Raw genomic sequence first — 124,868 nt, 5'->3', positions numbered from 1 at the left:
TGGATGGTTGGCGGATGATATAACTTATAATAGTAACTCTATCCTTTGTCGCATGGGTAAAATATGTATCATCTGAAACGTGTATGTATATCTAGGATATGGTGTGTAAGGTGTAGAGCTTGCCCATAGGGCTTGGATCAGATGTATATTTTGTTTTTGGTCTTGCGCATAGCCCATCCCTATGCTGTTTCCGGGTGGCCTGTATTTTGCCCCCGCTTCCTATGGCTTTTTCCCTCTCCCTGGGGGTTTTTTATGCCGGATGAAGCGGCGCGGCCAGGATACAGTGTGGTGTTTCTCTTTCCTTTTTATACTATTTTCCTAATTCTCAAAAAAAAAGAGACTTTTTATTAAAAAAAAACACCTTAAATCAGTTTCCGGTGATTTTTGTCAACTTTCAGGCGTTGACTATGCCATTTGAGCTCAAAAGCAACGCCTGAAAGTTGACAAATGGCATAGTCAACGCCTGAAAGTTGACAAAAGTCACCGGAAACTAATTTAAGGTGTTTTTTTAATAAAAAGTCTCTTTAAAGGATGTCAACATTATCTACCTTTGATACTTTACCACAAGTGACACATGGGCAATAAAAACCAACTCTCCCCATCCTAACTTGATGTTCAACCGCAATACTACAAAATTCTAATACGCCATCAATAAATTCTGACGATTCAATGCTTCCATACATCCAAGAACGATCTTTTGTCATCCTAATTAGTATGATTAATTAATTCAAAATAAAATTAATACACAACTTTAAACATAGATACTTATCCCATGAAACAAAATTAATCAACCAAAATTAACCTTATTTAACCCTATATAACCTTTATATTATTTAAAGTATTCAAATTATGTATATTTTAATTACAAAACATATATAACCAAAAAAAACCATTTTTCTTTAACCAAATACACATAAATCAAAATAATTAAGAAACTAATAATATACAACTACGTACATAAGTAAATTATCCAAATTCAAATATACAATACATACCTTGGTAAATAGATATGATAATGTTGTTTTTAAATTTGATTATGCAACCTACAATGAAAAACAAAATCAAAATTAGTATAAAATAAACTAATTCCCCAAAACATAATGAAATTTGAAGAACTTAAATTTAAGCTTGAAAAAATAATACCTTGACGAAGAACAAGAATAAGCCCCTTAATTCGTGGGTTTTTGAAGGAAGCAACAATGGTGGGTTTTTGAAGGAAGGAATGAAAATGGTGGGGTTTATTTTGAAATGTTCGTGGGTTTTTCGTGTGGGTTTAAAGAACTTGAACAAGAAGAACGAACTTGAAGAATAAGACAGTAGCAGTGTGTGCGTGGGTTGAACAAGAAGACAATATGCGAAATTGAAGAAGACAATGGAACTTTGAAGAAGACAATGGAACTTGAAGAAGAACACGGTACGTAGCAGTGTGAAGAAGAAGATGTTTTATGAAACAGTAGCAGTCGTTTTCGAGTGTTTTATGAAAATTCTTCGTGTGGGTTTAAGGGTATAACGTTAAAAGGCGGGATTTTTTAATGCTTATTTGCTGCGGGCTAAGAAAAACCGCAGCATATACAGTGAATCTTCAATTAATTGTTGCGGGCAATGGGAAAACCGCAGCATATACCAACTTATTTGCTGCGGGCATTAGTGAAACCGCAGCATTTGATATATTTTTTTGTTCTTTTTTTTTGCTATTTAATGCTACGTTTAAATAAAACCGCAGTAAATGATACGCAGCAGATTCGTTTTTTCCACTAGTGAAATAATTTTGGCATTAAATGGGTGTGGCATAAGCTCCCAAGTATTATTCTCACTAAAACATCATATTCTTCCTGTTAGGCATGGCCACGGGGCGGGTTACTCGGAACCGAACCGGTCCCGAACCGCTTGGAACCGGATCCGGAACCGAAACCGTTTGCGACAGGTTCCGAACCGCCCCGAACCGCGAAACCGTGAAACCGCCGGAAAAAAACGTCGTGAACCGGGTAAAAAACCCGCGGTTTGGAACCGGAACCGGTCCGGGAGAACCGGTCCAACGGTTCCATGGAACCGATTCTGGAACCGGAACCGCAACCGGTCCAGTTGAACCGGCTCAACGGTTACGTGGAACCGGGACCGGTCCGGTTGAACCGGCCCACCGGTTCCATGGAACCGGTTCGCCAAAATGTTACCGTTTATGACCGTTAACTAGCCGTTGGAGTTTCCTCTATATATACTCATCACTTTCAATCATTTTCATTCACAACTCATCTCTTCTCCTACTCTCTCTACTTACTCTCTCTACTTAATTCTTTAATTACGCAATTATTCTCTTAATTACATAATTAGTCTTTTAATTATTTCTTCATTTAGTTAGTTACATAATTAATTATTTATTTATTTCTTAATTCTATATTTCTATTATTACTTCAATATTATCAATCATGTCTTCATTTTTTAAAAAAGCCTCAAAAAAAGTTACTAAAGTGGCAAAATCATTGGGAGGTTCCAGTTCGTCCAAAAGAAAGGCCACTTCTACTCCGTCGGTATCAACAACACCTTCCATTAGTAATTATAATTATGAACATAATTATCCGGAAGTGTACGACCCAGAATTACATAATTATGCAGAAGAAGTGGAAAGAGAAATACAAATTGATGAAGAAGAACATCAAGAAGAGGAACCAACGACCCCTATTGGGATACATATATCTCGACAGTCATCAACAAGATCACATGAAGAACAACAACAACAAAGACAAGCTCGTGGTAAACGAGTCAATTTCCAAACTATCGGTTAGTTTTATAATTTTATTCTTCAAATTAATTAAATTTTAAATTATTTATTTATTTAATTATAGTTTTATAATTTTAAATTATTTATTTAGATGAAGATGAACCAGTAAGACAACCTTTTCCGGCAATGCCACCTCCTAGTGGTAGAGTTGTTTCACATGTGTGGTCGTATTTCACAAAAGAACCAACCGAGAATCCAGATATTTTCTTATGCACTTGTCAAATTTGTGAAAGTCAAGGAGTAAAGCCCTTAGTTGCATACAATTTCGCCAGAGGTAAATACTTTTTAAGTTTTTTATACATACATTATATATTCATATTTTATAAAAATTTATTTATTGTGTTTTGTGAATACGTGTTAGGTGGTGGTACGGGATCTTTTAACAAATATTTGGCAAAGAAGCATGGAATCACAAAAGAAACTCATGCAGCAAGCGGCAGCGGGACCACAAGTGGAAGTGGAAGCCGACAGACACAGTGGGACATTCCCAGCACAGGTATGCCTTTTAGATATAATCGTAATGATATGATTGATGAATTTTCTAGGTATGTAATTTGTGATGAATTGCCTTTTAACCACGGTGAAAGTAGGGCATACGAGCGGTACGCTAGAAAAACTATGCAACCACAATATAGAGCAATCCCTAGGAGCACTCTTAAAAAACGCACAATTAAATTATATGAATCAATGCGCTATGAATTAGTTGAAATGTTTAAATCTTTTAATGGTAGGGTTAGTATAACAACTGACATTTGGTCTGCTCCCCCACATTTAGAATCTTATATGTGTGTAACAGCACATTGGATAGATCAAAATCGGATTATTCAAAAAAGAATAATTGCTTTTGAGACAATGCCAGAAAGACATACCGGTGAAAACATAAAATATAGATTAGTAGAGATATGTAGAGAATGGAACTTATTAGATAAGATATTTTGTTGTTCAACTGATAATGCAACCGCGAACATTAAATGTCTAGAACTTTTGTATAACGAACCTGCATTTAGTTTTATCCTTGGGGGTAGCTTATTACACATACGTTGTTGTGCGCATATAGTTAACTTATCTTGCCAAGTTGGCATAAAACAATTAAGCGATTTATTAGAACCAATTAGGAATATAGTGAATTGGCTTAGGATTGGAAAGATAAAGAGACGATACAAACAATTATGTGACCAATATCAACTTAAAAAAGTGTATTGGTCATTGGATACTCCTACACGTTGGGGCTCAACCAACGATTTATTAAGAAAGGCGATTGCTTATCGTCCAGTTATAACACAACTATATAGTGAGTGTACAGATAGTTACATAGCTGATGACACTTGGGAATTAGCTATAGGTGTACATAACATATTAGAAGCGTATGACCACGCGACTAAGATTTTTTCATATGTTTATGAACCGAACGTTCACTTAGTAATAAGTGAGTGTGTTACTATTTTTTATCATCTCCTTAAATATACGCATGATGATACTAACCCATATTTGAAGCCGATTCTTGCAGATATGATGGAAAAATGGAAGGCATATTTTACCGAATTTCCTTATATTTATGGAATCGCAACCATTTTGGACCCATGTTTTAAAACTGAGGTCCTTACTAAAGTAATAGGATTTTACTACCAATCGTTAGATTCGCCCGCCTACTGATATACATAATTATGTAGGAACATGTAAAAAATATTTAGCAGAACTCTATGATTATTACGCTAGTGTGTATAACCCAAAACGCGATACGTCTAGGCGTGCTAACGTTTCAGCACGTCCCTCATACTATAACTCGGTAATAGCTAATATAATGAGTCAAGATGATAGTTTTGTAGGATCATCTTCTTCCTCGACCTCATATTTAGAACTAGATAGTTATCTTAAACACCACTTTGAAATAGACCAAGGTAGTTATAATATTTTAGAGTGGTGGAAAGAAAAATCTGTAAAATTTCCCATTTTATCTAGAATTGCAAAGGATATCCTTGCAATTCCCGCGTCAACAATTGCGTCGGAGTCTGCTTTTAGTGCAGGTAGAAGAGTTTTGGACGAAAAGAGATCTCGTCTTGCTCCACAGAGTATTCAAATATGTATTTGCAAGAAAGATTGGGATCAAGCAGAGATTCGAACACAAGGACTAAGGAATGATGATGATCAAGACGACGATGATGATCCATGGATGATGATGGATACATCTGCATCATCGTCAGGAGGAGAGTCAGCGGAAGCATCTAACCAACCACATGATGATGACGAAGACGAATAGGATCAATCCGACAACGATAAATCAACATTCAACAACTATAAATAAAAGGTATGACAAAGAACTACGTGGGCTTTGATTCCTTCGGGATTCCTAGGCAGCTTAGTATTCCTTTGGGTACTACTAGGTTCAAGCCCATTTTCTCCCTTTTTTTTATTAATCATCTTTATCGGACATTATCATTGATTCGTTTGTTATTAATTTATTTTTTTCATTCTTTTTAGTAAATATTTCAATAACGATGACAACTTGACATGCAATGAATTTCGCTAATAATCAAGTAATCATCAAAGGTACGTCCGCAATATTATAGTATTTTTTTATTATATAAATATTTAAAGAAAAAATAAAAATGGAACCGATGGTCCGACCCGCCCGTCCCGTGAGTTGGAACCGCTGGAATTGCCTCATGAACTGCCAAGGAACCGTTTGGAACCGCCCGGAACCGGAACCGTTCGCGACAGGTTCCAAATGGAACCGGAATCGGGTGGAACCGGAACCGGATGGAACCGGAACGGAACCGGACCAACCCGGACCGTGGCCATGCCTACTTCCTATATAGCACGTTTCTAGTTTGGGTAACTTAAAGCACTAATAGTATTCTAAGTACTAGAGAGGGGTTGGATGAAATTATAGGAAAATCATGAGATGTGTATTTAGAGTTAGGTTTGAAGATGCCTTGTTAACTACGATTGGTCATACCTGTGTGCAAGATAGAAAGTTTAGGGAAGATGTTGTGGCGAAGTGGTTGAGGACGATAAGGTCGTCCATGTGTCGACCCAGAGGTTAAAGGAAAAATAGGCGTTTTGGGTGTATGAGGCAACCCAACACGGTTTGGGTTGTGAGAATGTTGTGGGCTAGAAGAGTTAGAATGGAAAGTAGGACCCAATTCTGGATTAGTGTTTCGATAAGAATAAGATTGGGCCGAGGAAGTAAGGGTAGCACTTTTTGAAGGAGTTTGTATAATTTGTAGCTTATATGGATGAATTAGGAAATAATTAGTTTCAATTTGACATTACTACTAATGTGTTAAAGTTAGTCTGAATCGTTAATTTGCAAGTTGTTTCTGAATCGTTAAATTAATTGGTAGAAATATGGGAGTTAGTGGGATTATATTAACCCATTATCTAGAGTCAGTTTTCTTTAATTAAGGTAGTTTTTTTATAAGGTAGTTTTTTTATTAGTCTACCGTACTTTTTTTAATTTTTCCCAACACCTTATTCATCAATGACGACTTTCTTCTTAGACAAGTGAATTCTCCATTTTCTCTCTTCAATGGCGCCATCATAATCTCTCGACGGTTTCACTCATTGTGTCAAAATCCTTGGTCCATCTTTCCATAAAATCATCAAAAATGTTATTTGGAGAAAGCACACAAAGCTATTTTCACTAGTAAAGCCGCCATTGGATCTATTTGTAAGAGTTGTAGTTTGGGAGATGAGCTGATTGAGTTTAGCGTAATGAAGGTGATAATAGCCATTGATTGTTTCTGGGTTTTATGAATTTTGTAAAAGAAATTTTGAATTTCGGATTGTAAATGAGCAAACTTCTTCATTTGAAGAGCTTTGGCAATTTGGAGAGCTTTCATTAATGGAGTTTATCATCAATTTTCCCAAAATTGAAATTTAGAGTTACCAAAAAGAAGGAATTGAATGAGAAAAAAAAAATTAAAACTCAAATTGATAAAGATGGGTAAAATGTTAAGGGATGGAATTGAATAAGAAAAAAATAAAACTCAAAATTTTGATGTGCGAGGAGGAAAAGAGAATGGGTTAAATGGTAGGGAAGAAAAAATTAAATTAGGAAAAAAAAAAATTAAAACTCACAAAAAAAATTAAATAAACCAAAAAAAGGAAAGTAAAAGGTAAAAAATGTGGTCAACGGTTATAATTGTACGGAACCGGTTACTTAGCTTGAATACTAATCAAAAGGATACTTTGGAGGATGTAATTCGCAAAAAAAAAAAAAATCAAGGTTGTAATTCACAAAAACATGAAACATTAAGGCTGTTATTTGCAATTAATTTTTATTAAAAGTATTGTTTTTTCAAAACTTAATTGATGAAGTGAAATAAGTTTTTACTTAGACTTTAAAACTTAAAAAGAAAACAAATATAAATGATAATCATTAATCCAAAACACATTAATGCATATTTGTAAGATCACGCAATCTTACGATTTGATTCTACCGATTTTCATCACACCCCTCAACGATCCTACCGATTGTTCCTTTTTTCTTGTTCTTCTTTTATTCATCTTTTGTTCTTCCTTAGCATTCCATTAATCATCCTTTAATAATTGTAAGTTTTTTCTAGCATTTAGTTTCTTGTCATTTAATTTCTTGCTATTAATTTACTTTAGTTGTATTGTTTAATCTTTCATTGCAAAACTTTAATTGTTCTCTTAGTAATCATCCTTTAACAAAATTAGTTTTGTTCTTCATAATTTGTCTCTTGGTTCATTAATTGTGCCTTTCATATTTTTATTATTGCTTTCCTTGCAAATTTCATAATTAGCATCCTTTATTATGTTTAGTATCATTCTAGGTCTTTAATCTATTTCTTTTATCATAAGTAGTGAGTAGATCTTCTTTCTAGGGTTAAGGTTTGAACCTATAATTCAAGTATGATTTGATCATTGAAAGTGTCTATAAATTTAGGATTAAAGTGATTAAATTGTGTTAACAATCCTAAATTAAATATGTTTTGTTGGACTAATCAATAGAACTGGTGTGTGAGATTGGGATTAACTTTGTTTTAGGCTAAATTTTGGTTAAATTCTTATTAATTCGTTCAATAAAACTAGCGTGTGAGGATTGAATTAATAACGTCTAAATCTAATAGTTAGTCAACAGAGCGAGAGTTTGAGACTAACAAGATCATAATTAATCACATAATTAATTTGACATTTTATAGACACTGATTATACAAGAATTTAAGGGATTTCCGACACTCTAGATTGCTTCATCATAAAGTTTTGAACTAGTGTTCATTGCATTCTTAGTTTATTAGATAGCAACTAATCAAATTATCTTTCTCTTTAAGCAATATATTGGTAGAGATTAGCAAGTTTCTTGTCCTATCTTTCTTGTGTTCGACCCGCATCTACACGTACATCGTACACTTGCTAAATAAAATTTCACATTAAAAACTTGTAATTTTATATTCATTTGTACTATTTTGTAGTGCTAAATCTCTAACACGAGTTTGAAGAAAGTGAGCGGTTAATGATAAAATAATAAATAATCTATTCTTAAGAAAGATCATTTCTTGGTGAGACAATTTTAAACTAAGAAATTTATATGCTATTAAATTATTTAATTTATATATGAAATCTATCATACAATATGATCATAGATGATATAAGAAGTTATGTAATTCAGCCCGATAACAAGGGTCATCTTTTTTATTTTCGACTTATGGTAACTTTTCTATATAGTGGTTACACTTATTTATTAAACACGGTCTATAAACAATGTACCACGCACCTGTTTTTAAGATTAAGTCAATAAATCAAAAGGTAACTTTTGAAATACTTTTTTACAAAAAAAAAAAAGAAAAAAAAATGTACCACACAAGCATCAATGAAAAGGAGGTTATCGGAAAAAAGCTTAAGGAGAAATAAACATGATTTTGCTAGAAAATTGTATAACAAAATGCAATATATTTTGTAATTTTTATTTACCATTAATTTAGTCTTTAACAGTGGTAATTCTAGCTCTGTCATAATGGATGGGTAAGAGTTTGAATGCATATCCAGGTGAACATGTGTGGGTATGAAGAGTTTATCCGTGATAAATGGTGGGTAAGTAATGGATATAAAAAGTTTAAGTTCGTATAGGTATAGACATACCGCATCCACCCACCCATTTTACCAGCCATGGGTCAACTAATGCCTCAGCTAGACTTTAAACTATGTTACAAGAACTTTTTTTAGACTTTAAATTAAAAGTTAACTATCTTTAATTTAAAAGCCCCTAAGCCGTCCCAATTATACCTGTGCAATGGGCCGGATAAAGGTTGGGATGGGCTCTACTTTAAATGGGTCGGGTCGGGCCTTACGAAATATAAAACGGGCTTTAAATGGGCCAGTCTTGATGGCCCACCCCGACCCAGCCCGCTTATTTTAATTCTTCTAATTTTCTTGCATCACCATTTGGATTGAGGTCTGTTATGTTATGCTTGGAGTAGCATGATTCTATATGGAGCCTCAACCCTCTTGAAATTTATAGTCAACCCAGAGAAGAGATTACTATGTTGTATAATAGATTTTGTTCGTCAGATTATTTTCATTTGCTTTGCTTGGAGATGTCTTTATGTAGATTTGCTAACAGTCTTGTTAGGTTAAATTTCTTAAAACATAGAATATATATGGCTGTAGCAAGTTTTGATCACTTTTTGTGATGTTTTCGACGCACTCTAATTTTGAATTTTACAGTGTTCTCTTGAATAGTATTATAAAATGTGTAATTCATGCTGATATTAATTGGCAGTGGCCATCATGAATTTTGAGCAACATTTTATCACGTTGAACAAAACTCTAAAAAAGCAAAGCCCGTTTAGGGCCCATCAAAAGCCGGTTTTAAGCCCGCTCCTTTTATAGTAAAAATTGACTCTTTAAAAGTCCAGCCCATTTAAAGCCCGACTCATTGAAAGCCCATATATTAGAGGGTTGGCCCCGGAGGTCCAATGGGCCTCCGGCCCATTGCACACCTCTAGTTCCAATGTAGGAGATTGTGTTGGGGGAATTTTCCTTAAATAGTGGATGATGGAAAATATAAATTATTGAAGTATTTAATTATCATTTATTTGCTTTGATGGAAATTGTTTAAAAGAGGAGGGAGGGGATAGGATAAAAGGTTGTTAGAGAAAAAAATAATTTCCTTTTGATTTTTTATAAAAATATTTGAAAGTTGTAATAAATAAATTTTTTCGGACAATTCTTACATTTATATATGAATGGCAAAGGTCGGAGTTCCCCATTGATCAACAATTCTATTTAAAAATATGGAATATACGAGCCTATAAGATATGTACATAAATGCCCTTTGGGCTTAATATATATCCAATAATAAACCGAATTACATAAATGAAAAATATATCTTTCAAAACAAATTCTCAAATTAAATACCCTTATATACTATTTTCATTTTTTATTAGCCAATAGCGAGGACGTACCATTATTACGACTAGCCAAAGCCCAACCACTTTACGTTTATTTTTAAAGATTTTTTTGAAACTCATAAGTTTTTTAAAATTATTTACCTTGATTTTGATATTATCATTCACTCTTCCCACAAAAATTATTCAAGATCTATGATTGTGTATTAATCGGTTACCACCCATTTGGCCATTTGCCCATTTCTAAGTTGAGTATATTCCTTTAACACACTTAGGTGAACAATATTTTGAAAAAAAAACCTAATTTACACCACTTTTAATTGGCTTTGATGCTGAAAATGGGGGTGAGCAGCCTAATTAGGCCCACAAGAGCACAACCAATAAAAAGAAAGCAACAAGATGAGCTTTCTCTTTTCCATGAATGTAAATATTATACACTAAATGGGTTGATGGGTTCATGAATCCATATCCGTAAGCAGTGGCTTGTGGGGTCATTAAACTTAAGCAGTTTGCTGTGTTGCCCCCAATTTGTTGTGTTATACTTTCCACCTCTTAAAATCATGTTTGGAATTGGCCCTTTCCCATCATTTTTTGACTTTTGCTTCCTCTTTGTCTACAACACGTCTTGTATGAGACCATTTTACTATGCAGGATCGTTTCTGAGGATACTTTTAAAATGCAACCGCTTAGGACCCAGCTCACAAAGGGGTTCAAATTGAGTTAATTCTTATAATTAAAAATTAGTATTTGCATAAGCAGCTTTTAGCATGGATCGAACTTGCAGCATTAAGTTTCTCAGTTAAGCGCATGAATATTGAACTACATAGTTAGAGAAAAATAACTAAACTTTACTATATAAGGGCCCTTTTTCTTATTTTTCGCCTAGGGTTCAAAAATGTATATAAATTCTACCCAATAAAAATGGTCTCACCATAAAACGACTTTCTCATCAATTTGTGTTTTGTCATTTCTCTCTGATTCCATTTTATTTATGCTTTATTGCTTTCTATTCCATTAAGATTACCTATTATGTTTGGTAATCCACTACTATTATGCAAAAGCTAATTGATAGATTTTGCCACAAAATTCAGACAAACCTGTCAAAAATTTTAGGTTTCTTTAGCATCTATACTATTTTCATTTCTTGCTTTTCATTCTGGTATGACTAGTGCGTCTCTATAGAAAAGAGGTAGTTAATCTTTCTATACGTCATCAAAATCAAATTCCTAACAAGAATGAAATGAAAAGTTTTCAACTATTAAATTAAATTATAACTATCGTTTTAACCTTTTATTATATATGAATAATTATATCTTATAACTGACAAATACAAAAAAATATTACTTAATTATCTTTTTAAACTTTGTTCCACTAAAACTCATCTCAAATTAGTTGCAAGTCGTTGTAACGTATTTATTAAACTTCTACTCCTCAAACCTTAGAATTTAACCATATGTAATGCATCCAAGCTTATTTTTGTTTAGGATTTAGAGTATTGAGTAAGACTGTAAGAGTTATATGTGAATAGTTGTGATATTTTGATACTCATCAAGCTTAATGATTTGAATAAATTATATTGCGTTACTCAAAGGGATTGATAATTGATATGATAAAAGCTAAAGGCAAAAGCAAAATAGCGCATTTCCATTGTGAATAATTATATTGTGGTATCCCATCATATTAGTAAGTACTAGTACTACTAATATCCAGCCCCACGTGTTCCTTACCCACCTGTAATAAACCATTTGTTCATTGGTTCTAAATTCTTATTATCCACCAAATCATTTCTTTTCATTAATCCCACGCCTTGCCCACTTTTTTCATAGCACAAATTATTAAAAATAAATTACTTTTTGTTCGAACTGGTGAAAATAAATCTAAGTATTCCCTCTTATTTAACTCATGTGTTTGATTTCACTTTTTACTATCTTTTAGATTGTCAAATAAGATCATTTGTGAAAGAAAAAAAGTACAATGTTTTAAATTTTGTTAGAGGTAAAGTAAGATTAATAATTATAAGTGTATGAAAATATTAAGTTTAGTAGGGATAAACTGGTATAGTTAACATACCCAAAATAAAAATAAGATATTTAGAATAACTTTACTCAGTAAGGATTTGTGACATTTAAGGTGAATAAAAGGAAGTTTTATTTATTTTTAAATAACTTCATTTTTTTGGAAATAGTTGTTGAAAATAAGTGCAATTGTTGTTTATTCCACTTATAAAGAAGCTTTGAAAATGATTATAAATAATAGGTGAATTATGATTAATAGATATACCTAATAGATCAGAGTTAGAGCCATCGTCCTGCATCCCGCACAAATTAAGTGTTTTTACGCGTTGTGTATTTTTCACCCTTTTCTTTGTAGGTAACTATCCTTTCGGAGATAAATTGAGTGCACTCATTTATCCATGCCCTGTCCTTAGAGTTGGCACGAATATGAATATACCTAATAGCTAATAGGTAAATTTATCAGGGCCCAAAAATTGAGGGCCTCAATATTATAAATTGCGTAGTACATGTTAAGTGGTCAAATGATACAAAGTAGTAAGAAAAATATGATAATTTTAAAAATTGCACTGAACCTTTAAACAATTTATCAATTTCTGCTTCGCTTCTGGTTGTAGTTGCTCTATACTATATATACACTACTTGCTAGAAAGAAACTTATACCACTCATTCTCATACATATATAGAAGTATTATTTTCTTATAAACAGAGTGATAATGGAGAAGAGTAAATCAATGGCGGATCACTATTCATATGTAAAAGCTGATTATGCATTTGAAGATCATCATCGTCCAAGAGCCTATTCATTTAATGGTCCAACCAACAATGGAGATGATTTTGGAGGGTCTGGGAATCCAGAAATGAAGAGGAAGAAAAGGGTTGCCTCTTATAATATGTATGCTATGGAGGGTAAGCTCAAATCTACGTTTCGAAACAGTTTTAAATGGATCAAGAGTAAATTTTCTGATGATTTTTTTGATGTGTAAAATTTAAATAAAAACAAATTAATTATCTGCATGTTATTAATTATGTGTTTGTTTGTACAGTTTGATGATATAGAGAAGAATATGTTTGGGTTGCTTTTTAAATGTTGATTGATCATCAGTAGTATGCTAAGGTTGATCTATTGACAGTGTAATTTCAGATACTTCTATAATTAGATATGTTTTGAGGATCTATATTGTCTTAATAGAGATTATTCTACAATTAGATGCTTCTATAATTTGATTATACTTTATAAGCTCTAAAATTATTGTCTTGCTCTTAATCTTAAGATCAACAATAATTTGTCTTTTGTTGATCTACTTTCATGTTTTTCAGATATCTAAAACTTTGGAATCTCTAAAAGGTTGTTTTTAACTACTCTCGTTTCATTATATTAATTATAATTATACTTAAAAAATTATGTATATTTGTCTATATTGCGAATTTTAAGACACTACTATTAATATGTTAGAGTATATAAGATATATTCTGGGGTTTCAACCATCAGCTTAAACTTTTGAAACTTTTGGTTGAGTTGATTCCTTGACACAATACACTACTTCGTTAGGGAAAAAAGGAATTATAAGTTTTAGTTTTTGGTTATCTTACTAAATGAAGGAAAGCTAAGTGCTCCGAATATACTCAAGCAAAGTACTTGGTTCCTTTTACTCCACATTTCACCATGGAAGACCTTATGTCCAAGAGATATCCTTTATTTGCATTTTGTTGGAAAATCAACTCCCTTGTAGAAGTTTTAACTTAGGCATTACAAGAGAACTTCCAAGATCCTTCAAGGCTAGTGGACTAATGAGTTATCTAAAGAGCCTCAAACACACATGACTAACATACAACTATTAGATGTGACTCAATAGACAATTGAACCTACATGAGCATTTACATAGGAACAAAAACAAAATGAACTTTTAAAAAGGATTTAAATTATTATATAAATAAAATGCATCTTTATTTAAGAAAATTCATTCCTAGAAAACTCCATAGTAAATGTGTTTGGTATGGAGTATTTTATATGCGTCACTCATGAAAGGTTCTTTGATGCACACAAGTAAAGACAATTTGCACCGAGAAGGATTTGTGTTTGTTAGTGGAGCAATCTACAACCCTCATGGGCAGTGTTACCTAGTAGCGGATTCAGAATTTAACCAAAAAGGGTCTTTTAAATTAATTATAATAAACAAAAAAAATAACATAGATGAGTGGTTACATTATTCATTTGAAATATTCAACTTTTTATTATTTTTTTAAGAAATTCATTATGATTTTTTCTCTCTATTATTATTTATTCTTATTTTTTTCATCCCGAAATTTTACAAAAGTTTTTACCATTACAAATCTTCTATTTGGAGGCATCTTTTTTTGACCAAAAAAAGTCATTAGTCGAACACATTTCACTAAAGGAGCATCATATATTTATAATTTTATCCTAAAAATAATATGATTCTCTCTTTTTTATGTGTATCCCTCCCTCTTAATAAATGTTAATATACTTTTTCCATCTGTTTTTCACTTCTATAATAGCAATTCACTTCAACATGATTTGTTTTTTGTGGGATATTATATATTTATTTAACGACGTTGAATTTAAATGTCAATATTCAAATTTCTAATAGTGTATATGGAGGACCTAGTGACATTTATAGACCATTTAGCAGCATAATAAAAAATCACACTAAATTTTTTTACGACATAGGATTTAGTGACATTTCTCATAAATGTCACTATAGACTATAGTAACAATTATATATGCCACTAAAGACCAAATAAAGTGTCGCTAAATTATTTTATTGTGAAACTTAAAAAAAAAACCAATATTATTACACTAAAAATTTAAATCAGTAATATTTTTTTAATGCCACTAAATCTAACGCTGAAAAAGTTAAATTTATTATAGTGATTTATGATTTGATTAGCACTTATTCATTGCTCTCAATAATCAATAATTGCATAACATTAGCATCTTTCAATACTTAAGCTACCACTTTTAATTTCTTTCCATATTCGGAATAGAAAGAAGCAATAAAATCGAGAAGAGTATTGTTAAGATGGGGTATGGGCACTCTCAAATCCCAACATAAGTTTTAGAATAGCTAAAATCTCCAACCTCCATAATCCATATCCTAAGTTAATCATTGTATCTAAACACGAACAAAATCAATTGAACACAAAAATTAGTAATTGTTGCATAAGCTCTTATAGAGGGACCCTTGAGTTCTCAGTTTGGTACAACTTTACCTTAATAGATTGCATTTTATATAATGCTTATGTAGTGCCCCTAGCCCCTATATGCTAACCTAATTGCTTGTCTCTTCGAGTTTAAACAAACTAAATAGTCATCCAATTAGTTGTAAGACAAACTATTTTATTTTGGGGATAAGACAAAATACTTTTGTTTAATCAATACTCCATTATACAGCTCGTTTATATGTTCGCTTTGACATTAATATCATAATAATCAATTTATTGACTAGACACTTATTATAAATTATGAGTGACGAATGCCTAATAGCTGATAGTTGAATATAGTGGCTGATTTGACCAGCTAATTTTATTAACTAGTTTAATCAGTTGATTTTGAACCCGTTACTATAAATGGCTTGTTCAAAAACAGCTTATTTGTATTAATAAGCTATTTCAACCAGCTAATTCACCAAACACTAGTATTAGCCGGTTTGACCACCCAACTCTCTATTTATATGAAAATAAGCTAAAATGCTAAATAAGCTAATTTTCCAAACACCCTATGTCCACTCTATTTTTAGAGTTATTAATTATAAATGGTAGTAAAATAGTAAGTGCCTTGCTTGACGAATATACACTAGCTTTTAGAGAATTTAAATGTCTTTACTGCAAATTTCTAATAGTATATATAGTCAATTTAGTGAAATTTGTTAGACTCTTTAAAAGCATAATAAATAATTATAGAAGTACTAAAGCTTTTTGCGACATAGGTTTTAGTGACAGCTCTCATAAATGTCACCATAGACTATGGTTACAATTACATATGTCACCAAAGGGAAAATAAAATATCACTAAATCACTTTAAAGTAGACTTAAAATAAAAACCAATAATTATTGCACTAAAAATATAAATCAGTGTCATTTTCTTAATGTCACTAAATCAAATGTCTTAAAAAGTTAAATTTGTAATAGTGACAATCAAGTACAATTATTGAGATATACTTAATACTCCCTCCGTTCCTTTTTATTTGTCCACTTTTTAAGTGTTTTTCCACTTTATAAAGAGAAATGTAAATTTGATTTTTCAAGTATATATTCAAGACAAAATATATTCATGTGGGATCTTGTTAGATTCGTCTTGATGCAAAAGAATTTTAATATATAATTTTTACAATTTTTTATTATGTATACTATGAGATATCAAGGCTCAAAATTTGCATTGAAATACGTGAAAAAGTAAACTAGACAAACAAACAAAAAACGGAGGGAGTATTTTTAAGTTGATGCACACTAAAATAGTGTGGATTAAGTCTATATAAGACTTTTGCTACAAATTGAAAAAAATAAGCTTATTATCAAAAACAAATTCTCAAAATAAACTTCGAAAAATTTTAATTCTCAAAATACTCCATGTTCAAACCTAAGGTCGAGGCTTGTTCGCTGTTACTAACAATAAACAAAGAAGCTGGTTAAAAAAAGTCAAAAAACTTTGTTTGTTGTTACTAACAGTGAACAAAAGGGAAACAATGTTAAAGTGTTAGAAGGGACAAAAAAAATGAAATCATGTTTTATGGTTGCTAGAAACATTTAATTTTTTTTTCTTCCAACGCTATGACATTGTTTCTCTTGTTCGCTGTTAGTAACAGTGAATAAAGTTTTTCCACTTTTTTTTAACCAGCTTCTTTGTTCGCTGTTAGTAATAATGTACAACGGAATAAGTCTTAGATTTGGACATAAAAACGCTTATTTTGGAAATTAAAATTTTTCGAAGCTTATTTTGAAATATTTTTTTTTAAAGAGCTTATTTTATTCAATTTTTCTATGCATTATTCATCTATTTTCCATGAAAACTAAAAGACCCCAAAAGGTCAATGTACTAGCTAGATACTAGATAGAATTTAATATTATGAATAATTAATAATGTTTTTCATTTTTATTACATTATTTTGAAATCTTTACTATTTATAATACATGTTTAACCTTAAATTATTATTAATGAAATAACGTATTTAAAGTAGATAGTAGTAGTATAAGATTTGTCTCAAAACTGAGTTTTAGAACATCAATAATTTACAATTTTTGTTAGAAAAATCAAAATATCTACTAATATAAAAGTGAGAAGTTAAAACACATGAAGTCCAAAAAAAGCAAGTAATATATATATATATATATATATATATATATATATATATATATATATATATATATATATATATATATATATATATATATATATATATATATATATATATATATATATATATATATATATAATAGTTAGTTGATGACTATGAGTATGACTATGACTTGCTAGTACTTAGATTTTCATAATACATCCAATAATTGGATATTTACACGACCTTAATCCGGCTGGAACTAGGTTTTAAAAATAAATTGATAATTATGTAAAAATCATTGTGTACACAATATTCAATTTTAAACTGAAACACCAAACTCAAAACCAACCCGAATACCATACTAAAATGAAAAGTACCAATAATTCTCGAGTCATTTGCTATTGTTTAAAATAATTTATTTTAACAATATGATATTTTTAATTAGCAAATAAATCACCAAGATTATATATTAATTAGATCAAAGCTTAAGATGGCAAAGTCATATTAATTTTAAAAATCAAAAATATAAAATTCACTTTTCAATCCTAATCAAGACCTATATTAAAGACACTCCAAATAGATCAAAATAATAACTTAAGACATGACCTAAAATAAAAGGTACGTCATTACGATATTACGGCCCAAACGTTAAGCTCTCGTTTCACAAGGGAAAAACTAATCAGCTACCTTTGTGGTTTCTTTTTCCTAAATATTGTTAATATTTAAAGTATTTTTCGGTTTGCATGAATTATTTCTCAATTTACCGTCCAGCTGGCATGGCCCTTTTTTTAAATCTGCAAAATCAAACCGCCACATGAAGCAGCGGTTTTGTCTGGGTAAACCGCCATCTGATGTGGCGGTTTGCTATGTGCCCTTGCAACTTCTTACTTTGTTCTTTCAATTCCCATAAATAGTTAGCACAACCTATATTAAACTAGTTCAATACCATCTATTCCATGATAATCAACTATGAACCAGCTTGATTTGTAAACATTAAGTATGAAAATAATGCGGACATATATTACAATCATCGAAAGTGATACAAGAAGTTCAAGCCATATAAAGTGATACAAAGTGTATTAAACTACAATCCCCGGCCCCTTTTGTTGTGCGCACCAGTGGATGAGGATGGTGTAGACTAGTCAACCTTTGCAATGACATTAAGAGCAGGAGTTCGTCTTGACTAGCACGCTGATATGTAATGATCGTATGCGGAGGCGATGGATGTGGAGGCGATGGATGTGGAGGAGTGGTCATGGAAGGCGACATAGCACCGGATGTTGATGGAGATCTGAAAGACCGACCTCGAGTAGATGAACGCTCGAGACCTCTTGTGGACCGACTACTTGATCCTCCAGAAGAGCTACCTCGGTGGCCCAAACCCCGAGGAGAAGGAGTGTGGAACGTCTGATCAACCTCATCAATGATGCGTGGAGTCGGAATGAGGTAATCATACCCCGCCTGACTCAATACATAGGTCAATGACGTGTAAATGGAGCCAAGGGTCTGAGAACATAGCCGATACCCTACATCAACGGGCAATGTAGCGGCCCCGTGCATCGTGTCATTGCATTGTATAAGGACCGATCTGATGCGCTCAACCTATATGTAAACTTTAAAATGTTAAAAGAATCACATACAAGTATTACTATATATTGTGATTGTTAAAAGAAGACGTACCAGTAATGTAGATGTAGGATGGTAATGTGATCCTGGCTGTGCAAATGTGGTGTTCGTGAGACGTAGTATGGAGATACGCCTGTACCAATACATGTACGAACCAGAGCTCTGACCGGGGTAGTTCTCTCCCTGAACCAATCGAGATGCTCGGTCATTCCATGCATCTACTTGCGATCTATGTTGTGTGATGTAGTTCTTGTCCCCAGTCCTCCTATCAATCGCATGTAGTGGAGGTTAGGTGACATAAGCATCCGGAATAACCTGCTCCAAATAAAATTGACGCATTAGACGATCCAGGAGATGTAATTTGACGATGTCAAAGCAAATTAGTGGACAACGCGATCTCCAAATCCCATGGCCCAATCTACATATGTCTAGCAAAGCCTCCATCTTAGTCGTTGTGTAAGGCTGTCATGTCATCTATAATAGAAATCAATATACTCAGTAATATGAACAATTTATTCATAACTAATACAAATAATAAACCTTAATAACCTGGTCGTCCCTTTGTCGATTAAGTGTGTCTCAGTAGTAGACTAGAGTATGTGGGGAGTGGGACCTCGAAAGATATACGCGAAGCCAGCTGCGTACAAATGAACATTGTGTTATATTTCCATGTATCATAAAATAGTGAAATTTGAATTTGAATATGGAATTGATTATTGCTACTTTACTGCTAAAGGATCCCTCCCACGTCGATGTTGTGAACCTAAGAACGGTTCAAAATGCTCTACGTCATCGTCCTGAGCATGTTTCCCACGGGGTCAAATCATCCGAATGATAGGCCTCCCTACATGAATATGCTCCCACGACCATATATGTAACAATAACAAGCATCCTCCAATGTCCTTGGCACCCTTACATGATGCACAACGGTAGCACTTCCCCAACTATACTCATCTACCCGCTCTAAGTCTCTCCTAGGAGAGGAAGATAGATCAGCTGGACCGAGTCACCGCTCTTGTCTGGAAACAAAATGCATCCAAACATGTACAAAATGTACGCGCGCCATGCCTCTCGATTGTAATATCATCCGCATCATGTTCTAGCATGCTGAAATGTTCTCTGAGCCAAGTCAACTTCAACGAGGATCCAGTGATGATCTTCGTCTCCGTGGGGTCTTGAGGGTTTTCTGGCAAAACCCCTAGCAGCTCAAGAACTAAGGCTAGCCAATGTCCCTCTCCATGACCAATCACTACTTCTCCTTCAATCGGCAGTCCTAGTTTAACTGCAACATCTTGTAACGTAATTGTTGCCTCGCCAACCGTAAGGTGGAATGTATGAGTCTTTGGTCTCCACCTCTCCACTAATGTAGTGATAAGAGCTCAATCGAGCTCCAAACACCCACCTAAAAACCTGTGAATATAACTAAAACCAGCTAATTCCACTACCTCTAAAACTCTATCATCCACCTGCCAATGTAACGTACTCGCTTGGTAGTGCTGACAAGTTACCAACTGGGAAGTGGAGCCCTCCCACGCACCTAATCTTTGATGGATCAACAGGGCCCGACATCGTCATTAATCTTGTTACATATATACATTATTATCAGACGCAACATGATGACAAACTAGCATACTAGTAAAAAAACATACCTAGTTGAGCTTTGACTATCCTTACGAGGACATGTTTTCTTATTATGACCACTAAATCCACAAATATCACATGTGTTCCGAGGACGCATCACCGGTGCATCCATTTCGTTCCTTATACGAGTTGATCGCGGACGATCCTTTCCACGCTTAGTTGATGGATCTGGAACAACTGTCAAACCATTCCAAGGAGCATAGGTGAACATGTCTGGAACAGGCATGAAGGTGTTCTTATATGTGGATACATATTCTGTAGTTCGAAACGAAGGGTCCACAAAAGCATCATCTGAAATGTTACGAGCTCGACGTACTGCAAGAACATGTGAGCATGGAAACTTGAACATGGTTGGTTTCTGACAAGAGAATGTTGTAGTTGTGAGGTCAACCATGTAACATTTTCCACCTTTTCCTGCTATCCTGTTGCCACGACTAGTGGTGACCTCAAATATCCCATGTACTATGTCATATATCCTAATATCATGAAAGCGAGCTTTTTCAATGTTCTTATCAATCATACCAGTTGGTTTCTTGGCATAGACATGTCCATATTCTAATCTCTTTCTCCCCAAATCCCTTCTTTTTGCAAAGTATTCGTTAACCCGGTAGAATGTCATCCTAACCAATAAAGTGATTGGGAGACACCTAGCCCCCTTTATTACGCCATTGAACGCTTCAGACATGTTTGTAGTTTTCACTCTATATCGATGGCCACCATCATGAATCAAAGTCCATTGACGCTCAGGAATAGAACCATCGACTAAGTACTTATATGTGTCCTCATCATACTCTTTAAGGCGATTCATATAGAATTATATTTTTGAATCTTTTTCTGTTCAGAAGCTTTTCCAAATAAGTTTTTTACTACTATGTTCTTGAACTTCGTATGCACATTTGAAACAAGATGTCGTTTACAAAACCGATGGAATGCATATGGCTCTTCCCACCCTTTTACAACTCTGTTCATTGCATGCAAAATTCCTTTGTGACAATTAGATATGACACATAAGCCATCCCTTTTATTGACATACTGCCTTATACAAACCAAAAACCAACTCCATATGTCTTTGCTTTCTCCCTCAACAATTGCAAAAGGCAAGTGGGAACAACTGAGAGTTTGCATCTATTGCCTTAGCAATAATAAGTGTACCTTTGTACTTTCCGTACAAATGTGGCCCATCTATGGAGATAAGGGGTCGACAATATGGAAAACCCTTAATTGATGGTTCGAAAGCTCAAAAAATTCTCTGAAAAATAACTCCGGTAGGATCCATTGTTGGTTGGACTTCCCAATGCACCACTGTTCCTCCATTAGATTGCATTAACACCTGTAGGTACCTTGGAAGCTCCTCAAATGACTTATCCCAATCCCCAAAGACTTTGGTTATAGCCTTATTTTTGGCCAACCAAGCTCTCTTGTATGTTATAACGAATCCATATTAAGTGTTAACAAAATTAACAATTGACTTCCCCTTGAAAGCTGGATCAACTCTTATCATAACCACGATGAGATCAGCAACAAAATCAGAAGTAAGGAGGGGATGGTCATCACTGTAATGTCCTGAGCAATCTTGTTTATGACCCTTATATCGCACAATCTTAAATGATCCGGTGGCGGTCATTATAGCTCGCATCCTCCATTCACAACCTTTCTCCTCCGCATTCGTACATTGTATAATATACTTTAAAGGCTCCGACTTAATTACACGGAAGTTTCTATTGTTAGATATTGCCCGTGCTTGAACATTCTTCTTAAGATGGTCTAATGAGTTAAACTCTTGCCCTATCTTAAAGTCACCCTTTTCAGTCATGGAGTTATCATTATTCCAGGTCATCCATACATCAATCAATCTTTGATCAACCTCATCATTCTAAGCCAGTCTTGAAATGGAGCACCATCTCTAATCGCTACATCTAAAGCTTATCTTTTTTCATCATCCTCCTCTGAATCAGAATCAATACGCTCATCCTCTTGATCTAAAGAGTCAACCTTGTTTGCATTACAACTCCCCAAGTGAGTAGTGGTGAAGGTGTTCATTGCACCACAACCAATGGCACGCGAGTGAGTTGGAGAAGTAAACTCATCTAAATGCTCATTAACGTAATTTGGGTTTGTTAACATTTCCGTGAATGTATCATAGAGTACACTAGGACCTGAATCTGGATGTTTCATGCTACACATGGCTTCCCTCGAATTACTCAGTTTTGGAACCAATTCAACATACACCTCCATTGTCGTTCTAAGGGCTTGGGATGCCGCATAAGCAAGAGCACTTATGCTTTCACCATTCCTAATCGGAACCAACACATTTTTCCCATTCACCGGATATTCCATCTCCATTTTTAATATAAAAGAGTTGCGATCACAACCAATTACATCATAGACTTTGCTATGAAACACCTCAAAAGAAGTATTTTGACGATGAATAAACATCACTGCATTTAATCCTCCATTATACACAACATAGGATCCCGTATAACTTACTTCCCCACCCCAATACACTATAACGGGATAATGATCCATATTCTGCACACACAAGCATGTTTTTCATGTGATATCACATACACTTTATTGTTGATTGTGAGTAAGAGAAGTATAAATGTGTATACAAGAATGTGTAATATTAAAGTATTACAACACTTATTAGAAGGGTCAATTCAAATATAAAACTAACAACACCATGAATATATACTACATCCATTAAACTAACCCTACAAAGTAGTAAACTTTCATTGTAGCATTTCATCGAACACTTTATATGCATACAAAAGAAATCATAAAATTCAACTACAAATGTGTAAAATGTAAGCTTAAATCATGAAATCAACACAATGTTACAAACAATCAATCTAGTATAAGTTCAAATGACAACAATTATGAACAAAAAAATCAATTTGCAAATTGAAAAAATTTAGAGTTATATTCATATCTTAAATGAGGATGATAATGAACAAGTAATGAAGGAGAAAATGGCAATGTAGTTGATTGATTTAATTGAGTGAGAGAAATTGTGAATATGAAGTAATTGAGGAGTGTAGAAAAGGTTTTTTTTTATTAAAAAAAAAAAAAAAAAAGTCGAATGAGGGATAAAGTCAAGTAAGAAAGCAGCAACAGCAGTTTTTTACACAAACAAAACCGCCATTTAGATGGCGGTTTATCCTAATTTTTTTTTATTTTCCATGTACTGCAAAACGCTATGTCATCTAACGGTTTTGTTTGCATTCCTAAGCAAACCGCTGTTTGAGGAAGCGGTTTTATAAAAAAAAAGGAAAAAAGAAATTTCCCCACCTATCCCACGTGGACAGTATTCAGGGAAATATTTTTCCTTTTGATGCATAGTGGAAGATACTTTTATGGTTAGCATTATTTTCGGAAAAGTTTTACTTTTATGAGTTGGAAAAACTGATCAGCTATTTTTGTGAAAGTCCGTCTTTTAAAGAGACAACCTTAAAAGAAGAGGCTCACGTTTTTATTTTCACTTTGATTCGTATTAATTAGGCTATTTAGCCCATATATCTAATGCGTCTTTCGAAGATACCGTCTCTCACAATAAACTAAATGGCTAACAAGTAACAACAATTATATTATAATTATAAGATTATAAAAGCTTGCTTAAAATGGTAATTTCAAATTTCCTCCGTTCTATTATACTTGCTACATTTCACTTTTTACGCAATCTAATGCGTAACTTTGATCATTTATGTCTTAAACTACACTTAATTAAAATTATAAAAATTTGATATTATGAAAGTAAGCGATTAGACGATTCAAACAATATCTTACTCGACTATATTTCTTGGAACACATTTGGTACAATATATAAAATAAACTTAAAAGATAAATAATACCAAAAAGAATAATGTAGCGACTATTTCAGAACGAGGAAGTAATTGATAAAGTTTACGGTTCTTGCATACTTTCTCCGTTCCATAATACTATTAATGATGACATTTTCCCACACCACATGTCACACTCAGTAGCAAATATTATGAAACGGAAGAAGTATAAGATAAACTCTGGTACTAAAATCATTCTAAATCATCTCAATCATAAAACATATTCGTACACCAATAGGCAATAATAATTGAGACACGAGACACTGATCTGTAAGAAAAAAAAAATTGTCCTATGTCCCGATGTTTCTTTGCTTGTAAGTTTAGAAAAATGACCACAAAAATTATCATTTTCACTTGATTGAACAAGGAAATAATAAAGGCCAATCATAAAAGTACGCCTTCTTTGATAATTGGCCTTTTCGCCAATTTATTAATTATTAGTGATTAGTCGACTTAGCTTATCTTTTTTTTTTAAAAAAAAAAAAGTCACACTTAGCTTAAAATAAGTGTGTTTGTTAAAGGAAAAATTATCTAGAATAATTAATATTTTCATAATTTTTCTATGATAATTTCACTTATTGATTAATCATCAATAATTCCAACTTTTTAATAGAGTATTTATCTATAGTAGGTAATTTACCAAAAAATTAAACTGAAAATTAAAGTAAAATTAGAGAAATTTTTAAAAATTTACATAAAAAATTTTGTATAATAAAAAAACAATCAAAAATATTTTTTGACATTTTCTTCGACATATTTTTAATTTATCTTTTTTTAAAAAAAATTAAAACTTGATATAGTAGGTTATTCGGTTACTCGAGTTTACTCTAGGCAAATAGTCTCTTGTAATAATGGTTAATCGATAGTTGGGATTATTGTATGAAATTCATGAAAAAGTTGAATTATTCTAGGTAATTTTTCGTTTGTTAAATGATTTTTTAGTTGATTTTAACTTATTTATTTGATTTATTAAATGGCAAAAATTGTTAAAGAGTTAACTTTAAAAGAAAATGGGGACCATAAGTCGGAACCATACACAGTATAAAAATATTAAAAGAAAGTTAGTAGAAAAAAATATGGGAACCACAAGAGAATACAAATATTTCTATAAAGTTAATGTGAAACATATGGGAACCATAAGTAATATTCTCTCTGTTTTTGTTTTTCACATGTCTCATTTGCTTTAAGGTTATTATTCATTAATTACCCTTAATTTATATTTTATTTTTAATCCATTCATTATTAAATGAAATCTTGTTTGATTCGTCTCAATATAAGGTTTATTAAAATTTAGTTTTTGTTATTTTTAATTATATACAATTATTATTATTGAGGATTGAATTGGTTCATTGACAAACATGCAAAAAGCAAATGAGACATTTGAAATTAAACATAGAGTGTAAAATGTAAAAATAAAGTTAGTGGAAAGCATTTAAAGACCATAAACATTAAAATACAAAAATAGAGATGAATAAGGTTATTTTTGTCCAAAATTTATAATATAAATAGACAAATTTTTTATAAAAGCAACAAATAATCCATCCCAAAATGACAAATATAAACTTCTTTGAAAAGCGAAGGAAGTAGTTTTTGGACTTTATACCCAATTTTTAACTATTGAAACAATTAATTAATTTTTATCGAATATAATAATTGGCTTAGCAGTTAGCTAGTTAACAAAAGATAAACGATACTAGTTACCACCTCCATTTCATTTTATTAATTACATAAAATTTTTGCACATTTTTCAAATCATAATTCAAATCTTAATATCTATATATATATATATGTTTCGAAAATAATAATAAGACTATACAAAATTTTATACATCAAGACGAATCTAACAAAATGTCACTTAAATCGGAAAGTTGACCAAAGTCACCGGAAACTGATTTAAGGTGTTTTTTTTAAAAAAAAGACTCTTAAAAGGTGTTTTTTTACAAAAAAAAAATTATAAAAGGTGTTTCTTTACAAAAAAGGGTTTTAAAAGGTGTTTCTTTGCAAATTTCCCTTATTATTATTATTATTAATTTTCTTAAAATTTTTTTTTATTTTTTTTTATATAATAATAATAATAAATTTTTTTAAAAAAAATAATATTAATAATAAAAATAAAAATAAAAATAAAAATAAAAATAAAAACAAAAATTTTAAAAAAAGTTAAAAAAAATTTAAAAAATTTAATAATAATAAAAAAAATAAAAAGTATAAAAAAATATATAATAACAATAATAATAATTAAAAATAATAATAATAATAATAATAATAATTAAATTAAAAAAATATTTTTTTTAAAAAAAATAAGAATAATAATATTTATTATTATTATTATTATTATTAATTTTTTTAACTTTTTTTAAAATTTTTGTTTTTATTTTTATTATTAATATTATTTTTTAAAAAAAAATTTATTTTTATTATTATATAAAAAAAAATTTTTTTAAAAATTAATAATATTAATAATTAGGAAAATTTGCAAAGAAACACCTTTTAAAACCCTTTTTTGTAAAGAAACACCTTTTATAATTTTTTTTGTAAAAAAACACCTTTTAAGAGACTTTTTTAAAAAAAAAAACACCTTAAATCAGTTTCCGGTGACTTTGGTCAACTTTCCGGCATTGACTGGCATAGTCAACGCCGAAAAGTTGACAAAAGTCACCGGAAACTAATTTAAGGTGTTTTTTTAAAAAAAAAGTCTCTTAAAAGGTGTTTTTTTACAAAAAAAATTATAAAAGGTGTTTCTTTACAAAAAAGTAGTTTTAAAAGGTGTTTCTTTGCAAATTTCCCTAACTTTTATGTATACATGTAAACTATGTTTACATTTCTCTCCTTATATTAAATATTTTATACATAACAAAGTGATTACAGAATATTCAAACAAGTCAACAACCAACAATCAATTGTCAAATAACCCATAAAAAAATTAGGCTACTTTTACAAGGATTGTTGGCTACATAACTTGTAGCATGTTGCTCTACCTTTCCTCTTATATACGGTTAAATAATAATTAATATTACCAAGCATGTTCATTAACAATTAACTTATACGACTAACTTAACAAATACCAATGGATGAAACAAGTCAAATGAAGCGATCAATTAACAAATATCCCTAATGGCAATTGGTCCAGCTTCAACAGAAGGTAATGTACTTGGATGTTCATGAAAGGATTAAGCCAATCAAGTACTAACGCATGAAGGTGTTGTAATTGTATGTTTGTAGAACTGTAGACATGAAAATGACCAACTAATAATCTGTACAAACTTTATTAACAAAACAGCTATCAACCCCATCAAATAAATACACAAACTTAAGATCAGATGCATGGTTCAACTTGAAAGGTACTTGTGGGCCTTTGTTGTCTATCAAAACCACCTCATTTAGTGAGATTTGAAGCAATGCCAAGCCAGCTTCATGTGAACCAAGAAAATGAAAACTTCTTTATAGATGAAGATGATAATAAATGCATAATAAACCCACATGTTCAACCAAAACCAACCAAGGGTGGATCCAGAATTATATGCAGATCATAGGTTGCTATCTCACAAATCCTCCGATGCTTACACTGTCATCTTTTATAATCTGTCGTGAAATCAAGGGAAGATCAAAGGGTCCCACAGAGTCATTCTGAAATATCAACCATGACAGGACAATTCATAAGAGCAATAACTAAGGATAAATGTGAAGAAACAAAATGTATTAGAGAAATCAGAACAATAGTAATCTGTATTAGTATACCCATCTAAGGCTGGATAATCCACGACTGTTGTCATTGTTGTATATTCCTGATGAACAAGGAAGGAGATCCATTTTCGGTTCCTGGACATTGATGCTTTCCGACGCACTTTCTTGAGCATCACCCTGGAAAAAAATAAGAAAAAGCTTCCTTGACCAAAAGAAAGAAAAACGTATACTACTCCGTCCCACTTATTTTACTACATTTCCTATTGTAATGTAGTACTTTGTTTATGAGAATGTAGCAAAACAGATGAAACCGAGACAAAGGAGTATATACATATATTTATATTATACAGGAACTATCTCAGCTCTAACAAATAACAGTTTATATTGGTGATGAGTTGTTCTAGTATAATTTTTCGGACCAACAACAAGCTGCATAATCAAAATCCCAACTAGTTACTAACTACTCCATAGTTCCGGGTGATCACTGAATCACTGTATTGATCATGGGTTGTATGGTTTACTTTTTCTATCACTTTAATAGACAGCATTAATAGTCCCATATCTTCATAAAGTTGTATACTTACACTACTTTGTTTCATGACTTGCATTTTGCTAAGTTATTAGTAATGTTGGTACTTGGTAGTAATTGAATATTGACTTAATAGTTTTCCTATTATTGCAAAGTGGTAAAGTAACTAAAACCAGTGACTGATACACAACCAAACACTCCCAATTTTAGCCACTGATTACGAATGGGACAGGTCTGGTTTTGCATTATATGAAACCACATCAAATAGATCCATGATCAATTTCGAAAACATTGACTATGTATCTGATTAAACTAATCCTAATTAATTATAGTACATCGTAATAAAACTATGAAATGAAGATTCCACAAAAGCAAAGAAATGAGCAAACCTCAGACTTGGGACATTTAAGTGATTCAGAAACAGCACTCTGAAAGTTATCAGATAAACCAGAAAAAGCTCCTTTCCCAGGAGTCAGCGAGTCTTTACTGGAGGAGAACTTTGAAAAAGCAAATGAATGGCATGTGCTTTCAGCATCCAGAATAGATGAGGGCATTTCAGGAGATATAGTAGTCAAAGATTGAGGCTGTTTTAATTTTTTAATCATAGCATCTATGGAGTCAGTCATATTAGGATCAGATATCAATCTGCTACCACCTGATATCTGTTCTTCAGTTTTAAACATTGCCTGAAGAGATGCTTCAGACAGAAGACCTCCAACGCTTATGTTACTTAAATCAGACCACAACAGTGATGTCATAGAACTGCCAGCATCCACCCTTAATTCCTGTAGATAAGAAATAAAAGCAACTTGTAAGAGCTAAATCCCACAAGCGATTGAGAGTTCAACATTAACAAACAAAACAGTCACCATATTAGTTTACAATTAAGAGAAGGACTGACTATCAACCTACTACTTGAATGAAACCCATATCATATGGCCATTGTTAACAGAAGACAATTTTTGACAAACCTTGTAGGCAAAACATAGGAAATTTGGGTGGAAGTTGGAACAATCACATTTTATCCCATCTCCCTACAATTTTATACTGGATCCCATAAATATTTGCACGGAACATCATAGACATTGGATCATAATGTCAAGGCTCTAGGGATATTAATCCACAGATAGGAAGACGTCATACAAAAGAAAGAATGTAAGGACAAACCTCTGAGTTATAAGGTGCAGCTGAAGTGTTCTCTTCAGCTGCAGTATCAGATTCCACTGTGCTAGACATGTTTAGCTTTAAGTCTTTACTTTTCACCTCATTTGGTTCCTTGTGAACTTCATAAAGCAGTGGTCCTGATGGAATTCTCTGCTCAACCGCCATATCTGTTGACTCATTCTCGTTGCAAGGTCCAAGCTCTTTACTTGTCCCTTGTACATCATTCATGGTATTGCCTGAACCTTCCATGGCATGGTTTGTTGGGTTGAGAGGAGAGTTGTTGGGTTGAAGGGAAACCCAACCATACCTTCAATTGAACAAAAGTCAGAATGCTGAACCAGCTTGTTGACTGATATTTACAAGAGAAAACACAATTATACCTCAAGCGGAAAATTTCTGGACTTTCTAGCGCTGCATGAACATCCCCTGCGGTAACACCAATGTCACTCAAATTCCACGTTAAACAACTATTCAAGTTATGTGCTGCAATATTGAAGGGGAAAAGCATAAGCTCGTCTATTGCAGCATCCCTTGAACTGCCCCATTTATTGTGAATGTGTTTAAGCACAGAGGATATCTTTTTCCTTGGACTCAAAGTCAACTCCAAGAAAGGATTATGGCCAACCTAAAAACACAAAAACCAGAAATTAGGTGCCATATTAATGAAAAACTTCCAACTATCAACAGATGATATTTCACATATAGAATTTACCTTTTCCAATCCCATCCGAGTTTTTTCATCTATTGGGAAAAGCTGCAGAATCATTTTTAAAGAACGCAGCTTCTTTTCCTTTTCTGGACTGATGCTTGAGCGTTCATCCAAATTGCAGTCACCATTTTGAGGAAGAATTCCATGTACTATAGAGTTTAGATCTTTTCCAACTGCAGCATAGACATTATAGCTTTGTCCGTAAATGTTTGCTTAATTTTTATGTAAGAGCTTTTGGGGGAAATGGGGAAAATATTGTGTTAAAGGGAGCACTTCTTAATGAAATTTAAAAGATTTAAAAGAACTACAGACATGATTACATTAGTCATAATGAAATTTGGTGCTTGAGTCTTCATAAATTTGATATGCAAAAAGTTATAGCTCAAGACTTATGAGGCTTCTCTTCTATATTTGCACAATCAATCTCGAGTACAAATAAAAGATTACATGCATAGTGGAAGCTTGCTGATCTAATTTTGGGTTCTTGGATAGAACTATAAAGCCATTTGATATTGATACATATTGGTTGGGTACTTGGGTACTATAAATGCAAGCCTTCTAATTTCTTAAGAGTTGTAACTGATTCTAAAATCATGTTCTACATCACAAACTAAGCAAATTTATTATAAGGAGAAAAAAATATACCTGCTCCTGCTCTTTTTTGGTGCTGCCCTCCTGAGTTCTTACGAGATTTCTTGCCACCAATGCCTATGGAACTCTTGTTGATGCTTCCCTGTATGGAAGGTTGTTCTCCATTCTCTTTGGCCCGTTTTGAGGACTTCATGTCAACTTCAACTTCCTGAAAACAAAATTTCACATCTTTTATAATTCTAAATACACATAGTGATAGATACTCTTCAAGTACAAATTACGAAACTAAGTTCAATGACTAACTATGACCAATGTAAAGAAGGCTTTACTATTTTCCTTCTTCCATTAAACTATTTAATTTCATTTAGTAAAATCTCCACTTAGCAAAAATGTCAAATTCAACACAAATTTTAATCTAGGAGTATTCTAAGTACTAAGAGCACCTCAAAACATCTCGTAAGCAACTTATTCACTTGCTTACATATACCAATCCCAAACGATCAGAAAAATTGAGATGATCAAAACCTTAAATTCAATTCAGTTCTAAACTGCCAGATTCATATTGGTCCGAAGATTTTAACTAAAATTCAGTATCTTTCGCTACTAAAAACAATATACAAAGAAACTCGCATTTCTAGACTCCACCAATTACAAAACTATAAAAGAAAAACGAAAATTAGGGTTTCCTCAATAGAAGAAACCCGACTTAAACAATCATAACAAAAGCAAAGATATAGATTGATTCACTCACTCTTATCTTGAATACATCAATCAGATAATTCATACAAATATAAATAAAGAAGCCGTAAATTTGAATCTTTAAGGATACCACAATCTGAAATCCAAAATAGAAAAATAAAAGCGATCGAGTACAGAGAAAGAATTAAGTGAAAGGGGCAATGAATTCTTACAATAAATAAACCTTGAAATTGAAGAAAGAATGAACTTCTGAATATCCAGAGACATCAATCGAGAGCTTTCAACGCTAGTTTAAGGAAAATTCGAGGATAAAAAATGGATTGAATTTGAGTTTTTGACTTGTTTTCAGTATTGGCGGGAGGAGGAAGAAAATCGAAAATTTTGGGAATGTTGAAAATATAATGGCGGTTTGTTTCGAAAAAGTGCGCTTGGGCCTTCGTTTCTTAGAAAAATGTAGAAAATTTGAAATAATTAAGATAAATTATCAATAAAATGAACCAAATAATATAAGTTTAAATTTATTTTTAAAAGTAAGCGTGAAATTTTCAAATTTGTGGTTTGGAGTTGTTCGCAGTTAGTGGTCAAAAAAACATAACAGTAACTGCGAACAGCTTTGACTTTTTTTGACCTGTTCGCAGTTAATAACTTCGAACAGCTAGCTCCACAAATACGCACAGCAGCTTCTACAGTGAACAGATCAAACTGCGAACAAGTCAAAAAAAAATCAAAGTTGTTCGCAGTTAGTAACTGCGAACAACTATTGTGTTTTTTTTTTACCTGTTCGCAGTTACTAACTGCGAACAGTCTCAAACCACAGGCTTGAAAATTTCACGCTTACTTTTGGAAATAAGTTGAAACTTATCTTATTTGATTTATTTTGTTTATAATTTGTCTTAATCATTTCAAATTTTCAAAAAAAGGATGCATTGAGGGCCAATTATGGAGTCGGCTAGTGAAAATTTGAACGAACTAATTTTTTTCTCAACCGTATGAGACTGTCTCACCATGAGACGAACCCATATAATTAGTTCATTACTTTAATTAATTACTTTAAGATCGTAAGTAATCGTCTTAAGGTTATAAGTAATCAATTTAAAACTATAAAAAATAATTATTTTAAAATTATAAGTAATTAGTTTAACGTTATAAGTGAGTACCTTAAGACAAAAAATGTATATTAGGCCAGCCCTATAGAAATGGTCTCACTATGAGATGGTCTCTAGGAATTAGTGTTTTTTCACAAAATTTGTTTTGGATTTTGAATATATATGTGATTGGTTTTAAGCTATATGCGCAATTGGTTTTATATATGTAATTTTACACTATGTTTCATTTTATCATCTATGTGTATATTCCATGCTTCTTTTATTAAAGTGTAAGTGATTATTATCACTATATAATTTTTCTACTAATAGACTGTTCTTCTCATTTAATGGAAAAATCATGGAGGAGGTCTACAATAAGAAATATGTGGACAATTTTAAGCTCTATATGATTGATTTTATGCTATATATGATTTTAAATTGTATGTGTTTAGTTTTACAGCTAGTCTCTTAAGAGACGTATCTCAAGCTCAGCCCATTAAAGATTAATGCCTACTTATCATATTTTTTAATGTCTACTTACATTACCCTTAATGCTTACTTACCGTATCCTTAATGCATATTTTCAATATCTTAAATGTCTACTTACATCAATTTTAATGCCTACTTACAATATTTTAAAATATATAATGGGCCGACCCAATTAGAGATCGTGTCTCACAAGAATTTGTGTTAGTTTTAAGCTACATGTGACAAATTTTTAGCTACATGTGAGCGCTTTTAAGCAGTATGTGGTTATAGACTTATAGTGGGATGTCTCATATGCGACATCCTAATACTAAGACGACCGCATATGAGACGTGCTGAAGTTTTTTTGGATTAAAAACTAGAAAAATTGACATTAATAATCTAACATTTGCTCGTTCGCACTGAATAGTACCACCTTTACATTATTTTCTAATAAAGTTAATATTTGCCCTTAGTTCGCTTCGAATAATCCAAAATTTGTCTTAGTTTACTAACAGCATACCTTATTATTATTTATTTTTAGTAATATGGTATGTTATGGGCAAATGTATAGCAATAGTTAGATTATTAGAAAATAATCCAAATGTCAGATCATTATTCACAGCGAATGGGTAAAAAGTTAGATTATTAATTAAAATTTTTTATTAAAAATTTTTAAAAGAAGTGGGCGAAAAATTATTTCTCAAAATAACTGTCCATGTGTTTGAATTGTGGTAAGGAACTTTCAGTTGTTACTAACGATAGACCATTTAAAATTAGATCAATAATTATTCATTGTTACTAACAACATGCAATTTTAAAAGATTAAAAAAGCCCAAAAAAAATTACCAACCATCCGTAAATACTAATAGCGGACAATTCTTGATTTATTTTTTTCAATTCAATATAATGTACAACTTTAAGAAGGACGGTAATGGTCACTAGAAGTGGTTTGTCGATAACTTCTCTATCCTATATGATAGGTGGCGCTCCAATTGCTATTGCAAACTTTTAAGAAGCTGCAGACTTCGACATCGATTGTTTCACTAAAGTCGTGTTGATATCGTTTCTTGAAGAAAGATAAATTTCTTCCACAGGTTGCATCCAATACAGTGTATTAGCCCAAGAATTAAAGTACATGTGAATGAAAAGAAATGCATAAAGAAAGGTCGAGAAAGCACCACCAGATGACAAGTTACTGGCATAGCACTCCCAGTAACCATCATTATCCTTCTTGAAGTTGAATATTCTTTTGAATTTTTTATTTAAAAAAAACCCATGAATTGACCATTGTTGGTAACAAAGAAAGATTCATATTTTTTCTTTTTTTTTAAATCTTTTGAAAGGTATGATGTTATTTGATATTAATGGGGTGTTAAAAAAAATATTTAATAAAGAGGCCTAGTATATTGAGAATTCTCATATGAATTCTAACCTCTCGCTATATTGATCAAAAAAAGAATTTAATTTAAGTTTGTCTCAATTAATCCTAGTCTCAAACTCTACCTATATTGACAAACTTAACAAAGAAGATTTAATTCAAGACTAATTGACACATTTTTTATAACTACTCCATATTTTTAAAATGCTTTCACAATTGTTTCGGTTATGAAACAAAGAAATGCAAAAGACACTTAAAATACCTGAAGTGGAAGTGTTATCAAAGTCAACGGTCAACGAATTGGAAGTGAGATGTAACTCTTCTGCGAAAGTGACCTGAAGTCCCGCAACACAACACGTTAGCCTTGTCCGGGGGTAATCTCTCGGAAAACCCCTCCGATGCTCAAGTTTGATAGGAGATAAGAGATCGATGAATGAATGATAATAGATTGAATGCCAGACTGTATATATCAGGATGTTGGTTACTTGTATTTTGGTATGTTGATAAAGAAGATGATGAGTTGAGATTTGGGCAGAGTTTCGGTATGATATATTTGAACCTGGGGGTAAATGATGCTGGCTACCTCTATATATAATGGTAGAGCAGAAGTTATTTTTGGGGGAGAGTGGTCATCATGGGTGTGATGGATAATAGTGGTGGAAAGGTTAGTAGAAGGTAGTTATTTTAGGGTTTAAGGAAGTTATTTACTTGTTGGTTAAGCAGATTGAACGGGATGTCATAAAAGCCCCTTGACTAAGAGTCAAGGTCAACGACAAGTCAAAGGGTAGTTAGGTAGTTTCATAATCTAAATGTTACCATAACATTTAGCCTCATGCATGAAGGATGATGTAAGAGGAACCATCAATAGAGTCGCGACATCTTCCTTTATGCGGAAAGGATAACGATCATCAAATATGAACTGTTCTAATGTCGAAGGTGAATTTTCAAAGTTGACAACGTCACGGGAACTTCTCGCCTCAATATCACGGAAAACGACCGCGGAAACATGTGAGTCTTACTGGCACGATTTGAATCACCTTGTCTGCAGCATCTAGATCATTGTCTCAGATAAGAGCCGAATCACTATTGCGAAAAAGAGCCGTATCACTGTACTTAGCCCCAGTTTGAATAGGACCTTCCTAAAGGGAGTCCGAATCACTTTTCTCCTAGGAGCACAGTGAATAGTCAAGCCCAGTCTATTGATGCTTGAATGGTCAATAGGATTCTTTGATGTCTCGGTTTTGTTATGGATCGACAGAGAGAGTGCAACCTTTATGTATAATATATTATGCCATAGGAAAATTCCGCGTCATATATGTCGGCAAAGGTAAAGTTTTGAAAATCTTAGTCCCAAGGTTCTCATCTCGAGCTAAGAAGAGGGTCCGAATCATTTTCCTTCTTGTGATTGGGATAAGGTGAAAATACTCGGCGAACATTAGCCCCAAGATCCCTATCTTGGGGTAAAGAGGGGGTCCGAATCACTTTTCTTCTTGTGATTCGGACATGATGAAAATACTTGGAAAAGTCAACCCCAAGATTTTATTCTTGGGCTAAAAGGGGGTCCGAAACACTTTTCTTATTGTGATTCGGACAAGGAAGATAACTTGAGTATTTTAGCCCCAAAATCCTCATCTTGGGCTAAAAGGGGGTCCGAATCACTTTTCTTCTTGTGATTTGGACAAGGAAGATAACTTTAGTATTATAGCCCCAAGATTCTCATCTTGGGCTAAAAAGAGGGTCCAAATCACTTTCCTTCTTATGATCTGGACAAAGAAAATAACTTTAATATTTAAGCCCCAAGATCCTCATCTTAGGCTAAAAGGGGGGTCCGAATCACTTTCCTTCTTATGATTCGGACAAAGAAAATAACTTGAATATTTTAGCCCCAAGATCCTCATCTTGGGCTAAAAAGGGGTCCAAATCACTATCCTTCGTGTGATTCGGACAAAGAAAATAACTTAGAATATTTTAGCCCCAAGATTCTCATCTTAAGCTAAAAGGGGGGTTCGAATCACTTTCCTTTTGACTCGGACATGGACTGAATTATCCCAGTACATACATCTGACATGAATAGTACTTTGGTAGGTGGGCATTTATTTGACCATATAAATACAAAAATCAAAGTCAAAGTCTCATCACTTTCTTGATTTTAATCCTCAAATTTTTGAATTTTAGAAAGAGAAAGCTAGAGAGACGCTCTAACAACCACAAAATTCTTCAAATTTTCTGACAATTCTTCAAGATCTTCAACAAGGTATTCTCAATTTTCTATGGATTTTTGTTCAATATCTTTGAATTTTTCTTGAAGATCTTCAATAGGTTCTTCAAATATTCAAACTGTTCTTGATAATCTTCAAATCGTTCATAATATTAATTTTTATTTTCTCACATAAAATTTGTATTATTTTCTTATTCTTCCTGGAATATGGATGATAACACGGGTAATGCGGGCATTCCCACTACATTAATTAGTGTAGGAGATAACATATCCAAAATAAGTGAGAAACCACAAATAAATTTGGGTGGAGAAATTCCCATAGATAATAAGGTGGAAGTGGAAGATGACTTGGATTGGACCACGTCTGTATAAATAACTCGGCATTTTTTTACCAATAAGGAGCGGGAGCGAATCGTCCGTGCACCCTATTTACCCGCCTGAACTGGACGGATTGTTGTATGTAGATACAAGTATTAACCCTACCCTAATTGCCTTTAGGTATAGCTTCCGTGCTCGTCTCTGTAGCACTGAAGAGCACGGCGCAGGTTGGATTAGTTTTTGTCATAGGCGAGTGTATAACATAATGGGAGAACTCCCGGACAACCAAATGGGTTATCGGACAAAGTTTGTTTTTTTTGTTCAATTCCCAATCGTGGAATTTTAAAACTTCTTTTGACATTAAAGCCAAGGTTAACAAATTTAACAATAAGGTCTCGCAATGTAAATTAGATGAGGAAGTGATAATAGAATACGCCCTTATGACTATAGAATAAGGACGGCAACCCGTTCATGTATAGAATAATTGGATACCCAAGAGAACGACCTTGAGAATAGAAGACCTTCTTTTGGCTTTTGACATAAGCCTAAAAATAAACAAGCTTAAGTTTCTTCATCTTTCTTTTTACTGATATGACACTGTAACACATCGTTATTTTATGACGTTATTATTTTATTATTATAATAATTTTGGAGATTTTATAATTATATTAAATTATTTTCGAGTTTTAATAGACTTTTGTCATACACAAATCTAAATGTTAACATATAATTATATTAAAAATAGAGTTGCGATTACTTAAATTAAGAGATTCGAATTAAAATTATTATTTTTTTATTAATTAAAATTGTGATCACGTAAAGGTAGGTTGTCTTAGTTGAGGCTTGTTAGAAAATTTACCCTAATAAAAGATGAGCTAGGGTTTTTATTCCCTCCTTAACTCACAAAAACACTCACAGTTTTCCCTCCTCTTTTATTCTCTCTACTCTTCACTACCTGCGCCTCCTCACCACCACAACTAGCGGCAGCCACGTTTCACCCCCACGACAAGAAAGCGGCAGCACCAGCAGCACCGCAGCCTTCTCCCACCGGAAACTGGGCTGCGTCGCCCCACGAGCAGCCAGCAGCCGCATGTGTTTACTCCTCCCAGCAGCAGCACGCTGCGTGTCTTTTCCCCACCAGCAACCGGGCTGCTTTGTGCCGCCAGCAGGAGCAGCCGCACTCGGTGCTTCCTCCACCATCTCACACGGTTCCTGGGTCACCACCACCACATTAACCACTTGTTTTTCACCCCTTTTGTAGTTTCACCTTTGTAAGCTATTTTCTTCCTCTCTAATTAATTTTTTTCTAGTTTCTAATTGAAATTCTATAAAGTTTATGAGTTTTTGTGTTGCTTGTGTATTATTTTTCTATCGAATCTTATTATGGATGTAGTTAAAGGTGTTGTCTTTGAACATGAATGAATTAGGATTTGATTTAGAGTTAAAATTAGTAACGGTGTGTGTTCTTATGCTACAATTTGGTAGTGGAATGGTTAATTGGATAATCTTACAAGTTGTTTTAAGACTTAGTTTGGTTGATTATTGTTATGATAGTGATAGTTGGTAATGGTTATGATTGTATTTGACTATGGGAGTATTTTGGTTGTTAATTAGGAGTAATAGTTGTTAATGGTTGTGGTTTGATTGTTGTTAATTACAACTACTCTTGTTAGGTTGTTATTAAAGTTATAAATAAGGTCATGAGTATTGTATCAACTTATTATTGATGTTGTTAAATTTACGTGTTGTGATATCTTGACGGTAGTTTTTCTAGCCTTGAAGCTAATGATATCGCTATTCAATAACTTTAAGATTTGTCATTGTCGTCATATTAGTATTATACATATACTAGAAAATAAGATTCTCATCCCTTATAGAGGACTTCATTAAGAGTCAAGACCACAATATATGCATTGAATATGCTCATAACGAGGAAGGGGTGTCGACTGCCGACTTTTCATTATTGTAGTTGTCATAACATTTATTATGAAAAGTCTAAAATGTAGTTACCTTCACACTAGGAAAAAGCTGAAGTACTAATCATTCAAATATAAGGGTGGACATTTGCGTAAAATCATAGACTCAAGTGTTCGTAAGTCAAGTTCAACAAATGTCTCCAATTAAGGATGAATATTGACCAAATAGGAATTGAAGTTACAACATAGAAATATAAAGAAAGAAAGCAGAGTGATTGCAAAATAACAAATTAAGAAATAATTTAACCATCAAAGGTGACGAATGAAAATGTGGGTAAGAGGGCTAAAAGATGAACTAAATTGATTAGGGCATAGAAACTTAGGTAGTCGGGCATATGAAATATGAGAATATGACCAACTGTTAGCATGACAATTCCCTCTCTACTCACATCACTTGCACTTGTAGGCGTTTTCTGTTCTTTTGTTTGTGAATTATGATAGAAGCTCTCTCTATAATATTGATTGAAATTCAAGGACCAGATGGAAACAACATTTGTAAATTAAGATATAACTTGACACCAATAAGCTCTCTCTAATTTCAACAGACAACTCCAAGGCTACTGCCACTATGCGCTTCAGTTTTCCCACATACGAAAATAAGCATCCCTCTACATTTTCCCCTTTACATAAAATGAAAGTCACCATGCTTGCCTCACCCCTATCTCCCTCTCTATCTATCTCCACCTCGAGCGCTGCCACTCCAATCCCATTCTAATTTCTAACTATGCTCTTAGAAAAGTAACCAAACAGGCGTGAAGCAAACATAAGGGGCCAAAGGAGTAGTTTTATTGTAGCTTATTAGCATTTTTCAGCCATCGTAAGGAATTGACACCCATAGGCGAGCAATAAACTATGCGAAGTTGCGAACAATCATTTTGCACTTTTAAACAAGTTGATGATCATCATGCAAGTCTAAGTATCTAACACATCGAAAAATAACACTTATGTCATGCTGAATTTAATCATTAATCAAAGCATACAGATACGGAGGAACAATAAAGTAACACGACATTTTCTACTGAACATTTTATCGAATACGTTGTATGCATTATCAAATTATGGCGATTAACCCAAATATTGCAGCGTAAAAAGAATGCACCATTAAACTTTTGCAGCAATGAATTATCCACTCCATGATGGCATGATCGACATAGTACCATTCAAAAAAAGTGAAAAGTTGAGATATAGATCATTCAATTCACATAAAATGCATATCCAACAAATAGAAAATGACGGGAGAACTTACCGATACCTGAGTTGCTAAACAAAAAATTGGAGAGTGTTGAGAAAAAAGCATCTTCGAGTAATGGAGTTGATGGGGATGGATTTAAAAAGAGAGTGCTGCTGGTCAATAGTCATAATCATGTTCTCTCATCTTGTTTCCCATCAACCAGTCAAATGAAAACGGTCCATTCTTTTTTTAAAAGTTGTTCAAATCGGTAATCTTCAAGAGTAATAATTGTTGGACATATAAGTTCTAAAGTGTTTTAAACATACAAAAGCAACTATGTAATGCAAAGGAAAAAAACGTCTCTTTCGACCCTTGCTTGACTTGATCGAATGAAATAGAACCCGGTCGAGCGGATACGGATGGATAAGATAGTAGCTGAATTAATTTTGCTTGACCATCACTCGACTCAGTCTAACGGATGCAGATGCGTTTGTATGTGTATGTTGGTGTTTTTTGTCTGTTTTGTCGATTAATATGGTTAAGTAAGAATTATATCCATTCATTAAAACTCATAAATATATCAATTATATGGTTAAGTAAGATTTAATACATAATGATTTTTGTGATTTTCATAGTACTCCAACATTAGAAAATAAAAGGTATGTAATTATTTTTATCCTTGATTTCTTTGAAGGTATGTAATTACAAAAGATGAAGCCCTTGATATATTTTGGTGCAACTGTGACTGAAACCATATTTTTTGCACCATGGCCATAACTGTTTTGGAATTGCGTTATGAGCTTTTATACTTGATGACGAGCTTTTGTTACATTGCTGCTAGGAGGGTTCTGGGTTTTCTCATTTCTGCATATCAACCAACTTGTTAGTACTGAATACTTTATGCTCTGTTAGCTTTATTGTTCATAGACTCAAAGTATTAACTTTAGAATTTGTTCGCAAAGTGCATACAAGATTTCACATCTAAAGCATCACGGTAGTGTATCTTCGGTTTTGCCACCTTCTTCGTGTTATGTATATTACTAGTTTCATTTTTCTATCTAGATGTTAAATACTGGTTATGAATTTTAGAAGAAAAGACCTGTTTGGTGGCAGTTTCCGCCTATGTTTTATGTAAAATCAACTAGAAACCCATTAAATACCTTCATCATTGGTTTGTACTTTGTAGTAAATGGGTTTTGTAAATAGGTTTACAAAATCATTTAACTGTGTGTCACAGACAAATTCAGAAAATAAGCAAAGTGTTGCCTAATTGAGAGCATATGCTGTGAGAACTGAGAAGTTCAGTAAATAAAAATTTTGCATGTCTTTGTTACTTCTCTCAAATGTCTTTCAGTAACAGGAGCGTCTTGACTCTACATGCTTCCCTTTCTTTGACTTGATGTCACCTATCGTATTGACACAATCTACGTATCATATTGACATAATCCTTTTCCTTTTTTAAACTTTACTTAATCGGTTTTACTCATAAAGTTGACATTGGATTTGTGTTTTTTTCTCAATCTTAAAAGTTAATTTTTGCTTGATCTGTTTGATGATGACATGAGTTTTTCTGTTTGAGCAGTGATTCGAAGCACACAATGCTATTTTCCCTGTCTTAAAAGTAGAATAATGTTGAAAAAAGCGATGTACTCTAGGTGTAGCACCAGTCCATCTGCTATGCTTCAGCTGATTCGTAATGCTCATACCAAATTGTTCGTTGGAGGTGGTCTTCCCTCTTATGCTTCTTCTGTGTAGTCTATCCACCTCTCTGGTTCTTGAATGTTTATTTGCATGCCAGTGTTCAATCGATATGCAAATTTGAAAATAGGGTTTTTGTTTAGTCTGCCTTTGGTGGAGGTTATTTACTAGTTTAAAATAGTTGATTTCGCAAATGTTAGTACATAACAAAATCCGTGCTTCTTCAACCATAGTTAACTTATCCTTCATGGCTTTTTTCAAGGACTCGTCAGATTTATGTCATGTTCTTTCTCTTTGGGTATAGGGCTTTCCTTTGATTCCAACGAAACTGTATTACGGGATGCTTTCTCAAAGCACGGTGACATTATTGAAGGTGATATTATAAAATGTTCCATTCAACTGTTGTGAAATCTGAACTTGCTAGCTTTGCTGATTGATGCATCTGTGTTTCTAGTTAGGGTTATATGCGATCATGTCACAGGCAAATCAAAAGGATACGGATTTGTGAAGTTTGCCTCTGAAGATAGTGCTGCATCAGCTCTTAAAGAAATGAATGATCAGGTTGGATTCTTGTCACTATCGCATACGATCTTGAAGCTAAATTTTCCGTGTTTATTATCTACATATGATCTTGAAGCTAAATGCTTAGCGGCTCAGCAGGTATTGGACGGGAGGAGTATCCGTGTTTATCATGCTCACAAAAACTGATAAGGGTGTTTCTTATGCACTTTGTAGGTTAAAACCTCTTGTTCTCAATCTACAATGTGATAATAATTGGATATGCCTATCAAGGGCAAAATGAAAGATAAAAAGAATAGACGATAGAGAATCCTTAAATATGGCCTTTTAGCAAGAATCTACTTGCAAGCACGAATGCATAATCAAAAAGAAATACAAGCAAATAACAATTTACAAGAACCAAGATACAAAGGAGATGTTGAATTGTTGTTGCTTCGCTGTTGTGGTTATGCTAGTGCTCATAGTTGTCGACCTGTTGATATTGTCGAAGGGAAAATCAACCTCATAGTTCAATCCCCCATTTGCGGATAAATGCTTCTGCTTCTTCAGTATTGACAGTATCAGGCTATGGCTTAGATTGATCAAATGAAAATGAAAATGAAAATTTTTTTAATAGTTATTTAAAATTTTATACCCCTAAAAATACTTACTTGGAACACCATAGAATTTTTATATTATTTAATTCGGATTCAAATAATTTTGAACCTATTTTATTTTATTTATAGATAAAATGCCTATACAAAAGAATAAAATACCATACAGACTTTTATAAGTTTAAATGGCCTAATAAACATGTTATATGACTTTTGAAACTTTGGTATAATTTTATAAAATAAATTATTAATTATTTATTAATTTATCAAATTAATAGAAATTGTTTATTTATTGAAAGTTGTAATATTGATAATTTAACTTACTAATCAAAAAGTTATAATTATATCAATAACTTACTGCCTCGTAGTATAAAATAAGTTTAACTTAGATGATTTTTAATTTTACGGATTTAAGACATCATTTAAATAACGATAAATACCTAAATTGTTGAAAATAATTGCAAAATCGTTATAAATTGGTATAACCAATTATAATCTGATTGGGCAACCTGAAATTTATTATAAATAAGTTATTATAGTGACTTAATTTGGGCTTTGTTGGAGATTTAATATCTATTTTGTAAATAAATTATTCAAAACTCTTTTAAGTTGTATGTACTTTACCAAAGAAGTATTGAAACGAAACATTTAGTTGTTTCCTTGGAAAACCGTATTATGTTTTAACTACTCTTTAAAATGATGCATTTTCTTACATGTAAGTGATGCCCCAATATAATACAAAGGTTATGCTTGATGATATGATTATGCTAATTATAAAGTATGTTTTACCCATGTGGAAAAGATTATGATTTGATTTTGCTATGTTGCAAATAAAGTATATTTTACTATGTTGCAAATAAATTATGTTTATCATATGGAAAAAGTTGATATTTTTGACTTTTTCAAATAATATTGAAATTACAAAATATATATTATACACAAAAATGTTTTAGCCTAAATGACGGGTACATATGCCATAACAAATGTTGAGTGCATGATTAAACGACTCAACAATACGGAGCACGTAATGTTCACAATACTATTGTGTTACAGTTGCCGGACATGTCGCGGACGGTAGACCAACGAGTCACAGGATGACTCACAAAGTACCCATGCAGAACTAATGATATGAGTTTGAAATTGATTTGGATCCATTGAGATCTTATGCTTTATGATGAAAAATAAAAACTTGAAATTACTATAAAGCCATTGAATTAAGTTTGAATGATATGTGATTCATCAAATGAAAAAACATCTTTCAAATGAATTTACTCAAATCAAAAGGTTTTAATAATGTGTTTGACGGTCACTAGTGTGTTTATACTAAGCCTTTTTGCTGATACTATGCTTTGTATGTTTTCTAATGGTTTTGTTTTTAGAGTCAACCCCCATGGCACCTCGACGAAAAATTGATATGTGAGCGGAAGATGACCCGAGTTGGGAGCATGACTCCCTTTTGTTTAGATCTCTTTGTTGTATTTGAGAGACTATTAGTTCAGTTGTTTAGGTTTGGGATATTTTAAAAATGTAATTTGAACTTTGGACTTATTTCGATTTGGTTGTAATTTTCCTTTATTGTGGATAGTTAAGACTTCTGTTATAATGCTTGGTTTTGTTCATGTATTTTACTTGGATATTGGTTAATCTTTAAGTAACTCCTTAATTCTGTTGGCAAAAGTAGACTTTCGCTTGATTAATACTAATTCCAATTAGTGTTTGCCTTCATAATTCGAGGCGGTTACACAAACGCTACACATGAAGTAAACGTTGCAAAAATTTACAATGAACTGGATGTTTAACAAAAAAATGCATTATTAAATGGAAATTTAAATAAAATAGTGTATATGCACTAACCAATGGATTTTTGGGATCCTGATAAACCAAATAATGTTAGTTTGTTGAGTAAATCACTCTAAGACAGGCACCTCGAATTGGTATCAACGATTTGCATATTAAGTGGCTACCATTGGTTTTACTTAGTTTATTTAATAACACTTTTTTTAAGTTGTGTAGTTCTTAGTCGTGTTCAGTTTACTAACAAAAGTACTCTTTAATATTTTTCTATGTTCTAATATTTTCTAAAAGTAACACCTTTTTAGTTTAAAAGTAACACTTTTTTGTTAGGCAGATTGTTTCTCACGGTTTTCATATAAAGATGATTCCACTAGTGGAAAAAAAACGTATCTGCTGCGTGTCATTTGCTGCGGTTTTTCATATACGCAGAAATAAATAGGAAAAAGAATTTAGAAAAAAAAAAACCTATCAAATGCTGCGGTTCTTTGTGAGCCCGCAGCAAATAAGATACTCAAATGCTGCGGTTTCTATTATGCCTGCAGCAAATAGGCTGTTTGATGCTACGGTTCTTCTAAGCCCGTAGCAACTACTACTTAAAAAACCGCCTATTAACGTTCCATTCTTCATAAACGTATAGTATACTGTTTCATAAACACACGAAAACCCACGCACGAATAGTTTCCCTCCATTATTCAAGCTTCTTCTTCTTCTTCTTCAAGCTTCAATTTTTCTTCAAACCCACAAAATTTCGAAATCTTCGTGCATTTCTTCTTGCTTGCTTGCTACTGTTCGATCATCTTCGTGCTTTTCTTCTTCTTCCTCCACTGTTCCTATTGTCTTCAAATGACCCACGAAAAAATTTGCTTTAAACCCACGAAAAAAATTTGCTTCTTCTTCCTATTGTCTTCATTCTGCTTCTTCTTCATTTGCTTTAAAAACCCACGACAAAGTTCAAGGTATTTCGGTTTTATTTGGTTTTATTTTTTATTTTCTTTTTTCTTTTGAAAAATGGTTACAATTACTAATTTTGTTTTTCTTGTTTCATTGTAGGTCACATTGTAGCTATTCTTCATCTAGATACACAAGGTAATTTCTTTTGATACCAATTTTCATTGTTTTAAAAATTTTTAGGGTTAAATGATATTGTTTATTATTTATAGTTTAATTTAAATGTGATTTTATTTAGAATGTATTAGTTGTTAATATTACATTTGTCCAAGTTTATATTATTAGTATGTTAATTATTTTGTTTTATATGCATGAATATTAATATGAATGTTAATTAATTAGTTGTCCAAATTTATGAATGTGATTTTATTTTTATTGTTTTTATATGATGTTAGTATTAGTTGTTAGTATGAATGTTAATAATGGTTATTAGAATAAATATAATTTGAACAATTCAAAAAAAGTTTTATTATTATTAGGGTTAGTTAAGGTTAAAACAATGTTGTTATTAGAATATATATATATATATATATATATATATATATATATATATATATATATATATCTTCTGAACAATTTATAGATTATGAAGGTTAATTATTGTAAATTAGGGTTAAATGAACGATTATTACTTAAATTTGTGGTTAAGTATATATTTTAAAAGTTGTGTATTCATTTTGTTTTGAATTAATTAATCACACTAATTAGGATGACAAAAGATCGTTCTTGGATGTATGGAAGCATTGAATCGTCGGAATTTATTGATGGCGTATTAGAATTTTGTAGTATTGCGGTTGAACATCAAGTTAGGACGGGGGAAGTTGGTTTTTATTGCCCATGTGTTACTTGTGGCAATGTATCAAAGGTAGATAGTGTTGATATCCTTAGGGAACACATACTTCGACGTGGTTTTAGGCCTCAATATCATGTTTGGGTTTGGCATGGTGAGGAGGGAGTTTACAAAGAGAAAAGTGTTGTTGAGGACGTCAATAATGTGACTGATGTTAATGAGGATGTAGTAGATCAAGTTGATGGGTATGAGACAGATGAAGAGAATGTCGATGAGGATGTGGATCGTGTTGATGAGATGATGGAGGGAGTCGGGGATGAGTTAGGAAAACGTCCTCATGTTTTTGACTTGTTGACAGAGGCTTCTCAAAAGCCTTTGTACCCTGGATGTACAAAGTTCACCAAACTAACAGCAGTGTTGACAATTTTCAACATTAAGTCAAAGTTCAATTGGAGTGACGCTATTTTCACAATGTTATTAGAAGCGTCAGGTGAGATGCTTCTTGAGGGAAATGAACTTCCAAAGTCGACATATTATGCCAAAAAGCTCATGTGTCCTTTCGGCTTAGAGTACCAGAAGATTCAAGCGCTTAGAAGAGTGTCCTAGGTGTGGGTTATCGCGTTACAAGCATAAAGGGGCTCGGGATGCTAAAGGGCCCCCGGCTAAGGTATTGTGATATCTTCCAATAATACCTAGATTCAAGCGCTTGTTTTCTATAAAGAAAGATGCGTTAAATTTAAGGTGACATGCAGATAGGGTGAAGAAAGGTCACTTGCTGACACATCCATCTGATTCTCTGGAGTGGAAGAGTATTGATAGGTTGCATAAGACTTTTGGGGATGAGGTTCGTAATTTAAGGCTCGGACTGTGTACAGATGGAATGAACCCATTCGGCAATCTTAGTTCTCAATATAGTACTTGGCCGGTACTGTTAATTATCTATAATTTTCCACCTTGGTTGTGTATGAAGCGTAAGTACATTATGCTTTCGCTTCTTATCTCGGGTCCAAAACAACCTCGCAAAGACATAGATGTATATCTTGCACCTCTCATTGAGGATTTGAGAAAGATGTGGGATGAAGGCGTTTACGTGTTTGATGCATATGCTAATGAGAAGTTCACCTTGCGTGCAATGCTTTTATGCACCGTTAATGATTTTTCGGCATATGACAATTATCGGGGTAGAAGAACAAAGGGAAGAAAGCATGTCTAATATGTATTGATGACATGGAATCCATGTGGATTCCTAAGTGCAAACACGTATTCATGCACCATCGAAAGTTCCTCCCACGAGATCACCAATATCGTAAGAAGAAGAAGATGTTCAACGGGGGGGTTGAGGACCGTGTAGAGGTTTTTGAACAGGTCAAGGGAGTTGAGACTGTATTTGGTAAAACAGGGCAAGCGCAAAGGGGTGAAGACCGATTATGGAAAAAAGAATCAATCTTTTGGAAGCTTCCATATTGGAGAGATGTACAGGTTAGGCATTATCTTGACGTTATGCATAAAGAGAAAAATGTATGCGATGCCATACTTGGGACTCTCATGAACATTCCGAGTAAGACAAAGGATGTTAGGGCCGTGTGAGATTGGTTTGAATGTAGGGGTCTTCGTCTGGAGTTGTGGGCACATGTTAAGGTGAGTAAGAAAAGAAATAGTGCTGATGAAGTTGGTGGCAATAACAAGGGAAAGGGCAGAGAAGCGGACATTTTGTGAGTCTTTGTATGGCATTAAGGTTCCGTCTGGGTACTCATCCAACATGAAGAGATTTGTGAGCTTAAATGATGAGCAGAAGTTGGAAAGCATGAAATCTCATGATTGCAATGTAATGATGCAAGTGTTCTTACCAATTGTAATCCGTGAAATACTGCCAAAACATGTGAGATATGCTATTACCGAGCTATGTTCATTCTTCAACACAATTTGTAGTAAAGTTCTTGATCCCTTTAAACTTGATGCTCTTCAAGTCGACGTGATTGTAATTTTATGCAAGTTTGAGATGTATTTTCCACCTTCTTTCTTTGACATAATGGTTCATCTTATTGTCCATCTTGTTCGTGAGATCAAGCTTTTGGGTCCAGTTTTTTTAAGGTGGTGTTATCCTTTTGAAAGACGCATGGGTGTTTTACAAAATAAGGTGAGAAATCCAACACAACCCGAGGGAGTATGATTCAAGGCACTGTGAGCGATGAGATTAGTAACTTTATAACTGAGTATTTGGCCATGGCAAAGCCTATTGGACTTCCCACCTCTCGACATGAAGGAAGGCTTGAGGGAAACGGAACAGTTGGCTCCAAATCGGTCACACCTCCTCGAGACAGCCTTCTACAAGCACACTTGTATGTGTTGCATCATATTCCGGAAGTTCATCCTTTTTTAAGTGAGCATTTTGATATATTGCGCTCAAAACATCCATCTAAAGGGGATAGGGCATTGATGCAGTTGCAAAACAAGACGTTCATTAATTGGTTTCATAATCGAGTAATATGTGAACAACTCAAGGGTGTATCCGAAAGTGTTAAGTGGTTAGCTTTTGGTCCTCGTGATGATGTCAACAAATATGAGGGTTACGATGTCAATGGGTTCACATTTTGGACTGAGGGTCAAGACAAGAAGTCATCTTATCTATAGAATAGTTGTAACACCCCTGAATTTCCGACCCCTTAACGAAACCAAAATCAATTAGATAAATGTTAAATATTCTTTAAAAAAGTGAGTGGAAATTTCGGCAGCATCTCTTCTAAAAATCGAACATGTGGTAGAATAATTAGCACAATAATACACTAAAATAATCTAAGACATCATTGCCTTTAAAATCTCACACCACGGCGGGATGATTCGTCGCTGGCTTCTCAAATCAACATGCCAAGCATGAATCGTGGTTCCAGTGTCGACGTTTGCGTTTTAAAAAGACTTAACTCCTTAAAACCATACAGAGTTATAAACTTCGCAGCGGAAATACAAATATACGAGGGAGGACATAAGGCCTCATAACAAAACATATACAACCAAAGTTTATAAAAGATAATTGGAGCTACAAAATCGAAAGATAACGGCATGACATAGGTTATGTTTCGCCCTCATCACTCTCTCCCAATGCAAAAGAAGCTCCAGTACCTGCTACGCCTGTCTATAATCCTCCTGCTGCTCGACATTAGACCAAAGGCCAATGTGTCATAGCAAGATAATCATAGAAAGTCATCAACAATCAAACATAAACACACGTACACGTCAGTAACTAGCATCAAACATAATAAGGCCAACTACTAGATAACATTATATTATAAAACAACATAAGATGATTTCATAAGACGCAAGCACATGTAGTAACCATTTATCGGCCACTTATACTTCTTAATTTCATTACGTGCTTTCCAACCCGAACCATGTGTTCTTGGGTAGAATACAGGTCTTCACGCTCCTCTTTTCAAACATAAACTCTTGCAAAACACGTATAGTATCAACTCGAACAAGGCATTAACTAAATACCTAACACATGACCCTTATAAAGCTTGTCTATCTTCAGGTAAGTGTGATCAGAGTCTGTAATACCCTTGAGGTAACTTAAATTAGGCACACTTCTCACTAGCATAAACTATTCAATCAATAAGTAGATGTTCTATCAAAGAGTAAATGTTCTATCAATGCGTAAGCGTTCTACCAAAGAATGAACCTTCTATCATTAAATAAATTTTGATCAATGAATAAACTTTCTATCACTGGATAGTTTTCTATCAGTGGATCTTTTCTCTACTTCCTGGCATAGTGACACGGCCAAGGGCGTTATCGGCCACCCGGCGCCCATGGCAAAGTATGAGCTCATGCCCCCTCCAACAGACCCTCTAGGGTCCTACCTTTGGGAAAAACTAACACACTGGGGTATTAAACCAGTGAAGAGGCCACCATATTAGGGTTTGCAAGGCCCGCATGGTAACACCTCAGTCAAGGGGCGGTATCGGCCACCCGGCGCCCAATGACCCAAGCATGCTCATACCCCCCTTACGGTGGTCCCGTCAACCCTCACCTAGGGGACTACTAAATCAACCGGACATAATCCAGTTGAGTCACGCCAGCTAATCATAATCTAATACTTTATCAGATGGGAATAACTTTCACTTTCGACTAATAATGAGCGCCCTGGGATAGCAGCACGCTAAAACCCACTGCGCCACTCATCCAAATATGAAATTCACCTCTAAAGGAGTCATTCTAACTCCAAGTAAGGCATAATCCAATTCTTAGATAAATAAGGGAGTAGTTCTTGCCTTCTATTAACACTCTCATTCTCTAAACTATTCTAAGCGCAAGGATTTAATAGTCGATAGCTCTTCATATAAAGTGTACTCACTAGTACCTCATAGTTTCGATACAATGCATACTATCACAATAAACAATAATGTCTTAAAGCAAATTGCATATATGGATTAGTTACTGCGTTTACGTATCTGTGAGCGTCACTACACGATCAAAAGTCACAAAATCACCCGACTAAGGCTCTACTTTTCTCTTATAAAATGGGTACCTATATAAGTTATGAGTAGAACTAATAAGTTCCCTTAACTACTTTGCCATACCAAACTAAATACCAAAGTAACCGCTATCACCCATTCAACATGAGTTTCCGATTACTCTAGCACGCACACAACTCATTCAATACAAGTCAAAATCATCAACACAACACAACATAAGTCTTTCCATCAATTTAAAGTAGAAGTATGTGTGAATCGTTTCTTTACATTAACTAATTTTGAGCATATCGGCTCGCGTTACCCAAAAAAATAACTAATCACAACTAAATCTTACAATTTTAATATAACAATAATATAACGGTACGACAAATCTTAGAGTTATCGTATCGAGTTAGAGTTATCGTATCGGGATATCATTTGTTACATTCTCCAAAGCTATTAAGAACTATAGTCAAAACAACACAACAAATAACTTTAGCAACCATCGACGATAAGTTGACATTATGCTCTTGGCTTACTAATATCATGTATCTATAACTTCAATAACAACCTAATAAGGGTTTTTGTAATTTACAACAATCAAACCACAACAATTAGTAGCTATTATTCTCAATTTAATCAATCAAAATCACTTTCATAGTCAACTAACATCATCACCGTTACTAATTATTCACAATAATAACCAATCGACCAAATCTTAAAACAACTTTTAAAGTTATTTAATCAATCGTCACCAAAATATAGTATAAAACACACATTATTAGTAATTTCATCTCTAAATCCAAGCCCTAATGGTTTTGTGTTCAAAGATAACATATTTATTTACTACCCATACTAAGATTCGAAGAAACTAATACAAAATCAACACACAACCCCATAATTTCAAATCACACTTCAAATCCTAAGTCATAAATATGTTCAATTCAGCCATTAAACTCTTACACACAAAAAGATTCAATGAAAATAACACAAAAATCAACACCTCACTCATAAACTTCATAAAACTTCAAATAAAACTAGAAATTAATTAGAGAAAAGAGAAGAGATGGCTCACAATGGAGAAAGTAGAAAAGGGTGAGGGTATAGGTGGTGTTGTGGAGCACAAAAATGGCGGAGGAAAGGCCGCGTGGTGCTGCTGTTAGGGAAGGGAAGCGCAGCTGTTGCTGCTGCCAGGAGGGAGGAGTTGGGTCGGCACTGCTGGTGGCTGTCGTGGGGGAGGAAAAACGCAGCCGGTTGCTGTGTGCCGTGAGTCTTCATAGGGAGAAGAGGAAGAAGGAGAAGAGAGGGAAAAAGGAGGGAGTGACGTCTTGTTTTTGGGGCATCAAGGGTTTCATGCCGTTTTATCATGTTTATTATTATTATTATGTTTTATTTATTTACTTATTTAATCTAGATTCATTTTCTTGCGAGACTCAACTAAGAGACTCACCTTTGTGTACTCACACATATTAATAAATAATAATTTTGATTCAAACCTCTTTATTTTAGAGGCGTAATTGTATTTTTAATATAATTATATGTTAATATTTAAATTCGTATATGAAAGGTATTTATTAAAACTACTTCTAAATTAATTTAATATAATTATAAAATCCCTAAAAGTTATTAAGATATTAATTAATGACGTCAGAAAATCTCGGGTTGTTGCAATAGTGGGGTTTCTATTTTGGGGTCATCTACATTTTACGCGAGTGCCAAGGACCAAGCGCCGGTTGATGCTAAATTGGTATACTACGGGCGGGTACATGAAATATGGGAGCTTGACTACTCTACTTTCACTATTGGTCTTTTCAAATGTAAGTAGGTAGATAATAATCGACGATGCATAAAAAATGACGACCCTTGTGGATTCACTCTTGTAGACTTAGCTCATTTGCGTGATAGTGAGGATCCATTCATACTAGCCACACAAGCCAAGAAAGTATTCTACATTGTAGACCCATTTGATAAAAATTGGTCTATTGTTGTACCGGAAAAAAGAAGCATCCTTGGTATAGGTGATATTGAGGATGAGGAAGAATATGAAGCTTTTGAAGATTCCCCGCCCTTTATCAATCAAAAATCAGTGGATCAAGATGATATAGATGTTGGTTATATGCGTGTAGATCACACGGAAGGAATTGAATTAAGTGATTCACAAGGTATGAATTTTAAGCTTTTTAACGTTTTTAATAAAATAAATTTTATAAACACATGATTTCATATATTTAGAGTTAATAATCAATGGTCAGTGTTTATTTAACTACTTTTAATCGAATTAGATGAAAATTGATAGAACTTTATAATTTTAATTTCTGGTCAAACAAGTAAAAGTAACAATGTGATAATGATCACTAATTAATTTGCATGTTCACTATTTTCCTTTAAGTAAAGGAACCTTATCATCAATTAAAAAATGACCAACAACTTAATCTGATACTGGTTCGATCAATAGTAATTAGTAATTCGCAATTCGTAGCCAAATTCTACTTGAAAAATACTCGAACCCGATCTGTACCTTGTAAAACCGAACCAATTATTAACCGATGATAACCCGAGACCGATTGAAACTCGACACGAACTTTAACCGACACCGACCTGAGACTAACCCGATAGTTCGAATAACCGATCTTCAACCGAACCGTGACTAATCGACCCGACCCGAGTATGACCCGTCGCAACACGCATCCGAAATATAACCGATCCGAAATACAACCGAATCGAATGACACCCGTCCGAAACCGACCCGATAACCCGAATGAACACCTCTAACTACTGCTATAACTTTGATCCCTAAGATTCCTAATGCTTCTTTTGTGAAGCATTTCAGGCCTATTTCTTGTTGCTTTGTGGTTTATAAGATTATCGCAAAAATCCTCACTAGTAGGCTTCAGAGAGTTGTTGGTGATATTGTTGGCAAAGCTTAGTCCGAATTTACGAAATAAGGTCCTCTTGCTCAAAAGTTTATGGGATTTGACAACTAAGAAAGACCGGTTGTGGATTAAGTGGGTTAATGATTACTATATGAAGGGAGTAAATATCATGCATATTAAGGTTTCTAGTACTGCTTCATGGATGCTTAGTAGGATTATTGATAGTAGGGATCTTTTGTCCAACTGGGATGACCTAGAAGTATGTGTTAAATGGGAAGTTCAGCACCAAGAGGGCTTATATGGACAGATTGACCACCCTTTCTAAACCTTAATGAAGGGCTTTATGGTGCAATAATAAGGCCTCTCCTAGAAGTGTCATCTGTATGTGGCAAATTCTTCAAAATGGACTCTCCACTGAAGATAGACTTATCCAGTGGGGTCTTGCTTGTGAGCCTATGTGTGTGCTTTGTCAGCACAATGAGGAAGATAGGTTGCACTAGTTTAGTCAATGTGCTTAAATCTAGGAGATTCATTTTCATATCCATCGTGTTTTTAAGTTTGCTTGGCCTAGCTCTAGAGTCTCTGTCATTGTTATGCTTTGGACTGAAACCATGTATCAAACATGGCTTCTACGGAACTTGCGGTTGTTTGGAGAAAAGGGCGTCTTTGTTGATCAAGTTGTTTCTAGACTTGATGATAAGGGTAAAGCCTGGCTTATTGTGTAGGTTGTGTTGTTCATTTGTGGTCGTTTTTTGTTTGCTTGCTGTTTTGCTATTTATAGCTTTCCTTTCGTGTTTAGGAAGCGTTTTTCCTTTTATAGCCTAGGTCGTAAAAGGTTTATTTTGAAATTAATATATTCCTCTTTTAGCTGCCAAAATAAACACAAGAATACACCTATCAACTTAAAGCATAAAACCTTTTTCTTATTTTGCAATTCAAGTACTTCCTCCGTTCCGTTTTAGTCGCTACATTTGCATGGGCACGGGGATTAAGAAAAGTGATTCACCTACACTGTAGCTGATTGTTTACCTTATAGAGTATAATATTTTATTATTGTTAATTGAAAAAAGATCAAGGAAAAATAGGTTGTTAGATTACTTTATAGAGTATAATATTATATTTTATTATAAAGTATAGAGTATAGAGTAGGATAAAAATAGGGGTAGGTAGAACTTTAAATGATTGTTTTATTACTAAAAACGGAAATGTAACAAGTAATATAAAATTGCTAAAAATAGAAAATATAACGGGTATTATGGAACGAGGTATTAAATAGTGATCTATTCACACACACCCCAAGTGACTACGCACGACGTGTAATAGTGAACGCGTTAATATCGTGATCAAAGTTCAGAGTAGCATGTGGTACCGTTGATACTCTAAAAATCGATTTCTTAAGGCTACAATTTTTATTTGTGGTACATTTATGCCAATTAGTACAAAACACAAACACTTTTTGCTTTACAAAATACAAAGACTTTTTCATAAGAGTACATAACTAATTTCTACAATTAATAAAAAGACTAAAAATTCCAACTATTGCAATTACAGAGTATTAAGTAATTAACTCGCTATTAGGGTTGTCTAGTAAATATTTGGGCTTCTATGCCAATGTTATCTTATAAATCCTTATATTATATGAAAATAAAAAATTAAAATACATGTATATTATAAAATTTCTTCATTAATCAAACTGATAATACTTGGCTCGTTATTACTTAGTTACTCTAATGTAAAATAGTATATATATAGTCACCGTATTTGAAATAATAAATCGGATAAGTAAAACACTGAATTTTTGGAACCCTTCTAATTAATAATAAAGCCCTGTACTATAAACCGTTTTATACATACTAATCGACGGATCATTCTACCATCCAATTTATTTATTTCAAACATGAAAAATGGGAATGTACCATCTATTATAATACTATTATTTTGTAATAAATAAAATAATAAGCCATGCAACATGAAAACATGACATATCCATCAAACCAACAAGGAAGTAGAAAAGTTACATGCAACCCCATGTGAAATTGTAGAGACAAATTAAGAAGCTTACCACCTTAGATTTGATATTTGCTTTATAATGTCGGTTGTTTTGGTTGAGTCTAGAATTATCTTCATATATATATGATTAACATTTCACTTCTAATCTTGATAATTAGCTTATAATTATAAGCCACGTCTATACATTGCATTAAGGTTAATTTGTCTTAATTAGAAAGATTAGATGTAAGAATGCTCCACATGCTACGTTTTATTTTGGGCTTAATATGTGGTTATGAGAAGATAATTGGCCTAAGGTAATGGTCAATTTGTTAGCTTTGCTTCCTACAAGTTAGCACTACTCGACAAACTCTAAAGTTTTGAGGTCCCCCTAAGAAATGAATCTTTGACGAATAATTAGGGCATATGAACAACACCGTAATGTTTCATATTATATATGCATGTAGGGTATATTATATAATGATATATTTTAAATTTTATAATTTGTAAAATTAAATCATTATATCATCATCATCATAACCAGTGTATTTCGCTCATAGGATAATTTATTAAATTAAACCCTTTAACTTTTAATTGATGCTTTATTGTGAATTATATTATATTGCTATTTTCTGGCATAATTTTTACCCAAAAATACTAATGTTAAGAATTAAGAGGCATTGAATAAATTAAATTATATTTAAAAAATTTAATTTGAAACTAACCCACAACAAATTATCTTAAACACATATTAAGTACCATTCCATTGATTTAGGTAAATCAAATTAATTTAAGTAATGTTTCAAATTAGATATATACTTTATCTTTTGTATGGATTAATTTTCCAAAAAAAAATTATTTGTGTGTTGTTATTTTCTCCATTTGGAATTATTTATGACCATATAATAAAATTTTATAATATTCAAATGTAACAAACTAAATTTAGAGTGAATCTCTTATAGACGGGTGATTTCGGGCATGCCTAAAATATTTAATTACTATAGCCTTAGTTTAATCACGCTTTTTTAGGCACCAAACTTTTGAAAATATGCAAAATAAACTAGGGCTAAAATTCATTGTGTAATTTTTCTCCATTATAGTAGTTAATAGAAGTATTACTCGTATATATATATGTATTTATGTAACTACTAATTATTATAATTTTAATTGTTCTATCATATAAGTTTAATAAATAATAATTATTCCATTTATTTCATGTCGAGATAGATAATTGGAAAGCACGTTTTATTTTAATACATACTCATACTTCTAAAAAACATTGTACATAATAATTAATAACCTTAGCTTACAAGATTATTATATGATGAATAAATAATAAAGTACTATTCGATTAGGTCACTCGAAATGTTTGAATGTTTATTATTATATATTATACCCATTTAATTATGATGACTTTTACTAATGAAGGAAATTTAATTTATTTTTTGATGTGTACGAGGTTGACTAATTATGAAATGTCCATGAACTTAAAGTTGAAACACTTCAATTGTTTACAAAAATAATAAATTAAGCTACAAAGAAAATAGTAATTAGCAACACTAAATAGTAAACATAATCATTAATATTTAATAAAATAAATAATATATTAATTAAAGTTAAGACAATCAAGAGAGTTTTGGAAAATTATGAAGTCTCATTAAATGAGCATAATTAAATGAGTACCTTATGTTTGTACTACTAGTTCATAGTTTAAACTTTAATAGTTAAGCTAGCTAGCTTGTTAATCAAAATTATAAGTTATAGTTTATACATAAACATCCATTTGTTTAATAGAATTAAGTAGTAGACTAATTATACTGAATTTTGATTCCTTTCACTAGGATTGTATAATTTTCTGTTAATTTAGAAAAATATATAAGAGGTGAATCTCAATTTAAACTATATTTCAAGTAATTTTTAATATTTATTATACACATGCTTTTCATGTGAGTTATGTGTCAGCAGGGCCGACTATAAGGGGAGCATCATGAGCTACTGCTTAGTGCCCAAATTATAGGGGCGCCTCATATTTTTGTTATATGGTTAAAATTTAAATGAAAACTTTTTGTGTCTTGTGTAGTAAAATTAAATAAACAGATAGAGTATTAAAATTTAATATGGATTCAAATTTAATCTACTTTTTAAAAGATAATTACATAAATTGATTGATAAATTTGTATTATCAGCTTGTATTGAATGATTTGGATATACTAGTATAAAATATTTTAAAGGTGAGCAATAATCTCTCTTGATAATTTTTAATGTACTACTATTATTATTATTTCAATTAAGATAAGTGATAATAGTGGTTTAAACTTTAAACTTAAAAGGAATGCTTATTTGAAATTTATGACTCATAGTTATTGGTCCATGTAATTATAAAATTTAGCAATATTTTAATTTAGATTTTGCTCGGGGCCATTGAAATGTCAAAGACGATTCTGTGTGTCAGTCATTTTTCTCTTGGCAGGACCCTATTTAAAGCAGGATAAATTAATCAATTTCTGTATTTTTCTTTATCCTTTCTTTGATGGGCTACAAGTATAATTTGTCTGGTACCTTTTTCCCACTCGAATCCTAACTATAACTACGACATTCACTAAGCAACGTGTGATACATTTTATAGTCTAAGAAGTAGCGGCTCATAATAGTGTCTTGAAAATTGACATATTTTTGTATTTTGTTTGCCTTGAAAAATAACATGATAGTGTCTTCAAACCCAATCTTGCCTTTAAGAAGGAGTGTATGTAAGCTCCTCCACTTACATTATATGACAAGCTTATAAGTTTGGTCTGATTTTTCTTACATTTAGAAAACTACATAAGACAATCTCTTGTACAATATCCCATTTATAAATTTGTAAATGGGGTGTCTTGAAAAACAATGGCATATCAACATATAAATTGTCAATTTTTCTTTCTAACAAAATTAAAGTAGGGTATGGTTGTGTTTTATATGTATTACATAATATTTTTTTGGGATGAGATTTAATTTAATTTAAGTCATTTCGATTGCAATAAAATCTAATCAATTCGGTGAAACTTGATTCAACAATTTACAAATTATATTAGTTTCAAGTGAAAAAACTCCAAATACTACAAAATTATGGACTTTAACCAACATCTTTAGCTATTTGGCTGACTTAAATATTTAACATGGAATCAAAAGCCAATGTAATAGAAAATCACATTATTAATGAATGTGATGTAGCATATATATGATTGTATATCACAGGTTTCAATAATCTAGTAAAGCTTTAAGATGAGTTAACAATTTAATAAGTAGTTGGTTGAGTTAGATACTTAACAATAACTCAGAAGAAAATCACATATTTGATTGAATGAATTACACTCCCTCCTATTTTCTTTACTTGTTCCATTTGATTTTGGCACATTTGTCAATGTACGTTTTCAATCTTAAATATCTCTAATTGTGATTGAGTAAAAATTATAAAAAGTTGATATTAATAAAATTTACAATAAGCCGAATTAAACAAGATCCCACATGACTATGTTGTAACTTATAGATTAAGAACAAATCACGCAATAAGAGTAATTAATAAATAGTGTTGTAAAAATCAAATAATAGATTTCAAACAAGAAAATAAAAATTAAAGGTATTCTAAACGTTAAACTTGTCAATCAGTACTAAAACTCGTAATGTCATAAAAATATGATTTCTATTCTAAAAATACTTACAACTGATTATAGCATGTTGTATGAAAAATGTTATCAATAACGGAAGAAATGTGTGTTTTTCAACAATATGGACATAGACAAGCATCTCTACTCCCTAGCAAGTTATCCAACTTCTTTTGCCTATATAAACTTAACTAAAATAAACATAGTAATCAATATCATATTATTAAACCAAGATTTTGAAACCAATATTTTTAATTTTCTACGTCAAAGATGGCCATGCCAACATGCAAACATTACATCATCGTCTTCGCCATTCTTCTCTCTCTTTGCCTTCTCCACGCACCTTGTGTAGGTAAATCATTATCATTTATTTGTTATAAAAATTCTCTTTAATTATATATATATATATATATATATATATATATATATATATATATATATATATATATATATATATATATATATATATATATATATATATATATATAAGTTATAATTAAAAGTAAAAATTACTTAGAACAATTTAATATTTTCATGATTTTTCGACGAATAATTTCACCTAAATCTAAACTTTAGGGGTATTTGCCTAGAGTAAACTCGATAATCGAATAACTTGTTATAGCAAGTTTTATTTTTTTTTCAAAAAAGATAAGTTAAAATAAAATGTCCAAAAAAATGTTTAAAAAATGCTTAAAAACTTTTCCCATTTTTTTTATTATTCGGAATTTTTGACATTAATTTTCAAATTTTTTAATTAATTTTTAGTTTACTTTTTAGTTTAGTTTTTTTTTTTGTAAATTATCTATTATAATAGGTCATTTAATTATCTCAGTTTACTCAAGGTAAATACGCCTAAAATGAGAATTATTCACAATTAATCAATAGTTAGAATTATTTTATGAAAATCACAAAAAGGTTTGCTTATTCTAGGTAATTTTTTCTAATTAAAACTAAACCTTATTTAGGGAAAGCAAAACGAGACAAGACTTAGATCTTAAAATTTAATTTTCCTAATTTGTTCGACTAAAATTCAAAATTTGATTTCAAGTATACAGTTTTGGGTTCCACAAAAAAAATTTAATGCAAGTTTAACACGCATGTACAGGTTACAAATTTTGTATGTTTGTTTGAGTTTCATATTATTTCCATCTTGTGATCATCAGTAGCTGCAATCATGATATTTTTTCCTAACTATTTTCGTAAAAATTAAACAAATATTTTAGTAATTCATTGCAAACATCGATTGTTTATAACAAGTATTGTTCACAGTCGGTGGCAGATTTAGACATTATATAAGTGTGTTTAAAAATTCAGAGTTAAATTTAATATTGTATAACTGAAATTTTGCTATTAATAATAAATTTCATTTAATTTGTAAATTTATGTACAGTTACCATAAATAAATAAATGCGATATGTATATAAAAATTAGAAATATCACACAGTTCTTATTTGGCTAAGAACTTCAAATTTTCGCCAATTTTTTTAGAAAAATTTTTATTTGTATATGTTCTCAAACTATAATCATTCCAATATAAAATGTGTTATAGCTTATTATAAATTAGGGAAAATAATCTATTGCAGGGCTGTATATAAGAAATAATATTGTATTTCTTTATGTAATATAATATTATTTTTGTTTTGAAAACATAAGATTTTTAATTATATTTTATTATTTTATCATTAATTCTTTTTTGGGAATTATACATAACTACAAAGAATATTAATTGTTCTCAATTTCTATACTAGATTCTCTTGAAAAGCTAAAATTATAGAGAATAAATATAATTTGTTAATTTTTATGTACTGCTGTAAAGATTGTAAATATATTACCCATAAATTAATACTCATTCAAATTAAACTAATTGAAAAATCTCATTGTACTTTCAATTTTAGTTACTCTTATATTTTTTTAATTAGTTATATGTCAAATCGATAAAATATATGATAATCTTTTTGTATCATATCTTAATAAATGTACCTAAATTTTAAAGGGTCAAAAAATCAAATAAAGCCAAATAACTTCATAAATTATAACCTATTATGTACCTCTACACTGTCTTTCCTTTATTCTACGTATTTCTATATATTATTTAATGTTAACCTTTTTGCGAAAAATTGTAAAAACTATTGATTCATGTTAAATATGTACTTCACATCAATTTTTTGAAATAGCTTATCCTTGTACTAATTAAAGAGAAAAAAAAATCAAGGAATCAATAATTCATTATTTACATCTACTTTTTCTTGAGGGGTAGGTTATTTTTATTAAAAATAAAAGTTTTGTTAGAAATCTTTTTTTTTTATTATTATTTCATTTGTGCTTAGCAACCGACCTTTCACAAAAAATTGTGTTATTTAAATCGATACTAGTTTAAAAACAATATAATAAAAAGTGAATTAAATTATGATATCATATTTAGTATGTCGTGAAGTTTTATATTTTGATGTAGTTTAATTAAAAAATTTATAGGATAAATGATATGAGGTTATTAATTTTAAATTGTATGTGACATTTTTCTTTGTACTTCTTAGGTGTATTTAATTAGTCATGTACATTCAACGTTTTTATTTTTTATTGCAAAAGTCAAAAAAACTATGCAATTAATTCAATTTTCATGTTTAGAAAATTTTGAGCATAAAACTAATATTTGAGACTTTTTATTTTAAGATGGTGCACAATAAATGAGTTCACACATGTAATTAGGAACAGTACGTGTATATTGAATTTGTTTAATTTTGTAAATTGTGTAGGTGCAAGAAGAAATGTACCGAAGAGTAAAGGAATTGGAAGCAACAATATTAATAATGAAAGTGAATCCAGAAATAATGGAGGTGATTTAGTGATGATGGATTATACCCCTGTCAAACGAAAATCTCCAATTCACCATTGAGGAGCTTATCACACTGTAATTTTGCATGCATAAATGAGTGAGAAATAACTTATAATATCTACTTTTGTGAGATATCGTATTTTAAAAAGACGATTTTAAAACAAGAAGCCCAGATTTTTATTTTCTCTTTAATTTGTATTAATTGAACTATTTAGCCTGTATATCTAATAGGTCTCTTGGGATTATTCATAAAAGTTATTATTTTAATTATAAAAGAATTAAGTGGGATCCCCAAGATTCCGTAGTTTATGTAAGATGTATATCTTAATATACAAAAAGAGAACTTAATATATGGCAACAATTTTTATGGATAGATGATTTTTTTATTTATTAGGATAAATAATTGACAAGATCTTTTTTTGCACAAAAATTTATATTTTACAATTACTAAAAATTGTCCTTGCAAAAACTAGTTATGAAAAATTAATATTAATAATGCAACATTTCATATATTTGCTATGAGTAATCTCATTTTTGGATTACTTTTTGATAATTTAATCTTTGTCATATATTTGCCCACAACATACCAAAATACTAATAATAGGCAATAATAGGGTATGCTTCCAGCTAGTGATGGCCACGGAGCGGGTCACCCAAAACCGAACCGGTCCCAAACCACTTGAAACGGTCCTTGAACCGGAACCGGAACTGGAACCGTTCGCGACAAGTTCCGAACCAACTTGAACCGCAGAAGCGTGAAACCGCCGGAAAAAAAGTTGCTGGAACCGTGAAACCGCCGGAACAAACTGTCAGAACCTGACCAAAGAACCAGACCGAAAAGTTCACCCGGCCCAGCGGTTCCTTGGAACCGAAATCGTACGGTTCACCCAACCCAGCGGTTCTTTGGAACCGGTCAAAACTAGTCGTTAACTAGCCATTGTGCATTCCTCTATAAATACTCTACACTTTCAATCATTTTAATTCACAATTCGTCTCTTCTTCTACTCTCTCTACTTACACTCTCTACTTAATTTTGCAATTATTCTCTTAATTACATAATTAGTCATTTAATAATTTCTTAATTACATAATTATTCTTTGAGTTATTTATTTATTTCTTAATTACATTATTATTTCATTATTATCATATCTTCATTTTTGAAAAAAGACTTTAAAAAAGTTATCAAAGTGGCAAAATCATTGGGAGGTTCTAGCTTCAAAGAAAGGTCACTTCAACTCCGTCAGGATCAACAACACCTTCGGTTAGTAATTATGAACCAAATTATTCAGATGGGTACGGCCAAGAATTACACGATTATGCAGAAGGCGTGGAAAGGAAAATACAAATTGAAGAAGAAGAACCAACGACCCATATTGGGATAATTAGATCTCCACAATCATCAACGAGATCACAAGATGTACAACAACAACAAAAAAAACAAGCTCGTGGTAAACGAGTCAATTTTCAAAGTATCAGTTAGTTTTATAATTTTATTCTTCAAATTGATTAAATTTTAAATTATTATTTATTTATATATTGTGGTTTTTGAGTATGTGTTTATAAAATTGAGATGAAGACCAACCAGTAATACAACCTTTTCCGGCAATGTCACCTCCTTGTGGTAGAGTTGTTTCACATGTGTGGTCGTATTTTTCAAAACAACCAACCGACAATTCGGATATTTTCTTGTGCACTTGTCAAATTTGTAAAAGTCAAGGTATAAAACCATTAATTTCATACAATTTCAGCAAAGGTAAGTAATTTTAAGTTTTTATAAATGATATTTATATTTTCTAAATTAAGAATGTATTACAAATTCATACAATAAAACACTAGTAAAAAAATCCTTATTTGTATCTTGATTTTAAGCTTATTTGTGTCTTATATTGGAGGTTACTAATAAGAGAGTTACAAATAATACATTATTTGTATCTTTTGTAAACCAAAGATATAAATAATAGTTATTTGTATCTTTGGTTTGAAACAAACGATACAAATAACTCTTTATTTGTATCGTTTGTTTGAAACAAACGAGACAAATAACTGTTATTTGTATCGTTTGTTTGTAACAAACGATACAAATAATATTTTTTTTCAATATACAAATAATATATTTGTTATTATTTTTTTTTAATTATATAGATCAAATAAAAATAATAAATGAAACAACTTAGTAGAATAAATAAGAATTAATATTTCTATTAAATATAATAAATTAAAAAAAGTATATCTGGTATAAAGCTATAAGACATTTTACATTTGTTGTTTACATAGTACATTAATAATAAAACTAGTAAGAAACTGCAATAACATAACTCTTTGCATATGTTCCAAATTAGTAGAGCTGACACAAAACTAATTTAGAAACATTCGGGCAATTTTGTCAGCTCCTTGACTGCAATCACAACATTTTAAAAAATTATTCCAATATATCGTGAAGAATTATTTTGTGTAAGAAGCGTGAATAAAATCTTAAAATATCGTGAATAATTTTATTAGATATGAGTTATAGATGAAATTAAAACCTTGACTTGAAAGATTAATACCATATCAACCTAATTAAAAATTTAATTTAATGGTTGAAACCTTAGTATATATATAATATATTATATATTAGAAAGTGTTAAGCAATGCCTATAAATTATTACACACCAAAGGAACTAAAAAATATCACTTATTTTTAAGTAGACTAAAATATTGCATAAAAGTCATAATAAAAAACCGAAGATGCCAGCTTGAAGCAAGTACTATCTTTTCGGAGCAAAGTCTTAAAATCGAATCTCACCTTGCCCTTTTCTAATTCATACATATACATCCATATTCCATGAATAGATATATGGTACGTACATATGGATTATTGACGTAATGGCAATAAATCAAACCAATCCAAACGCTTAAACTCTAGTTCTTCAACTTCTTCTCTTTCAGTCTCGGCCTCTGAACCGGACTCGGACTGAAAAAACAAAGCCACTAACAAGTAAAGACCAAGATTGATTGTACTTAACACAGCTAAAACCCAATAATAGTAATCAAGACGACTTCGATTAAGGGTGTGTTGAAACCAACTCTGCCTTGTTCCCCTACCACTAATCTTCCCTACTAAATACACTGATAAAACATTGCACAATATCCCTAATCCCAGCACAAAATGCATTAAACTATTCAAGTACTTTCTCAAACCCTTTGGAGTATGATTTTGGAAGAATGAAAACACGCAACAATTGTAAGCACCATCCAAAATTCCCAAGAGAAAAAATTGAGGTAACATTAGAAACATACTTAAGGGTATTGAATCATCTGTTTTGTCCTTCAATCCGTGTTTCTTCACCACGTCTAATCTTGATTTCTCGACTATTGCTGCGAGTATACAACATAAAATCGATACTCCGAGTGCAAATGCAGCAATCCGTTTATATATCTTTGTGTTGGATGAGATTTTATCTTTACACACTTTAGTACAAATCAAGTTCACAACCTTGTAAAATAACAAAAAGAAGGCCGTAGGGACTTGCCAACCCCCGAGTTTTGGGTCCATTTGCCCGGCTTGTTCGATGAAATATGTGTTTCCAACTGAAGAAACAAGGCCTCCAATCACAAATGTAGACCACATTGGAAAGTTATACACTAGAATTTCCGCAATCTTTTTGATGCTTATTTCTGATGAGTCATTCGTAGTATGATCGTTTGATACCTGCTCGGGTTCAAGGACTTGGTACCATGGCTTGACAACGAACAACATAGTTGACATAAACAAGATTATAACGGGAATTCCGAGCCTAAAAGACCAAGGCATGACCCAAAATACTAAGACTACTAGAAGAACAGTGAATGTCCCATTGCAACGATATAGCCAAAACTCGCTGGGCCAATGATATGCTTTAGTCCTTAGAGTTGTTGGACTAATACAAGAATTAGCTTCAACAAGCTCTTGTTCAAGGGCTGATTTAGGCGCGTATTGTACGAGTGCTTGCCTTATTCTCCATATATGTTGTGGTGTTTTTATGCCCATTTTTTTGGTTCTTTCGAAGATGTATGACCTTAGTGATGTTAGGCAAGTAGCCATCCCTGTGGCTAAGAGAACTAAACCAGTGTAGAAAAGGGTTTTTTGGGTGTGACCTATACACTTGGGTTCATATTTGGTGCATGTACCAGTTGCTTTTGAGAGAATGGGTGGTGTTGACATGGTTACCAACAACAAACCCTGCAATAACGACATTTGAAATTCACTATACATGATAAGTATAATCCTTCAGCAACAAATATTGTTCCTATTTAATATTTATGCATTCTATATTATTGTCCTAAATGCCCAATCTTTATACTAATGATGTGTTTCATCATTTATCAGTTATTAGTAGCCATCACTTGTCTTTTGCGCCCGGGTGGTTATGAGTCCAAAATCCTATTAGATCAACCTCTACTTTTAGGGTCAGGGTCTATTTTTTGAGACCTAACAGATCCGACTTCGATTCCGAGTCTAATAAATAAATGGGCCTGGGTCTAGATCTATGGTCTTCGGACCCAAACCTGATCTGGACCCTCTCTCTAGACCCATGTAAGACCCATACACGCTAGACTCATTCTAGATCGTCAACTCAAAATAAATTTTAAATTTATTCTAAATCTAGGGAAATTTACAAAGAAACACCTTTTAAAACCCCTTTTTTGTAAAGAAACACCTTTTATAATTTTTTTTGTAAAAAAACACCTTTTAAGAGACTTTTTACTAAAAAAACACTTTAAATCAGTTTTGCGGTAACTTTTGTCAACTTTCAGGCGTTGACTATGCCATTTGAGCTCAAAAGTCAACGCCTGAAAGTTGACAAATGGCATAATCAACGCCTGAAAGTTGACAAAAGTCACCGGAAACTGATTTAAGGTATTTTTTTAATAAAAAGTCTCTTAAAAGGTTTTTTTACAAAAAAAATTATAAAAGGTGTTTCTTTACAAAAAAGGGGTTTTAAAAGGTGTTTATTTGCAAATTTCCCCTAAATCTATTGCTATATTTATTAGAAAATCCAATTACTCATTTTAGTACTAATGAAACTTTTAAAATGTAAAAATATTTAAAAATAAATAATTAAATTAAGACTCATTTAAGACTCAATTAGAACCTAGACCAATTAAACCGACATGTCTGGTCCCTAAGACTCTCAATTCAAGTATGGGTCCAAAAAACAATCCCTACTCCTATTTATGCGTTCTATTATTGTCCTAAATGCCCATCTTTATACTTTTATGATGTGTTTCATCATTAATAAAAATAATAATCGTTTGAAAATTAGTAAGAAACTACAGGACAACTACCACATGTTGCAAACGGCCAAGTATAAAATAGTAGTAGCCATTACTAATAATGTAATTATGTTAATATAATTTTACACAATAACACCGCATATAATGTCGGATTAAAGATTTTATAGGTCCTATTTATATTTGTAATGACTTTTAAAATGGGGTCCTTGATTATATTTAAATATAAAAATTGTCCCACTTCAAGAAAAATAATTTAAGACGAAATATATCCGTTATTATATTACTTCAAATATAAGAAAGGTTTACAAATAATTCAATTAAAAAATGTTGCTCAGAACTAGGCTCGAATAGCACCATTAAATATTTAAAGCCCCTTATTTCGGAGGCCCAAAACAATCGGCTATCCGAAATATCCAAAGAACCAGTCATGCTTACATGAAAAAAAAAAAGAAAAATTAACTGTATACAAACCTATAAAATTCCTTGTTAAAACCAATTTATAAAGGGCGGAGTAGCCCACCTGATGTCACTTATTGTTCATTGGTTATTTTTCCTACAATAACTATCATTAATAAACCATGATAATACTATGCAAGTGACACTCTTGTGATTTGGATCAGGCGGGTTCAGCGTCATCTTGAGCTTTTTTCGCTCTTGAGTCTTGACAAGCCTTTAATTAACATCCATATGCATAACATCTAATTATCAACTTAATTAAATAATTTTAATTAGAAAAAGAATGAGAAGTGGGCTTAAATGTTTGTGTGTATACAAAAAGGTGAAAAATAAAAAAATCAAAAATAAAAAATCAAAATCAAAATAAAAAAAATAAAATTAGATATTTGATATTCGAGCTTGGGTAAATTGGATATATGAATTTCAGATATCTAGTTTATCCGAATTGAAACTGAATCACAATTTTCAGTATCCAAATCCAAAAATTATAAATTCACTATCTATCTTTGAACACCCCTACGAATAAATTTTTTTTAGGGTTTATAGTTGTTGGCTCACAAAAATAACTACAATAATTCAATCTTAATCATTTATTATTCTAAAATAAATTCTGAGTCATTTCATTTTTCTCTTAATCATAATATGATAAAATGCAAAAACAATATTTAAAAATAGCATATGAATTCCAAATGAAATTTGACATAAATTAATAAATATTTTTTAGTTTTCATTAAAAATTTCAAACGTGTGTAATAGTAAGGATTTATGTATTTTTATTTAATAAAAATTAATATATTAGTACACTACTTCCTCCTTTTTTTTCTTACAGTTTTCAAAGTAAATTTGAGTTTTAATATCTCTAAATACGCATCATATAAAATTATAAAAATATATATATATATACATCAAGAAAAATCTAATGAGATCTCACATTGATATATATTATCATCTATATGTGTCTTTAAAATCTTAATCAAATTTTTCTCACAAAAATTAAAATATTTTAAACGGGATTAATATTAAGAAACGGAATATATATATATATATATATATATATATATATATATATATATATATATATATATATATAAAGCTAAATCACAATAGAATTACCGGAAAATTTATACTCGAACCCACTTAAACATAGTCAACAATCAACATCGTCGTGTAATTTTATGTAACATATAACAAAAGAGTGACAATTTGAGTCCAATAGTCTGTGATGAAGGTAATTACCAAAGTACTAGAGAAACCGCACCAACAAAGCATCCAATAATCAGTGGTGAAGGAATTAACACCGATAAGATGAAGAATAATTTTGAGTCCAAGGGGAAGAATGGCTACTACACCATCGAAACAATTAACAACTGCAGCAGCTCTCATGATGCTCATATTCCAAACTTCAGTCAAGTATGGCATCATCAACCACATTGTGTATGATCCATACATTATCACTTGCGCCATTACTGCAATATTATCATCACGTACGTTAGAGTATATCTTGAAACTTCAACAATCAACTTAATTAAGTTTTTTCTTGAGTTAGTTTCTTGACGTAGTATTAAAAACCAGCAAGCGTGATAAAAGTTTGTCAAGGGTTTAAATATCAATCACCTTTTAAATTCAAGTGGAATATTTTGCACTAGATATGAGTAGGGTGATCTATGTTGCATTCACACTTCTAGCCCAAAAAACTCTTATGTGAGAAAACGGGTTACGGATATATAATATATTTCAAAGCCTCCACTATTAACTTAAGTTTGTTAGTTGATATTTTTTTTGACATGATATAAAAGCGAGGCCAACATAATCAGAAATAGAAGGATTACCTGTTGCTGTGACCATCATTTTACTGCACAATACTGAATCTAGGATTTTTTTTCAAGAGATTTGGCGGAGTAGTCACTAGTCACTTCCTTCTTCTTCTCCTTGCCGGAGTACTAATTAATTAATACAGATATACTACATTACCCCAATAACAAATAAAGATTATTTTATTCCCTTCATTATTTAATGGAATTGTCATAAGAAATGTACTGGAAATTTTTTTAAAAAAAGAATTTTTTAAATAGTTAATATATTATTTTTTTTAATAATAAATTTGATGGAGGAAAAGTGAGATCTATAAACATTTTAAAAATATTAAAAAATTATTAGTGGACAAAATATAAGGACCATAATTAATTAAAAAATATTTTTATAAAATTAGTGAAAAACATGTGGAGACAAAAAAAATATAAAAATATTACAAGGAAGTTAGTACAAGATATATAAAAACAATAAGAATTATTAAAATATTAAATAAAAATACACGAACTTATTTTTATCTAAAATTTATAATACAAATAAAAATATATTTTTTAGAAACAACAAATAGAATACTTTGAAACCTTAAATAAAAATTTTTTTAAGGAACCCAAAAAGTAAATAAAATAGGTGTCTTGGAAACAACAAAATCGAACAAAATAATTAAAGTGGATTACTTGCATTTTTTACAATGGTTAAGATTCCCTTCACACCCTAAAATTCTTGGATTATGGGAAATTAAAGTGGAGGCATGACTAATTTTAGGCATGATGTTCGCTCTAGATGGGAGAATCTAGATATGAATTTGGTTAATTACAATTTTTATTTATTAAAAAAGATTGGGGTGGGTAAGGTTGGATTCGGTTGGTTCGAGGTCAAACAAATATAAGAAAAGTTGTAATATTAATAAAGATGTTTGTTTTTTTTAATTTTATGCGAGTCCTTTGAATTTTTAAAGAACCTATTAAATGATTTTTTAGCTGCATTATTATTTATGAATATAGATTGTCGTGTTTCTTCTCTCGTCATATCATAATTATAGTTTTCATGAGCGAAAAACACTAAATAAGATGATGATGACAACGAGGACATGTTGGTCAACCGTTACAATGATAGGGTTGGATATATTCACAGTTCACACAAACAAGAGGCTAATACAAGAAGATGAATTCCTAGCTAGTGACACTCACTAATCTAGTATAGATAGGAAGGCAAATAGACAATGTACATACGCAGACGATTTTGCAAGCTCTTAAAACTGTGGCTGGTGGTAATGACGATTGTTCCGATCATCTGGAGTGGTGCCTGGCTCAGCAATCAATCAACCACAAAGTGTGAGAACAAACTTAACAAACCTTTCCTGGTCATTGGTGTGTTGTTCTTGCTGATTTCTTTAGCATACTTAACCCTTTTATTCTGCAACAACCCAGATAACCCAATATTAAACATCTGTGCTGCTGCATTGACAATTCTGTTTTTGGTTCTGTTGGGTTACACCATTTTTGGTCTTGTTGTTACCACCACCACTCGTAATACTCTAACTAATCAAATTCATTATTCCAAATGGATTCAAAATCTTGTACTCCACAACAATCATTGGCGTAATCTTAGAGATTGTTTTATTTTTCAAAGTAAACTATGTTCTCCATTTCTTGAAAAAGATTTTCAGAATGATTCGTACCAACAGTTTCAATCAACACACTTTTCCTCTATTCAGGTAACTTTTTGGTTCTATTCTACTTTCACTATTTGTTCACGACTCACCCCCTCCATTCCTTAAAGTTAAAGTTGTAATGTATAAAATAAGTTTGAACGATAAATAATATCAATAATGAACCGTAATGTAGCTAGTATTTTAAAATGAATTAAGTATTTCACTATGTCAAATTTTGATCTCGTTGTAACTTATTATTGCGAAATTTTACTTATAGGTCAATTTAAAGTAAATGAAAAGTTTTTTGGTTGTTCATTTTACAAATTAAACTTTCCTGAATTTTTTATTAATTTACTTCAACACATTGGTGCTACTTATAATTTTGAGTTATGGATCCACCAATGCCCACTGATCCTTCATGTCATTAGGGTAATAATCAAAATGTGTTTAGAGTAATTATTTAATCGATAGTTAGTGTTATGTTCTATATTATATTAGTAATTAGTAATTTTATTCATATAATTAATGGAGAATATTATTAATTGGGTGTTTGTTTTGTAAATTTTGATGATGGATTTACTAGTCTGGTTGCTGCAAGCCATTGAAGGAATGCAATTTCACATATGTTAGCCCTGCAGTTTGGAACAAACCAACAAATACAACTACAATTACAAATACAGATTGTGATGAATGGAGAAATGATCCATCCGTCCTTTGCTTCAACTGTCAATCATGTAAAGATGGTTTCCTCCAAGACATAAACAGAATCTGGAAGAGGGTTGCCATTGTTAACATTGTTGCATTGATCTCCCTTGTTATGGTTTGGTGGTGCGGCGACTGTGGACCTGATCCTGAAGACTAGCAGCTCGCAGCTACTTATTAATCCTACTATTTCAGACTTGTATTTTTCCAACTTGAGGCATCAACATCTTTATGTATATCTTAGACAAGTGTACTATTGTTATGATCTATATTACTTGGACTCGGATACGGATATTGGATACGCAAGAGTGAAGTCAGGATTTAAATTAGGGGGGTCAAATAGTTGATATACTAGCAAATTATTTACTATATAAAACTAGTTAAATTATGAAAATTTTTAAAATTATATAGATTGAAAATTGAAGAAAATAATAATGCGGAAAATAAAGTGTTTGACCAGTGAATACTGAGTTTGTATTGATTAAAATGAAAAACATAAGCCCTATTTATACAAGGTTAGGAGACTAACTAAGAAAATAAGAAAATTTCAAATCAAAGGAAATAATAAAATATTCCTAAACTATTCACTCAATATTTACTTTCCGACACCCCCCCTCAAGTTAGGTCTTCGGATTACCAATACTTAACTTGCACAATGTTTGTTAAAAGGCTCTTGAAGGAACTGCCTTTATAAGAATATCTGCCAGTTAATCCTTTGATCTTACAAAAGGAATGTTTATGATCTTCTTCTCAAGTTTTTCCTTTATGAAACGTTTATCGATCTCAACATGTGTGGTGCGGTCATGTTGAACTGGATTTTCAGAGATACTAATTGCTGCTTTACTATCACAAAACAATTTCCAAGCCTTCTTCTATGGGAATTGTAGTTCACTTAGGAGCTTCTGTATCCATATGATCTCAGTTATTCCTTTGGCAATACCACGAAATTTTCTGCCTCGGCACTTAGAGCAACCACCTTTTGCTTTTTACTTTTCCATGTAACCAGATTTCTCCCAACTAATGTAAAGTACCCAGAAGTGGATTTCCTATCATTTCGATCTCCTACCCAATCTACATCTGTGTAAGCCACAAAATCTAAGTGATCATTTTTCCTGAATAGAATGCCCCTGTTGATTGTACCCTTTAGGTAATTCAAAATCTTCATAACTGCTGTCATATGTTGTATCTGTGGTTGATGCATAAACCTGCTCACTACTCCAACTGCATATGCAATGTCTGGGCGTGTGTGAGAGAGATAGATAAGTTTACCAACCATTCTTTGATATTGCCCTTTGTTCGCCAGTTTTTCTCCTTCAATCATCCGTAGAACATGATTTGCAATAATGGGTGTCTCTGCAGGTTACAATCGACCATGCCAGTTTTTGCTAGCAAGTCAAGCACATACTTCCTTTGACTAATGAAAATACCTCCTTTTGAGCTCAAAACCTCGATGCTAAGAAAATACTGAAGATGTCCCAAGTCTTTCATTTCAAATTCATGAGACAATTGTTCCTTGAGAATACAAATCTCTTCCTTATCATCTCCGGTAATAATCATATCATCCACATAAATAATCAGGCAAGTGATACGATCTTTTCGTCTCTTAAGGAACAAAGTGTGGTCAGAGTTGCTTTGTTTGTAGCCAAATTTTGACATTGCTACGGTGAATCTCCCAAACCATGCCCTTGGAGATTGTTTTAGGCCATAGAGAGCCTTTTTAACTTGCATCCTTCACTTGGATTATAGTCACTACAGAAACCCAGGGAAGCCTTCATATACACACTTATTTTCAATTCTCCCATGTAAGAAGGCATTCTTCACATTAAACTGGTGTAGTGGCCAATCTTTATTTTCAGCAATAGAGGAAAGAACCCCGAGTGTATCAATTTTGGCCATTAGAGAGAAGGTTTTAGAGTAATCTACCCCATAAGTCTGAGTATATCCTTGTGCTACCAATCTGGCTTTATACCGCTCAATAGTACCATTATCTAAATATTTGATGATGTATACCCATCTACATCTAACTGTCTTATTTCCCTTTGGCAACTCACACTTCTCCCATGTTCAATTTTTTTAAGAGTGAAGATCTTTTCCTCCATTGCCTTTTTCTAGTTTGGATCCCGAAGAGCTTCTTCAACATTATTAGGCATAGTACTTGAATAAAGAGAAGTATTGAAGGCCACTACTGTTTATGAAAGAGCCTCAAATTCGAGATCATATCTCCTCGGGGGAATTCTCCTTGTACTTCTAGGTGGTTACTCATACCTGTTTGGTATCTCAACATTGGGCATATCATTCTCAACATTCTTAGTCAACAGCATATCATCAGACACTATATCATCTGTGGACATTAACTGGGCATATCATTAACAAATAGTTCAAGGTCAGATGTTACCTCTGGCTCATTGGGATGCTTAGTAGATAGGAGTAGGACTGGTGTGATACGAGATGAAGATACTACTTGCTCTGGAGGGTCCATCCTTATTGGATATGTTAGCCAGCTTAAGTCATTACCAACACTCTCCCCCTGAGGTCCAAACTGGGAAAAATAGTAGGACTCTTCAAAGAATTCACAGTCCATTGTGTTATACAACTTATTATGAACTGGGTCAAAACATCGATACCCTTTCTAAGTGACCCCATAACCCACAAAAACACATTTAACAGCCCGAGGTTCAAGTTTTTTCCTATCCCGCTTGGGGAGATGAACATAGAAAATACATCCAAAAACACGAGGGTGTAAAGAGTGAGAGGAAGGAATGAGCATATAAGTTTGGAGAGTCCGTAGAGGGGTTCAGAAGTTCAAAGTTTTTGTGGGAAGACAGTTGGTTAAGGGGCTGTAGCAATGGCTTCTAGCCAAAGGTGATAGGGTACATGGGATTCAAACAGAAGGGCTCGAGTAATTTCGAGAAGGATAGGATTTTTCTGTTCAGTAACCCCTTTTTGTTGAGGGGTATCGGGACAAGTGGTTTGATGAATTAAGCCATTGTCGGAAATAAATCTTTTCATGTTCACATTAACATATTCACCCCCATTGTCAGACCAAAATATTTGTGGTTGAGTTTGAAGTTCAGGCAATTCGTTACAATTACATAAAACAAACTCTACTTGCTTCACTCAAAGATTCTTTAACTAGGTCAACTTCTCTTTCTCTTTCTCTTGCTTCACTTGAAGCTTCTCCAATTCTCTAGCTTCACTCGAAGCTTTCTAATTCCCCCATAGACTTACCCAACTCTAGTTACAATGATTCTCTCAAAAAACCCATACAAAGGATAAATTCCTAAAGATAAAAATTAAAGAGTTGCACAAGAAAATATTATAAATTGATAATTTTTGAACAAAATATTTCTTGTTTAATTTGATCTCTCGTATAGATTCCCAACTCTCCTCTTTTCGGTTAAACAGGAGTTCTCTATATATAGGCGCCCAAGCAGCTATAAAAACGGGAACAACCACTCATTACTCCCTTTTCGGTCAAATGTAGACAGGAGGTTTACTGTTCCCAAGTTTGTTGATCCAACGTTATTGAAAAATGGAGACAGTGCATTGTTCCCAGACTGGAGTCTGGAGAAGTTACATCTGCTGGAAAATTCTAATTAACATTATTTTTAATTGATTTATTGATTAAAATAAATTTGTTACACTACTTATTTTAATAAATTAATTGGCAAAATATTTTATAACCACCTTATAATAACCAATTTTTTTTAAGAGTGGAAATAATCTCTTCTTATTTTTCTCCTTGAAAATAGGCTTGTATTTTGGATCTAATTAAGATAATAACTACCTTGGCTATTTTTAGATGAAAATGAGCCGTGGCTTTTTTGCTTGTGCATCAAGCTTCCTCTTATTTATTTTTTATCAAAAAAATGAGGAAATAACCGTGTGATTAATTTTTTAGATCTAAGATCCATCTAATTCTCCTTAATCTTAGGAATAAGGGAGTAATGGGTGGTTGTTCTCGTTTTTATAGCTGCTTGGGCGCCTATATATTGGAGAAGCTTCGAGTGAAGCAAGAGAATTGGAGAAGCTTCGAGTGAAGCAAGAGAAAGAGAAAGAGAAAGAGAAGTTGGCCTAGTTATAGAAGCTTCGAGTGAAGCAAGTAGAGTTTGTTTTATGTAATTGTAACAAATTGCCTAAAACATATTGGAGAGTTTTTAAATCCCGAGGGGTCTTGGTTTTTCCTTCTATTTAGGCTTAGAAGGTTTCCACGTAAAATTGTGTTGTCTCTTTTAATTTTTCGCTTTAAGTTTAAAGTTTTAAATTTTCAATCTGATTCAGCAAAAACAGGGCTAAAATACTTAAACTTATTCAAACAACAATTCAACCCCCCCCCCCCCCCCCCTGTTGTCGTTCCCATCTCTAACACTTTCTATAACACCCATATATTAAACAAGCTCACCAAGAAGATTAACTTACTTGTATTACCAAGACAACAATCAACTTGTTGCTGCATCCTCCCCTTCTTAGAAAAATTCGACCTCGAATTTTTGTAGGGTTGAACTCAACAAATCTCTCCATATGAACGTAACCCGCTAAAGGTGATTTTTTAAGCACAAAATCCACCTTGATAAACTCATGCTTCCTATTTTGCTCTACTTGTAAACCAACCACTTATCTTGCCAAGCAGGTATTAGACAACTAAGTGATTTATTAGATCCCATTAGGGACATAGTGAAGTGGCTTATATTAGGATAGGTAAAGAGAAGATATAAGCAATTATGTGACCGTTATCAACTAAAAAAGTATATTGGTCATTAGATACTCCTACACGTTGGGGCTCAACCCATGATTTATTTAAAAAGACTATTGCTTATCGTCCAGTTATAAAACAACTGTATGTTGAGTGTACGGATAGCCGTATAAGTGATGAAACATGGGAACTAGTTATAGGCGTACAGAAAATATTAGAAGCGTATGTCCACACAACTAAGATTTTTTCATATGTTTACGAACAAATGTCCACTTAGTAATAAGTGAATGTATTACTATTTTTATCATCTTCTTAAGTATTCGCATAATGATACTAATATATTTTTAAAGTCGATTCTTGCATATATGATGGACAGGTGGAAGACGTATTTTACAAATTTTTCCTTTTGTTTGTGGAATTGCGACAATTTTAGACCCATGTTTTAAGACGGAAAACCTTACTAAATTAATTGGATTTTACTACCAATCATTAGATCACCCGCCTGGTGATATACATAATTATGTTGGAAATTGTAAAAAACTTTTAGCAGAACTTTATGATTACTATTCTAATGTATATAACCCAAGTCGCGATACGTCTAGGCGTGCTAGCGTCTCAGCACGTCCAACTTATTATAATCCCATAATAGCTAACATAATAAGCCAATATGATAGTTTTGTAAGGCCATCTTTTTCCTCACCCTCCGCTTCATATTTAGAACTAGATAATTATCTTAAACATCACTTTGAAATTAAACAAGGTAGTTATAATATTTTAGAATAGATGAAAGAAAAATCAATAAAATTTCCCATATTATCGAGAATTGCAAAAGATATCCTTGCAATTCCTACTTTTACTATTGGGTCGGAGTCTGCTTTTAGTATAGGTAGAAGAGATCTAGATGAAAAAAGATCTCATCTTGCTCCACATACCATTCAAATATGTGTTTGCAAAAAAGATTGAGATCAAGCGGAGCTTCGAACACAAGGACTCAAGAACGATGATGATCAAGACGATGATGATCCATGGATGAGGATGGATACATCTGCATCATCGTTAGGAGGAGAGCCAGCGGAAGCATCTAACCAACAAGATGATGATGACGAAGACGAATAGGATCATGAATATCAGACAACGATCAATCAACATTCAACAACTACAAATAAATAAAAAGGTATTACAAAGAACTACGTGGGCATTGATTTCTTCGGGATACGTAGGCAGCTTAATATTCTTTCGAGTACTAGGTTCAAGTTCATTTTCTCTCTTTTTTTATTAATCACCTTTATCGTTTCTTATTAATTTAATTTTTTCCTTCTTTTTAGTAAATATTTTAATAACGATGACGAGCAATGAATTTCGCTAATAATCAAGTAATCATCAAAGGTACGTCTGCATTATTATAGTATTTTTATATTATATTTAAAGGAAAGATAAGAATGGAACGATGGTCCGACCTGGGTGTTGGAATTGCCAAAACCGCCTCATGAACCGCCAAGGAACGGTTTGGAACCGCCCGGAACTGAAACCGAAACCGAAACCGAAAACGTTCGAATTAGGTTCCACATGGAATCGAAACCAGATGGAATCGGAACGGAACCGGCCCAACCCAGACCGTGGCCATCACTAGTAACATATCTTTTAATAATTAATTTAATAATCATGTTTCCGTGTTTTGGTAACAGTGAGTAATCACTATCTAGTTTTAGGTAGTTAGGTACTAAGGCACTGGGTAGCAGTTTACCAAGAAAATGTAAAAATCATTATTTTAGATCATGGTGGTGACTAAAGAATATGGTTAGAAGAAATGTTTTAAATTAATTCTAGATTTGGACAATGGATTTTCTGTTGTTAATTACTTTATTCGTTATTTAATGTTTTTTCTATCTAAAATATTATACCTTAAGAAGAGAGATATTTAATTAAAGTTTTTAAGACATATTTGGTAGATAAAATTTATTCATGTGAGATCTTGTTAGATTCCTCTTAATGTATATTGCTTTTTAATTATATTTTTAAATATGCATATTTAGAGATATTGATACTCAAAATTCTATTTTAAAAAATTGTGCAAAAAGTAAACGAGCAGAAAAAAAAAGTAGTATAATTTATAAATAAAAAAGATTATTTTTTATTTTATAAATAGGTGAATGGGAAACAATAAAATCAACAAAAGAATTAAAGTGGATTACTTGTATTTTTCTAAATGGAGAAGAATCTTTTCGCAGCCTAAGATCCTAGAATTATGGGCCATTAAAGTGGACTATATCATATAGTCAAACCTTATATAATTTAATGATTATTCCGAATTAGTATCATTAAAAACTAATCTCTCCCTTTCATAGTGTTGATTATATTTGGAATATTTTATGTTATTGTGAAATATTAATTCATGTGAAATATTTCCTACGAAATAATAAAAAATTGATTATATATTTGATATGATTATATTATTTTTATTTTTAATATATCACAGATGGTTAGTATTCATACAATACTTAATTATGAGTTTTTATAATTATGAGTTTCGGCTAATAGGATGGAGCAGTAGAAAATTTAGTCAAAATTTTGATTGACGACATTTTGGTAGGAATTTTGTTGGAAATTGCGACTAACATGTGTTGGTAGGTAATTCAATTTCCAACTATTATGAATTATTTGGAAATTTTAGTTTGTATATTTACTTTTTATAGTGAGATTAAGAGATAAATATTCCGTTCAAATATGTTTGATTCACCTTGATGCATGATTATAAGAAAAGCAAGAGATAGTTGACCATAAAGACCGAATATATGTTCCATTAAAAGTAGAAAATAATCTAATAAAAAATGTTTGTGGTGATAAAACGGTGATTGAGTGAAATAAAAATCATTCAATTCCTACAAAATAACACCAAGAACCTCAGGGGTGCACTCAGGGCCCGAGGAAGGTGCCTCCGATGCCTAAGTTAGTACCCACATATCAACTATATAATGATGCACTAGTGTTTAGACTAACACATTTCTTCACATAAGAGTTCTTTGGACCAGAAATGTGAATGCAACATAGATCACCTTATCCACTATCCCTAAGACATACTAGTACTTTTAAATTTTAATACTTATAGTCAACTATTACCTATCAAATTCATATCTATACTCTCGCATCTAGAGCCAAAATCATGCCTAAAATTAATCAAGCGTTGACCAAGTGATGTTATAGTCCACTTTAATTTCCCATAATCCAAGAATTTTAGGGTGTGAAGGGAATCTTAACCATTATAAAAAATGCAAGTAATCCACTTTAATTATTTTGTTCGTTTTTATTGTTTCCAAGACACCTATTTTATATACTTTTTGGGTTCTTAAAAAAAATTTTATTTAACATTTCAAAATATTCTATTTGTTGTTCTCGTAAAAAATATTTTTATTTGTATTACAAATTTAGGTAAAAATAAGTTTGTGTATTTTCATTTAATATTTTAATAATTCTTATGGTTTTTCATATATCTTCTATTTACTTCCTTCTAATATTTTTATAATTTTTTTGTCTCCACATGTTTTTCACTAATTTTATAAAAATATTTTTTAATTAATTATGGTCCCTATATTTTGTCCACTAACAATTTTTTCATATTTTTTAAACGTTTATAGACCTCACTTTTCCTTCATCAAATTTATTATTAAATTAAATAATATATTAACTATTTAAAAAATTCTATATTTTTTTAATTTCCAGTACATTACTTATGACAATTCCATTAAATAATGAAGGGAATAAAATAATCTTTATTTGTTATTGGGGTAAGGTAGTATATATGTATTAATTTATTAGTACTCTGGCAAGGAGAAGAAGAGGAAGTGACTAGTGACTAGTGACTAGTGACTAGAGCTATTCAAACGTAATCCGACTTGAAAACCCAAACCGAAACTGAAGGTTAATCGACCCGAAAATATGTTCTTTTTTAAGATTTATCGAACCAACAGTACCCAAACCGAAATTGTACCCGAACCGGTTGACAATCGAAAATGGGAAAGCTGAACCTGAGCTGTAAACGATTTTTGTAATCGAGAAATAACCATTAACCGAGATTATCGAACCTAATAATGACCGACCCGATTTCTATTTGGCTAAAACCGACTTAATCCGAACGAATTTTAGATCGAACTGCTGTAAACTTGAACCAATTTTTAACATAGAAGTATGATAGACTCATATTCAATCATCTTATTAGTTAATCTAATAAAGTATTAGATATTTTAATAAATTAAATTTTATAAATACATGGTTTCAGATGTTTAGAGTTAATAATCAATGGTCAATGTTTATTTAACTACTTTTAATCGAATTAGATATAAATTGATAGATCATTATAATTTTAATTTCCGGTCAAACAAGTAAAAGTAACAAAGTAATAATGATTACTAATTGATTTGTATTTTAACAATTTTGCTTTAAGTAAAGCGAATCTTGCCATCAATTAAAAAATGACAGATATTGATTCGATCAATAGTAATTAATAATACGTAGCCGAATTCTGTTAAAAAAAAAACCTGAACCCGATGTGTACCCCAATAAACCGAACCAATTAGTAATCGATGACAACCTGAGACCGATTGACACTCGACACGAACTTCAACCGACACCGAACCGATGTTAACTCCATAGCTTGAATAATCGATCTCAACCCGAACCGTGACTAACCGACTCGACCCGAGTGTGACCCTTTGTAACACACAGCCGAAAAATAACCGATCCATAATACAACCGAATCAAATGACACCCGTTCAAAACCGACCCGATCACCCGAATGAACACCTCTAGTAACACATTTCCTCACATAAGAGTTCTTTGGGCCAGAAGTGTGAATGCTACATAGATCGCCCTATCCATTATCCCTAGAGCTGTTCAAAAGTGACCCGACTCGAAAATCCGAACCGAAACCGGAAGTAAATCGACCCAAAAATGTGTTCCTTTTTTTGGTTTATCGAACCGACACTACCCGAACCGAAATTGTATCCGAACCGGTTGAAAATTGAAAATGGAAAAGCTGAACCTGAGCTGTAACCAATTTTTGTAATCGACAAATAACCATTAACCGAGATTATCGAATCTAATAATGACCGACCCGAGTCATATCCGACCCGAATCATGCTCGAAACCTAATTCTATCCGACTAAAACCGACGTAACCCGAACGAATTTTAGATCGAACTGCTGTAAACTTGAACTAATTTTTAACATAGAAGTATGATAGACTCATTCAATCATCTTATTAGTTAATCTAATAAAGTGTTAGATATTTTAATAAATTAAATTTTATAAATACATGATTTTAGATGTTTAGAGTTAATAATCAATGGTCAATATTTATTTAACTACTTTTAATCGAATTAGATTAAAATTGATAGACCATTATAATTTTAATTTCCGGTCAAACAAGTAAAAGTAACAAAGTAATAATGATTACTAATTGATTTGTATTTTAACTATTTTGCTTTAAGTAAAGCGAATCTTGCCATCAATTAAAAAATGACAGATATTGATTCGATCAATAGTAATTAATAATACGTAGCTGAATACTGTTAAAAAAAAAAAAAGAAACCTGGACCCGATCTGTACCCTACAAAATCGAACCATTCAATAATCGATGACAACCTGAGACCGATTGACACTCGACACGAACTTCACCCGACACTGAACCGATGCTAACTCGATAGCTTGAATAACCGATCTCCAACCGAACTGCGACTAACCGACTGTGACCCTTTGTAACACACAGCCGAAAAATAACCGATCCATAATACAACCGAATCAAATGACACCCGTTCGAAACCGACCCGATCACCCGAATGAACACCTCTAGTAACACGTTTCCTTACATAAGAGTTTTTTGGGCCAGAAGTATGAATGCTACATAGATCGCCCTATCCACTATCCCTAGAGCTGTTCAAAAGTGACCCGACTCGAAAACCCGAACCGAAACCGGAAGTAAATCGACCCGAAAATGTGTTCCTTTTTTTGGTTTATCGAATCGACACTACTCGAACCGAAATTGTATCCGAACCGGTTGACAATTGAAAATGGAAAAGCTGAACCTGAGCTGTAACCAATTTTTGTAATCGACACATAACCATTAACCGAGATTATCGAATCTAAGAATGACCGACCCGAGTCATATCCGACCCGAATCATACTCGAAACCGAATTCTATCCGGCTAAAACCGACGTAACCCGAACGAATTTTAGATCGAATTGCTGTAAACTTGAACTAATTTTTAACATAGAAGTATGATAGACTCATTCAATCATCTTATTAGTTAATCTAATAAAGTGTTAGATATTTTAATAAATTAAATTTTATAAATACATGATTTTAGATGTTTAGAGTTGATAATCAATGGTCAATGTTTATTTAACTACTTTTAATCGAATTAGATTAAAATTGATAGACCATTATAATTTTAATTTTCGGTCAAACAAGTAAAGGCAACAAAGTAATAATGATTACTAATTGATTTGTATTTTAACTATTTTGCTTTAAGTAAGGGGATTCTTGTCATCAATTAAAAAATGACAGATATTGATTCGATCAGTAGTAATTAATAATACGTAGCCGAATACTGTTAAAAAAAAAAAAGAAACCCGGACCCGATCTGTACCCTACAAAATCGAACCAATTAGTAATCGATGACAACCTGAGACCGATTGACACTCGACACGAACTTCACCCGACACCGAACCGATGCTAACCCGATAGCTTGAATAACCGATCTCCAACCGAACCGTGACTAACCGACTCGACCCGAGTGTGACCCTTTGTAACACACAGCTGAAAAATAATCGATCCATAATACAACCGAATTGAATGACACCTATCCGAAATGGACCCGATCACCCGAATGCACACCTCTAGTTTAGAGAGTGAAATTTCAATCTTCCCTTTGGAGAGGCAAAAATCAAATGAAAAAAATCTTTTTACTTGCCCCATGAGTGTGTATGTATGATGAGGTTTTGTGTTTAACAGTCCGTCTTGTATGAGACTGTCTCACGGTGAGACGACCTCAAAACAAGAAAGGTATAAGCTAAAAATTTCTATTTATTAGGCTATTTAACCAAAATATAAGACATATCTCATGACAGAGATCGTCTCATACAAGAAATGTGTTTAAATTGAACCTAGTGACCCTTTTTAAGTGAATTCAACCCATATAAAATATGGATTCATATTTTATGTACAAATAATATACAAATAGCTTATATAGCAAGCCAACTCAATAACTCCACATGTTACACAAGTATTCCTGTGAGGCCAGAGTTCCCAATGGCATACTTCCTATACTCTAAAAAGAGCATTCAAATATACATATGCACAAGCGTAATCACCTTCTTGTTAGGAGTTCCAATCTTAGTAATAGGAAGTCTACTAAAACAAGAGGTAGGCACCGAGTGTGAGTTCTATCTAAATGCTCCCATAATCACCCTAGGAGCCCTGATCTTGTTTTTCAGTGCTGCCGGTATATTGTGTGCAGTTCGTCTTAAGGGGCTACAACTTTGCTGCCACGGCTACATAATGTTCCTCCTTCTAACAACCCTCTTAGGCTACTCCATTTTCGCGCTTGTTGTAAGCGCGAAAGGAGGTGGTGAGCCTTTGGCTAGAAGAGGTTATAAAGAGTATAGGTTGGAGGATTACTCTTCTTGGCTTAAAAAAAGGGTTGATAACACTAAGCATTGGAATCAACTTAAAACTTGTATTTATAAGAGTCAAGTTTGTTCTAAGTTTAGTGATAAGTTTGGTGACAATACCCAACATCAATTCTACTCTAACAAATTGTCTTCAATTGAGGTACATACCATACTTAATTATTCTACTTTCATATTATTAGAAATATTATTATTGTATTAATTGCAACTCCCGCTCAAAATATGAGCAGCATGAGTGACGCTCTAAACCTTCTTCTTTTGAGGGTTTAAATTTTTTAATATATTCGAATTATTTGATTAAAATTTTTTTTAAATTTTTTTCCCATTTTTAATGACAATTAATCATTACCTTAATTATTAATTATGGGTTATTAGTTAGTAGCCTAATGGGTATCATTTGAAATTTTTTCTACTTTTTCATCGTTATTAATTGAAATATATTTATTAGGTTATCTTGTCATTTTAACTTCGTTCAGGGCCTAAAAAGTTCGGAGACGGCCCTGATTAATTGATAATACATAGTAGCAGGGCGAATCTGAACCTGGGCCGTGGCCCGGGATATGAAAAGATGAAAAATTTTAAATCTTAATGTGAAGCTCAAATAAATAAAAGAAAAGAATGAAAAGTTAAAGAATAAATCACTGTTAAGAAACCAAATAGAAGAAAACTGATAGCCAAGAAGAGGGATAAAGTTGAATAAAAAAGCATAAAAATCATCTATCAAAATGATCCAAATTAAATTCAAGGAGAAATATGAAAATTTAATTTTGTGAAGTGAAAAGACAAGAGAAAATAAAAAAAAAAGACCTTTGAAATCTGAAACCTTAATTCTCCATTGATGGTATTTTTCTCCATTGATGTTCAAAAATTAGTGTTGTTTTGAATCTAAAAACTAAAGCTTTCCAAAAAATAGAACAGAAAAAAAGAGAACGAAGGACAGAGAGTGAAAAAAACAAAAGTTTGATTAATTAAAAATTTAACCCAATGCTTAAACTTCGCCACCCTTTTCATTTTATCGTCACCTCCTTCTAAATGAAATTACAAATTTGCCTCTGAATTTTAAAAAATTACAATTTTACCGCTCCTTACAAATTTCTTATTTATAATAATAATAATAATAATAATAATAATAATAATAATATCAATAACAACAATAATAATAATAATTAACTTTTTTAAATTCTTCAAAAAGAATATAAATAAAATTAATAATAATAATAATAATAATAATAAAATTAAAAATAATAATTATTATTCAAAAAGAAAAAAATTGAATCGCCCAGAACCGGGCGATTGGACCTCGGTTCAATCGCCAAAAAACTGGCGATTGAACTGGAGTCCAACCACCCAATTTTGGGCGATTCACTTTTTTTTTTCTTTTTGAAAAATTTATATTAATAACAATAATAATAATAATAATAATAATAATAATTAATAATAATATTAATAACAACAATAATAATATTATTAACTTTTTTATATTCTTTTAAATAATAATAATAATAATAATAATAATAATAATAATATAAATGAATTAATAATAATAATAGTAATAATAATAAATAATAATAATAATAAAATTAAAAATAATTATTATTATTCAAAAAGGAAAAAAAAAAGTGAATTGCACAAAATTGGACGATTGAACCCCGGTTCAATCGCCAATTTTTTAATAATTATTATTATTATTATTATTATTATAAATAAGAAATTTATAGGGAGTGGTAAAATTATAATTTTTAAAAATTTAGGGGCAAATTCGTAATTTTATTTGGAGGAAGGGTAGCGATAAAATAAAGAGGGATGGCGAAATTTAGTAACACCTAAATTTAAAATCATGAGTTTAAATTGTTTCTTTTTGTATTCTTTTTTTTATTTTGTTATTGAGTATTGTAGTACATTGTACTGCACTCTACTGTATTGCCACGTGACTTTGGGCTAGCAATTTGGAATGATGGTGTCTACGAGGAAATTACATACTTTCTTATTTTTTTCTTACATTTAACTTGTTACACAATTTGATATATTATTTTAATTATTTATAAAAATAACATATATAGCCCTTAAGGCTGTATAATTATGCCCATATAAAAATTCTTAAAATTTAATATTATAAAAATTAGTGATTAAATGATTTAAATAAAATCACATTACATATTAACCGAAATATATAAAATAAGTTTGAACGATTAATAGTGTCAATAACGATAAAAAGATATTTAGAAATAAGAGAGATTATAAAGAGTAAAATTAACAGAGTGATAACCAAAATTAAAAATAAGACAAATTTTTTAGGATGAAATATAATAAAAATAAGAAATTCATTGGGATGGAGTACTAATGCTAATTAAATAGCTTTTCTATACATGGTAGAAATGAAATATTAATTTACACTTTTTTTAACTAATAAACGAAAAATCAGTTTTTTACTAGAATAATACCAATTTTAGTTTATTAGCTAATTTACCAATTTTTTGTCATATAATTTCCTATAGTTTGATTTTTAACATGTTAGAATTATTTTAGGGAAACACTTCTATAAATTGATATTATTCATGGTTAATCAAAAGTTATTATTATTATATGAAAAAAAAAGTAAAAAGTTGTATTATTTCTTGTATTTTTTTTAATAAAATAGATAAATTATGCAATTTATATATTTTAATTAAATATATTTATATTGGCGGAGGTTATAATTTATTTTTTTTCTGAATTCGCCCTAATATTATAGTGTTGGATAATCATAATTAAACTGATAATAATAGAAGTGAAATACTCGATGGGCAGTCTGGTTGTTGCAAGCCATCAAATGATTGCGAATTCAAATACAAGAGCCCAACAGAATGGACAAAACCCAAAGAAGACAACTACACAAATGAAGACTGCAACAAATGGGGAAATGACAAAGATGTTCTTTGCTTCAATTGTCAATCATGTAAGGCAGGTTTAGCTGATGCTGTCAAGACTAATTGGAAGAAAGCTGGAATTATTTGCATTATTTTTGTGATTTTACACATGTTTTTCTCTTTCTGTGGTTGCCTCGTTTTGGAAAACCCTCAACTAACTGTGTAATAGTTTTCTTTTTATATACTTTCCCGTTTCCAATTATTTGTGGCATAAAAATTTAAAAAGTTATTTTTAATTCATTTTTATTTATTTTATCTCTCTTTAGATAATAGGTGAAAAAGTAATGAGAGGTGATAAATAAGAGTAAAGTATGAGTACAAATTACAATTTAGAATTATTGAGCTGATGTTTTTTACCACTACTCAAAAAAAAGCTGATGTTTTTTACCATAAATGAAAAGAGTATAAGTATTGTAAAATAAACAAAAAAAAGTAATAAGTGCAAATATTTTTCAATTTAAATTAACTTGCACTTGCTACTTCTAGTCAATTTTTAAATTTAAATTTTTAACTCGGTTTTTTTGTCTAATAAATAAATATTTTTATTATTAATATTATAGTAAAGATATTAAATGTGATAACTTTTTAAATAATTTAAAAGTAAGCAGGACAAAAAATATTACTCCCTCTTATTCCTCTTATGTGTCCCATTTCCTTTTATGGTTAAGTTACGTTAATTGTCCCATTTTCATTTTTAGTATGTTTTTTTAACCTTTATGCCCTTAGTAAGCATATGTTACTTTCAATTATACCCCCCCCCCCCCCCCCCCCCCCCATTACCCATACTAATTGATCACCCTTTTCATTAATCAAAACATCTTAAACCTAATTAATCTACCCACCCATTAACCACTTCCTCCCTTTTTAACCCTAAACCCTACCCATCCATATCCCCCTTTCATGTACTCTTGTTCTGTCTTCAATCCTAATTCTGGATTCTTTCTTCATTATCTTCCTCTAATAACTCTAGATTTGGGTTGTGTCTTCTTCATCTTCTTTTGTACTTTCGTGTTCTTTTATCTCTTCTCATGGCAAATCACATTTCGCCTTTGAAATCTCCAGCGAAAAACCCTCAGTCGCCTTCGACCTCACCCTTGAAGAACCCTAACTCGCCATTCAACTCACCCATGAAAAACAATAACTCGCGTACTTCTGATTATCTTAGAATCCCCAAAATCGCCTACTAAGATTGAGTTGTAGGGGTTCGATGATGAAAACTCTAGATCTGGTCTGAAGTCGTTTGAGGAAGAGTCTTTTGATTACTATGATGACTCAATTTCTGTTGAGACTGGTCCCAAGTGGGGAAGAGAACTTGACTCTAAAGGTAAAGCCATTTATACACCTGAGCCTAATATGTATCCTGATCGTGAATATTCTTCCATTGATGCTGTTTTTTCAAATACTGATTGTGAAGAAGAAGATTGGCTTGATAAGCTTGGTCCTTTCTCAAGTGAGTTTATGTTCGTGTTGGTGCATGTTGATATTGATTGTTGATGATTTTTAATATAAACGTTTTTTGATGCATTTTATTCCATTGTTCTGTGATCTTTAAGTGAGAGCAATGTTTAGCCACCATAAATCAACAAACGGGGTTTGGATTGTTTTCCAACGCTTTAAGCACAAATATGTTCAATTTTCCATGCAATGATTTTAAAAAAATAAACAAGCGTACCTGAGAGTACTGAAACAACCAATTTTTTCATTTATGAATATATGAATACAAATGTTTCATTGAAAACAACATAAATTTTTTTATTTGTTGTTTGCATCTAAAACATCCCATGTTTAAGATCCCAAAAATATGTTCAAAATCAAAAGGATTTACATTTGAAACATGTTGCTGTGTTGGTTAATGTTTTGTTGGCTGTTGTTCTTCATGGACTGCTGTTCTGTGCTGTTGTTGCTCAACTTCTTCCCAAAAATATGTGTTGGTTGCTGTTTTGTTGTTTATATGTTGATTTCTGTTATGTTGGTTTTGCTTTGATGCTCCCAAAAATAATGATGTTGTGGTTAAAATTGGTTGTTGCTGTTTTTTGTTAATTGTACATTCCCATGTCAACATTGCCATTGACTTGCATAGTCCCTTGTTCAATCCCCCCTGCATAGCCAATTAGTTCCACTAACTGATTAATTTTTTCTATACTTAGCTTTGTAAATAAATGTTGAAGTGAATCAACAACCAATTGTTTTTCAATGCTTAGGTAATCTGGTAAAGTGCTTTCCCTTGCTGCCCTTGTTTTGTTCATGTGAGGAATGTGATAGTCAAATCCCCTTTGTCTTTTTTTGACCTCTATCATACAAGCTTGTAAAGTGATGAATACAAACCTTAAACATTGTGGACTTAGATTCTGAAATGCATTATTCACAGCCATAACTGGGAATGAACATGATTTTGGGAATGAACCTCTTAGATTGACACTCTCTATGTGGTTCTACTTCATCCAGAGCTAGGTAATAAGTTTGTGTCTCTCGGGTTAGATATAAATGTTTTTATCTATGTGAACAATGTTAGTATATGGCTTAAAGTTGAATGAATCATTTTGTTCAACATATTCACATTTAGATGATGTAAAACTGAACCTATGTGGCTTGTTGTTTTCATTTAAAGTCGGTTTGATTGCGTTTGTGTGCTTTCTTGTGACTTTGTTCTTCTTCCACCTACACACCGTTGTTTGTGACTCCTCCATCTGTTTTGCTACTAAATGCTGAGTACACTTGAGTTCATATGTGATGGCCTTAAATTTTTCTTCTTCGAATTGAATTTTGTCTGGTGCTTGTTTGCCCACACTCTTGCTGTTGAGGTTAATCACTGTGTTGTTATTCCTGATCTGCTTCTTCATTTCATTCCACAAACGTGTGATTGTTTTCCTACACACTTGAAACTCAGTGACAAGTGCATTGATTGTGCCTAGCACTGGTTTGCCTTTCTTATTTAATGCAGACAGTAGCTTCTGCCTTATTTGTGTTCTTTGTTGAGTACTTAGGTTTTTTGAAGGAGCCATTTTTTTAGATGGGTGTGTAATTATTGAGTTGTACGTGTTTGGTCTATTTATTGTTTCTGTTTTTCATGTAATGATTGATAATTTTATTGTTTTACATTTCATTTTTGGCGCCTAATTGTAACTGATAGATGTTTTAGGCACTCCTATTTTTATTTTGCTGTGTGTTTTGATAATTTTGAGTTTTAATTGGCGCCAGACATCATTTTGGGTTTCTTTTATTGGTGGCAGTTTCGGATTTCATTTTTTTTTTGGACATTGTAATTTGGGGTTTTAAATAAATTTGGGTAATGTGATGAATTTTTTTAAATTGAAAATTCGATGGCTATTTAAGAAATTATTAATGCGTCATTTTTGGTAATTTGGAAAATCTGAAGTCAATGATCGCAAAAAAAATCCGCACACATGATCAGTAACGACTGCAACTACACCGAAGCTGTCGAAGAATTGAGAAGGTCATCTGAGATACCGTAACTGATGTATTTAATTTTCTTTAGTACTTTTGTCCAAAAATTATTGTAAACGTAAGACTTATTTAAGTACTTTCGGAGTTAAGTAGATGATCGATGTAATTTTGGTCTTAAATTGAAAAAAAAGTTCAGACTTTTGGTGTCAAAAAAATCAATTTTTAAATTGGGCTACAAAATGCTTGAAATTGGTGGGAATTATTAATTCTTTAATCCTTATATTAAAGACTCATAATACCACTCATTTTCCTACCCTTAGGGTCCCATTTTGACTCTCCTTAAAATCCGTAAAAAGTTAAATGGGACTCCTAAGAGGAATAGGAGGGAGTATAATAGAGTGGATATTGATGTTATTCTAATGATAATAATGCAGTTTTTATTATCGGAGGGATCTAATTTTCCAATAAAATCTACTAATTTTACTCTTAATTGACTAATTTGTTTTTTTAAAAGTAATACTTTTATTTTGTAAAAGTATTTTATTTATCTCGCTTAAGTTTATAATTGACAAATTGATACATAACACTATTATTATGAGCTATCAAATTATAAGCGGATACGAAAGTTTAATGATAAGAAAAAAATATATAATAACCTTGATTCGTTGTATTGACCCAAACTCAACACAAATCGGACACAAACCGATTCTAAATAAAGAAGACATGAACACTATAAATAATCTCATTTAATACTTGACCTACATGCTGTTTTGACATGTATGCTTCAGGTATTTACTATATTTAGTGGTGATCTACCAAGAGTTTTTGGTCTACGTAATATGTTTATATTTCTCTTAACTTAATTGCATTTGGTTTGAAAATTTGGTCTCCATGAAAACCAAAATATGTCAAGATCAAACACCCTATCTTTCTTTTTTTAATGTATTTTTAATTGTTATGGTCTGTATTTAAAGGGTAAATAAAAGTAAAAGTAGAAAAAACAAAGTTAATTAGATAGATGATCAAAGGATTTTGATTGTTAGAAATGTGGAAGAATTGGTTTAAACGTAATGAAAAATGGATCAAATAGCAATTAGTTTACTCATTTTGGGTATAAATTTACTTTTGGAGAGGGTGGGAAAAATCTTTTCCTTCAAATGTGATAAAACTTTAAGCGAAAATTATTTTGGGTATGAATACTCAATTTTTATTATTTATAATTGTTGTTATAGTCTTTAATTCATACACAAACAAGGCTAATTTACAGCCTATAATATTCCATTAACCATATTTGGTTCCTAGAATTAAGGGAAATTGGAAGATTTACCAAGGCAATGAAGAAGTTCAGATACAGACAGAGTGACTCAGATCACGCTTTATTCCTAAAGGGAGTAAGAGATAAGATAACTTTTTTAATAATCTATGTCGATGATATGATTATTACTGGAAATGATGAAAAAGAAATCATTGAGTTAAAGGAGAAGTTATTCAAAGAATTCGAGATGAAAGACTTGGGCAATCGCAAATACTTTCTTGGCATTGAGGTTCTGAGATCGAAGCAAGGGATCTTCATTCACCAAAGAAAGTACATTCTTGATTTATTGGCAGAAAATGAAATGCTAGATTGCAAACCGGCTGAGACACCGATTGTAACGAACCATGGTCTTCAGATCCTTGAGGGGGCGAAACTGGTCGACAGAGAAAAATATTAGAAAATGGTGGGAAAGCTTATCTATTTGGCTCACACAAGACCAGACATAGCATCGTCTTGATTTGATTGCCTACATAGATGCATAATGGGCTGGAGATCGTGATGGTAGAAAATCCACTTCAGGATACTTTACTCTGGTTGGTGAAAATCTAGTGACCTGGAGAAGTAAGAAACAAAAGGTTGTGGCTCTATCAAGCGCAGAGGCAGAGTTTAGAGGGATCGCTAAAGGAATCACTAAAATCCTCTGGATTCGAAAGATCATGAATGAGCTTGGTTTTCCACAAACGACAGCATGTGAGCTATATTGTGATAATAAGGCAGCTATCAACTTCTCAGAGAATTCGATGCAACATGACAGAAGCAAGCATGTGGAGATTGAAAGACATTTCATTAAAGAAAAGCTAGAGAACAAGGTTACAAAATTCCCTTTGTAAGATCGAAAGATCAATTGGCCGATATCTTGACTAAAGCAGTTGACACCCAAGCCTTTGATAAGACTTTGTGTAAGTTTGCAATTGGTGCACAAGCTCTTGGTGATTGTCTTAAGCCATAAAGAGTCTTTTTTAACTTGCATGCCTCGCCTTCCTTGAACTCTTTGGAATATCCTGATGGGGCTTCCATATACACTTCTTCCTCAATACTACCATGAAGAAACGCATTTTTCACATCAAACTGATATAGAGGCCATTCTTTGTTGGCTGCAATTGAGAACAAGACTCGAATAGTGTCTATGTTGGCTACCGGGGAAAAAGTCTCGAAATAGTCAACTTCGTATATGTGAGTATATCCCTTTGCTATCGAGCCTTCTATCTTTCAATAGACCCATCAACTTTATGTTTGATTGAGAACACCCATTTACAACTTACCTTCTTCTTTCCCTTTGGAAGGACACATTTCTCCCATTTGTCATTTTTGTAATACTGAGTATTCGTCTTCCATGGCTTGCCGCCATCTCTCATCATTTAGGGGTTCTTTAGAAGTTTTGGGAATATCGACAGAATATAAGGATGCAGTAAAGGCTATGGCTGTTTGGGACATATTTTCTTCGTTGCTCTTTGTACTGGATATTTTGATCTTTGAGCCTCAAATTCAGGATCATATCTCTTTTGTGGAACTCCCTTGTGCTTCGAGGAGGTAACTGATAGCTTTCTCTGACTTCTATGATTCCTGGGGAGCTACTAGTACTCCTTTCAGGAGTTGATTGGGAATTTGCATCACAAGGAGTCTCTACATCACAAAGAGCTATTTGCTCAGAGCTAGGGATATGTATAGGACTTATGTCAACCATATCCTAAACTGGATCCTCAGATAAGTGGAGTGGCTGATCTGGTTGTACTCCATGGATGACAGTCTCGATGGTATTGCCTACTTGTTTTGGAGGACCAGTTGTTAAACTCGGCTATGAAAGCCAACTTAGATTGTCTATGGCACTCTCCCCCCTAACGGCTAAGATGGTGGAAATAGTATTCAGTCTCAAAAAAGTCACAGTCCATGGTGGTGTACATTTTATGAGTAACTGGGTCAAAACAATGGTATCCCTTTTGATGAACCCTATAACCGATAAAGACACACTTGACAGCCCTAGGTTCCAACTTATTTCGACTTCATTGGGGAAGGTGGACATACACGGTACAACCAAACACACGAGGTGGTAAGGAATGAAAGGAAGGAACATTAGTGTGAATTTGCAGAGTATCCAACGGAGTTTTATATGTGAGAGCTCTAGTAGGGAGACGATTAGTCAAGTAATTGGCTGAAGCAAGGGCTTCTGGCCAATAATGTGAGGAAACACCTGATTCTAACATAATGGTCCTTGTAATATCATGTAAAGTTCGATTCTTTCGTTCTGCAACTCCATTTTGCTGAGGAGTATCTGGACATGTGTTCTGATGGATAAGACCACTGTCTTTAAAGAATTTAGCCATGTCTAAGGTTTTATACTCCCCCCTCATTTTCTGAACGAAAGATTCGAATTTGGGTTTGAAATTCAGTTTGGATCATTTTATAGAATGAGCAGAAGGTATCCAAAATTTCAGACTTAGTTTTTAAGAAGTAAATCCAACTCATTCTAGTAAAATCATCAATGAAAGATACATAATTTCTAAAACCATGATTATTAAATTCAGGTGATGGTCCCCACACATCAGAATGAATAAGCATAAAAGGTTTAGGAGCCCTAATCAAGCTATAGGGATAAAGATGTTTATGACTTTTGGCAAAAAGACATGCCTCGCAATTAAAAATAAGTTAAGAGCCAGCTAAAGAAGGGAAGAGTCGTTCTAAATACCCCAAGGAAGGATGTATTAAGCGGCGATGCCACATCCAGAGTTTACTCTCAACTGATCCATGTGCAAGCGATGCGCTACCGTGGTGAGACATCATATCCACATAGTACAAGTCGTGTCGAACAGTGCCACTGCCTATGGTCTTCCTTGTCTGAGTATACTGCACAACGCAACTAGCAGAATTCATGATAACAACACAATTCAATTCTTTAGTTAATTGGCTAATAGACAACAGTTATGAGATAAACTAGGAATCAAAAGGCAATTTGTTAAGTGGAGAGAAGGGGAAATATCAACAGGACCAGCATTATTCACCCGAACTCATTCCCCATGAGCAGTCTGAATATGAGTTCGATTTTTAGGGTTAGTAAAAAGAAGATCAGAGGGGTCATAGGTCATTATGTCGGTGGCCCCACAATCGAAAATCCATTGAGACAGATTTTTTGTACAATAGAGTCCCACGTGAAGCAAATTAAGAGCATGGTTTTTAGTTTGGGCTTGATTTGTGTTGAAGTGGGTCTGGGAAAAAAATTTTGTGGATACGTGGGTAAGGGTATTATGTTGGTGGGTTTGTAAGGTTAAGGAAGGTAGTGCTATTCTAGCCTTCATATAAAAATTATGGGAGGAAAAAGAATTAATGGTCCTCTCTCTTTGATTTTTGGTTCTTTTCTCTGGTCTTGATAATTTGTTTTCCTTGTTCACATTATTGCCATGCTTGATGCTGCTCCTTTGTCACCGGAATATGCTTCCATGACTAGAAGTGTCTCGCCGCCAGTCTGGGTCACCGATAACTTGGTGGCGGTCGTCTTGTGGGGAAAAATGTGGCGATGGGAAAGAACTTCGATCATCGGTTTTATTGAAGCAGGGACTCGCGAGAACAACCGCGAGTTGGCTTTTGGTTTTCGAGGTCTGGTTTTGGTCGCCGGAAACGAGAATCCGGTAGTGGAGACTCCATTGTTGGTGCTAAACCATTGAGGTTGCAATAATGGAGTCGGTGACTTCAATCTGATTCCATTTTCCATTTTTGGTAGGATTTTTGCTAGATGATGAACACCGTATGGTGGGTCGATTAAAGGTCGCCGGAAAACACTATCGGCTCTGATACCATGATAAAAATTTAAGCGGAAATTATTTTGGGTTTGAATACTCAATTTTTAATTTATACACAAACAAGGCTAACTAAAAATGGCATCATCATCATCATTATACCCAGTGTATCCTGCTCATAGACAACTATGGTCAGGGTTTGGGGAGGGAAGAGAGACGGTAGCTCATACCCATAATAGAGAGTGCGGTCAAAGAGTCCCTCGGCTCAAGAAGGGTCTTCAAAGCGAGCGGAACCTGCAACTATCCGAAAGCCTGCAACTTACAACAATGTTAACCATGAATAGCAAACAACTAACTAAATATACACAACAAATAGAATACGTACAAATAACAAAAAAACGATAATGGTGAGAGATGTAGTAAAGTAGAGGCAAAGAACAGAAACAAACGATGGTTAAGGGACATGTCTAGTAATCTAAGACGTAGGCGTCGCCAACTGGCCCTATCCCTGGTCAGATCCTTAGAAAGGTGAAGTTCGTGCAGGTCACTTTTAATCTGCTCCTCCCACATTCTCCTAGGTCTTCCTTGACTTCCTTTGCCCTCCACTATGATGCATTTGATCCTTCTTAGTTTACAGCCTATAATATTCCATTAACCATTTTGGTTCCTAGAATTAAGGGAAATAATTGACTAATTCCTACAAAATGAGGGAAATTATTTTCCTCTTTTATTCATCTTTTTTAGTTTATTCTAATTTACCTCTTTCACAATTATTTCAATCACTTCATTTGCATCTATAACTTTCACTTAACTTTTTTAACCATTTTTCTTAAACTTTTTATCAAATTGGTTTAAAAATTAATCTAAATCAGCAGAAAATATAAATCTATAAGTTTGCATCTCTAATTTTCAATTATTTCAATTACTTTATTTGCATCTTTAATAAATGAATTTTAAGTTTTTGATTTTCACTTAAAATTTAGTTTTTCAACTGGTTTAAAAATCATTTATTAAACATGTTTTATTAGTTTATTAATTCTACAAGTCAGCATAACTATTCCAAAAGTAGTGAACAATTTTATTCTTGAGGAATTGGAGTACTATAGACATCATTTATAGCATATTATTGAAGAATAATTTGCGAATTATAACATTAAAGTTTAGCACTTTTGCGAATTACAACCTTAATGTTTATTTTTTGTGAATTACAGCCACCAAAGAATATTTTAATTTACAAGTTCAGGTCAAAACACAAAATTTAAACCATTTTGGTGGTCGGAATTTTTGGTTCAGTGGCGTAAGTTTTTTTTTTTTTTTTTTTTTTGTGGTCTGAACCTGGAAACATTAATACTTTGGTGGGTGTAATTTGCAAAAAATAAACATTAAGATTGTAATTTGTAAAAGAACTAAACTTTAAAACTGCAATTTGAAAATTATTCTATTATTGAATCACGAGCTTTAATCTAATATCTTGATTCAATTGTATAGTAAAAAAATGAAAGTTTATATTGATGAAAAAAATTATAGAACAATTTCTTACTCCATACCTTAAGAAAATGTATAAAATGTGTGTTCAATTATAGAACAATTAGCAAAAAAGCTAAACTTCAAGATTGCAATTTCTTACAAGTGCAATTTATTAATTTATTATTGATTTCAGAGAGATTAAGAGAAAATGTATAAAATGTGTGTTCAATTAAAAGAAATTAAATATACGTGCAAGTCATTTTTAAAATAAAAATGTAGAAAAATTCATTATAAACGGATAAAAAACATAAAAAGTAGCAAATTATGTAGGACAAAGGAACACTTTGTTACAAGGCACTAGCTGAAGGCTGAAGCTGCAGGCTCAGATTCTCTCGTAAAAAAGCAGAGTAGCTTCTGCACCAAGAACATCCACTTCAGAAGCTTTGTGCACCTCTGAATCTGATATGCGGAACCATTCCAAATGCGTATCAGTATCGATTCCTCCAACATTGTCGTCAACTCCTCCGGGTTCATTTCTGACTCCTCTATATACTGTGTAGTGTCCACTCCCAGCTCGTCCGAAGTGCTCCACAACAGAAACCAGACGATATGATATAGTTTCGGGAGGTGGTGGATCCGAAGTAACCTAAATCAACACAAATAAACATGTTACATTACCTTAGTAGTAGCTCGAACGATTGCAATACTTTTTGACGATATGGAAGAGTAGTGTTTTAAGTTTTAACTACAGTATAACTCGATCCAAAGACATTCGAAATTATTCGATATCAGATTAGATGAATGCAAAGAGGACTTGGATTACAAGGACATCATAGTGCTTAATTTAAGTAGTACTCATCTGTCCCATTAGATTTGCATCAAAGAGAAAGAGGGTAATTTTTTAAAAAGTGCGTAATAAATCAAGATAGAGAATGAATTGTGTGGATGAAATTAAAAAGAGTTAAAATGTATGGTTGAAATTAAAAGAAAGTGGTGGGTGTATCCAAAAATAGAAATGATGCAAATGAAGTGGGCCGGACCAAAATCAAAAATGCTGCAAATTCAATGCACGGAGGGAGTATATGATTATACCAAGAGTAATAAACAAAAGTTTAACAATCTTAAGATGGGAAAAAGCTCATCAATAGGAAGGAGGGTTGAGATCAATTTCAAAACATTTAAGTGATGAGTAATTTAATTCAGTTTTAAGTAATTCAATCGAGTAATTAACAAAAGTTCTATACATCTAAATATGTATTTTATTTATTTATAAAATGAATATCTTATGCAGGTTTATAAGTTAGTAAGTTAAATAAGCTAAAATTTTATTTCCTAGATCATAGGACTGGGTTGTTAATTTTTGAATTCATTCAAGCTTAGCCTATTACATTCAAACTGAACCAAGCTTTGTAGAAGATGTATTTTCTGATTGTTTGAATTTGAAATGCAGGTGGTTAGATCATTGAAAAAGTATACAGGATGTTGAAACAAAATTTCAGATTTGAACAAACTACATATAAAAGAACTTCTAAAGAGTCGGATAACTTGTTGATCAAGGCTTCTGAAGATTAGGAAAATCGTTGTTGAGATTTGAACGTTTGATGTTCAAATTTTGAAGTCTATTATTAAAGCCTATATAAATAGAAATTGTTCTTCAAGGAAGATACAACAATTCACAACAGCACATATGAGCTTTATACTTACATTAAGAAGAGATATTTATATATTTTATAATTAGTCTTCTCAAATTAGATCAATATTTTATCTTTGTGTGAGGTTATTTGTAAAAGCAAAACACTGAACTTATAAAGTATTGAGCTTGAAAGTTTGTTGGTGAAGTTAGCCTCACTTATACTTTGTTATGTATTTAAGAGATTATTCAAGTTACTCTTTTTAGCTACTAGTTGAGTGCATAGATTGTAGTGGCAAAGGTGCTACTAGGGAATTTAGAGTAGAGGATAAAGGAACTTCTTCTAGGTAGAGTGTAATTTGTAAGAACACCAAAAATTAATAAAAAGAGTTACAGCATTAGAAAAGCATAAGAGTTAAAGAGAACTTGAGGTGGATATATAGATTCTTTTGAGGATTAAATCCGTACATACTTTGTTTTGTCTCATTTATATGTTGTATATAATTTTCGCATTAACAGTTTATTACTTAGTTCCTTGAAGACTTGCCAAAAACCTCAAAAATAATTTTAAGTCCTCGTCAGGACTCTTGGTGCACAATTTGCGAAAATCCACTATACTCCATTCAACCCCCTTTCATCCTCCTTCTAGAGTATAGTTACTTAATATATATGTTATGGTTTTTAGAAAAAATCCTTTCAGAATTGGTATCACAGTTGTGTTCATGTTAAATCAGATTTAATGATCTCGGTGTTATCACGAATCCTAACGATGGAGGTTTTGCTTAGGGGCAATCCATCAATCGTCCTCCTATGTTTAACAAAAACAAATTTGCTCATTGGCGTGCTATAATGAAAATGTTTATCATAGACCAAGGAATTGATCTTTGACAAATTGTCAAAAACAGTCCCAAGATACTTATGAAGACTCAAGGAGACAGGGAAGTTCCAAAAAAAAAAGAAAGTGTTTTCCTGGACTTTGAGCTCGTTGTCAAGAATTATCGTGCTATTAACTTGTTATATTGCGGCCTCGACCCGGATGAATTCAACATAATCAAATATTGCAAAAAGTGCAAAAGGGATTTGAGATAAGCTTGTGGTCACTTATGAAGGAACAAGCCAAGTTAAGAATATTAAGATCACTATTTATCAAAGGCAATATGAGTTGAAAATGCCTCCTAACGATAATATCAAAGAAATGTCACAAGGTTTACACAAATCATTAACCTTGATGCTCAAGGAAAAGAGTTCACGTATGAAGAAAAGATTTAAGAGCTCTTGATATGTCTGCCAAAGGCCAAATGGGGTCCTAAAGCTACTGAGATAGAGGAGGCTTAAAATCTTACAACATTGCCACTTAACGATTTGGTTGGAAAGTTAATCAAAAATGAGCAAATATTAAGGGATGATGATGGAGAACTTTCTTCTCAGTGAAGAACATGGCCTTCAATGCTAAGAAGGAAAAAAGTCTCCACTCACCACAAATAATGAAGAATATGATTAAGATGAAAAAGATGACCCTTCTGCTTTTATTGCACAAACTCTATCAAGGATCCTCAAGATGAAAAAATCCTTCAACAATAAAAGGAGATACTTATGACCCTCATCACGAAATTATAAAGGTAAAATTTTTAACCAATAATCCAATATATTAAGTCTAACAGTTCTGGTTGTTTTGAGTGTGGCTTTCCAGATCATTTTATCACGGATAGCCCCAAAAAGGATAAAATGAACAATAACCAGAAAGATTACAAGAAGTAAAGAGCTATGTTAGCAACATGAGATGATTCAAAAGATTCAAGCGAAGATGAAAAGAATAATATCTATGCTTAATGGCTAAGAGGATAATAAGTATTCAAGGCTCTCAGTTGAGATAATGGTACAACATTTAATTTCATGTCCCAAAGAAACTCTTGCTAAAACCTTAGGTAATATGATCTCAAATTAGGATAAATTGCTTTTTGAGGTTAACTCCCTTAATTCCAAATTGGAAGAAAAAGTGGAACAAAAAACTAATTTGCTAATAGAGCTAGAAGCCTTGAAGAACACCAAAAAATATACTAAATCATCTGATTAAATGTTAAAAAGTTGAAATGGACTCAAAGGTCAGGAATCTCGTTGTTAATCACAATAGCAGCATCAGGACCCTGACCCCTTACCACAGAGAATACTTCTTTGAAAAGCGAGTTATGTCATGAACGGAAAAATATAAAAGGGCATAAGAGAATTTTAAAGAGCCTTGGAATACTCTAGAAAATAAAAGGGAATAATTTTTGTTATTTTGTTACTAAGTTTGTTAAAAAATAATTATTGAGTTTGCTAGAGGTTGATGTGCTTGTTTTCGAGCACGTTTACAACTCTGTTTTATTGTCGGGTCTTGCGTTTTTCAATCGTTTTTATACACATTATGCGTGATTTTACCTTGTTCTTGTCTTTGGGATGTTTCGTGGTTATTTCAGGTGTTTTCGAAGACATCGAGGTCCAATTCCATGTGTTCGAGACTTCGGCGCACATTTCGAGACATTCGCGGAGCCCTCGCTAAAATTCCTGTTTCCAAGTGATTTCCTATCTCAAGGGCTATTTTTGGGCATTCATACTCCTTTGTTCTTGGGCTATAAATACCCAAATTTTCTATAGGTTTAGGATATGCCTAGTGTGGGTGCCTTTGTGCCTCACTCTAGAACATCATTCAACTACTTGTTTTCCTTTACTATTGCCCTAGTATAGATTCAATGTTCTTCCCTTTATGCTTTCTTCTACTTTCATGTTCTTAAATTTATGTAAGTTTACATTCATTTATTGCTTTCATATCTTTATTACTTTCATTTATGCTTTCATTTATTGCTTTCCTAGTGTAGATTTAATGCTTTTATGTTCTTCAATTCCTTTATGCTTTCTTTATAGCTTTCTTGTTCTTCACTTTATTCATGCTTTCTAGAGTAGATTTAATGCTTTCCTTGCTTGTTGCTTTTGTCTTCAATATGCTAGAGTAGTTTCTTTAGGGTTTTAGATTAGAGAAACCCTAGATTTGGTCTTGTCTTTAATGTTTAGAATTAGGATTGAGGTTGATGATGGCTGTTGATAGATATTTGATTCGAATCTTGTCCTGCCACTCCTAGAGAGACATAGGGTGATTATAGGTCGTTTGTGTGGCTTATAGGGTCACTAACTTCCTCTCGATATCTAGAGTGTCTTGATTGATTATCGTTTGAACTCCCTTGACCTAGCTTATCTTTATTTCCAATAGATCTTCCTAGGTTGGACCTAGTCTATCCCCCGCTTGTCTTTCATTGTTGAGTTTCCCTTTTTATTCTTGTTATTAGTTAAGTTCACCCACCAACCAACCTTCCATATAACCTTCCCACACCATGTCTTTAGTCTAGTATCCCTTGTCCTTGTGGTTCGACCCCCAATTTACCATTACACTCGTAGTAGTATTAGGGCGATTATAAATTTTGTTTGCATAACTAGGCTTTTAATATTAACGACGTGCTAGAAGCTGGTTATCAGAGGTATCCTCATACTCTTGTATATATAAGTAGGGGAAGGAATGAAGAAAATTATAAAATGTATTGACAAGTAATGTGTTTACACATTTAGGAACCTTGAGTAGCTCGAATAGCTCACAATCCTCTTAAGCTATACAAGCCTCTATTTTCTACTTCATATTCTACTTTATACTAACCTTCACAGACTCACGTCCTATCCCATACAAATAATCCACCACAGCCTTGCACCACCACAGAATATACCAAATCATCACATGTTGTCATGAATGAAAAAATATAAAAGGGCATAAGAGACTTTTAAAGAGCCTTGGGATACTCTAGAAAATTGTATGGATAAATTAATGTTATTTTGTTACTAAGTTTGTTTAAAAAAAGTTGTTGCATTTGTGAGAAGTATCCTCATATTCTTGTATATATAAGATGAGGAAGGAATGATGGGAATGCATTGACAAGTCATGTGTTTACACATTTAGGAGCCTTGAGCAGCTCGAATAGCTCATAATACTCTCTACGAAATACAAGTCACTATTTCCTACTTCGTATTTGCTTTATACTACTTGTCTACTTCTTTGTGTAACCTTACCTTCACATACTCTCATCCCATCCCATACACCACCACTGAATATACTAGATCATCACATATACTCTACAATGAAAACAATAATTGTTCATGAATATAATTATCATAAAAGGACTCTTGATAAGATCAAATATGCAGAGGAAAAACTTGAAAAGGAGACAGTTGCTCTAAGGTCAAACCAAGAAATAACTGGAATAGGATATAATGGAAACCTTATGACTCCTAACCAGACTATCTTCATCAAACCAAAGAAAATCAATAACAAACTTGCATGTTTTTGATGTGGTAAGCTTGGTCATACACGTAAGACATGTCCTATAGAATAAGGAATCAAAAAACTATTCAAAATACTTAAGAATAGATAAATCTAGTTTAGGTTACCAAAAGAACGAGACCTCCTAATTTCTCTCATCCGGATTATTAACACAAGTTTGATAAATTGCCTAGCCAAAAGGTTTGATTAGTGGTTTTTATAGGAGAAGAAGGAGGATTGATGGATACTTGATAGACGTTCCAGACACATGAGTGGAAAAGTTTCATTATTTTTAATCTCGAAAAACAATCCGGTAGAACAAATAGTCTTAGAGATAAAGGTAAATGCGACATTATAGGTGTTTGCAAGACTAGCAATGATTCGCTCAACTTCATTGATGATGTATACTTAGTAAGTGGTTTGAACAACTTATTGAGCATATCACAATTATGTAACAAAAGATAACTATTTAATAACTATAAATCTGTTATTAAGAATGTTGTTTAAGGCAATATTGTATTCAAGGCTCCAAGATAGGACAATGTTTATATATTCAACACCAATCATATTCCCAAGTCTAGTTTAAAATGTTTCAGCACTGCTATGGATGAATCCAAACTTAGGCAGGAAGTTAAGACACCTAAGCATGCGTACTATGAAAAAGTTGACATCAAGAAAACCAGTAGGAGAGCTTCCTAAGATCATTTTCCATGAAAATAAGGTATGTAAAGCTTGTTCAATGGGCAAGCAAACAAGAAGTTCATTTAAGTCGAAACATTTTGTAAGTACCTCTAGACCTATTGAACTACTTCATATTGACTTATATGGTAAAATTAGAACTGCCAAAGGTTAAAGATATGTTATATTGATTGTGAATGATTTTTCGCATTATACATGTGTTTTATTTTTGCTTAAGAAATTATATGCGTTAGAAAAATTCTCAAAACTATGCAAGGAACTGTAATCATTGAAAAACATGCCTATAGTTACAATAAGAAATGATCATGGAAACGAATTTAAGCAACTTGATTTTCACTCTTATTGTGCAAGATACAGTACATCTCATAATTTCTTAGCTCTCAGGACTCCTCAACAGAATGGTGTTGTGGAACATAAGAATCACACACTATAATATATGTCTTGGATTATACTTGTTGAAAATGGTATGCCAAAAAGTTTTTGGGCAAAAGCTATCAACACGACAAACTATGTTCCAAACAGAGTTCAAATTTAGCTTATTCTGACAAAGACTCCTTATGAGTTATTCAAGTGACGGAAACCTAATATTTCATATTTTAAGCTTTTTGGATGTTTATATTAGATCTAAAATCTGATATCAAAACTCACTCAAATTTAAAAAGTTTATGTGTTTTTTATGCTTTTGTTTCTCTTACAAAACCCAAGACACATGATTGAAGCATAAGAAGCATATTGGATCATGTCTACGCAAAGTGAGTTAAATAGGTTGAAAAGAAATAAATTATGGACTCTAATTCCTACCGAAGAACAAATCAGTAATTGGTACAAAATGAGTCTAGGTCTTCCGGAATAAACTCAATGAAGAGGGCAACATAATTCAAAACAAGCCAGATTAGTATCTTAAGGTTACAATCACGTGGAAAGTATTGACTACGATGAAACTTCTACTGCTATTGGTAGAATGGAAGTCATTCGCATTTTACTTGATTTTGCATCATTTATGCGTATCAAGTTATATCAAATGGATGTAAAATGTCCATTTCTAAATGAATCTATAAATGAAAAGATTATGCTAGTCTAACTCCAAGTTTTGAAGATGAAAAACTTCCTAACCATGTTTACAAATTGAACAAAGCATTATATGTGTTAAAACATGCTCCAAGAGTGCCTTTACTAAAAAATCTTTTGGGTTGCATCTCATTGCATTTTTAGTGCTTATTTTTAGAATATATATATTTAATATGTCTTTGATATGCATTTACTAAAAAATATTTTAGCTTTAGAGTGCCTTTCATCAAGGGGAAGATTGTTATTGTTAGGACCCTTGATGATGAAAGACATATTGGTTGTTAGGGCCCTTGGCGAACCAAGATGTATTGTCTAGGTTATTTATAGTCAATAAACCTTTTGTATATTTATCTAACTAACATCTTATGCAGGTTGTTAATTATACTAAGTTAAATATGCTAAAACATTATGTCCTAGATTATAAGACTTAGTTGTTGATGTTTGAATTTATAACTTAACCTATTACATTCAAACTAACCCACGCTTTATGGAAGATATATTTTTTATGTGTTTGAATTTGAATGCAGGTTGCTAGATCGTTGAACAAGTATATAGGATGTTGAAACAAATTTTCGGATTTGAAAAACCTACATATAACAATACTTCTGAAGAATCAGATACTTGCTGATCAAGAATTCTAAAGATAGGAATATAGCAAATGAGATTTGAACGTTTAATGTTCGAATTTTGAAGTCAAGTATAGAAGCCTATATATAGAGAAGTTGTTTTTCACGGAACATACAACTCAAACACTTACGAGCTTTATAATTACTTAAATTATGAAAAGATATTTACATATGTTTTATTATTAGTCTTCTCAAATTAGATTTACATTCCATCTTTGCGTGGGGATTTTTGTAAAAGCAAAACATTGAACATGTTCAGCTAGAGAGTTTGGTGGTGAAGTTAGACTCACTTAGACTTTGTTAAGTATTGAAGAAGTTGTATAAGTTACTCTTTTAGGTGAGTGGGTAGATTGTACTGGCGGAAGTGCTGCTAGTAACTAGTGAGTTTAACCTAGAAGATAAAAGAAATTCTTCTAACTAGAGTGTAATCTAAAAGAAAACCAAAAAGTAATAAAAATAGTCGAGCATTAGAAAAGCTTAAGAGTTAAAGAGAACGAGGGTGGAAACGTAGATCCTTTTGAGGATTGAACTCCGTACATACTTTGTTTCGTGACTTTTGACCCATTTAAATTATGTCTTTAATTTCCGCATTCACTTATTTCATAACTTAGTTCCTTAAAGACTTATCAAAAAACCTCAAAAACAGTTTTTAAGCCCTCATCAAGACTCCCCAAGCACAATTTGCGAAAATCCACTATACTATATTCAACTCCCTTCTAGAGTATAGTTACATAATATATTTGAGGGTTCTTAGAGCAATCTTTTCATGAATTGCAGATTAAATTAACATTAGTTGGATAGATATTTAGAACAGGTCATGTCAGTTCCCATCCAAATACAAATCAGGCAAGATCATGTCAAATACAGTCTGGGTTTGATCAAATAAAGTCAGCTCTTCCTGGTGTACTCAGTCTCAAATCAAGGGTCGAATTGAAAAAATGGCTAGTATATATATCTAACCCCCAACCCAACTCTTCTTACCCTACCCACAATCAGAAAAAGCCAACAAGATATTTTGAAGTTTGTGGTGGAAAACCTAATGACATCAGCGGATGTTTTATTAGGGAGGCAAACTGCACAAAAATGAAATTGGGACATCCATTCTGACCAATGAAAATAAAGTATAAAGCAAGTTAGTCAAGAGGCAGAGATTCTGCCTCCTTTTAATGAGCTGAAGAAGAGGAATGAACCTTAAGACTATGCATAAGTTTGGCATAGGAGTCGGTTGCAGTCAGAGACAAACAAGGTTCCAGAGAAAGTTGTGATGCATCTACAACTGCAGTGAATAACCAACTTAACTATGTCAGTTATATCATAATACACTGTCTGTCTTCATACGAGTGGCGAGTATCCACTTTTGCTTACATGGATCAATATGCTTGTCTTCACTTTTAAAACGAAAGGTGGCTGCCAGATAAGGCTGCTCCTTCACACTAGGCTTATTTACTTCTCGCTCTAGAATGCTGACCTCAGACTTAATAAAGGCTGATAGATTCAGGATCATTGGAAATTTGATATGGCCCTGCAATTCCGATTCACCAATAAGAAGAGATAAAGCCAAATGAAAGCAGAATAAATCAATGACACTCGGCCACAAGATAGGATAACAGATACAACAATTCACTTAGCTTAAGATTAGTAATTCATGCGTTAAAACAAGATGAAAGAGTGGAAAGGGCTGTAAAAACATATTGTCTAGGTGGCAGCCCAAAAAAAGAAAAGAGGGAAAGAATCAAAGTGGTGTACCCCTAAAAGGCTACTAACAAACTTTAAAACCCAACCCTCATAATTGTTTAAGTATAGAACGTGCTAATTCTTTTGTCCAGTTTTTTTCAAGAGAGTTAGTGAACCAAAAAATTGTCAGATACAGTCATGCCGATCTCTATGAAAGAGACCAGCAGCCATAGTTTTAACTTTTCAATTACCTGAATTTTCACAAGCTCACCAAATGCATTATATGAACTGCGCTGGAGATGAAAGCAAAGAATCTGTCAAACAAAAAAAGACACCAGTTAAGTTTACATGAAAGTTGCATCTTTCCAATCACTATCAAGTGGATTGCTTAGTTATCATTAATACATAACTAAGAAAATATTTAATATATTCAAGAGTGTTGAAATATTTGATATTTCAATGTAATATTTACTTTAGTTATTACAACTTAATTACTATAATTGGAGTAACCATCAAATCAATTATTAAATTTGACAATCAATTACAACATCTTTCCCATCAAAACATGCCACATTAAATTGCAATGTAATCAAAGTTCAGCCAATGGTATTCGGGCTTCTATTAATAAGACATTTGTTATTTTCCAAGATTTTTAATAGTATTTATGTTGCATCACTTTTGACTTATGACTCAACGAAATAAAGGTTTGAGATAATCAACTAAAAAAGGAAATCAATTAGTTAATAGTAAAATAGCAAGGTCATTTTCCAAGCAAAATTAAGATATGGAAAATAGATTAATGAGCTTCAACATGAAGCACGGATCAAAAGGTAAAGTGAGCCTAGTGGCTAGTGTTGTATATTAGGAAAAATTGAATGACCATGGTGTCTGATTACTAACGATTTGCAAGTAATCTATACTACAAGCTAAACTGACAACAGTTGCTCTATCTCAAATCTCGATCGGTGGCGATTTGTCTGCAATAAGTAAATTTGAAGTTTATACCAATTGAGACATTTTGATTGAACTAACATTGATAAATGATGATTTTGATTGTATTGGTTATCAAAGTTTAAACTAACAATTAGTAAGACAAATCATTGGCACAATGTCATCTTTGAAGTGTTATAGCTTCTTAGCTCTTCTACAAAGGTCAAACACACAAATAGAGAGAGTGCGACACCAAAAGAACAGCGGCGCGAAATATACATCATTTTTTGGAGCAACAAAACCTCACTGTCAAAATTCTAATCCCAATTTGAGCAATCATTGCCAGCAAAAATTTTACTTTATTTGGCCCTCTAAAATAAATGTACAACTAAAAGTATCAATTCCAATGATCATTTACAAATATTCTCTTCCCTTAGTCTACGGTTATTTGATGGCCAACCAGCAAACCAAGGTTATAATTCCAAGAGTCGGCTCCTCAGACCCAAAACTGTATCGAATGCGATAGGAACAATTCATTCTAAATTTCAAACCCACCAAAAAGGTGATGGGTGAAACTGAGAGGATATAGGGAAAATATGGAATATCAGACTTCCCGACTTAAGCAAGAAAATAAGACACTCAAATAGCCCTATCTAAAATATTTTTTTAGGGAAATACACTATAACGGATGAGCATGTTTTTCAAGGTGGTTTCTGAATATGCGATTAAAAGTTCATCAATTGGTTAAAAGAGAAGCAGAGAAAGCATATCACTATTTTCTTACCTTTGGACAGTAAGCAATATTGAATTTTTTAGAAGCACGTGAAAAGCGATTTGACCAAGGAAGGGTCTGCACCGATGATATATTCTTGCAGTCACAAGAGTCCTGCTCTCCACAACAACTCAATTTTTCAATCTCATCCTGCCAAAAGGGAGAAAGTAGAAAGAAAACGGAAGCCATTGGAGAAGGTTAATAAAAGATTATAGCATGTTTGAAAGGAAGTGGCATCAAATACATCGCTAGTGAATTAGCTCAAATAAAGGCTATGTACCTGCAGTCCTCCAACAGAAGATAAATATTTAACAGCAGCAATATGCCAGCAGTGACTGCAAGAATAGTTTTCAACATATTCTGGAGCCAAGAACCTCTGAATGTAATCCTCAAGTGTAGATCTATCCAGCTAAAATTGCATGCATGTTTGCAAATAGAGACAATTTCAGTTGCATAAAAACATCAGCTCAATCAAAAAAGAATAATCCGAGAGATTTGGGCACATGTAGAAGATAGTTAAGTAACAGAAGCATACTATGTAAGCACCAGAGCAGGAAATTAGAGAAAGAGGCAATGTGTGGAAGAAACTAAAATCCATTATAATCTGTAGGAAAGAAAAGAGGTGATTTAATACATTGACCAGCAACCTCAGTAGTACGAAATACAAAAGAACGCAATACAACCTCGGAAGAACAGCTTTGGCAGGTAAGGAAACTGCCAAGTATCCCATCAAAAGGGCCAAGATATTGTTGCCGCCATCTTTTTGGCTCCTTTAGATCCTCCATCTTCTCTCGAGAAAGTATTCGACTAGTAGGAGCAGATAATTCTGATAAGGAACCATAGTTTGGCACATAAGACTCTGATAATTCATCTCTTAAACAAGAGAGAAGATGAAGAAATCCTTCTGCTGCATCCTATGAGTAGATGCAACAACCAGGTATATATGAGAAGCAGTGACATCATCACAGCAAAGTTAAGACTATTAGGCATGCTTTGAAAGAGATTATACGGAGGAAATAACTGTAAGACAAACAGAACTGCACCTGTTCATTTGACAATTGAAATTGTGGGATATATTGCTGCATGGCAGTCATTACTTTTAGTGGGTTTAATGCTCTACTTTTATCCTGAAGCAAGCTTAATTCTGCCACAAGTGAGCCCTAATCAAAATAGGGAACAAAGATTTCTAAAAGTAACACTTTAAACCCACCTAAGAACAAAAGTTGACAAGCTATAATAATACTAATAACATGATATCAACTGATCATACAAGTGAAGATAAAGTCATCAAATTCAACAAGCAAACACCATGATGTCACTACAAAAACATTTAGGGGAGTTCGGCAAAAGATCTTATTGGACAATTTTAGATTATATTGATGCAAATAGATACTTGGGCGGTCAAACCATCTAATTCTAGTGTTTAGTAAATTAGGCGGTTGAAACAACTTATGACTAAGCTAGTTTTGCACAAGCTGCTCTTAGCAGCGTCTTCAAAAGCAAAATCAGTTACTCCAATCAGCTACAAGCCATTTGCCAAATACTCTCTTTGATTTTGTACATCAAAAGGACTATGATCAAGGATATCTTCACCATATATTGTACTAAATATTTATACATTTATCAATTGAACATGATGAATGTAAATCCAAGTAAGGACATATAAAGGAACAAAAGTTGATAAGCCATATAAATATGAAGGAACAAGATATCAATTGATCATTCATGTACGGACCAAGTCATATCAGAATCAAAAGCAAACAACATGATGTGACGACAAAAACATTTATTATGTAAACCAAAAGGACTATAATCAAGGATATCTTTGTCATAAAATGTACTACAACTTTAGCCATTAATCAATCCAACAAACCTCAAAGAACTAGGCCAAAGGCGGAAGAAGGTTCAATGCAATCGGGTCAATTGACCCCATTGAAATATAAAATTTTCAATAAATATTAAATTGTCCAAAATATGTTAAAGATTGCAGTTCAAAATTATAAAATCAAATCGAAAAAGCTTAATATATTTTTGTTTTGGGCCCAAGGTCCCAATAGTAGTTGGGCCTCATTATAAAGTCAAAGAAAATCCATGACCTGATCAAGCCCAAATCAACGATAGTCAATGAAATAGTCAAATCCAAACTTTGATCCGATATCAGTCTGTTCACCATTTATCAGTTCTACAAACAAATCCAGTCGATTTTACTAATTTTACTATCAATACAGAGTCATCTACTATAAATAATTAAACATGCACAAAAAGTCAAATGAAGTAAGTTTTTTTTCCCAATCTCTCTAAGTCATTCTACTTTCATATTCATATTCATCCTCCATCTGACTTAAGCATCGGAGGGGTTTTCCTGGGCGGCCCTTAGGTCAATAACCTTTGTTCATTTTATGGTTATTTGAAGATCTTCAACCACCTTCAACTATCTTCAATCACATTCAACTTCAAGAAATTGGATTAGGCAACCCTATATTTGGACATGTGGACGTTTCTACTTGGACGTACATGAGACATTACCCTTCCCCCACTTAATACAAACTGTAACTAAGTTTCACCCGAAACAGTTCAGCGCCATTTGTGGGAAAGAAAAACACATCACTCTGAACTCGAACTAAAAATCATGCCTCCAAAAAGAAACACCCAAGCTAGTACTCATTAGTAGGGACCTCATCCTTCTGAAGGAAACAGCTCTAGCCATGCCCATAATCCCAATCATCCAATTCTTGATCCTAATTCTAACCCATATCTTGTCATGCACCAGCTTCAAGAACATATCACTAAAGCCTTAAGAGAATTCCAACTAGATATTCCCATAATATTGAAAATGAACAAGTTCAATCTCCCCCAAGAAAAGGACCAATACCTGTCTATAAGCGTACTCCACTCAACTACTTGTGGAGGATGTAATTGAAAGCCAGGAAACACCGCCCACTCAAAACCGTAATGTTAATCACGCAGCTCCTCAAAACACTAAAAAAGAACATTCTCAAATGCCCATCTCAGCACAAGCAATGTATCATTACGACCCTAATCGGGAAAGGGAGAGACAAGACCCTAACCCTAACTTGAGAAGGGAAGAACGTTGCCAAGATCCTAACCGGACAAAAACACACTCAGTCATGGATGCTAGAAAGATAATAACAGTCGAAAGCCCCGTGTTGGGGAGATAGATGCTCGTGCCCTCATCAACTCTAAGAGAAAAGAAAGAGAACACACTTATCGACAACTCGCAACCCAACAGGAGGAAGTATCCCATAAAAGCCCACTAAAACCTGATCAAGATAAGTTTGAAGAAGGTGAACCAACACATGCTCCATTTGTCTTTAACACCTATGTCTGCTCGAAATTTAGCTATCCAAATCGAAGTAAGGTCAAAATCCCTAACATGGTGTCCTTTGATGGAACCCAGGATCCTGAAGAACACATAGAATCATATCGGGTTCACATGGCAGTCAATACTACATGTGAGGCTTTTCTTTGTAAGTTCTTTCCTACTACCCTAACTGGGTTGGCTCTATCTTGGTATACTTCAATACCTTACAGGAGTATTGCAGTTTCTCTCAACTCAAGAAGATATTCTAAGAGCATTTTGTTGTCTTTAAGAGGCAAAAGGAAGTCAAGTATTCATCTCATGATAGTCATCCAACAAGAATGAGAGTTAGTCTCCAGTTACATCATGAGGTATCACGATGAAGTCCTAGCCATAACGGACATAAGTGACTGTGCATTTGTGTCTGCACATCAACAAATTGAGAACTCATAAGTAAAAATGGCAGCTCATCGAGAATGGAGTTATTTCCTATGTTGAAGCAATGCAAATTGCTCAAAGATTTGTTCAAGCCTCAGACATTTGCACACTTGTAGATACTCAAGCTAAAAATAAGAATGATGAAGTACAATCTTAATCTCAGTCACATACAACCACATTTAGGCACCATTACCGACAACGAATATAATGGACAATCTCAAATGGGGTCTCCTAGGCCAGAACCTCCCAGGTCTAATCACAATTACTCGATAGAATGGTCAAAATAGGTGAAGGATGGGGGTTATGATCCTCAATTCAACGGGAACCGAAAGGTATTTTTTATGACATCTGATTAGAACTTCCACAACCTCCTCAATTGACTACGTCAATAGATAGATGAAACATGGACTTGTGGTGCGAGTATCACACGAAGCATGGACATACCTATGCTCAATGTCGAGAGCTTAAAGAAGTCCTTGATCGACTCGCGGACGAAGGAAGATTGGGATGCTTCTTGAATCAAAATCAGCGGTATCAACGTTACCAGTCAAGGTAAGGGCCATACAATGATCAAAAGTCTGATAGGAAGAAAGAGGAACGGTCTAGTGCCATAGAAGTTATCATCAATGTCATATCTAGGGGGTAATCCAAAATCTATGCAAGTAACTAGTCCATTAAGATAGTGTTCATACTTTGATAAAGGCGAACATCACTACCAACAAAACTCCTGTTGCTCCAAAGATTATTTTCAATGAAAAATTATGAAGTCTCATCCAATACCCTCATGTTGATCTAATTTTTCCTACTCTAAAATAGGGCAAATAAATGTCGAAGAGTACTTGTCGACGGTGGCATTACCGCAAACATTGTTATCATGGATTGTTTGAGGCAACTAAATATGGCACTCATCACTTAGAACCTCTAGACAGACCCTTAGTGGGATTCGGAGGAAGTCGAGTTACCCATACAAATACCATTGTTTGGCATGTTCATATGGGAAAAAAGGAAATGAAAGATCCAATCCGGTGGGATTCATTATTATTGACATTAAATTCCCATATAATGTCATTGTGGGCATTCCTTTGATCAATAAAGTTAAAGCTGTCATTTTCACTCATCAACTCCTCATCCAGGGGGATAACGGGACTGTTGGAATCCTTTGATGGGACCAAAAGGTTGCACGAGAATGTCAAGTCAACACTTTAAAGTTGGAAATGTCTTTTTGGGAAAACTTACTCGAGCATGTTTATCAAGAAAGGATGTTGGGAGGAAGCTACATGAAAATCGATTAAAGAAAATCTACAGAGTCTAGTAGTAATATATAGGTTGACCATTGCACGGGTTTTCATACCTTGTTAAGATATCCAACATGTAATGGAATCCTTAAAAGAGCAAGTATGAAACTCTATGTAATGAAAGATTGAGAAAATCGTGAGTGAATAAATGAATGAAAGTTAAGAAAAATTTATGTGATGTCCAATTCCAACAAACTCACTATTCAACTATCTCATTACTCTCTGTCATCCTTTGGCACGAAGATCCTTATAGTCATTGTATGAAACTAATTTGGGCGACAAGCTAGCCCCAAATTAGCCAATTCATTTTAGGTTTCTTTATTAGCCTTTGGCACGAAGATCCTTATTGTCTAGAAGTATTTTGAGTGGAAAGCTAGCCCCAAATTAGCCAATTCGTTTCAAGAATATTTATCATCCCTTGACATGAAGATCCATATAATTGTCTAGAACTAAGTTGGGTGGCAAGCTAGCCCCAATTTACCATTTTGTTTCAAGACTCTTTGTTAGCCTTTGACACGAAGATCTCTATCGCCATCATCATGAACTAATTTGGGTGGTAAGCTGGCCCCAAATTAGCTAACTTTTTCGGGACTCTTTGTTTGCTTTTGGCACGAAGATCTTTAATTGATTGTTTCAGGACCTTTTGCCTAACAAAGATCCTTTATTTTTCGTTTTTAATTCATCAATTTGGGTGGAAATGTAGCCCCAAATGATCTCAATCAAGCTAGGACTCTTTGTCAATCAAAGATCCTTTATTATCACTTTTGTGGATAAATTTTGGATATAGACCCAAATCTTCTCAACCAAACGAAGTTTCTTTGTCAGCCTTAGGCACAGAAATCCTAATTGGATCAGTCATCTCAGATCATAACTGGATCAGTCAACTTGGATTAAATGTCGATCACGTTATTTAAAGATCTCCACTCAGACGCCGCTTCTAGTAATATACAATCACCATCCTAGCCGAATTATCCAAGCCTGGTTCAAATGTCACTTATCTTATTCAAACATTACTTGCCTTCCTATCTTGATCATCAATGTCTCATCTTCGGACTGCACTTGACCCAACAAGTATTGCCATCAAGGCTTCATGTCATTGTTATGCTCATTGTACACTCTCAGAGATCCAAACACCTTGAGGCTCTAATGCCAAGATTGTCCCTTATTAGAATAATTTAAACCTTATCGAAGGTAGAAAGCCCTAAATGATCCCAATGAAGTCAAAATCAAATACATCGGGGCTTGTTAGCCCAAGAAGATCCTCTAAGAGCAAATCTAGACGCCTTGGGGATCTTATGATTTATGGACATACCATATTGAAAAATTCTAATTTTTATTCATGGAAGGTTTTGATTTTTTTTGTGAAGACTTGGATGACCATGGGGCTTATTAGCCTAACGTTCATATGGAATACTCCAACTCTTTCGGATGGAGTAAGTTCTCAACTCTCTCAAATTATTATCAAGATTCCGCACACAGTCCATTGAATATCATTCAACATCAATGTCCTATGTGCGTGGGGCTAATGTTTTGCGTCCAAGGTAACAATAGTAGTTGGGCCTCATTATAAAGTCAAAGAAAGTTCATGATTTGGTCAAGCCCAAGTCAACAATAGTCAACGAAATAGTCAAGTTCAAACTTTGATCCGATATCAGTCTGTTTATTTATCAGTTCATCAAACAAATCCAGCCGATTTTACTATCGGTACAAAGTCATCTACTATAAATATGCACAAAAACTCAAATGAAGTACGTTTGTTTTCCCAATTTCTCTCTAACTACTTTCATATTCATGAGGGCTTTCTCGAGCTCCGCCCCCGGGTCAGTGACCTTTGTTCGTTTTGTAGGTTTTTTTGAAGATCTTCCACCACTTTCAAACATCTTCAATCACATTCAATTTCAAGAAATTGGATTAGGCAACCCTATATTTGGACATGTAGACGTTTCTACTTGGACATACATTAGACAACCCTTCCTCCTACTTAATACAAATTGTTACTAAGTCACAATTTTGATTCTATATAAAAACTCATTGATGACAATTATAAATAGTTGATTGCATAGACTTTTGCTAGGTCTTTGTTATATAACTAATGGGAGTGTTGGATTTTTTTAATGATTTAAAAATGAACATAATATTTTATATTGCAAAGTTTAATTCAAACAACATCGACTTAAAAAGTCGAAATTGACTTTGTCCTTGACTTTTTACCTCACTCAATATAAAACCTAGATCCACCACTTCACGAGGAAATGAATGTAACAAAAACAGCACAAAACCAATCCAACTGAGGACATATAAGGCCCAAAAGATTACCTTCTAGTAAATCAGCCAAAGATACCAAAAGGGGAAAATCTTCATCCTGCTCTACCCTATAAGATGTCTGCAAACTCTTAACATCTTCCAAAAAACACCTAAAACTCGAACAACTAGCAAGCGACTAGAAGAAACATCGAACAAAAAGCAGCCAAGTTAGTCGAACGCAACTAGCACACATCAAGAATTTTAGTAAACTGAGAAAAACATAGAAAGTGCCACATTCAAAGGACACAATCAAACTTCTGAAAATTACCTGCAAAACTACATTAAGGAAACAATTGTTGCCCAAATTCCGTAAGCCGGGTACAAAAAATAGCTTCTCAGAACCGTTATTTCTAGCAGAAAGCAATAGCAAATTATTGAATTTACCCATTCTACCATCTCTAACGGCCAGCAGCAAGCCAACCACACCCAAAACAGTAGCAGCTGATAAATGAGACCCATAAGCTGAAACCCAATCAATATGTGCCAACATTTGAAACCCACTTCTCATTTTTTGCAACAATAATGAAATATTGATGTCTCTTTTAATCTTCATACTATTCCAACGAACCTAGCTTCACATAAATCCAATTATTTGTTACATAAGTCTCATGTATGATGAAATTTGTACCAACCAATGATGAAAGTTAGCTCAGAATATTGGGTATTTACTCATAATCTCAATTATTCAAAGGATTATTAAAACACAGCAATAAATTTGGCGAAAAGTGGGATCACAAAAGAAGTAAAGATTGTGAAATTTGATATGAGAAAAAGGAATGTTAAATGATCGCCTTAAAAAGGCATGAAAAAGAAGAAAAACTCACCATAATCTTCATTTAAGTTAAGCTAACATATGTGATATTCATGAATGTAACGGTCTTGGCAAATGGCAATGGGTTTGAGCGGATTGTTTGTGAGATGTGTTGAATTCGATCAAACCATTCACTTGAGCTAATAATTAATATAGAGTTGGAAATTAGAATCACAATTTTACAAAACTTATTAGGGTTTAAGACCTTTTTTAGTTAGGGTTTAAGTCTCAAATCTCAAATAGATGAAGTCTTGAGTTTCCAACTTTCCATCCGTTTAGAAATTTTCACTAGTCAGTTACTCGGTATATAGAGTTGGAAATTAGAGAATTTTTTCCCATAATATTGCTTAAAAAAAATTAATTTCCACTTCGCATTACGTGGGAAAGTATTTTTCACATTATCGTCCACGTGAAATTTTTTTTAGACCAAACCGCCACTTAAGATGACGGTTTGCCTTAAGCAGTAAACCGCCACATGAAGTGGCGGTTTGCTCAAGGCAAACAGCCATCTCATGTGGCGGTTTGGTCTTGGTTTTATTTTTATTTTTTTTGTTTCATTTCCCTTAAATAGTGAACGCAACCTGCATTAAATTAGTTCAATATCATCTATTCTATAATAATCAATTACAAACCAGCTTGATTTGAAAAATTAATTATGAAAAGTCATACAAGAAGTTCAAATCATATAAGAATATACAAAGTTTGTTACAGTACAACCCCCGGCCCCTTTTGTTTTGCGCACCGGTGGATGAGTAACCAATTGGGCAGTGGAGCCCTCCCACGCAGCTATGCTCCCGTGTGTTGTCTGAAGCGTAAGCACTGATGGATCAACTGGGCCCGGCATCGCCATGATCGTTGTTACATACATAAGTGTTATAAAAATCATATAAATATTAGGTGAATCAACATGATATTACAAAATATTAAAAAAATCATATAAATATTAGGTGAATCAGAATCAATATGCTCATCCTCCTGATCTAAAGAGTCAACCTCGTTCGCATTAAGCCTACCCAAGTGACTCGTGGAAAAGGTGTTCATTACACCACCAGTCCACCACCAATGCCACGTGAATGAGTTGAAGAGGTAAACTCATCCAAGTGCTCATTACCGTAATTTGGGTTACTTAACATTTCTGTGAATGTATCATGGCGTACACTAGGACCTGATTCTGGAAGTTCCATGCTAGTCATGACTTCCCTCGCATTATCCAAATTTGCAACCAATTCAACATAAACCTCCATTGCCGTTCCAAGGACTTGTGATGCCGCATAAGCAAGAGCACTTATGCTTTCATCATTCTTAATCGGGACTAACACATTTTTCCCAGTCACCGGGTATTTCATCTCCATTTTTAATATAAAAGAGTTGCGATCACAACCAATTACATCATTGACTTTGCTAACAAACACCTCAAAAGTCGTATTTTGACGATGGATAAACATCACTGTATTTAATCCTCCATTATACCCAACATCTTATCTAGTATAACTTACTTCCCCACCCCAATACACTATAACGGGATAATGATCCATATTCTGCAAATACAAAGATACCATGAATATATACTAAAACCATTAAACTAACCCTACAAAGTAATAAACTTTCATTGAAGCATTTCATCAAACACTTTATATGCATACAAACGAAATCCTTAAATTCAACTACAAATATGTAAAATGTAAGCTTATATCATGAAAACAAGAGAATCTAACAAACAATCAACATATTTGTAACTTCAATTGAAAACAATAATGAACAAAAAAATAATTTGCATATTCAAAAAAATTAGGGTTTTATTCATACCTTAAATGAGGATGAAAATGATCTACTACACAAGGAAAGGATGGAATTGTAGTTGATTAATTTAGTTGAATGAGAGGAATTGTATATTTGAAGTAAATGAGAGTGAAGAAATTTCTTTTTTTTTTAGAAAATACCGGCACCAAGAAGCAAGAAGCAAAGAGGATAATGGAATGAAGAACCAACCTCGACATTCTGTTTTGTACTGATACAAAACTGCCACTTCAAGTGGCGGTTTACTCAACATATTTTTTTATTTTTTTAAAAAAAAAATTTAAAATTAACAAACCGCCATTTCATCTGGCGACTTACTTCAGTTCCCTACACAAAACCGCTACCTCATGTAGCGGTTATATTAAAAAAAAAATTCCTCAAAGCTATCCTACGTGGACGGTAATGTGGGAATTAGTTTTCCATTTCAAGCACAAAGGGAAATAATTTAGAAAAATGCATTATTCTGGGAATACATTCGAAATTAGAATCACACATTGTCGACCATCTCTTTGATAGATAAAATCTGATTGGACAGCCTTATGAACGAAAATGTAGAGTAAGTTATTCAATGGGTATTAAGAATATTGTAAATATATATTTAAGATATTGTAAGTACTGCACGCTTACTCGATAGCCATTAAGGACAATGTAAGTAGGCAATAACAATACGGTAAGTAAGCATCAAGGATGATCTAAGTAGTCATTAAGAATAAGGTAAGTAGCCAAGTAGGCATTAAAGATACTGTATATAGGCAGGATAATGTAAGTAGGCAGAATGTTGTAAGTAGGCAGGATACTATAAGTAGGCATTAAGAATATTATAAGTAGGCATTAAGGATACATTAAATAGGCATTAAGTATTGTATAAATAGGCATTAAAGATACAGTAAGTAGACATTATACTTTAATGGGCGGGGCCTGAGAGATATCTCTCAAAGAGACGGTCTCTCAAGTGACCGGCTGATCTCTAGATAGTAAATGTTTAAGTATGATCCGTCTAATGGTTGAAAGTTTTCTTAGGTGACCGGCTAATCTCTAAATAGTAAATATTTAAGTATAATCCGTCTAATCATTGAAAGTTTTCTTAGGTTCCTTCCATTTTAATCATCTAATTCGCAATCATAAAGGTTCCATTGATCATTAAGAAATCAATTATCTTTAAACAAATATAAAGATTCCTTAAGAAAAATTATATATTAAGTCTATATAGTTTAAACCTAGTAAGTTCAAACAAAATACATGCTATTACATATGATAGTTTACCAGAAAAGCTTGGATAAATCAATTTATTTTTTTACTCTAATTAGATATGTATATAACTTCAAAAGGAATAATCAAAATTTTGACTAATTTCAATTTAATTTAATTTTTTAAATGCATATTATGCTTTGATTTAATTGATATGAGCAATTTTTGTCCAATAAATTTAGGTCATTTGTCAATGTTTGGAAATATGACATTTTTTTTAGTTTTATACTTATTGAATTATATGATTATATAATATTATATGATATGATTTGATACTTTTAATATATATTCAAATGATCTAATGCATCGTATAAGGCTATTTACAATCTAAGTTTATGAAAACTAGAATATTTACTGGATAATGATATATCTAAGAAATATCACTAAGTACTATAAATAATAGTGGGACAAAATGTATTAAAATATAAGGTCCAAAAGGAGTTTAAAGGGAAAGACAAAAAGGCAAAAATGAAACCGAGTTAGTAGCTAAAGCCGACTCGGCTTTCCTTATGGTGGGAACCAAAGCCGAGTCAGCTTTTGGTTCTGCCTGGCTTGGTTTGTCTTTTCGTCTTCTTTGAACTAAGAGCATGAGATTCCTTCTTTTATTCCATCTTAATTTTGATGTTACAATGGCTTAATGTGAGGGGATATTGCTCATGAATTCCACAATAAACATGGTATTGATGAATGGTCATTATGTTTGATCATCAATGGTGATTAATTGTGTCATGACCCTTTGTTGTACAAGGACTAGTATAAATAGGGTCTTGGGGAAGGATGTCAAATAAATTTTTCTGAATTCTTTCTTATCCTTACTTTCTCTCTTACTTGTTTTCTTTCTAAAAGAGTTATAAACTTTTTGTTAAACATCCAAAGTTTATAGTTCATTCAAATAAATAGGTAGATGTTTTGATTGGAAATGATGAATGTGTGCTCCATATCTTAATATATGCTTAGCTCCATGAGAATATGTAGTTAAGTATGTTTTAGGAAGCTTTTGTTGCTCAAGAGAGAACATTAGTATCCAAGATGCGTTCTTCCCCATAACCCATATCCATGACCTCAGGTTGAAGATTAGTAAACACTATTTTGGTGAGAAAGCCTAGCCTTTGCCTCTTCATCATCATATTACCCTTTGATGTGTTTGTATTACCTTTGATCTTATGTTCTTGGTTAATTAGCATCTTTACTTGTTTTATACTTTGCGTTAGCTTTAGTCTTTAAATGCTTGTTTTAGTTAATTACACCAACAAACATCTCTATATACGTTGTTGAACCAACTAATTGATTGAGAATCCCTTAATATACACCCCACTCCCTGTGGATTCGACCTATACTTGCCGACGTACTACGCTATGCCATGCACTTGCGGTATTACTATTAAAGGACGTGAAGTCCCGATCACCCCACTTGCATCACACTCCACCTCAAACACCTTGTTAAAATTAGGAAGCACAAGTATTAGAGCAGTAAAAAGCATGTTTTTCATCTTTTCAAAAGCATTTTGAGCACTTTCTCCCCACTCAAACTCTCCTTTTTAAGTCAACTCAGTAATGGGAGCCATAATAGTTGAGAAGTTTTTAATGAACCGCCTATAAAATGAGGTAAGCCCATGAAAACTCCTAACCTTATGCACATTGGTCGGAGCCAACCAAGACTTCGCTGCCTCTATCTTTTCTGGATCAACTCGTACTCCTTCTCCAGTCACAATGTATCCCAAAAGTACCTCACTAGAATTCATGAATATACATTTCTCAAAGTTCCCATAAAACTTCACTTCTCTTAATTTTTCAAACAACTTCCTCAAATGTATCATATGATCCTCATTGTTGTTACTATACACTAAGATATCATCCAAGTAAATAACAACAAAATCATTGATAAAAGGATGGAGAACCTCATTAATTAACCTCATAAAAGAACTGGGTGCATTGCAAAGCCCAAAAGGCATCACTAACCACTCATACAACCCCTGTTTTGTGAAACAGTCACATTATTATTGAGACTTCATTAGTCATTTTTAGCGCCTAAATTTTTTTTATATATTAGTTCATTACTAATTAAAATTTAATTAGTGATGGTAGCAATTTGAAAATATCTACGATGATTAGGAACTTGTTAGTTCGTAATGTAGTTATGAATCGTAACAAATAACATAAACTTTGGAAGTAAAACTTAAAGTTAAGCAACTACCCATAACGTTTCGGGATAATTATAATGCTTACCTGAAAACTTTATTTACCCATGTGGAGAATAAATTAAAATTTTCATACAAGTATACAAGTGATGTTAAGCATGAAACACAAGTTGCCTAACTTGTGACATGTACAATAATTTGTACCAAAACTTTAAACAACCATTGTTGAACCTTTGCTACACTATAATAGATCAAATTGGGGACAAAAATCACCTCCCAACAACTAAAACCAACCAGCTATAGCTACCTCATTTTCCTCCATTGCATGCACTTTATTCACTTACACACACAAGCTAAATGTTCTACCCAAGACCCCCCTCTTGTCCTAGTCAATGTTGGGCATCATTAAATGCATGCAAAGACCAAATACAAGGGCCAAAGAATATAATTTTCCTGTAGAAAATCAGCCCCTCCATCATCTTCATTTCACTCATAAATTGTCACTTAATACACTCACAAACTCATTCAAACAACTTCCCTCAAATACTCTACAAGTCCTACATGTTTTCTACTTCAAAATCTCACTAAAACCACTTGAAAAACACTCATTTTAGAGTATAATAGTTTTTTTTTCAGATTTATAAAATCATCATATACTCCTCAAAGTATTCATATAACACATACAAGGTCATCTTGAATTACCTCCAACAAAAACACTTTCATTTCCTTACAAAAACACTTACAATAAGACTATCTATATGAAGTTATGAACATAAAAACTTCATAAAAACATTATTCATTTTATTATTCTTCATCCATACCACTTTGGAGCATTCTTACAAGGTATTCTAAATTCAAGTTTACAAACTTTGTTTTTAGAACTTATACTAGAACAAGTATATATAAAAATGATTTTTGTATGAAATCTTTCTCATAAATCAAGTATGTTATAAAGATATATTTTATGACTAAAAAGAGGAAAAATCATCTCTTGTATAAATCTATAAAAATTGGAAACTAAGAAAATATATTTCCGCAAACTTATAAATTTTGTTACTTAAAGGATTTAAGTAAAATTATGGGACTTGATTAAGTATGTTGCTCAACATAATAATTATACTCCAAATATGTTAAATCATCACAAGTATTAATTTAACAACTCCAACTAAGGAAAGTTAAGTGCATATTAGAAATCCAAAATTATTATTGATTTTTGCATGAATGCAATATGTTTAGTTGAAGAGTTGGAGTTGAGACTTGAAAGGCAAGGATCCGAAGTTGGAACCACTTCTAAGAATGCTTCTAAGAACGCATAGGAGCTTACGGAATATTTATATAGGCTTGGAATCAAAGTATATCACATGGGGTGATTCTCAATTGATTTAAGAATAAGTTGGGAAAGTTTGTATATAAACTTGTTTTTAAAAATTTTTACTCTATTATTAATAATCAGTAAGTTAGAAATTGGTAAAATATAAAATAAATATTAAATGAAGTCTTTTGGACATGAAACTTTTATGAGACACTTATATAAATAATAGATACATTTAAAAAAATTTATACGGATTTTTGTGACCAAATATAGAATTAAATAAATTCTATTTGTTTTACTAGTAAAATAACGGAATTAATCATCAAAAATACCTTAAGTGATTTGTAATGGTTATTTAAAATTTTATATCCCTTAAAATAGTTTTCAAAACATCATAGAATTTTTATTTTATTTTATTTGGACTTAAATAATTTTAAATCAGTTTTATTTTATTTATCGATAAAATGCCTATACAAAATAATAAAATATCATACATGACTTTTATAAATTTAAATGGGCTAATAAAAGTTTTATATGACTTCTAAAACTTTGGTATAATTTTATTGACCTAATTATTAATTATTTACTAATTTATCAAATTAATAAAAATTATTTAATTATTTAAAGGTGTAATATTGAAAATTAAATTTGAGTAAAAAAAGACCTATATAAAAAAGTTGTTATTGTATTAATAACCTACTGCCTCATAGTATAAAATA

At 32.6% G+C, this 124,868-nt stretch overlaps 6 protein-coding genes across 12 annotated transcripts; 3 read left to right on the top strand and 3 right to left on the bottom strand.

Moving 5' to 3' along the window:
- Positions 1-27,557: 27,557 nt before the first annotated feature.
- LOC130821290 (TSL-kinase interacting protein 1) lies at positions 27,558-32,344 on the bottom strand. The gene is made up of 8 exons (XM_057686983.1): positions 32,153-32,344; positions 31,296-31,449; positions 30,654-30,823; positions 30,322-30,566; positions 29,945-30,248; positions 29,167-29,562; positions 28,303-28,425; positions 27,558-28,191 (listed from the first exon to the last, which is right to left on the bottom strand). The coding sequence occupies exons 2-8, from the start codon at positions 31,432-31,434 to the stop codon at positions 28,102-28,104; spliced, it is 1,467 nt and encodes a 488-aa protein (XP_057542966.1). The 5' UTR covers positions 31,435-31,449; positions 32,153-32,344; the 3' UTR covers positions 27,558-28,101.
- Positions 32,345-38,288: 5,944 nt separating this feature from the next.
- Positions 38,289-43,565, top strand: LOC130820961 (glycine-rich RNA-binding protein 4, mitochondrial-like). Of its 5 annotated transcripts, none has more exons than XM_057686533.1 (6): positions 38,289-38,678; positions 41,249-41,436; positions 42,137-42,277; positions 42,557-42,625; positions 42,707-42,813; positions 42,988-43,557. In XM_057686533.1, exons 2-6 carry the CDS (start codon positions 41,322-41,324, stop codon positions 43,018-43,020), a joined length of 465 nt encoding a protein of 154 aa, XP_057542516.1. In that variant the 5' UTR covers positions 38,289-38,678; positions 41,249-41,321; the 3' UTR covers positions 43,021-43,557. The 5 variants fall into 5 exon arrangements, with proteins under 5 accessions (XP_057542516.1, XP_057542515.1, XP_057542514.1 ...); XM_057686532.1 differs by having other exon boundaries at positions 38,290-38,678; positions 42,913-43,565; XM_057686531.1 differs by having other exon boundaries at positions 38,290-38,678; positions 42,707-43,565.
- A 21,755-nt stretch (positions 43,566-65,320) lies between these two features.
- Positions 65,321-70,307, bottom strand: LOC130820938 (protein NRT1/ PTR FAMILY 5.5-like). The gene is made up of 3 exons (XM_057686497.1): positions 70,222-70,307; positions 69,629-69,858; positions 65,321-66,881 (listed from the first exon to the last, which is right to left on the bottom strand). Exons 1-3 carry the CDS (start codon positions 70,238-70,240, stop codon positions 65,535-65,537), a joined length of 1,596 nt encoding a protein of 531 aa, XP_057542480.1. The 5' UTR covers positions 70,241-70,307; the 3' UTR covers positions 65,321-65,534.
- A 1,059-nt stretch (positions 70,308-71,366) lies between these two features.
- Positions 71,367-72,880, top strand: LOC130821226 (tetraspanin-8-like). Its single transcript, XM_057686904.1, has 2 exons — positions 71,367-71,915; positions 72,436-72,880. Exons 1-2 carry the CDS (start codon positions 71,421-71,423, stop codon positions 72,712-72,714), a joined length of 774 nt encoding a protein of 257 aa, XP_057542887.1. The 5' UTR covers positions 71,367-71,420; the 3' UTR covers positions 72,715-72,880.
- An 11,619-nt stretch (positions 72,881-84,499) lies between these two features.
- On the top strand, positions 84,500-88,045 carry LOC130820867 (tetraspanin-8-like). The gene is made up of 2 exons (XM_057686410.1): positions 84,500-85,071; positions 87,717-88,045. The coding sequence occupies exons 1-2, from the start codon at positions 84,550-84,552 to the stop codon at positions 87,999-88,001; spliced, it is 807 nt and encodes a 268-aa protein (XP_057542393.1). The 5' UTR covers positions 84,500-84,549; the 3' UTR covers positions 88,002-88,045.
- Positions 88,046-97,962: 9,917 nt separating this feature from the next.
- Positions 97,963-117,922, bottom strand: LOC130820734 (ubiquitin carboxyl-terminal hydrolase 27). Of its 3 annotated transcripts, none has more exons than XM_057686230.1 (12): positions 117,669-117,922; positions 117,113-117,416; positions 116,857-116,980; positions 110,532-110,632; positions 110,172-110,402; positions 110,024-110,092; positions 109,769-109,897; positions 109,501-109,638; positions 108,038-108,100; positions 107,478-107,634; positions 107,303-107,388; positions 97,963-98,396 (listed from the first exon to the last, which is right to left on the bottom strand). In XM_057686230.1, exons 2-12 carry the CDS (start codon positions 117,395-117,397, stop codon positions 98,133-98,135), a joined length of 1,647 nt encoding a protein of 548 aa, XP_057542213.1. In that variant the 5' UTR covers positions 117,398-117,416; positions 117,669-117,922; the 3' UTR covers positions 97,963-98,132. The 3 variants fall into 3 exon arrangements, with proteins under 3 accessions (XP_057542213.1, XP_057542212.1, XP_057542214.1); XM_057686229.1 differs by having other exon boundaries at positions 117,113-117,412; XM_057686231.1 differs by lacking the exon at positions 110,532-110,632 and having other exon boundaries at positions 110,172-110,314; positions 117,113-117,412.
- Between the last annotated feature and the right edge of the window lie 6,946 nt (positions 117,923-124,868).

Source organism: Amaranthus tricolor, chromosome 8 (assembly GCF_026212465.1).
Source record: "Amaranthus tricolor cultivar Red isolate AtriRed21 chromosome 8, ASM2621246v1, whole genome shotgun sequence".
In the NCBI taxonomy this organism is placed as follows: domain Eukaryota; kingdom Viridiplantae; phylum Streptophyta; class Magnoliopsida; order Caryophyllales; family Amaranthaceae; genus Amaranthus; species Amaranthus tricolor.
This window is presented reverse-complemented; position numbering and strand designations above follow the sequence as displayed.

What these genes read in the sequence shown, in the direction of transcription:
- LOC130821290 (XM_057686983.1), bottom strand. Translation starts at nt 31,434, where the DNA reads ATGAAGTCCTCAAAACGGGCCAAAGAGAATGGAGAACAACCTTCCATA. An exon ending in CCAGAAATTTTCCGCTTGAG is followed by an intron (nt 30,249 to 30,321) that starts GTATAATTGTGT and finishes GTTCAATTGAAG; the next exon opens with GTATGGTTGGGTTTCCCTTC. An exon ending in CTGCACCTTATAACTCAGAG is followed by an intron (nt 29,563 to 29,944) that starts GTTTGTCCTTAC and finishes TCTTATCTACAG; the next exon opens with GAATTAAGGGTGGATGCTGG.
- LOC130820961 (XM_057686531.1), top strand. Translation starts at nt 41,322, where the DNA reads ATGGCCATAACTGTTTTGGAATTGCGTTATGAGCTTTTATACTTGATG. An exon ending in TACCAAATTGTTCGTTGGAG is followed by an intron (nt 42,278 to 42,556) that starts GTGGTCTTCCCT and finishes CTTTGGGTATAG; the next exon opens with GGCTTTCCTTTGATTCCAAC. An exon ending in GCACGGTGACATTATTGAAG is followed by an intron (nt 42,626 to 42,706) that starts GTGATATTATAA and finishes CTGTGTTTCTAG; the next exon opens with TTAGGGTTATATGCGATCAT.
- LOC130820938 (XM_057686497.1), bottom strand. An exon ending in GCGGTTTCTCTAGTACTTTG is followed by an intron (nt 66,882 to 69,628) that starts GTAATTACCTTC and finishes TCGTTATTGCAG; the next exon opens with GGTTTGTTGTTGGTAACCAT.
- LOC130821226 (XM_057686904.1), top strand. Translation starts at nt 71,421, where the DNA reads ATGTACATACGCAGACGATTTTGCAAGCTCTTAAAACTGTGGCTGGTG. An exon ending in CACACTTTTCCTCTATTCAG is followed by an intron (nt 71,916 to 72,435) that starts GTAACTTTTTGG and finishes TGGATTTACTAG; the next exon opens with TCTGGTTGCTGCAAGCCATT.
- LOC130820867 (XM_057686410.1), top strand. Translation starts at nt 84,550, where the DNA reads ATGGCATACTTCCTATACTCTAAAAAGAGCATTCAAATATACATATGC. An exon ending in ACAAATTGTCTTCAATTGAG is followed by an intron (nt 85,072 to 87,716) that starts GTACATACCATA and finishes CTCGATGGGCAG; the next exon opens with TCTGGTTGTTGCAAGCCATC.
- LOC130820734 (XM_057686229.1), bottom strand. An exon ending in TCCTTAATGTAGTTTTGCAG is followed by an intron (nt 116,981 to 117,112) that starts GTAATTTTCAGA and finishes TGTTTCTTCTAG; the next exon opens with TCGCTTGCTAGTTGTTCGAG. An exon ending in CCTGCTCTGGTGCTTACATA is followed by an intron (nt 109,898 to 110,023) that starts GTATGCTTCTGT and finishes ATGCAATTTTAG; the next exon opens with CTGGATAGATCTACACTTGA.